The sequence below is a fragment of the Solea senegalensis genome, linkage group LG11 (genome assembly GCF_019176455.1).
Source record: "Solea senegalensis isolate Sse05_10M linkage group LG11, IFAPA_SoseM_1, whole genome shotgun sequence".
In the NCBI taxonomy this organism is placed as follows: Eukaryota; Metazoa; Chordata; class Actinopteri; order Pleuronectiformes; family Soleidae; genus Solea; species Solea senegalensis.
In genome coordinates this window covers 1,450,673-1,594,851 of record NC_058031.1, presented here as the reverse complement: position 1 = coordinate 1,594,851, position 144,179 = coordinate 1,450,673, and the positions used below count along the sequence as shown (strand labels likewise).

Here is a 144,179-nt window from a genome sequence, read left to right as displayed (position 1 = left end):
ACACGTAGACTGTTTGCAGTCAGGAGGTCGCCACACTGTTTACTATAGTGTGTGTGTGTGTGTGTGTTTGCATCGCGGCTCGCTGAGGCACATCAGCTGTTGCTGCATTTACGAGAACATTATAGCCAATGTAATCAAACTGTTAAAACCAACATATCTGTGTGTGTGTGTGTGCGCGCATTCCTGTTGCCTACAGCGAGGTTTGTGTGTCCATCTGTAGCGTTCCTCGCCCTCCGCTGACATCCATCTGCAGTATGTCTCTCTCTCTCTGTCTTCCTGAACAGAGGCTTAGAAACAAGCACAGCATCACTCCTCCTCCTCCTCCTCTTCCACTTCTCTGATGTCTGGACCAGAGTCAGAGTCTATCCTTCCAGCCCCCTCATCCTCCTCCCCCCTCTCTCTCTCTCTCCCTCTCTTTCCTCCTCTCATCACAGGCTTCTCGCCTGGATGCTGGAAACTCTCCAAGAAACAATGTGGAGGGAGGGAGGGAGGGAGGGTTGGACGGACGGAGGGGGGAACGGGCACTTGTGACAGAGAAATGCAGAAGCTCTAAGCATTGCTGAGCAGAATGAATGACCCTCAACTGCCCCAAAGCCTGGGGGACTGTTGGCTCACTGATGGCTCTGTTCATGATGTCCAGACACAGATGCTGCAAAGGTTTCGCAGAGAGAGAGAAGACATGGCTTCCAGCGCGGCCCCGAGCGAAACCCAGGGGAGGAGAGAGGAAGTGAGTGGGCCATCACTTTGTGCACTGTAAAAAGAAATGGTGTCTATCGGAAGAAACATTTCCCCTGGTTTTGGTTTATTTGAGATTCTTACAACACTGGAATATCATCATCATCATCTTTGGATCGTTCAGAAAGTATTAGTACTATTACAAACACACGCATGTTAACCTACTCCAACACAATCACACCGCGATACTGCAGTGTTTCTTTACATTCATTCAGCAGCGGCACAACAAAATGGTTGAATTGTACTGTTATTGTAATGAATAAATGATAATTATAGAAAACCTATATTATACCTTTAAATAATCATCCACAAAGAGGAATTATACTGATATCAAATTTATTTTTCCACTTATTAAATCGTGCGTCTTTCGATGTTTCAGACCGCCGTGATCCGGTGAGACAAAGCGGGCGATTTCATAACGTGATCTCGAGCATTTAGGGAACACAATAACAATAAGAGAACAAACCGCCGGTCGCCGCCACAGAAGGGCTGCAGACATCACTGTACACGACCCTGTGGCTGAAATGACTAAAGCATTATGTGTGACGCAGCTGGCGACACTCTGCGTATCAAAGGACAAAAGTGGCTGTTGCAAATGTGGCAGTCAGAGGCGGAGGCAGCTGTGCGCGCAGCGTCCACGTCGGCGATAAAAGCAACCCGAGCCTTCCGAGATCATAACGTGGATATGTTTACGCCAACCACAGATAAAGAGTGAGCTGAACCAACACTTATTTAGATGTGCACAGACGCTCACATCCACGTGTATTTGTCACCACCTGTGGTGTCTCTTGGCTCAAGTCGGGAACGAGGGGTGATGAGTTCCATTTCCTGGCGGCGCAGGACCCGCAAAAAAACACATGAAAAAGGCTACAAATGAAGAAACGTTTCGCATCACTTCAAAGACGAGTGAATAATATTATTAGAAGAACTTTGAAGTTGTGTCTTTGTTTTTCCCCTTCAATACAAAGTTTGACAAGGGTTTTTATTTTTATTTTTTATATATATATATATATATATATATATATATATATATATATATATATATATATATATATATATATATATATATATAAATAATGTGTATAGTTGAGATCACAAAATCTGTGGTCATTTCAAGTAGTTAAAGCTGCAGTGTGTAACTTGTAACCCTTAGTGCTCACCCATTGTAAATTGCTGTGGGAATAATACACAACTCCTTATATGGACATCCTGTGTGTGTTTATAGGTCACATAGTCAGGCTTTAAAAAATGTGTGGGTTTTTTGTGTCTTGTTATGTGATTAATTTTATATCACATTTTAGTCATGATATAAAGTTGTAATAATTGTACAGAGTGTGTTTCTTTTCTTTTTGTTCATAACAACGAGCCAAGTGAATGTTGAACTGTGACGTATTTGCAAATGTCACAAATTCAATCCGATTTTAAACCTCAGGTGTGTTTATAAAGTTGGTGAAAATGAAAAGAACATGTCATCAGATAAGACACTCACACTCACACTATAAGCGACTCTATATGGCACATTCTTATACCCTCTGTATGCACTGTACATGTTTAAACTTAGTTTATTCTGTCAAACTGTTATTCCACATTATCTGCTTTGCTAGCACAATGTCGCTGTTGCGTCCACCTGTCGTTACATTAAAAATCATGACTTCCTGTGTGCAGCGGACGCCGGTTAACACAGATCCAAACACCGCTGTACTGAGTAACACAGAGTCGTGTGGAGCTGGCTCATTTGGCAAAGTTCTCAATCATAGGGGCACATGTTTATATTTAAAAGTTATTCACAACCGTTTTAATACACATAGAATTATACGAGCTGAAAATAAATTGACTCGCTCTGTGTTAATCTTTTTACAGTGTGTCCATCTGGCCCCACTGAGCACTGTGGGAGAAACTGACTTGAGCCATGCGATGGCACCGGGCCCTGCCCAGCAGGGCTTTGTGACAGAAGTGGCCCAGGCCTGTTTTGTCTGACCCATAATTCAGCGGGGCGGCCTCAGAGATAGCGAGTGCTCCTGCCAGAAAGCATGGAAGGAAGAAAAAAAACAGCACGCTAAACCAAGTGTACCACATGAAAGAGACAAGAGACTGCATCAAGAGGACAAACAACCATGTGAAACAGCAGCACGAGAAAAAAACATTGGAACCACACGGATACGTCCAGGAATAGACGTCTTAAAAGGAGGAGACATCTGAACCGACTCCACACAAAGGCCCCAGTGACGGCTTCCACACACACACACACACACACACACACACACACACACACACACACACACACACACACACACACACACACACACACACACACACACACACTCATCCTTAATACATTCCAAACACCACCAGCTCCCCGAGGAAACAACATGTTCATTCAGTTCATGTCAACAGCAGGCGGAAAGATGGAGGATTTGAACAGCTGAGGACCTGTCACTATAAATAGGTTAAACATGTGTACGGTACAGTCTACAGACTCGGACGTGCGCGCGTGTCAGTGTCACTAATTATTGATCTGATATCAGATTGGGTAATCGGACTGATCACTGACCTTTGAATTACTGCACATAGTGAATCTCTGTGTTTGTGAAGCAACTCTTGGTCTCGTGTTGTGTTCGCTGACATTTCGTTTACCCAGGTTAAAAATACGGTAAAAACGGTAAATAAGTGAAGTGAATCGGAGCTTTGTGTGATGGACTTTTAAATACAGACCATCTCAGCGTGCCAGAGCCAGAAAAGGACACATAAATGATGAAATGCAAAATGTGCTATACACTGTGTCACAGTGTGAGACCTTCATGTCTCAATGAGACAGACACTGACCAACAAATACAGATGAATTCTGGGAAAAGGAAGGTATCGCAACAAATTTGAGCTTCAGATTTAGCTCCAAACGTCAGTACTTTCCTCCACTGCTGTTTTATAGGCTTAGAACCACATGAATTCTGATATTCACTAATGCCAAGTGGCCACATATTAAATATACATATCCAGTCTAGTTCCACATACTGGAATAACACACACACACACACACACACACACACACACACACACACACACAACAACAAAAAAATCAGACTTCACACTCAAATTTCTGTGTCCACACAATCTAAAAAAAAAAAATCTAATCTGAGTCATATTGATGGAAACAAATATCAGATATGAGTCACTTCAGCTTGGTCATCTGAAGGTAGCCAAAATAACACACCTACACACACACACACACTGACATGAAAGATGAAAATAATGTTGGTTGTTGGCTGTGAGCTGTGAGGAGGCTACAGAGGAGTGACACTGCCACCATAACAAACACAGACATTACCTGAGATACAGTATGTTGACTGTGTTTGCTTTTTTTTTCCCACACACAGAGAGTAAAAAGCCAAAAAAGAAAAGAAAAACCACTGGATTTCAACAAAAGAAAACAAGTAAATAAACATCTAACTCAGTTACAAACTAGTTACGATAAGATAGTCCTTGTTCATGGACAGAAAGAATTGAATGTGTTAATAGTTGCCTTGAATTTATAATTAATAGAATCAGAAGAAGAGGAGGCCACGATAGGTTTTCACAACCACCTAGGCTAAAGATTGACGCAACAATGATGGGAGTGGAAATTCACTTCAAAATCATGTGACTTCTCTCAGCCAATCAGCAAAGGTTAGGCTATGTCACAGATGTCATCACACATCGGACCAATCCATAACAAACAGAGTTACAGGGTTAGAGGTACGGTTCTTTTAAGTTATTTTATGTTTTTCTTATATACAGTATATATATATATATATATATATATATATATATATAACATCTAACCCCAGTTTCTATATAGAAACTGTTTCACCCCAGACTAAACTTCTTTGATCTTGATTTTCGACATGAAAATTTAAATTTGAAGTATTTCAATGACAGCCCAATAAAGGGTTAAAAAAACGTGTGTAAACCTTTTGTTATGATGTTATAAATGAGAACAGGTAAATGATGATCAATACTAAGAAATGGACCAATAACAGAAGACTACAAGGTACGAGCCCTTCTTTTCTAAATGGCCAAAAGACACAGGAAACACTGATTGGCGTATTTGTGTGGCCACTTGTTATTAGAATGCATACACATAGAATTTACAACAGTTAGGTTATACAAAAGCATTTGATGAAAAATAACAAACTAAAATAATAAAGTCGGCAAAAACAAAACCCTCCGTCCCAAAGTTATTGTTGGGGCCCTTTTGTCTGTTTTGTCAGATCAGTGTTGGTGTATCGGGGTGTATTTGTTCTGTCCTACCACATAGTCCGTGGGGAAGGGGAAAATCAACGTTTCGGGGTTCAGTATCAGTAGATTCAATGTAGCTCGCCACCCAGCTCACTGTGGGGAAGAATCTCCGGATCTCTGGAAACCTCACACGAAAGGATGTGGCTGGGATGTCACCGGGACAAAGAAACTGACCTACAAACAGGTCAAATAACATGTCAATAACACGCCAATCAATAACACTCCTTTGCATTAACTGGCTTAAATCATGTTCAAAAAGTTTAATTGTACAACAAAAATCTATCCTCAATTCAAGTATTCATTTGAAGTTGTGAAATTATAAAATTCCATTCAAAGTGCTTTTTTATAATTATATTAAGTATTCAAACAACTGTAGTTCCATTAATAACCATTTCAAGAACTAGTAACAACCAAAATATCATTTTACAAAAACATATTAGATAGTATCTCTTTAATTTGGTAGAAAATGACATTAAATGCAGAGAAACTTCATGGTAACTTAATGAAGCATTAAGTCTTAACGTAACATGCTTAATTCTCTCTCCTTGAGAGAATACACAAAATTGACCTCTGTAATTACAACAATCTTAAAATAAACATCTATCAAATAATCTCACAATATCTTATTTTTTTAACATATGTATTAAAGAACAATTTAAGAAAATAACACCCTCTTATGTAAACAACAAATAAAATCATTAGCATTTCAATAAATTACAGTTAACACCAACTGACTATGCTAACACAGAGGCTAAACTCAATAGCCTGTTAGCATAGCAACACATCACCTCAGGTGGCTAACACCCATTAGCACCTTTTCATGGCTCTCTGCGCCGATTAACATAACTATCAGCTGCCTTCAAATCAACCGAACAGGTTACACATGAATATCAGAAGCGTCACAAACAACCGAACACGTTAAAGAGTGTTTTCACTCACCGAGGTTATCGATCTATAACGATCGGTGAACATACTTCCGTCTCTCACGCTGCTCTTTAAAGTTTAAACGTAACAGATCAGCGATCAACAACTGTTTAACATCATCAAGAATTAACAGTAAATATCACTTTGTCTAACAGATTATTTAATCCAGACAACACACGAGGCAGCAAACGTAAACGTGACCGCAAACGCGACCACACACAGGAAGTGATGACAGGACGATTTCAAAATAAAATGAATTATTTATTTATTTATTTCAAAATAAAATGAATTATTTATTTATTTCAAAATAAAATGAATTATTTATTTATTTCAAAATAAAATAGATTGCTTTCAAGATTTTTAAAGACTTTATAATGACTTTTAAAATAAATGTCAATGTATTGTTTATTTCCCAATTCAAATTAATTATTTTGAAGGAATAGTTTTTTTTAACAAATAGATGTCGTTTTAAAGCCTGGGCTACACGTGCAATAGTCTGGGGATGTAAAGGAGAAGCTACTTGTTTGGCTAACTGGAGAGCTGCTGTCGATAAGGATGGAAGTATCTCACTCCACTCACATTCTCACATTCACTAGTTCATGCCTAATATATTTATTATTTAAATTTGACCTCAATAAAATGTGAACTCAGGAGAGAAGAAGCTCATTTTCTAATAAACTTGCATAAAAAGTCTCCCCCAGTTGGCCATTAAAGAGAATACAGCTTTCAGACTAGGTCTAATCAGCCCGGCTAGCTCAGAGTATGAGACTCTTAATCTCAGGGTCCTCTTTTAAAAAGGAATCAACAGGGGAAGCCCACGGTCAAGAGGAAAAGGAATTGGGCTCGTCACCGGATGAGCCCCTAAGCAAGGCACCCAATCCCCCCCATTGCTCCCCGGGGTGCAGATAATCCGCCCTGACAACATTACACCGACACGACAACATTACATTGTGGTGCATCAGTCAAGTGCAGTTGTGGAGTCCGTCTCAGTTTGTACCAGTCATTTAAAACTGAAACTGAACATAAAATAAATAATAAATAAAACCACAGATAGTAAAAGTCTGCTGATTGTGTGTGAGCGGCGGCAGCAGCAGCAGCAGCGGCAGCAGCGGCAGCAGCAGCAGCAGCAGCAGCAGCAGCAGCAGCGGCAGCGGCAGATCCAGTGCAGACACAGCGCACATCTCTGAAGAAAAGCTCTCCCTTGTGAGTTGGCCAGCTGTATATCACTGACTCTCTCACACACCATCTCCTCCGTCTGTCTGCCCATCACAGTGTGTTTCTATCCTCTTATCTTCCCCACTGAATGCCTGTCTCTCTCCCTCTCTCTCTCCCTCCCTCATCTCTGTGGTGGCGAGTGCATCTGCTGCAGTCTGTAAAACCACCTTTATATTCACAGAAATGAGTCGAAGCCATTTTGGGTTTTGGCAGGAATTATTAGACTGCAAATCATGAGGAGAATGTTTGTGTGCACTTTTCAAACAAAACAATCAAAAATAAAACAACCTCTTCCATGTGATGGGATTTTATCTAAATTTAAATCTGCACTCGACATTGTATCGATTTTGATGTTACATGACTGACTCCTGGTCTGTGACCCGCTGCCCTCCAACCCCAGTCCCTCTCCCACACTAATCTACTGTTGTCCTTAATCCAGCTCCTCTCAGTCTCGATTGGAAATGCACCGCAGCTCAGAGGCAGGTTCACACACGCCCCCCTGCGCCCCGCCCACTCCCCTCCTGAGATTCTCTTTCTCACACACTCTGCAAGGTATCATGGGACATTTTTTTCCTCCGCTCTTTAATTGTTCGAGCATGATTTAATATTTCAGTCACAGAGCGCCGTTAATGTGCACTTGCACACATCATACTTTTTCCTTATCATCTTTTCAGAGTAACACACGTCCATTATGTCTTCCCACAGACCATAATGGTCCCTCCTGTGTGAATTGGCAGGTTTCGCCGAGTAAATTAAAATGCAAATGCATACGTACAGTGTGCCAGTGCTGGCTCGTCCAATATTTGTCCAATACCAACGCTGCAGTGACGTCACACTGACCTTCAGTTGCTCAAAAATGTCACAGTTCTTCCACTCAGTTCACAAAGAGAGCGTAGAGCGCTCATTTATTTTAAGAGCTATAATATTGTAACCCTCCAAGTTTGACGTACCACAACACATGAGACTTTGAATCAAAGTTATGTAGAAGCCACACATTTACCAACAGCATCTTAATCCTTTTGTACCCTTGACTTCTTTTTAGATTTCGTTTCTTTTATTATTATTATTTTGGTTGCTTTTAATCAAATGTCTTATGGAGTTAGTTCATCTTGTTGACCTGGTTTTCAGCCGTTATTGAAGATAATTAAAAAGCAAATGACTTGGGGAGCCTATGAGGTGAAACACCAAGTGTAAATAACGAACACAACTGTGATCTAATAAGTAATATTATGCAAATAAAGTCATAATTATTATTCAGGCAAAATCTCGCCGCTGCAACTTGCGTCAAGATGAGGAACACGGAGCATTTTGTGAAGTTATATTTTTGATTTGACCTTCATAAATAAGGAAATACTGCATCTTTTCTTGCACTACTTCTTCTAATACGCCGACATTAAATAAAAGTGGTAATGTGAGGAAGTTTAGGTCCAGATATTGTTCAGAGTTTGATGTTGACATTTACAAATGTGTTGACTGTCTGGGGTCAGATGCCGGGTGGACGTGCAGAACTTTTCCAGCTGTGTTCTCACGTGGACTCGCTCCAACGTTACACTATGTGGAGATTAGTGAAGGGAGCGGCCAGCTCCTGACAATGTATGGAGAGATGTTTGCAGACATTTTGCCTTCTCCAGTCAGTTTCAGCTAAAAGTCCCAACTTCAGCGCTAAATACAATCTTTATAATCACCAAGGAACAGAAATATGCAAACACAATAACAGTAGACACGTCTGTACAGTCAGACTCGACACACGAGTGGCGTATGTGCAGCATGGGAAGGTGAAACTTTCAGGATTGATGTTGATACCAGCTCTTAGACCAGGGGTCTAAAAACTCAAATGGTCTTTGGGCCACTGAGCATCTAGTCTGGCCAGTAGGGGGCCAGTACTGTAAAAAAACAGCAAATAATCAGTCAGTGTTGCTCAAACGATATCATGATATTGTAATAAAAACATTAATAATAGTAGTAGTCGTAAAATATGATAGATGTTTCACATCATTTCAAAATAAAAGTGGTTGTGTTTATCTGAAACAATATTTATTATATCTTTCATAATAAAAATGTATTTATAATGCAAAGTTAAATCTCCATTACAGTTAGGTGGGCCACATGAATTTGATGGGAGGGCCACATGTGGCCCGCGGGCCGCAACTTTGAGTCCAGACAGTTAAAAACACAATGTGGCTGATGAGGGAACTGGAACGTTGCAAACAACAGATACAAGCACACATTTGGGTTCTGTGGCTGTTAAACATACAGGAAGTGGACTTCTAGAAAAGCCCAGTCATCTCCGCTCATGATGGGAATCAAACATTAGTCTTCACACTAACAGCTGATACGAATAAAAACTCTTCAGAAAATGTTATGGCAATAATGAGAGGTATATATATATATATGTATATATATATATATATATATATATATATATATATATATATATACATATATATATATATAATTAGTTCTTCTTCTGTGATAACCACTGAGTTATAGAATTATTTTTAGTTAAACACCAAACAGCGTCTAATCATCATGTGCCTGTAAAGTAGAGGCTGATTGATGAAGTGTTAGTGGGAGGAGGAGGAGGAGGAGGAGGAGGAAGGGTTCCTATGCCAGACAGGTGGTCTGTAATTTCACTTTAGCCACTGCTATCTTTGTTCGTCACGCTTGTGCGACAGTTGACAATTACCTTTGTCTTTTTTTTCATTCACATTCTGTTTCCCGCTCCACTCCACCTCCACTTTCTTTGGCTCTTTGAAGCACATGTGGCCTTTTGTCCGTTCCAGTTCCACCTTTTCACTCTGATCTGCCTCTTCCTCTTCATCCCTTTCCTGTTTCTTCTTATCTCTTCTACTTTTCACTTTTCTTCACTGTTCTCCTTCCTCTCCACACACATGTATAAGTTGAAACGCCGCCATGTGACCCATCTTTAAACCCTACTTATGGATTTGGGTATGGATTGGCGTCGTCTGCGCTCTTTGAGACTCGGGGGCCAAATCTGTCACCTTAACTTTCCGTCAAACTCGGCGCCGTCACATTTCCCTTCGCTATGCTGCGTTTCACATTCACTGGGTGGAAAACACCAGAGTCAGTCACCTCTGTTTGCTCCATGACCTCTGACCTCTGGGTGAGGAGCTTCACCTTCACAAGGCCGTCTCTCCTCCCAGGGGAGTCGGAGCAAAGTCACATCAATTAGACAGCTCTGGTTGTTAATTAGCCAGTTAATACGTCCTATGGAGGTCTGTCTGTCTGTGCGTGTGTGTGTCTGTGTGTGTGTGTGCGTGTGTGTGTGTGCGTGTGTGCGTGCTCCACATATTACTCAAAAAGCTCCACATTTTAAAGTGAAGACATGGGATGGTTGGGATGAGGTTAGGTTTTGGCCAGTAGTAGTTATGGTGACGGTTAAACTGAGGTTCCAGGAAGTGAATGTAAGTCAGTGTCATGTAATGTCCTCTGAATTCATGGAAACCAGAGCAGCTTTGTTCTCTCTCTCTGCTTTAACCGAATGTGCTGTGTGTGTGTGTGTGTGTGTGTGTGTGTGTGTGTGTGTGTGTGTGTGTCTCCCCCTCCTTACTGTCAGTGTTCCATGTCTGTGTTTTTTTTGTGGAACATGTGCAGTTGACATTCTTTGGAATGTTTTCTTGTTCCATGTTTCAGTTATCAGAAGACAGACATACTGTAACTTTTTAAATAATAACCATGGGCCGACTATAAGCTTGTACATATTTGTACTCAGCAATATGATTAATACTAGTACTTTTTTTTCTTTTTTGTTTAATCTAAAATGGTTTAATAGAGATTTTAGGTTTGGATTACAAATATTTCAGTTATTTGATATTTGGTTTATAAAAGATTTTGATTTAAAATATTGATATTGCACTGCAGTGGACACAGGACATGCTGGTTGTAAGAGTGTGGCCGTAAGTGTTATTCAATAAATGTTTAGTTAAAGTTAAGACACATTCTGTGTGACATTTGTTCTAAAGTGTATAAGTGTTATATTTCATCATATATCGGAAAAACCATATTGGTTGATCTGCAGTTTCAGCCACCATCACAATTCATATAACTCTACCTTTTAGTTTCCATAAATCTCCACGTGTGTGTCTTTATAACATAAGTGAGTCATTGTTATTCATGTTATTCAATTATGAAAAATAAAGCAAAACCAAGAAAACGTATGCAGAAAATTGAAAATAGCAAAAAACAACAATGAAGTAAGAATACAAAACATGACAAACACAGCAGCTTTATATTCTGTAGCACAGGGAGAAGTACTGTATATTTTTGGAACAATACCTGCTGATAGAATGAAACGTTGTGAGTCTGGCTCGTTCGCCTTCGTCTAATTCCTGTGCCAGTAATAATGTTTTCTTCTTCGTCTACTGCCTGTGCAGCCTTAAGTGGGTTCCTGAGCCAAAAACTTTATATTTGTCAGTGTGAATAAAGACGACTGATCTATCATTCTGTGCTAATTCAACAACCAACAACAACTCCAGCTCTGGAGACCGCGAATCCTCACCGGAGTTCCCCTAATGTGAGTCTAACTGGGAATCTGTGAAATATCAGACATTCTTTGGTGGTTTCCTTTTCATATTTCCTCTGCCTTCCCACTAGATTTCCTAAAACATGTTATTTTGTCTTTGCACCATATTGTCTAATTAGCCTTTCCTTTTCTGGCCTTGAGCTCGTGTATGCCTTCCTCCTGCCTCTCATCTTTATCTTGTTGCCTCGTCTTCTACCCAGTTTGTCTCAGGAGACAAATCAAGCTTCATCTACAGAGATGACGCCTTCAGTGACAAAAATGTCCTTTAAAATGATCACACCACCATTCTAATGTCACCGTGATGGTGAATGATATAATAACAATGATATGGAATGAGCTTTGATGTTTGACCTTTAGAGATTGAGTTTGTTGTCACTGCTGCGTCGCACTAATCTAAATGCACAGAGCTCATCGTGACCACAGCACAAACACTACACGTGTGCGCTGTTGCCCAGTCACTGACAGCTGTGCAAATACAAACAAATAAATATGCACACTGGACATAATAATGAGATATTCTTCTCTCACTCCCACACAAACACAGTGTAAATGTATATGCAGCCTCCTTTTCTTAACTCTGCAGCAGGATTTCACAGAGGCTTTGATTCTTCGATTTCTAAATAAGCTCAACGTGTTGATTTTTGAGCCCAACAATCATAGTCCGAGCAATAATTCACCATTTGAGGTGTCAGACGGACCAAAAACACCCACCTATATGTTACTAGTTGGTCCTTCTAATGCATTTATTATACATTTGTGATGATGTGATGTCTGAATTCCTTAATATGACTTAACTTTACCCGATCTCCTTGCACTTTGTCTTGTCTAAGGCTTGAGTGTGGAATTTGTTCTATTGCATATTTGTTGAACTCTACTTTGTGTCCAGACGGCAATAAAAAAAAGGCTTTCTGGGAAAATGGTGCAGTAAGAGTGTGTAAAAGATTTCACATTAAAAATAGACCTTGGTTGCAAAATGAATTGGCATTTTGAAGCCTCGTCATGTCTGAAACTAGACGTTCGGATAGCACAAGTTATCAATTACACCGTGTTTAAAGTCTATTTTCTTCAAATGGGAACATAATGTGTTGTTATTAAACACATTCAGGGTAATAAAAATCATCTTTTTTTAGCAAGTCGTCTCAAGGCAACATCCTGTTTCCAAAACAAAGAATTTTCTGATCTTGGGTTCCATTTATTTGTCTGATTCCCACCAGTCGCCACTCATCATTACATCAAATTGCACCCATGAATGGAGTTGCATCACGTGGAGGAGGATGATGGTGTTGTTGTTGTTGTTGTTGTTGAGTATCTGGCAGTCTGCAGAGTTCTGCGTGTCATCCATCTTTTCCATCCATCTGCTGCCTCACTAACCCTTGTTTTTTTTACAGGTGAGTTTCTCTTGCTCTCCATCAGTGCTGCTCAGCCACACACTCAATAATCTCTCTCTCAGTCTCCCGGTGCCTCATGAAGGCGACCTTATTACTTTGGAGAGACCTGCCATTAAGAAATCAATCCCATCTTCATGCAGCCTACAAGCTCCACCACAGTGGCCTCTCTGTGAGTCAGACAGGTTGGTCTGCTCCTATAAATCAGCATAACTAAGATATTTGTGGCCAACTTGGGGGAGGATTTATGCCGGGTGGTTATTAGAGAGAGTCTATCAGGCTCTCACAGAAGAGTGGGGGGGGATGGGGAGGTGAAGGTGGGCAGAAGAGAGAATCGTGGACAGAGGATCTCTATCATCAAGACAAGGGGGGGTGTTAGAGAGAGGAAGCTGTAAAGTTAATTCTTTGTCAGATTTAAATTGGGGTTTTTTGAGTCTGACAGAACCCCATTTTCTTTGTCTGAAATGTGATGTCATGAAGTTGCTGGAAACAACATCAACACAATGGAACTCAGTGACACTTAGAGTCGTGTCATACAACAGTCTCTACTTCCAACTTAACGTTGTGAACACATGAAGGCACCAATAAAATGGCATAAAATGAAGCGCCACGTTCTAAAAACTAAGGTCAGCTTAAAAACATGAATGCACTTTTAAAAATGACATGAGCATTAGCAACGCTGCCAAAAATGAAGCAGATCAAATTAGCAGAGTGATTTGAGGAATAAATGCTGATTCCACACATTCCGACTGGTTAAAAACCTGCTTAAACTGGGATTTAATGGCGTATGAGCGAGAAGGAGAAAGACTTCAAATATTTCACACAGCCACAGGAATCTTTAGTGGGGAGTCCGCTGAGATGAGAAGTGCCAGGCAGGGAGATGGATGGGGAGAGGGTTGCAGGAGGCTAAAGGTGGTGCCAGGTCGTTACAAGGAGCCATGAATTAACTCTGGCTGTCATATACGGATAACCCGAGAACAACCCCGCACACATCATCCGACTGCCAGACCCAGGACATCATCAAGGATGTAGGATTACTAAATCCTACAGTAACATATGGTCCTTTCATATCCTATCAACCACACGTAATAAACCACAACCAGGCAATAAATTACAGCCCACTTATAAAATACATTTCTATATTTTAGCTTTTACTTTAATATTTATGGACTGTGTGCTCTAGCATTGCTAAAAAAAACAAAAAAACAACACAACGCCTCACAGAGAAGGAGGTTAGCTGTGGGTTAGTGAGGTGATGCTCACATATCACTTGTCAAGAAGTCATATACGGACAAGCTACGACACCTCACAAAGTGGGTTTCACACGAAAAGGTTTACAAGAGCATCCTTCACCCAGAGCAACATCAAGGCCAAACGCTTTTACTGGCTGACATGGCTTCACACTGACACTGTTACCATACTGTTGCTGCAGGTTACAACACAACTGCGAGCAAGGGATGCTGGCCAGATGTGCTGAATGTTTGCTAGCCTATCAGGTGAAGCCATTGCATTTTTAAATGGACACACGCCTGTTCAACTGCTCGTTAATGCAGAAATGTCATCAGGCAATCACCTGGCAGCAGCACAGTGCATTCAGGCATGAAGACACGGTCAACCAAGCATCAGAATGGAGAAGAAAGGTGATTTGTGTGACTTTGAATGTGATATGGTTGTTGGTGCTCAAAGGGCTGGTCTGAGTATTTCAGAAACTGCTGAGCAATTGCTATTTTAATACATACGAACATCTCTAAAGTTTACAGAGAAAATATCCAACACTATCTCAAATAATCACAAAGATATGTCGAAGGCCATCTTTGAATCCACAGGATGTTGAACCTTGAAACAGAAGAAGACCTCACTGGCCACCTTTGCCAATACAATGGTCATTTATTTAAAATATACCAGACTCAAGCCTGAGGTGACGGTACGCTCTGTCTCAAGTGTGAGACATCTTCAGAGATTCACTGACCCAGCTTTCTAACATCAGCTAAGACCTTTGTTTAGCTTCACGGAATGAAGCTTTATTCCACAACATGACATCATCCTCCCGAGGAAACACGTAATATGTCCTGTAGTGTTACACACTGTACTCTGATACCGGACAATGCTCTTGATTTTTTAACCCTCTTGGTACGGCTAGACTGTCTGGGAATCAGGCTCTGAGTTATTGTTCATGTACTATCAACATGGCACACAAAGACAAAAGCTCCAGAAACATTCTCAGCTTCATGTCCCAGAAGCCTATAAAATATCACACCTATGCATGTCCTGTGGGCTCTATGTCTGCGGCAGATGACTAGAAGTCTGCAGTGTCAGGTGTCCAACCTACATACTCAAACAATGCTGGGAGACATAGTTTCAATCAAACACGCAGCCCGAATCATGTCACTGTGTCACTTTCATCACAGGGAAAAACAGCCTTAGCTGCATGCAGGGACGGAGGCACAGCAGGGCAACGAGTGCGGCCCCGGCCTGAGAGTTTGCCCCGAGAATCCCCAAAACACTCCACACAGGTAAGAAGTCAAATCACAGGTTAGTCAGAATATCGCTCACAAAGAGCTGAAACCTTAACAACAAAACTACGACATACACAAGAAAACTAACATTAGGAAAAACTGCTGAAAAGACAGCGGTGGTGATGCTGTATCACAGACTAACGCACACACATCGCTCAAACACACAAGAGAGGGAGGGTTAACAAGGCACAGGCGTGGCTAATTAGGCAGACAATCAGCACAGGTGGGCAGGAAATGACCGCAAATGACCGACATCAGTGAAAATCAAACATAAACAAACATAAGTCAAGAGCCCGCAATGACATCATGGTCAGCGACCCTCTCATGCCACTGGACTAGAACTACTTCATGCACTCATTATGTTATTATCAAAATGAAGGGATTTACAGTAGAAACATGTATATCAACAATATTTCACTTCTGATCAGGACAGTGCAAAATAAACTGTCCAATTATTTCCATAGAATGTAGAATTAGTACAGTGACGTTTCTTATTCAGTGTACAATGACTGTACGAACAGTTGATTTCATGACCACAGAACAAGCTTTTTAGATTTACGTCTTTGTTTAGCTGTGTTTAGCTTGTCCACGTTTTAAATGGACAAGCTAAACACCTTTTTGAGTTTTAATGATAGCTGGAGGCTAACGTAAACCCGACACACGTTAGCCCATATTTACAAATCACAGTTTGCCCTCATCTGCTGTTTTTCAGCTACATGCTAATTAGCCAACGTTACCACGCTAACAAGCTGAACTATGATTGTGATCATGGAAAACCTACCTGCTGAGCGTCAGCATGTTATAATTATGGATACATTAGCATGCTGACATTAGCATTTATTTCAAAGCAGAACCAAAAAACCTGCTAGCATCTTTATTTTTTTTTTTGTTTAATTTACTTTTGATGTCAGGCCAAACATAATGAATGCTTTATTACCTAAATGATTTACACACACAGGTTTTATAAATATATAAACAGGCATAACAAGCTTAGCATGTGTAATTTGCCTCTCAGTGTCGAATGTATGTTCCTCTTGTGTTTGTAGACATTTTGGAACATCACACATGGAAGTCACACATGCTGACTCACTGTCATGCTTTACAGGGACATTCTTTGATGACATTTGCGTCACTTTCTTGCCATTAACATGAATGAAAGTGAAATGCCATTACAAAAGGTCTGTTCCTTCATGCAATTCTAAGAACATGAATGCTTTGTGTTGTGCAACAAGTCCTTCCGATGAGATGAAAGAGCTGATGCCCCCAAGAAAATCACACAAAAGTGCTTCGCTCTTTGTCAACAGGAAGTCCCAGTTAGTTTCTCTGTTGAAAGATAATGTGAAAATGATACGGTTGTTTGCTCAGACGTGTTGAGGTCAGGAGACGGTAGTGACCTGGGATAGAGTGATCTCTTCATTTACGGTGAGGAGAATTTTCAGCTTCACGGTCGCAGTCATAAACACAAGGGGGAAAGTTCAGGGGCCTTCACTGTGAAGTGTGATCTTCAACACGAGCACTGTGTTACACTGACAAACCATTGCACTATTCATACATGACAGCTGTTCACCTGCATTATTCATCCATTATAAATCTGAGCAATGCATTTGTGCCACTGCACTTTTAAATGTTTTTATATTTAAATCGTTATATAATCCAATCTAAATCATTATATCATATATATAATATCATTATATAATAAGGGACGCTGGTGTCTGTAGTGTTTGTTATAGATATTCAACAAAGTGAAAGACAAAAGCAGCAGAAATCTGATCTATTTCTATCTCAGGCTAGAGGTTGAGTGTCAGTTATCATGGTGATAAAGAAAATGAATGTAATGGTTAAACTGAGAAACACTTGTCAGTCAGAGAAACATGTACAACATGTGAATTGACCCTTTGTTTTATTGCAATTATGGATATGATGTATATTGTTATAATTATTGAATTAATGCCCAACAGTCTTGTATTAAAATCCTACATTTTGTTTGTGCGTCCATCCATAAATATACCGTACATTACCTTTGTCCGCGCCTCTTGGGTCAGTCACCTGAATGTTAACATTTTGTTTTGACACAAATATTGAAACGGCTAATTCTCTTGTATTTCTGAGGAAGACAGTCTCTCTTAATAATGTCATTTTCTTACTTTTTTCCCATCTCTTAGATATTGGCAGCAAACAGTCAGTGAGTAAGCACCACCAGCTGGTTTCCTCACTCTTTCATGATTGTGGCTGTCATGATCTTGGAAGGTCACCAGGCTAGTTAGCGTTAATGCTGCAGGCGAGTGCGACTGGTCTGAACTTGAAAGGTCAGTGAAGTGAACAAGCGGACGAGCCACATGCTGGATAAAACAGGGTTTTGCAACATGCCCTCTCTTCCCTTGTCTTTGCCGGTCGGCCGTGCATTCTGAGCGCCGTGAACCTTACTCCACTGACATCAGTGCAGGTGTGCTAAGCTGCTTCAGAGAGAGGCCTCTCTGTCACAGTCTGTATCCAGGCCAAAATCCAGGGGGGAGGGTGGGACTATCACATTGCACATGATTAATGCAGGGCCCTTGTCTGCGAGAAGCTGTGATGAAGGAGACTCGTTGCCTCTGGGCATCTACGGACTCTGTTCCCTAACTGGGACTTGGCCCCTCGCTGCATGCTTGACCAGAGGAGCTGGGGGTGTTTAGAGCGGTGCAAACCGACTGCAGTGACTCAAGAGATGACAAGAGTCAACATTGAAAAGTTTAAAGGCAGGGTTTCCCACCCCCCACCCCTTCTATTGACCCCCACGTCTTTTTTTTTTCCTCCATCTCTCGGTGTCGTTCACCTGAATTTCCTCTTTGTCTCCATCTTTCACAGCAGCCCCATGAACTCACTGATTCTCTCCTGTTTTGTTCCTACTCTCTGCTGCAGGGTAGTTCTAGGTCAACTGACGCAGCCAAGGAAGATAAGAATCTCAAACCATATAATTAGACAGTCCCATTTCCTCATTCTCGTAGCAAGTTGGAAGTTGACAATGTAAAACAACAGCATGTTGCAACTCATCCCGTTTTCCATTTCTCTGTCCAAACCACTGTTGTGCGTCCTATTGTTTTTTTTCCCTAAAGTCCTCATTTCTGACCCCTGGTGACCAACATTGAATTCATCATCACAAAACTCCACCCATTTCCTAGCAACAAGCAGAAAGCCAACACACGGCATTGGGATGAATTGAGAAAATAGCCTCTCTGTGTTCAGAACACAACCCTGCAAAGACAGATACTGTGGCTTCTGTAAGCTCTGCCTTATCAATACCAGTGTGCGTACGAGTGGAAAAGGTCCATTAGAGCAGCACACAATCATAAAGTCGACACAAGGACAACACCAGCTCTGCATGGACAGTCTTTACTGACATGTTATCGTTTTATTATGTGGAACTCTAACCTCATATTTCTGTAATGCAATCCAGATTTCTGTGAACAAAGTGAAAGGAACTTGTTTGTAGACCATCTATTATTGTCATTATTATTATTATTATTATCATTAATAATAATTGGAATGTTTATTATTGTTGTGGACTTCCTGCTAATTCAAGATCTTTGACATTTCAGATGTATCGCTTGTCTGAACACAAAGAGGTGTAATGTAGTTCCCAATCACATTCTGAAGTCTGAAATCATCGCTCGAAGTTGCCCTTCATTCTCATCCTTAGTCCTTTCCCCACTTCTTTAGCACAGAAAGCTTCAAAGCTTCGCAGATCAAAGTCCTTCTTCTTCTAAAAATGTCTCTGTCGCTTCCTATTCTTACCTTTGATGTCCTTGAAATATCCAGGTAGGAAGGAGGGTATAAGAGGCAAAGAAAAACTGATTCACTGTTTTGGTTTGTTTTTTGGGGGGAAACGGCTTCTAATATTTGATTAAAAAGAATATAATTACAGAGATCAGACGAAAGAGAAAACAATATAGTAAAACATGGAAGCAAAATTAAAGCACAATCATGGGACTGTTCGAAAAAATAACATTGCACGGGACGTCTATCGTCCATGGATGATTAAATTAGGAGAAGAGGAGTTGCAGAGGAAAACTAAAGGCCTGATCAATATTTTGAAGGAAGAACAAGTCTTGCAAGCCCAAGAAAAACTCAGGGTGAAGGAGACTGAAGCGCAGCTCAGATGTGAACTGCAGAAGCTCCGACAAATGTTCATTGAATCCGATGAAAAGTTGCGACTGCAGAGGAACCAAATAAGTCAGCTGAGCATCCATGTGCAGCGTGAAAGGGCCTCACGTGAACAAGAAATCCTAAAGGCCAACAAGAATGAGGAGAGGCTAAAGAAAGAACTGAATAAATATGTTCTGCAGCAAGCACAAGACAAACGTGGGGCGAACGAGAGTGAGGAGCAGCTTAGAGGTGAACTGAAGAAGCTGAGGCAAATGTTAATCACGTCCGATGAAAGGGTAAGGCTGCAGATGAACCAAATTGAAGAACTGGACAGCCTTCTCCAAAAGAAAACATGCTCACACAAACACGAGTTACTGGCGGCAAAGAAGAACGAGGCGGCGCTCAGGAAAGAGCTTCAGAAGTATGAACTGTGCCAAGGACGACGAGCCTTGCAAGCTCAAGAAAAGCTCAAGGGGAAGGAGACTGAAGAGCAGCTTCGAGGTGAAGTGAAAAAGCTGAGGCAAATGTTCATTGCGTGTGATGAAAAGATGAAGCTGCTGCTGGAAAAAGTTAAACAGCTGGGCAGTCTTCTACAAAAGGAAAGAGCCTCGCGTGAACAAGAACTATCGAAGGCAACGGAGAATGAGAGGAGGCTCAGAGAAGAACTGCAGAAAGAAAGAACCTCACATGAACAAGAAATACTGAAGGTGAATGAAGAGAAGCTCAAGGAAGAACTGGAGAGGGGAAGTGCCTCATGTGAGCAAGAAATCCTGAAGGCTAACAAGAGTGAAGATAAGCTCAGAGAAGAACTGCAGAAGGAAAGAGCCTCGCATGAACAAGAGATACTGGAGGTAAACGAGAAGAGGCTCCTGGAAGAACTGCAGAAGGAAAGAGAGACTTACAAAATGAATGCACAGTGCACACATTTACACACTGCTTTTGACACCATGGAGTGGACAAACATATTCAAACAGAAGGAGCATCTGGAAAACAACATTTTTGAAGTCCCAGCCATCAAGATTAAGGACACACTAAAAAGTCTGACTTTTCAGGAGGGGAATGAGGGTGAAACCGATATGGAGCAAGTTCAGGAGGAGTCTGAGGAAGATTCAGATATGGAGCAACTTCAGGAGGAGAATGAGGAAGATTCAGATATGGAGCAACTTCAGGAGGATAATGAGGAAGATTCAGATATGGATCACTGTCAGACTGACACTAAAAAGGCCCTTTCACTGCAGGCAAAGAATCAACGCCGTACAGAGAAACCAGACAGCCAGGTGGTGGTCATCCAGAAAATAAGAGCGAGCAGCCAGGAAGATGAAGATATGGTAAAGTTCTTGTCAAAAAGGAACATTGATGGTTACGAAGCCCCCAAACTCCGAATACAAATCTGCTCGTTCCTGGAGGACAAGGTGAAGGAGGAGGAGGAGGAGGAGGACATGAGGTCTGATCCAACATCTGAGTCCCCACAGGAGTGGTGTGAACATGCAGAGAAGGTGCCCAAGGTACCAAAGACTTCGTCATGGTGGAGGAAATTTGTTACCTCCAAAATCTGGTAGTGAAGTACAGTTTTCATGTGATCATTTTCATGTTATGTAAGTGCATTATTCCAGGCAGCAGAGCAGTAAACTAATCACTAAGCAATAATATAAATGCATATAAATAAAGGTTGATTTGAAAACATGTCTTTTTATTACATGTAGCTCGCTTGAAAGTAGCAGCCTGAACAAGGAGATTTTATAGATTAAATACACAAATAGACGTAGTTTTTTCCGGTTTGTATTGAAGAAATAGCAGTTGCAAAAAGAGCTTTTTTGTTTAGAACGTGATGTCATTTCATAAATGATTTTTATCCCATTTAAAGGAAACGGACAATTAAAAACATGGCACATCTCCTCTATGGTTTTAGAGAATCAATGCTAGCAAGTCAAAAGACATATTTTGTTTGTGTGTGTGTCATGGTGCGTTCACACAGAATGTCAAGTTGTGTTAGCCATGCTATGCTATAACGCGACTGGCAACCACTTTTTCTTACGATCAGCTCCGCCCCCTCTGAGCTTGTCCACTCCAATAAGTGGCTGTTTGGTCGGTGTAGGCAGTGGCAGTGCAGTGGACAAGCTCTTAGAGATTCTAGAGGTTCTAAAGCCCAAATGCATCACAGAGCTGCGACTTGTCTAAAACACACGTGTTTCCCTTCATCAGAATGTAATCGATCTTTTCTTGTCCAGCCCTCAAATATAAGAAGCATGGCCGTACACGAGACCTTCAAACTTGATTGATTGATTTGTTAGTGATGCTACATGCTATCAAAGAAGAGCCTGAGCACATGCAGCTGCAGCTCTGTTGCTAGGTGACACCAGTAGTGATTGTTGAAATTCAAGTAGACCAGACTGTCCCGTCTCATTTTGGTCCAGCCTCTTCTCTGCATAGACCGCACATAAAACCAGTCGATCCGAGCGTGACAATCGTGTGTCTGATCCATGTCAGTGTGACGCACTTCCATGTTGTTACTGCTGCGTTTTCATTCTAAAAAAAGAAATAATGAACAGAAGCAGAGGAGGAGGGAAAGGATGGGACAGCCAGGAGACATGTGAAGCATTTGTCTGCTACGGAGGTTGAAGTGAAGCTTCTTCTGCTTCTGGAGAATGATGCACTCATGCATGTGTACACACACACACACACACACACAGAGACCACAATCAGATCATTGAATTGTAAATTCCAATCAGAATGAAGAAATAGTTGCTTGGATAGTGCTGCACTGATGATGAACAACAGTTCATAAGAAGTGTCCTTTATTGTTGTGGCTGCAGGAGCAGGTTTGTGTTGTGCTGTGTCTTCATGTCCCCGAGTGTGAGGAGGAGAACGTTTGATTCCAGCGCCCTCGACTGTGCCTCGGTGTCTGTGTGTGGGCGACGTGAGACCGTCCACTTCGTAACTTTGCTCATTAACTCATCAAGTGTGAGTTGAAAGGCATCAGAGGAGCATGAGTGGGTGAGCCAACACGTGTCCACCACTGTTGCAGCCAGTTAACTTCAGCGCTCTCTGAGCCTACTTAACTGCTCACTCTCTCCAACACTGATACTGCTCCACGTCGCCTACACACATAACAAAGTGAGTAAACACACAGTGTTCTTCTTCTGCACACAGGAGCAGGCAGAGTGGACTTCAACATGCACATCGTCCACAAAAGGCGAAGGGAGAGCGGGACAACAGGCAGCACACATTAATAATGAGTTAACATTGAGACCACACCAGTCTGCACATTAATAATTCTCCACACCACAAAGGCAGAGAGGGGCCCCTATAGTAGACCCCAAGGTCAGAGTCCAGTGTGTGTGTGTGTGTGCGCAGTATGACACACTGATTGTGTACATCAGTAAGGTGTGTGTGTGTGTGTGTGTATCATGTAACAGGCACAGATGCACTTTGCCACAGACACGTGAGCGACTTATCAACGGCACCACAGGTTTGTGAGTTCGACTGGCCTTCTAAATCCACATTCTGGGTCATAAAGTGAACAAAACAAGTCATGTGTGCGGTGTAGTATTGCAGGCAGTCATGTGTTTGACACGGTCACTCAGCCAGGGGAGAACAAATGGCTGATTATGTAGCCTACATACACACATACACACATACACACATACATACCGTACATAGTGGAAAGAGGAGCATGACAGACAAGACCAGTTTTCTTTTAAATTAATGGCGGAAAATACGACTTCCTCTCCAAATTGTCAGTTCGCTAACAACTGATCTATCACGTGTATAATTTACGGGATCCGTCATCGTATGAGAAAGACAAAAGTTAAATCACCATCTGCTCTGCAGAACATTCCCAGTCAATGAGCGAGTGACTTGAGTTGAGATTAAAGGAATAGTTCATGCGTTTACTCGAGTAAAGTCATGAACTTCAACATCACTCAAATGATTCAATTCAATTCAATTAATACCATTGATATGTTTCATAGTGAAACAGCAGCATGTTTAACACAGTCGACCGTCTGTAACACACTTTAAGTGACTGGTCATCCAAATGCTGACCGACTCCATTTCTACCACCGCTTGTCTGGACGAGTGGTGGGAGTTTCCCACTGTTTGGGCTCCATGATATCCAGAGTCATTAAACACAAACAGTGTTGCTCGTTGTGTGGATTTCCCCATAATAATAACAACAATAATAATAATAATAACAATAATAATAATAATAATAATAACGACAATAATAATAATAACAACAATAACACTAATAATAACAACAATAACACTAATAATAACAACAATAACACTAATAATAATGATGATAATCACTGTTTCCGGCTCCCACACAACAGGAAGTACTCAGAATAGGTGTAATACGGTGTAAAATGCTGCGGGGGTCACATGGCTTCATCTGCACTTTCTTATCAGGCTCACTGCTAGGAAACACTGCAGGACAAGGGCTGCTAGTTGTCCATTCATGCTGCTTTAGTCAATATTTTGTAGCTTGGACTGATAAGTGCAGAGTAAACTTGACTGTACACCTGGATCATGGCTGCTGCTGCATTCCGAGTTAATGTGAACACATCTTCAAATTGAATTGAATCCCTCTTGGGACTTTTGGAAGTAGAATGAGAAAATGATAAACCACCGACTTATCCGTCTCATGTTAAGGTCATTTTCCCTTAATGGACTGGGACCAGCGTGTTTGCCTCTAATTTGCATCAAGTCCAATTATGAGAAGTCCTCGTCTGCTTGTGTGTGTGTGTGTCTCAATTATCAAATCAATTAGTCAGTGAGTCACATGACCTGATACTGATCCTACGATGACTTTCAGAATAGCTAATAAAAGTAGATTTCATTACTCTCTGTGTGTGCTGGGTGTCAGACGTACGCCTTAAGCTGTTTCACTGGTTTGCTTTACCAGGACTAGTTGACTGTCTGGTTAGTTAATGCACCTAGAAATGTGTCCAGCCATGGAAAAGAAACATTTACAGATTCTGAAAGTGTGATTTATAAACTTTACAACAATATCAAAACTTCGTTTGGGGGTGTTTTCTTGTCATTGTGGCGTCATGTCGTCATCGCAGAGCTACTGTACGTCTGTTCGCCTCAAGGTTTCCATTTATTCTCATATCCTGTCACTCTCTTTCAGCCGCTAAAGAATCCATCCATTTGTTGTCCATAAGCTCTGGAGAAAGCTTTTTCTTTGTTTACTCGTTCTGGGCCGACTTGTTGTTTTCTTGTGGCTCGTCACAAATGGGGATAACTGGGGCTCAAACACTTCAATTTTTGTAAATTTAGAGAAAAATAGACGATAAAGCACAGAGCATAGAATTAACAGTTGCAGAAACTGTCATGCGCTGGTAATATCAAGAATCTGGAGGTGTCACAATGGAAGTTTGTTTGGGAAGCTCCAGCATGCAGCCCTTTAATGACTTGTATTACTGTGAAATTGAAATAAGAAAGTATTACATTAAGTATTACATACACAGTTCTTATTTTTACACTTATTTTATGCATATATGTTATTTTAGTCTCTTTGTAATATTTATATTTTTCTTATGTATATTTATACTTTTCTTACAAAAGCATCTCTTTTTTACTTTTTACTTTATGCTGGTGTTTTTGAGTGGACAGCAAAGTAAGAATTTCATTGTACAGGGAAACGTGTTTCTTTACTGTGCATATGACAATAAACACTTTGAATCTTGAATTTCATGAAGGTAGGAGCTGAATAGCCCATTTTTCTGGTATGTGCTTGTTTCTCTAGTTTCAGAAAAGCACAAATAAAGCAACAGTGTCAGTGTCCACAGCTGAGTCGCCACCGATGAGAACCAATCGCTTTTAAACCTGACGAGTGAGTGGTGTGGCGATACAGACGCGGGGTGAGGCCACGGCGCTCGCTGTCAGAATGAAAACATGAATTGTTCCGGCTGTACCAAGTGAAGCAGTTGTCAGGGTCCATTAATAATAATGGAGCAGGAGAGACGGGCGAGTGGGTGTGGTAGCAGATGTAATGTAAGTTTTTGGAGATATTCCATCCCTCACTTATCTTCATGAGCTCTGGGTAGTGACTGAAAGAAACGTGGATATCAGTGAGTTAGACACAGTCAACAGCCAGCCAGTGTGGAGCCACTGCTCGATCACGTCCAACAGCAGATCATTCAGGTGGCTGGAGCATCTTATTGGACTAAAATATCTTTTGTGCACAGTTTGAGGTTTTGTCCAAATGGGGAGAAATTCAAACTTTGAAATTCAACCAGTTGCAGCTGCTGCCCGTTGACCAAAGGGCAAATGTACGTATGTGACGTCCCGCCTGTTAACTGTGCAGCAGCCGGTAACGGAGGACCCCGGTGACGGCAGCAGATTCAACAGCTTTCGATCAGCCGCCGTTTGTGATCTCCAGCATGTGACACATTTTCCAAAATAAAACATCGTTCAGAATCAGATAAGAAATAAAACGGAAATAATGAGAGGTCCTCGGTTCAGATCCAAACAACGCCACACAACCACTGCACCGCCGTGTGACTCTACATACTTATGACGTTGTTGTCCTGGAGTTGGTCCAACAAAATCACCTCTTTTCCAAGACTGGGGCCACACTGTTTGTGCAACAGCGACGTGTGCGTCATGGAAACGCTTTTCCATTCTCAGGTTAGAGCAGCTCCACACTGACCCTGTGAGCTGCGTGCAGCTTCTCGAGCAGGCGTGTTAAACTCAATCACAGAGGAGGTCAAAACGTGGAGGCACAGGCTTCTCCACACGCAGAGGAAATACTGACCACAGTTTCAAACACTCTCTGTGTCCGTTTCAAAGTAAAAGCACTCGGAGAATCAAAGCTTTGTAGGTCACCAATATGTACAACTTTCCTCGAGTGCATACAGAAGACGAGCACCATCCCCTGAGTCAAAAACAAATACACTGAACTCCTCTTCTTCTTCATGAAGTAAATATACAGAATATTATGGTGATATTTTGCATCCTGTCAGACTGGACTCCATCAAGTGACTCTTTCTCAGCAGTGACAAAGTAATGGCTCCGGCTGCCAGAGACTCATCGATTTCCCCTGCACTGCCCCAGAGGCTGCTGGTCCGTGTCCTTCACAGTGAGCCCCGGCGTGGCCTGCTGTCACAGCCAGTGCTCAGAGTGTGTGATGAATTCCCCCGTCACTTTAATTATGCAGCCATTCACTCAGTGACTCACTCAGTGTCTTCCAGTCAGAGGACGTGAGCACGGGGGACACGCCACACACAGTCATGTTAACACTTATGGTTTATGGCGGTTGACCAGTGAATAAAGATGATGCTCCTTGTTTAATATTGTGTATCAGGGTCGTCTACATTATATCGTTGTAACTGAATGTGGAATGTTTCTTACTTTTCTCTGCATTTGTTGCACAAAGTTGACAATTCTTGTCCGTCAGTCAGTCATTATTCTGCTGCCGCTGTCACAGCTCAGGAGGATACGAGGGGGACAATGTCTGTCATGTGCCAAATCTTTCCTTTTTTTAATCTTTATTTCATCTTATGTATTCTTAGATGCCACGACCTTAGTTTTATATACTGTGCATTAAACAGCGCACGCTTGATCAGAGTGATCAGTCATCAGCTCTTAACTTGACAGTGAGCGAGTGAAACGATGGTATATTGTGCATTTCACCAAGAAAGACTTGGGCCATAAAACTTTCTCCTAAATGCACCGGTGACGTTACTGAAAAGTACAGATTATGCTGTTGAGAGAACTGAGTACACACCCAGCAGTTCAGCTGAATCCAATTTAAGATTCTGAATTCATTTGAATACACTCAGCAACTATTGCAGCATTACTTTGCTGAGTGAATTTCCTGAATTGCCACAGCTGTGATTGAAGTTGCTCGCTGGCTGTAGACAGAACGACAGTTATGGAGCAGCTGGACATGTCCTGGTGTCCTGACCAGTCCAGCTTGATGGACCTCTTGCATCAGGAGCCACTCTCACCTCACTTGTGCGGGACAACTACTTTTCTGTGAGGACCAAAAACTGTAGAAACAACAGGAAGTAAATGTGTTGTGTTTTCTGAGCATGTATGACCTCTGGCGTGGGAATAATACATAACTCCTTATATGGACATCCTGGGGGGGGGTGTTTATATTTTTTGCATGTGTTGTCGAGTCAAAGTTATGATTCATTTGCATTTTTAATCGTGATATAAAGCAGCAATAATTTCAAATTTCACAAATTCAATCCGATTTTAAACATCTTGAGTATGTTTATACAGTTGGTGAAAAAAGAAAGATATAAGACAGACAGTCTATACTGCACGTTCTTATAACCCTCTGTATTCTGTACGTTTAAACAGGTTAGGTTAGGATTAGACATTAACTGGTCTAATCCAATATGGAACAGAGTGCAGTGTCCTTCAAAGGTTAGCTGGGTTATTCCACGGTGCTGCTTCAGTGTCTGGGCCGTATTATCCACTGTTGATGAGTGGCCAGATAAGTTCTAACCAGAGAGTCTCAGTGCAGTGTGACCTGGCAGCACGTCAAGTTCTTGGCCCTGAATTATCCATATCTTGCACTTTGCACCGAACCAGGCTGTTGAAACAGCTGGACATCCATCATCCAAGTGCATTCCTGTTTTAATAAACTAAAACGACTGTGGGGGGAACATAAGAAACGGTTTGTACTTATACACATTTATGTATTTATCACACAGAAATGTAGTGAGAAAAATGCCTGAGAAGTCGATGTTGTTTAAAAAAAGTGCTAATCTAGCAATTGCTGTATGAAATACACAATGAAAAGGGGGTGGGGCATAGACATAGTGAAATAGTTTTTGTCAGAGAGTAATGAGCCTTTGTTTGACCTGCTGCAGAGATTGTCCACAGAGGCTGTGTATGAGAACATTCCCTGGAACGTCTTTGGCTAGAACCAGATAATGTCAGTGAGATGATAGAAGAAGAGAGACTGTCTTCGTGCTTGAAACCGTCCTGATCGTTGTCCTGCAGAAACTTTCTCCAGACTTTGCATCAAGTTCATGTCATTGCCGTTCGGGCAGCTGTAGATCAGGAAGTGTAACATCCAATAACCAGAGGGTCAATGTGTTGGAGAACAACCCAAAATTGTCCAGGAAGGTTATAATATTTACTCCAGATTTGACATAAACATGTTCAAATAATTCAAGTTCAAGTCTTAATTCATCTGAGTTCAATCTTTGTATTTCGTCCTGTCGAGTCGACAAAGGTGAGACAACTTGTCTCGCAGAAACACAAAGACACAAACAGTCCCATACATCTACAGTAACATGGAGTCTTTGAACAGGTGGATTAGTGTTTCTGTGCCTCACAATGGGATTACAGCACACTGACAGAGGCTTGTGTTACAACACACGGATACTTGAAGCAAAAATGCATTGTTTGCATGAGTGTGTGCGTGTGTGTGTGCGTGTGCGTGTCCTACCTGTCACTGAAGACAGTCACACCCTGCTGTCACCAGCACATAAACAGTTAATGTTTCTGCAGACTCATTTCTTCATGGCAAACCTTTTGATCTACAAACTGCTGTAGTTTAGATGTTTAATTCTAACGTTCTAAAGTTCATTTTCATTTCCTCCTTTTATTTATTTCACAATACTTTTCCGTCCCATCGAGTCTCAGACAGACCTCAGTCAGTGTAATTAAAGGGCACCGTAGGCGTGTTATGTTTACATGATTGGTCGATAATCCCATAATACCCTCTCAGCACATGACACTTGTGCACTTCCTCCGGACTCTTTTGTCTTTGAGTTTTAGCGATTGTCTTTAGTCACGTGACACATGCACATCTGCATCTGAAAATGACAATAATCCTAATATATGATTTGTTTTTCCCAGCATTCCTGAATCGTTAGATATTGTGAAGCCTGTGAAGAAAACAAGCCTCTGACTCTCATGTGCAATGAGAGCATAAATCCTCCGACTTCATCCCAGTTCTTCTTCTGTGGTTCCATTTAAGACTTGGACCGAGCACTCTTATTTTGAAAGGGCCGAGACAAACCAATCAACGGCAGAAAAATGCCGATTAGTTAGGGTCACTTTGCCGAGTCACGGTCAGCGGCTGCAGTACATTTTATTTTGTCATTTCAAAAGCAAAACAAAACATTTGTATGACTTTTTCTTTTTTAAAGGAACATTTTTGTTTTTAAACAACACAAAGTTCAAATGTGATGTGCTTCATACTGACGTACATGCATCGCCACCTGCAGCAAAGTGCACGCAGACATGTTTAAGCCAATGAGTCGCTCGTGCTCGTGGACCGGGGACGAGGACAGTCGTCCAGTGAGACGACGCGGCGGGTGACGCTTGGAAAAAGTCTGTCAGCGCTCTACTCTTTAAATTCTAATCTCCGGAGATGGAGCGCATTCTCTCCTTCACCACCATCCGACGCCGAGAGATGACAGGATGTGACACAGAGGTTTACATATAGAAATGAGGTTGTTTGGTTTGGATTTTTCGTTTTTTTCCGTGTGAAGTTTTAAAAACCTGCGGCACAAGGACATAATTATACGAGTACACTCACCATTCAGAGATCATGTTCCTCCAGATGCCTGCTGCACCTTTATAGCCTCCCTGCCTGAGTGTTTGCTTTGTTTCCTTGTTGGTCAAACTCACTGTTGTGAGTCAAATGGATCACTTTTGAACGTCGTTCTTTTCTTCCACTCATCGTTCAAACTGCAAACCTGCAGGGTCGTATATATTATACATATTATACACGGCTTCATTATTATGTATGATTGCACCTGGCAATACAAGACAAAGAGTAGTTATCGCACTTTCTTACTGCTAATGCTCCCGTGGATGTGTGTGTGTGGGCAGTAGCCATGCACTGCGGGCTATAGTAGTACTGAAACTGGATGTTGGCAGCACTCCACGTGGATGGAGGCTGAGCGACGCCTCGGCGCTGAAATATTGATTCAGAAAGCTCAAGCGCCCGCGGGCCATGGGCTGCATTTGGACAATTCATGCAGAAGAGTGTAAAAGTTCAATCTCTGGATCCGTGCAAAGTGTTGCACGACTGGAACATCTGACTGAAGACGAGCTTGTTTGGGGGGCCCCGTTTACACCTGGCAACCAAACGCGTCTTGCATCCAGATGGGGGCTTTCATCTCGCCGTTATTATGTGTTTCCAAGTCCACAATGAGATGTGATTGAGACGTGAGCGCTCTGTCCACGCACAAGTCACATGCCCGTCTCATTCTGCATAATAACAAACAAGTGGTGCTGATGGTGTTGTGTTTTCTTTGCAGTTGTGATACGGCTTTGTTCCCAGAGTGTCTTTAATTGAGGACTTTTTTCTGTGTGTCTAAAAGGGATAGTTTGGGTTTTTTTAAGAGTGGTTGTATGAGGTTCTGACACATTTTCAGCTCTGAAAACCTCTCACTGTGGGAACCACGAGGAGAAACTGATTTTAGACACTTTACACTATAGGCTCACATAATAACACCCTTGTCTAGTGTGTAGGAATTAATGACATCTAATCTACCAGAAACACTCTCTCGCCATTTTCATGAGGGCAAATCCATTCATTCAGCACAGTTCTAGCACTACCCGGCTCGACTCGCTTCTCCATTAGACATAGACCTGGTACTTTTTAACGGTGCCTGCTCCAGTGAGGTTCCAAATGAGCTGAGCCAATACTTAAAGTGTGACGTGAACAGACTGCGGCTCTGGACTCAAGAATCAAAGTGTAGATCAGTTAAAAAGACTTGAAACTCCAACATTTAGCGATGACATTTCTAAGTCTGGTGTGTTTAGTGACAGCAGACTCATGAATCACGCTTCATGCAGGATTCTGTGAGCAAATCTCTTAATGATTCAGTTACGACACAAAACGCGTGTGTTTGTGTCGCGTATAAAACGACGTGATAGTATACTTGAAAAAGCGCCTTAAGAACTGGCTGCACAGCGTTATGGACACGTTCTTTTGGCTCAAACTTGTCATTATGATGTTAAAAGTGATTACACAGTGTAATAGTGATTGAAAAACGACACCATCTTAGTGCGTATTGATCCACTATAAACCTTAGTGTTTTCTCTTGGACACCAGGATGGGCCTTTCGTGGAAAAATCAATTACAGACTGCTGGCTCTTTTTTTTTCTCCTCCTCCTCCTCCTCCTCCTCTTCCTCGTCTTGCTGCCTCATTGTCAAGTTTGCCCCATCTCCCACACAAACCCCTGCTATTCTTAGGCTCTTCCCACCTGACAAAAAGACTAAGTTAGTGTGAATCTCATGCACCGTTTGTGTGTCTTCATCACCAGTAAGATAATTATGATGAAGAAACAGTTTTGACTGAGATTCAGATCAGACGCAGCGGAGTTTGTCACCTACAGTGAATGGGAGGTTAATTAGACGACATGTGTGTGTGTGTGTGTGTGTGTGTCATGCATGTTCAGGGGCCTTGAATGCCAAATATTGTATATACAGTATGTATGTGTGTGTGTGTGTGGGGGGGGGCTGTGACTGACGTGTGCTCACGCTACAGAAATGCTTCTCCGCCTCACTGGGGAAGGTGTGAGCGCGACTCTTTGTCTTCTGTGAGAAAAAAGCCGGCATGCCTTTGATTCATTTTTTAATAGTCCCCTGCAGCTTCAGCTCCACGCTGCCTTTTTCTCTGCCTGGGTTTTTTTTGTGCTTCTCCTCCCTCTCTTCGCTGCCTCTCATCATTAAAGTTTTTGTTTTGTTTTAGTCAATAAATTTACCACTCGTCTCTTCCCCCTCTTCCTTGTTGCTGCCTCTAAACCGACGTGTACTCTGCGGTAGCTCTGGTAGCAGCTCGTGTGATGTGTTCATTTCAAACTGAATATCAAGGATCCTCCAAGTCTCGCTCCCGAGTGTTGGGAGCTTATACGCCCCACAGGAGACACGGGATGTAAATGACAAGCGCTCAGTAAAGTATTGGCAGACGACACCGCGGTGCCACAGTGGCTTTATTTGCGGGCAAGACGAAGGCGCCGGCCCGTGCTCGCGTTCCTACATCTCTACCGAGACGGCAAAGACAGAGTGGGAGGAGGAGGAGGAGGAGGAGGAGGGAGGCAGCCAGCCCATCAAGTCCCACTCGTCCTACTTCTCCTCTCGTCGCCCTTCCCCCATCATCTCTCATTCCGTTTTTATCTTACGCCCACGCCAGCGCTGTTCCGTCTCTCCCTGCACGAGCTCCATGCTGCGTGTAAACAGACGCTGCTTTACAGGAAGCGGGCGCTGTGCGCACATGTGACGGCGGCCTGCTGTGCGGCAACTCCACCGACGGTCGTGTCACGCCACCTCGGCCTCATCAGGGTGACAGTGATGCCCCCTCACCCCGCCCTCATCTACTGTCTGTATTTGTTTGTGTCATGATTGTCATTTTAAAGTTTGTTTTGCAGCCAGATCTCGCTTCTAAAAGACATTCACCTGGTAAAATAAAGAATCTATTATGGTATATGTTGTAGATTACAACTCCACCCTGCACCCAGTGGAGCCTCCCCCACCACCACCACCCTCTTCTCTGGGCGCTGTCTAGTCGTATTGCCTTGGCAGAGTCTCATCCAGCTCCTTCCCGGGGGGACACAGCGAGATGCTCTAACCTTTGTTTAGGAATTACGTGTTGAAAGGCAGCTGAAGCGCTCTTTATTCCCCCCTCTTCTCTAAAAGCCTTGTTCCTATTTTTTCCATGTACTTTCCTTGCGCTGTGTTTCTCAGCTGCACCCCTAGGTAATTCCTGAGTTTTCTTTTTTTTCCTGTTTTGTTTGTTTTTTTTCCGTTTGAAGTCTCCTGTTTACAGGGTTTACTTGGATCACTGCGACAGCTGTTTCTCGAGGGAAGACCTTCATACGCTAAACTCTGCCTGAAGGTGGAGCGAGCGATGGGTGCGGAGGACTGTGATATAGTTAGCTGCTCCTTCCTTGTGAGACAAAGCTGCAGTGTGTAACTCTGGGTAACATTGTTTGTAAGTGGGCTCTGTCAAGCAAAACTATCAGACCTGATCGAGGGAGCATTTGGGTGTATACAGCTGCAGTGCAGGGGCAGGTGGGGTCAAGTAGTATTTCCCCTGTCAAACTGCAGAAAGACCGGGTTCAATAGAAATCAATTCTGGAACCTTTTGTGGGTGCATCGTTGTGTTTTCAGTCATACTCCAACTCTGACTTTTCACGTTGACGGTTTTCTAGTTTTATACAGTTCTAGCTCTACTTGTTTGGTTTTTCTTTGCTTTATATTAGGTATAGTACCTGGTACTGATACTTTTATAGTACCTGCTCTGGTGAGGTTCCAAACAAGCTGAGCCAATACTAAAATGTGATATTGACAGACTGCCGGCCACTGATTGGTCAGAGAGCGTTGCGACACACAACACAAGAATCAAAGCGAACAATGCCGAACTGTAGATCAGTTAAAGACTTAAAAATCTTAATCTCCAACATTTAGCAAAGGAAATGTCTAAAATCTCAAAATTTAACCAGAGGAGTCTGGCGTATTTAGCGACAGTGTTACCTCCCTGACTGGGCAGTCAGGGAAAGCAGCAAGTTATTTTTCCTGTAGTGAAAATAACAAAGACACACACATTGAGCTGGAGGATGTATTCTTCCTCTGAATTATACTTCAGGTATCAAACATTGTACATTGCCTGTAGACTAAAATCTTGTAAACTTGTTTTTATAACATAGCCATTCAGAAACGCTAAGCTAGAGCAGTAACAATCGCTTCACATGTTCATTTAATGCACAAGATTACAGTATAACTCTGGCTGCTTAGGCCATTAATACATCCACACAAGAATCATATAAACAAATAGTCATTCTTCAGATCTGTATTCTCATATATTTCAACCATATCATGAAAAATAACAAATGCTTTTGTTATCTTTCTTTGTGCACCCTTTTAGTGTACCTGAGCATAGCAATTACAGCAGCATGGGTGGGACTGGGTGGGATAGGGGAAGGGTACCCAACCTTGAGTCACTGCGAGTGGTTGGTTGGGTACGACGGCGTTCACATCTGCACTCCAATGCCGGTATGATGGCTGACCCAGAGTATCATACATGAATCGTTCTCTACGCTGGGATCTTCTCACGTTTTCTCTTTCTCCTATACTGCCATCATCCATCTCTTCCACTCGATCAGTCCCTCTCTCCACTAACTCGCATATCCTGAGCCTCCGCTATATCCTGAGGTCTCTCAGCTTCTTGTCTGACAGGAGGACAGAATTCTCTTGCTTTTGCACAGAGCTTAGGTGGGTCTTGAGGACCCTGTTGTGGCATGGTTGGTCCTTGTTGATGAGGCTTCACCAGTCCATAGCATGGAAGTCTGCTCCGGAGGTCATGATGGTAAGTTTACTCTTCTTCCTCATCTGAACTACAGTGGGTACGGAAAGTTTTCAGACCCCTTTAAATGTTTCACTCTTTGTTTCATTGCAGCCATTTGCTAAAATCAAAAAAGTTCATTTTATTTCTCATGAATGTACACTCAGCACCACATCTTGACAGAAAAAAACAGAAATGTAGAAATTTTTGCAAATTTATTATAAAAGAAAAAGTGAAATATCACATGGTCATAAGTATTCAGAGCCTTTGCTGTGACACTCATATTTAACTCACAAACTGTCCATTTCTTCTGATTGTCCTTGAGATGGTTCTGCTCCTTCATTGGAGTCCCGCTGTGTTTAATTAAACTGATTGGACTTGATTAGGAAAGGCACACACCTGTCTATATAAGACCTTACAGCTCACAGTGCATGTCAGAGCAAATGAGAATCATGAGGTCTAAGGAACTGCCCAAGGAGCTCAGAGACAGAATTGTGGCCAGGCACAGATCAGGCCAAGGCTACAAAATCATTTCTGCAGCACTCAAGGTTCCTAAGAGCTTGTGAATGAGCAATTCCTGACAGTTGTTGTAGTCTTTGGAACAGGCTATTCTCAAACTCACACCCTTGATCGTGATGAAGCTTCTCGGGGTAACCAATACGAGGGTAGAGTCCTGAAATATCTTTTCAGCTGCTGTGTTTCCTGATTTGTTCCTCGTTGGGTACGCCTGAGCATGGATGGATCGACAATGACGAGGATATACTCGTAACCTCCCTTACTTGGCTCTAGGTGTAAATAGTCAATAGAGACAAACTCGAACGGTGCACTGCTCGTGATGGGTCCCATCGGGGCCTTCTGCGGAACATTGGGACGTTTTTGTTTGATGCAAACACATCTCTTTGTCACATAGTCCTCGATGTCTTGCTGCATGTTGGGCCAATAAAACCTTTCACGGGCGAGGTGGGTCACCTTTTCAGCACCTACATGCACCATGTCATCATGTAAATTCTTCAACACCACAGGCTTTAGCTTTTCAGGGAGGACCAGTTGTCTGTGTTGCCCCGTTTTCTGGTAGAGTATTCCATTCTCCACACCTAGCTTGTTCCACTCATAGATTCATTTTCTTGTCTCTCTCTGCATTGGTCTTTTATCTTTTCCATTGGGATTCCATGCATAGAGTTTCAAGGACACAACTTCTGGGATTGCTGGATCTTCTTGTTGCGCAGCCCTGATGTCTGGGTACAACACTAGAGACACTATCTGTTAACACAGCGTTGTCATCTTCACAGTTCAGTTGCAGTGAAGCCAACCAGGGAACATCATTGTCTTGGACTGCTTTGCTTCCTTGCCAAACTGCAGACACCACCTCTGGCAGCACTATTTCCGTATGCCCACTCATTTGATTTTGAAGGTCCACTGGCCACCTGGACAACATATCCGCATCTGCGTTCATTTTCCCCGGCCTATACTTGCTATCAAAATGAAAATCCGCTTACTCTCCAACCCACCTGTGTCCCACAGCATTTAACCTTGCGGTACTCAGGATATAGGTCAAGGGATTATTATCTGTATAGACCGTGAAGGTTGGAGCATAATACAGATAATCCCTGAATTTGTCCTATATGGCCCATTTGAGTGCCAGAAACTCAAGTTTACCGGAGTGTAGGTGGTAGTTTCTCTCGGCAGGTCTTAATGTTCTGGATCCATACCCAATGACACGCAGTTTGTATTCCTGGCGTTGATACAATACAGTACCCAGGCCTGCATTGGATGCATCTGTGTGCAATACGAATGGAAGATCAAAGTTTGGATAGGCTAGGATAGGAGGATTAGTCAGCATCCCCACAAACCTTGATACCACACTCTGATGTTCCATAATCCAAATAATGGGTGTGCGGGAGGGAAGTTGTCCTTCTTCACTCAACCCTTAACCTTGCTGCTCTGGGTTTTGGTGTTATCACTCATCTCTGCTGGGCCCGGGAGGAGCTCGAACAAGTCTTGGATAAATGACTGGTAGTCGCTTAAAAATCCAAGCAGTGTCCGGACCTCACAACTGTGTGGGGTTTCTTCTCCTTCAGCACAATCACCACTTCCAAATCCTTCTGGTCTATCTGGATTCCTTCACGTGACACCATCCGCCCAATGTACCGCAAATGTGAAGTCTCTTAAAGACTTCACATTTTGCAGGACACAGTTGGTCTCATATGCTGTCTCATCCAACAGAGAACTTGTCTGAGATGGTCCATGTGTTCATCAAAAGTTTTGGAGTAACAAAGAATATCATTCAAATATGGCACACAGCACTCCTCTCTAATGCCCTCTAACACTCCTTCCTCGAACACACTGAAATGCCGCTGGTGCATTTGTCAATCCAAATGGGATTCGCACCCACTCATAGAGCCCCCAAGGGGTGCTAAAAGCTGTTACGTGTCTTGATTCCTTGCTCACAAAACCTTGATGGTAGGCACTACCTTGATCTAGTATGGAAAACCGGGTACGGTCTTGCGGTTAAGTTCACGAAAGTCTACACAGAAGCGCAGGCTGTGGTCCTTCTTGCACGCGCAAACCACCGGGGAAGAATTAGCTGACACCGATTTTCTGTCTCTGTCCAGTAGATTTTGCACGTATTCCTTGACCTCCTTATACAAGGGTTTTGGAATAGATTTGTAAAATGTTTGGACTGGGTTGTCATCTATTGTGTTGATTTTCAGCTGTAAGTCAGGAATACAGCCAATGCCCCCCTCCGCTTGAGCAAACGCGTCAGATTCTTCAAAGAGCATTGGCGTACCGTCTCTTGCTCACACTCAGTAAGGTGTTATAAAGGTACTGGCGGATGCCATTTGTCTTGGGGACGGGGTACTCTGTGGGCTCCTTTGTTCACCTTTTCATGGTCAGCAGCAGTGGCACTTACTTGAGTCAAGCATAGGAGAGTATCACCAGTTTGATTAGTTGGTGTCTGGGAAGCTGGGAGAACACTCACTGGTTTGATGCCGATAATCTCTTCAATGCAGCCCAGCACTGTTTTTGGTGGAAGGTATAAGTCGTGCTGTGTGGGATTCTGAATTGGGACTCTCACAATATTTGAAGCGCCAGCTGGAACATCAACAAAAGCAGAAAACAGGCAAGCCATCCCTTGGTCCTCCAAACTCCTCAGCTTTCCACTTCTCAAGAAGTCAACAATGAAGTCAAAGAGTTCCACATTAGTCGATTCAAAGCCTGGCACCTTTGTCCACCTCACCTTGGCAGGCCATGCTTGTAAAGTAGGTCTGTGTTGGCAGAGCTGGTCAGCCGATGAAGTTGTTGCTGAATTTCCCATCGCAGTTCTCGTAGAGCGGCCATCTCTGGATACGATTAGCACCAGTCCACCAGGAGGCGCTAATCCCGGACGAGCCCCCAAATTTGAAATCCAAATTTGTTATCAGGTATCAAACATTGTACATTGCCTGTAGACTAAAATCTTGTAAACTTGTTTTGTATAACATAGCCATTCAGAAACGCTAAGCTAGAGCAGTAACAATCGCTTCACATGTTCATTTAATGCACAAGATTACAGTTTAACTCTGGCTGCTTAGGCCATTAACACATCCGCTCAAGAATCAGATAAACAAATAGTCATTCAAATGTCGTCTGTCCAACAATGAATGGTGTGGCTTCTCTGCAGTTAAATTAAATGAGTGATGAAGCAATTACATTAACCGATGTCTATTTAATTTACTCCTACAGTTAGCTATTTTCAAGCCTCTACAACAGCACTGCTGAAAGCTGGTGATCGTGAGGCGAATCACAACCTGTTCAGTCATATTTCAGTTCAGTGACTGTGTCAGACAGAGTCTGTGCTCCAGTCACGGAGGAAGTACTGAACTAATCTTCTTAATTAACTGATACTAATGATTAAGTGCCTCGAAAACAACCGCTTTGCTCGTCACTAGTTTGTGTGTTTGTGTCGTGTATAAAACAGCGTCACGGTCGCGCTATGACGACCCCGCCCACGTTGAGGAGGTTCTACGAAATGATGAAAAACGAAGTGTCTGATACTGAGCTGAGCCGTGCGAGAACTGTAGAATGGAAAAGTCGTCACATAAAAACAACCGGACCTCTGGTCTCTCTCTGGTAGCCAGGATTGACTCCAGCCGCCCTGTGGTAGACAATGAATGAAGTTCCTGTGTGTGGCCGGGCAAAGCAAGAGTCACGCGGGGCTGATAGACGTAATCAGCATTGTGTGAACGCATATGGCAAAGGTTTGAATGTACTAGACATTTGCTGTGTACACTAGCTTGATAGTGAGAAACTGTAGCCCATATTCTTGTCAAACCCACAGTTACAGTAGGTTCATTCCGTCACTGAAGCCCAGATGAACATCAAGGCCTGTATGAGTCACCCACAGGTGCCCACGGTCTTCATGGAATCGTACCCACACAGGCCTGGATGAAAGCTGCCGGTGTGTGAGGGCACAGCCGCACCACCGTCCACAAAGCTCCTGCTGTGGAACTCTTCATGTGTCCACATCTTGCTCTGCTTTTAGCTGCAGCACTGATGATTCATAAGTCAGAGACGCCAGGCGCCCTCACAACAGGCAGGACCCTTGTTGTTCATTCAAACACTGGCGTGTTTTCTGTTTTATTTCACCTCATTTAGCCTCAGCGAGAACAATAACAGCTGTTGAACCACAGCACCGGCACACTGATCATCTTACGTTCACTCTTGAGCTTCACTTGTAGTGAGAAAGATACTTAAGACCTTTTCTAGTATTTATCTGTCACATATCAAGAATGCAACTCGATTGTCTGGGTCAGATGTTTTCCCAAACATCCAGGTGAGAGGATCAAGCAGATTCTGAAGATTCCGGAGCTCTTACTGCTCTATTTTCACAGACTTAATGGGAGAAGTTCTGAAATTTTACAAGAACAGTTTTGGAAAAGGTCTCTTAGAATCAAATGGGTAACTGAGGACATCTGTCCTGAGCAGTTGGACAGGTTTACCCTCGTTCATAATACACATGCAGTACATTAACCGACTCAACATTGTTGGACTTTGATAAGCAAACTGTTTGAGCAGTTTAAGTTCTGGGAGTTCAGGCTCTTTAATGTGAATATGCTCTGGTTTGAACTTCACATTTTTGGTTTGTGGAAAAATCAAAAACTTCTCATGAGGTCATTTTCACATGATGTTACACAATTTTCTGACAATTTATGGACACGCAGCTAAGAAAATGTTATGCATCCCCAGAATCAGAAGCCTGAAGGTCATGGTCTGTATTACCCTGACAAAACAAGCATCAAACTTCCCCGTTAACCACCTATAGATTCTGACAAAATGAGCACAACAAACTTTCAAAACACACTGAAGAACACAGAAAACACAGCGAGACAACTGAAGGTGTTGACTCTCTGATAACAACAGGCCAACTGGACTGTGACTCTTGTGCCTGCATATATACCTGACCTCCCACTCAGGCTGATTGCCCTCAGCTGTGTGAGACCAGCACAGGTGCAGCTCCTGATCATCAAGGAAACCGGTCATGCAGTTTCTGGATCTTTTGTTTCTGCACATGTCAGTTTGTTCATACTGCCGTGTTGGCAGGAAAAGCTTAAACAATTCTCAATCCTGGTCCTGGGGAAGCATGTTTGCCTGATTCAGATGAATGAGTTGCTATCAGACGGCCTCTGCAGGTGCTGAGCATTTGAATCAGGTGTGTTGGAGCAGGGAAACGTCTGAAACATGCAGGGCAGCGGTCCCACGTTAAAGAAACACCACTTTAAATCCACAATTGAGCAATATATCACAGAACTTGATGGACTGAGTAAATCTGAGCCTTAATCCTCCTGCAGTGTTTTTCACGAGAATTAAAACAGATCTGCACTATTCCATCATCTTCAAATTTATGAATCATCCTCAGATGACATGTAGCCTGGTCACATGACCCACTTTCTCTTCCACCCAACCTTGAGGTGTTGGCCGCAATTATTAATCGCGGCGACAGACATCTCAGTCGTGTCTGATCAGCAAATGATGATAAGTCAATAATGTTGGCATGTTGCTGTGCTACAGGACAAACAAGAACGGCAACAACTGAACTGCAGCAGGAAATTAGAGTGAGCACATGTGAGAGGAGTGACAGGGTTTCAAACTACAACCAAACCTGTGCTGCAGCTTCATGTGTCCGTGTGTGCTCCCTGCAGAAAAAGTTCCAGCAGGCATTGCTGTAAAACCACACTTAATGTTTTTACTATTTGAGAGAGTTCTCACAGCAACTATGTGTGTGATTATATAATGGTTTTATGGATTTGTTTGATTCAGTTTCAGTTTTTATCAAGACACCTTTCCTGTTTCATTTGAAATTAGGTGAAGTAAGTTCTGTGTCAGGTCGAGTTCTCCTCTCAGCGGTTTCCTCTGTGAAAAGAGTAAGATGTTATGCTGTCGGTGTAAACCGGTGACATGAGGACATGAGGACATGAGGACACGTCAGCTCTCACCTTATACCACAGAGCTTCATGGCACCAAAACATCACATTCAGAAAAGCCACATCCCTGGTTTTCAGGAGTTCTGTTTTTGGCTACAAATGGCACATGACTAATGTTTGGCCCAGTCTTTGGAGAAACCATTGAAGGCTAATTGAAAGAACACTTTTCTTTTCTTTCAAGGGGGAGGGGGGTTTGTTCTGAATCACTAAATCATTGAAGCATTTTCATCCGACCTTGTGAGCACACTGTGCCACCCATGAGCAAAACTGTGAGTCTCAGTGGTCAGTCAGGACTTGGTCTCTCTGTGTTAAACTGACGGCCAGGTCTCAGGAAGCGGCAGCTGGATTCACCTGGAGTGTAGCATGAAAAGGTGTGTAGAGCAAAGCTGGGCTCACCATTCACCATCACACAGGTCACTGCAGGGGAGCTTTGCTTCATGGGGCGTCAGATCGACCAGCTGAGCTGTCCAGCGAAACAAACTGCCCACAAAAACCAGCAGGACTATGTCAGGACTTTCTGAGTGAAGATCATTTAGTGATGTGTACTCTATCTCTTTTCATTGGGGGCCCCAACTGACCTGACCCAACCCCACCCGGCCCTGGACAGAGGGGGAAAAAAAAGTCTGTTGATATATGACTTCACTGGGAACATGCGCAGGTTATTCCAGTTCTAAATCCGACTGCACGCATCAAACATTAAGAATTTCACACGACGATTGTTGGCGATTCTCTGTGAATCCTGTCGTAAAGTTCACTGATCCAAATCTCACCTCTGCTTCTTTGCTTAACGGCTGACAGGAAGTGCTGACTCATCTCTCGTGCGTCCGTTGTCATTTTACCTCTCACACTGCGCCGCTCACGACCGCCGCCGTCCCCGTGAGACACAGAGAGGTAACCTGAGGTGACGCGTCAAACTGTCTGAGACGATTATCTTAATAACACCCTGTCGCGTATGATGTGCCATTATGTTCAAAGGTTGCAGTGTGTGATGCAACCTGTGGTCCAAAGCAGGCTTAAAGGCACAGTGCGTAAATGAAAGTCATGTTTACATTATTGACATCTCAGCATTGTGTAAATCAAAGAGAGAGAGAGAGAGAGAACCAATCACAGGGCAGTTCAGAGACCGCACACATACTCCTGCACGACCAACAAGAAATCTTTCAAACTACAACAGAACACAAAACACCAGCAGAGAGTGTGATGGACGGATCATCTGTCGTTCATGAGGCAAAAGCGTCTTAACGATACATGATCCCAAACTTCTGCAGATTGTGATCCAGCAGTTGCAGTTAAACCTCCCACACGTCCCAGGCCACGGAGATGACCTCTGACCTCTGAGGCAGACGATCAATTTTACAGAGAACTATTTTAAATGAATGTGGAGCAGCTGTGTTCGCCACGTCTTCGAGAAGGCAGTGAGCGAGATGATTAGTGAGCGTATGCACACTAAATGTGTTTGTCTGCTAATTATGGACATTTCCAGGTATTTCTCAGCCGAGAAGATCTAACTGTCACAAGATCTAACTGTCAATCAAACCACATTTGTCCAAACAAAAGGTGTTTTTTAGTTCAACTGCATTTAAAACAGTCGAGGCATGTCCACTGCAGTTTGACCTAATGGCGCTCCAGTAAAAGTCACTGCAATGATGGCTCCTCTCTCCTGGGAGTGTGTGTGTGTGTGTGTGTGTGTGTGTGTGTGTGTGTGTGTGTGTGTGTGTGAGTGTGCTCAGCAAATGTCATGCCAATCTGGCCATCAGCGTTGGAGACATCCCACTCACACACAAACAAAGAAATGGAGCAAAGCCACGGCTGAACCTCAGAGCCGAGAGTTCTGTTGGTGAAAACACGACTGGCTTTTCAAACCAGAAACATTATAGATTGTATTCATGAAGTATGTTCTGAGGAGGTGTGGAAGCTGCAGCGACGCCACGAAACCAAGGTTCTGACGCTTTATCTCGCCGGTCGACAGCCTTTTCCATAAGAAACCATGAAATCTTTATTCGTGTTTCCCAAAGTGAGTGAGTGAGTGAGGAGCTGTGTATTTCACCCAGGATTTACTCCATGAAATTGTGGTTTGCCATTTGGGACAGGAGTGAGTGCTCCTGTCTTTTGCTTCCTCTCTGTTCTGCCCAGGCACTGACTGAGGTGACGGGAGGTGCCAAGGGAGAGGAGGAGTCACGGGGGGGTGGGGCATGATCTGTGTGATCCGTGTAAACAGTGTAATGTTCTCACGGTGAATCGCCATTTTTTTCAGGGTTTAGTCTGTTTGTGGTCGTCGTTTTTATTTTTTATTTTGTCCTGGTGATTCACTCCCCCCTGCCTGAAGCTTGTCAACACACAATTACAAACACAAACAAAACAAACTGTAAACTGTAATCACTGTTTTAGAACACACTATAAAAATGCACAATAAAATGGGAAATAATCCTGTAGCGTTCGGGATTTTAGCTGTTGAAGAGAAGTCTGTGTTAGATTTAGAGTATTTGCATCCAGTGATTTATCCTTGGGAACCTCGCTCGCTTGCTCCCTCCCTCCCTCCCAGTTTAATGCTGCCAGGGAAACAGTGATGGCAGCTGACGTGATGTGTGCAGAGCTGCTGGACTGACAGGCCGAGTGGCTGTGACTCTGATCACTTCTGTCAAGACGAGATGGTTAAAGACACTGCAGCAAAATCATAAATATTGAACTTGCCCGGGGCGCGCGGGGGGGCGCGGGGGGGCAATGACCCTGCACCGCCTGACAGTGACCTTTTTGGCAAGGCAAGTGGAGAGAGAGAGACGAGTCCATCAGGCTGCAGGGGAAGTGTCCACTCTGAAGACATGCAGGTCTCTCTCTCTCTCTCTCTCTCTCTGTGTCTCTGTGTTTCTGTGTCTCTCTCGCTCTCTCTCTCCCTGTCTCTCTCTCTGTCTCTCTCTCTCTCAGGAATAATGTATAAGCTGTATCAACACATGCCTCACATTGTTATCGCGGTCATCAGCGTCCATCATATTCACATTAGAGACAATGCAGTCGACATAAACATGTATATATGTATATATGTATATATGTATATATGTATATATACACACAGTGGGAATATAAATATTAGCCACAGGGCTGTCACTCTGTCCCCTCAACTCATAACTGTTCCCTCAAAGATATTTGCATATTTCCCACGCCCATTAATTATGACTCTTACCTTTACATGTGAGCTTGAATTTTATTATTATTTATTTATTAACCCTTAGAACGCAGAGTATTGAGGCTGCTTTTATCCATTACTATGTTCAAATGTAAATACAGAGGCTATAACTATGTGCAATATAGAGCGTTTTATATCTGTTTTTCAGCACAACCTTGATGAAATCCTTTTTTCCTTTTTTCTAACTATTTTACTATAAAAAGTACAGGAAATGTTTTAAAAAGAAAAATCTATTGAATTTGTAAAAGTTGGAAATACCACACATTTCAAAGTTTGCTTGGCTTGTTTTTATGAACAAAAAGAAAAGAAAAACAATCTACTTTTTTTTTTAAATATGTGACCATCATAACCTCAACACATAAGAAACTAAAAAATCACACATTTGTAAAGCCTGAAGCCTAATGTTCAGCTATATTTTAGTACTATTGTGATGTTTTGTGTCTCATAATCATCTTGTGATGCTCAAAAATAGCATCTTTTTGTTTTTGTCATCCTGTTTGTCTCAAGTGTATTTAAATATTTCTTTTAGTTCTATAATTGTGACACTGTTCTAGAGTTAATTCCACCACCTACTTGAAATTAGATTAGAAACTTTGAAAAGTCTTGATGTTAGAATTCCTGACTCGTGCTCTTTTGCCATAATAAGCCGTAATTTACCATCCTGTCATCATCTCAAGTGTATTTACCTTATTGTAAGCTCTACAAAAGTAATACTCTTCTAGATTCAAGACATTAACTACTTCTTATAAGACAGAAAACTTTTGTATTATTATTATTATTTAAAGAGTAAAAAGCTACAACCAGGGATCACTGAGCTTTGAGTAGCCCAGTTTTTTTTTTTTTGTCTTGGGAGGGATTCAAACCAGGTTACAAGGCCTGTTCCACCTCCACTTGGCCATCGGCCGCCAATGTTACGTCACTGTCCTCCTCACTCCAGTAAACAGCTAAACACACACCACGTTTCAGACAAGATAAGATGGTCTAAGTGTTTCAGAAACTGCTGATCTATTGGGATTTTCAGGCAACATAATCTCGAGGGTTTACAGAGAATGATAAAAGAAATAATCAATAATATAATAATAATAAGAAAAAAAACACCCTTATTGATAATTAGAAAAAAAACTCAACCAAAGAAGACCACACCACTTTAATAGGTGTACCTAATAAAGTGGCAGGTGAGTTAGTTTTTGTCTCACAGAGAAGATGATTTTTCCAGAAGACTTTCTACTAATCAATGATGATTTGGTGAGTCAGGGACACAATGGTCCCTCAGGTCTGAGGAACATGAATGAAGTGGACGATTAATGTAAAGTGGAAGTTCCCTGCGTGAATGAAGTGTGTACGTATGAATTATGAGTGAGACGGACGCCTTAATGTCTTCAGCGGCTGAGTCACGATGCTCCCTCTGAAGTGAACTGTTGAGCGGAACACTAAACTGATGAAGCGTGGCTGAACTGATGCGATTAAAAAAAGAAAAGTGTGTGTGTGTGTGTCTGCAGCAGCTTTGATGAGACTGAGGACATCAGCTCGTCTCAGTGTCATATGAGTGGCTGTTGTTTCTGGGATGTCAGAGACACACGGGGTGGTTCAGGGGACTTTGGGAGGCCGCGGGCAAAAAGGTATCCTGGGTCGACATCAAACAAATAACGAAATAAATGTAACTGTCTTTACTCTCGCTGTCGTCTCTTTGCTGCAGGTGTGTGAAATGATCAAATAAGTGCAAATATTCTATAAATAAAGCAAACTCAGAAATGTTTATCTGTATAAACCACTGTATGAGTTGTCCTGCCCCCCCCAGAGGGGCCCGCCCCACTATTTGAGAAGTACTGCAATAATGAAACATACCCGCAGCTGCACCTGTGGGTGACACAGCGACGTGTGTGCAGATAATAACACGATGAAAGGTGAATCAGAGTCTCTGTGAATGCATGGTTCTGTTTGGACAGCGTTCATACTCGAGTTCAACAACGTGTGCGATAAACATCAATGTTTTGTAAATGTTCAGGCTGAAAGAGCTTTTTCAGTTTGTCTGGGTGGAAATAATAAAAATAAAAGAAGAAGAAAGGTTTACACTGTAAGTACAGTAATGTGATCTGCAGTGTCTCATGATGTGCTCTAGTAAACAGACAGAAAAGTGTCTTTATGTCTTATATGGTCAATATTATTCTCACACATGTCAAAATGTTATAATCTCACTACGAGTGTATTTTACTCTTTAATTTTGTGTCGTTTTATTGCACTTGGTTTGAATAAAGATTCCTACTTATTTATTTATACTGTGGGGTGTTGTTATTATTGTTATTATTGTTATTATTATTGTTATTTTGCCCATCTGTGCTGCTTCCAAACGTCACCACAGGAGTCAAAGCACGTCTGGAAATGCCAATCCCACCGTTCATAAAAAAAAAAACTGAAAGAGAAAAAAAAGGATCCTGGAAATGTACTAAATGAATTAAACATGACTCGGTAATTGACTGTACATTATGAAACAGCGGGAGACAACGAGGCAGAGTAAGACGGAGAGAGCTGCAGCGAGACTCCAGAGACTAATGAGCTAACTGCAGGGCGTTCTTCCTCATGTGACTGCTGTAATTGGGTCAGTCGATAGCCCTGTGTGGTTCTGCTGCTGCTGCTGCTGCTGCTGCTGCTGCTGACAGGCCCAGCAGCAGCAGCAGCAGCAGCAGCAGCAGCCAGAATGCTGCCCCACTGACTGTATATACATTAATACACTAGAGGAAGAGGAGGAGGAGGAGGAGGAGTGAGACGATGAATCACAAGCATCATTTCTACTTCACACTAGTGCTTTTTCAGCTGTGCTCTTCGTGCTTTGACTGTGCAGACGCAGCTAAAAATGTCCAGTGTGTCACTTTACTGGCAAATAATAAGGATTATGTGAGTGTGTAATTGCTTCAAAATAAAAGTTGTTTGGTTCCTGTGAGATTGTGGAACAATCTTCCACAATCAGTCCACTTTTAAAACACATTCAAACCCCTTTAATATTAATATTAATTTATCTTTTTTGCGTGTTTTTTATACGTTTCTATATTTTATTTGTTGTCTTCATCTCTTATGTGCAGCACTTTGTGTCAGCTGTTGTTGTTTTCAAAGTGCTTTGTAAATAAAGTTGGATTGGATTGGATCTTGCAGCCAAAGGGATCAACACAAATAAAGAAGAATTACATCCTTTCTGGACCGTGAAGGCCACCGTAGTTCCCTGACATGTTTGACAAAGGGAGTTGAGATTGGAGGATTCTGTAGTTGGCAGTGAAAGGTCATCAAATACATATAAATAAATGTGTTTTAAATGTTCATAATAGGATTAAAACAAAGCCATGGTGTTTACATTATGTGTGATTTTCCTTTATCTGAATATCTATATATAGCAGCATTGTGACGTTTTATGAGTAAATATCTTTTGCACTTCTGAACCAGCAACATTTCCACCCCGCCCCCTCTCCCCCTCTGTCCTGTGATTGGTTAGTTTGTCTCATGTCATGGTCCAAATTCTACTTCTCTCCATGATCACCTGAACATTTTAGGTTTAAATTTGTCTAATTTGTGTCCATAAATCATATATCACACAGTGGGAGGAGATAAGAGAGGAAAAATCGAGCAGCTTTACCTCCAGTATTGTAATTGCTAACTCTCGCTGTAACGGTGTGCGATAAATCACCGTCACAGACGCCGAATAAATCACAACACTTCGGAGGTCGACTTAACTGCCAGATAATTGTGTGCGGGTGGACGACGCGACACAGACGAGACACAGACGCGACACAGACGAGACACAGACGCGGCGACATCAGCGCTACACTTCATGTTTATGGCACAAAACGAGCCTGTCGCACACAGCAGTGACAGATCAGTCTCAGATCATCACATTTAGTAGCAAGAAGACCCGGGTTCACGGGAACTCGGGTCTTTGCATGTTCTCCACAAACATGCAGGATCAGGTGAATTGGTCACTGTAAACTGAGTGAATGGTTGTTTGTCTCCATACGTGTCCCTGTGATGGACTGGCGATCCATCCAGGGCGTGACCCCGCCTCGTCTATCGCCCTGTGTCAGCTGAGATTGGCACACATGTGGAGGATAAAGCGGTAGAAAATGGATGGATGGGTTATTTACTACATTCTATTCCACTCTGTGTCCACCTTGTTTTCTCATTTTCACTGATACTTCTCGTTTCACGCCTCAGCGCCTCGCTCTAATGCATTGCACCAGTGTCCACATGTGCAGCATTTAAACCTCTCTCTTCACCAGCAGCTCCGTGGTCCCGCCCCCCCACCCCCCGTAGATGAAGCAGGGCTGGGTCATAAAAATGAATATTTCATATTAACAGCAGGTGATTTGCGTCGTGATTGAAATAACGCAACGTTACAGAGGGAATTTTGAGTGAGTGACATATCAGTGTTGTTGCAAGTCTTTAAATGAAAGTAAAATAATTGGTGGGTGGCAGGTGACGGTTAAAAACTAAAGTGCTTTACAAGATGAAAAAGGTACAAGAACATAAAACACAGTAAATCATGAGTGATGAAAGAAATGCTCACATCTCATAAGATGTTTCCAGATTAAATGTTCTTCTGTAGAAGGGAAGTCCAGGCAGAAGAAATGAGTCCAAAATATTAGTCGTGTGGACAAATTTCATTTAAAAGAGGAAAGATTCCATATTCCATATTTCAGGAGCAGCTACTGAGAGGGATTTTAGTTCTAAGAGCAACTGAGTGTTGAAGAAATCTCTATATGAATCACATTTGTGACACCTATTATCATCTCGAATTGGTAAACTAATCATTTCTAAGAGAGTTTTGCTCGTGAATTCAAACTTTTTGTGCAAATTTGTTTCGGGGAACTCTCCTGCGACCCATCTGTGGGCCTCGACCCAGTCTTTGGGAATCACTGCCGTGCATGAGATGATGAGAAAATGGATGAGCTCGGACAGGAAGGACGGTGCCAGTTTGTTAAGAGCTTTAAAAACCAACAACAACCATTTTAATTCAATGGGAAAGACGGCGGAGGCGGTGCCTCTTTGTCTTATCAGTCAGAAAGTGAGCAGCATTCTGGACTAGGGATTACAAAAGAATACAAAAAAATTACGCTAATCCCGCCGAGATGTCACATGCTTGGATGAGTGTCTCTGAAACACTGAGATCGGTCTTCACCTCGGCGATGAGTCTCAGCTTGAAGAAAGTGGACTTGACGACTAAAGAGCGCCGCTTGTCAAATCTGAAGCTCCCACACGACACTGTCCATCAAATAGTCACTACTTCTCTCTGGCAGCATCGTTTTAAAGCGGCGCAGCTTCCACTGAGCGGTGCAGCCGCTCACGCCGCACTGAGACGACAGAAAGACGACGATCTGACCTTTTTACAAAATGTTGCAGCTGCCACTCACACACACAGAGCTGTTATTAAGCTGCCATTATGATGAAGACTTTTCTTGTTGAGTCAAAAGAATTGACATTTGCAGAGACACAAACTCGGCGTCATTACAGCTGCACTGATGGCACATGAGGACAAATGCTTTTTACACTTTTAAATAAAAGGCCCCACTCAGACGTGGTATTTGAGATCTGATCACAAGTGCACACCTGCAGCAGAGTCGTGTACCGTTAGTGTAGAAGAAAGAAATCATGAGCTGATCAGATCCAACATTGAAGCAGTGGCTCCAAATATCAGCCATCTTCACTCTGTCCTGAAGACATTTTTTGAGGATTTGTCCACATTATGAGATCTGAAGATGCATTCAGGACGTCCTCAGACCTGAACTTAGTCTGAACTGGGGTTCAAAGTTAGTTAGTTTAAGATTAGGTTAGGATTAAGGCGCTCAGGATATGCCGTGTTTCCATCAGGGTGCAGTTTTGAACGGTAAAGTCCGAGTGTGGACACGCCCCTGAGATCTGCAGCGTGATGACGACAAACAGCGACAACAAGGAGTTCTTCAGTTTGTGCTGTTTTAAAGGACGTTTTTCTGTTGCCTAATCAGCTGTGCTGTCATGGGTGGAGCCGGTCTAGCTCCGCCCTGTCGGACAGTACTGTAGCATTTTCACTCTGGTAAAATTGATTTTTTTTGTGATTTTGGTGCAATTGCTAATGAACACTATACGTAGTGTTGTGCACTAAACCCAAGCGTGAGTATGTAAATGTACTGGAGCGACTGTTGCTGCTATTTAAGCATCTGTTTGTCTTAATTTCAGTACAGTATTGAATCTTAAGTCTGTCATGTGACTTTCAGAGAGCTGCAGGTATGTTGTAGACCAGGGTTCAGGTCTGAAACGTCACCTCTTCTTCATCAGCTGCCTCTTCTTTAGCGCTGGAACCTGCGGCGCCTGCAGCTAACCTATGCTGTGTGTGTGTGTGTGTGTGTGTGTGTGTGTGCGTGCACTAATGAATGTTTACATCAAATGCTGGTCGGCTGAGTGGGCGTTAACTTGAGACCTAGTGTACATTCCTTTCTAGTTAAGTGTTTGCTGCTCATCTTTTCCATTTGACTGTTTTCACAGTAATTATGGAGGTTTCTGCAGCAGCTGCTCTAAATCATATCTGTGTACATAAAGCGGATGAGAGGGTGAAACACAGAGAATGTTTAGTGGCGGTTTGCTCTGTTCAGAACTGGCCTGAGGGAAGCTGCAACCAAAGCTACACGCGTGTTCGGTATCGCGTCTTCGCGTCCTCGTCTGTTGCATCCTTTATGTCTGTTATTTTGCCCTTCTGAGGCGTGGTGGCGTAACCGCGGTAACGGCAGATGTCTGTGAGCTCTGCTGTGTGTTTCATCCACTCCTCAGACATCATTTAGCAATAAAGACACAAGAAAGTTGTGTACTGAGTGGTTCTTTTAGTAAAGCCCCGCCCCCACACTGGAGGATAATTGGCCAGATTTGAGTCCCACTCCGGTCCTACCGACAATCGTGGGTGTCTTCCTATTTTAGAACAGAATATCTGGCCGAATGATCCTGTAGTGGGAGGGATTATAGACGGGATTTGGCATGTGTTCTTGTCATCACCGTAACTCTTAGACTGTTTGTGATATTTAGAAAATTCAAAAACTATGGACCGACGATCTGTCCACATTGAGATTGGCTCAGCACGCCCCACATGACCCGCGGTAGAAGATGGATGGATGGATGATACCGGAAAGCAGAGAAATAGAGCTGTGCGCCCGTACACTTGGTAGAACCTCAGGATTCCACGGAACGACCGTCCAATCACAGTCGAGATTCACCAGCGCGTCACACGTGACGTCAGCTTCTCGGTGCCGTCTAAACGCTGGAGCGTGGACGTTATCTTGGACAAAGGGACAGAAGCGCTCTTTTCTACAGACACAAGATCAAACTAAATCCAGGTCTCCGTTGCTTTCATTTCAAACACACTTCTTGTGATCGGCCTTTGCCAACTTCTAAGTGCTGCAGTCGCCCTTTAATGGAAATGTGTATGTCTCTGGCCCATAAAGAGCACAAGGAGAGGACAACGCACATCTATGAAAACATATCCATCAGCCGTGGGGAAGATCCATTTAAACATCAAGACGTCAGGAAACAAATCTAACGAGAACTAATGTCTCGAGCAGAGAGCGACGTGACGTTATCTCTGTTCTGCAGGGAAACCGAGACCCCGTGTGTAAATATGCTGCGAGCACGTTCAAACCCTCTCTAATTCAACATTTACTGAGCGTCCTGATTTGTATGTTATGATTACTACTTCCACTTGAACGCAGACAGACTGAGTAACTGAGAGGAAGTTCAACACGCCGGCGCAAGGAGACTCTGGTTTTGTTTCCAAAGTATGCTTGTTCTTTGGGGAACGGAGCGAGATAAGACCGAAAATACAAGTTTATGGTTAAAGTACGTAATTGACTCAGTAAAAGAGTCCAAAACAGCCCAAAACACAAGAGAGCGAGTAAACTGAGAACCAGAGCAGACGTTCTGACACAGGAGAGTCAGAGCACAGCGACTAAATACATGCAGGGACGATTGAACACAGGTGAAACACATCAGGGCGGGGCTTCACAATCACAGCGGCGGGAAAACACACAGTGGAAATAACCTGTAAAGTAAAACTAGTCTCGTGTAAATAAGTGATACTTGAGTCAAAGTACAAGTATCTTAGCAGAAAATGACTTTGGGAGAAGTTGAAGAAATAAATAAGTAAATAGGATTGAGTCATGGTGGATCAGTGGTCGGGCGAATTGCCTGTCAACTTGTAGTTTAAATTCCTGGCCCTGCTAGTCTGTATGTGTCCTTGAGCAAGTAAATACAGACCATAATACCAAGTCAACAAGTAACAAAGACAGTTAGAGGAAATGTAGTGGAGTAAAAGTAAAAGCTGCTATGTAGTAAAGTACTGATATGTGAATGTTGTACTTAAGTGCAGAAACAAAGTATTTGTACTGTGTTACAATTACAACACAGAGTGACTTTGTAACAAAGCACAAGACGCAGTGAACCACACTTTAGTCGTTTAATTTGAGATCTCACAGAAACTCGCGAGATTTAACGGGATTTCAGATAAATATAAACACTTTGTTACTGTACTCACGTATCTGTACTTTACTTTGTTCGAGCAGCTTTTACTTTTACTCCACTACATTTCCTCTAACTGTCTTTGTTACTCGTTGACTTGGTATTATGGTCTGTATGTGTTACACCACAGTTTTCACCCATTCACACGCTGCAACATGAGGTTAAGTGTTTTGCTCAAGGACACACATATAGACTACTATATAGCCAGGAATTGAACACACATCCTTCCAGTGTGAAAGACAACTCGCCCTAACACTGAGCCACCATGGCTCAATTCTAACTCCTCACTTTTACTTCTGATATAAAATGTACTTAAAACTTTTATTTCACTAATATTATAAAAAAAGTGACTTCAACTTCTACCAAAGTCATTTTCTGGTAAAATACTTGTACTTTTACTCAAGTATCACTTTAAAGTACTTTATACAAGACTGTATATATATATATAATAATGCAAAAAAAAAAAAAAAGAATCAACTAGACTTAGAAGAAGTTTTAGTTCTAAACAAAAGTACGTAACTTCTGTTCACACTGTTCAAACATAAGCATCAAACATGTTCAATACTTACGACTTAGGACCAAACTGGGACCAGAATCTGCCCAAAGAGCCTCTGTGTGTGTGTGAGACAGAAGCTTCAGGAGTTTTCTGCTCAAACACTCCTGCTTCAAATCAGTGGCTCGTTATCAGGCTTCTGCAGCGATGAGCTGACATTAGAATCAGGGAAACCTGAGAAACCCTGACTTACACATCCTAGTTCCAGGTCACAAAACTAAAATATAACTCTTTAATGAAAACAAATCACACCAAAAAACAGTTATTGACTCAGTGTGATTATATACACATACACACAAAGACAAATCTAACAAGTATAATGTACCAACTGTTAATGATGTGACAGGTCAGTAAAAAACAAACAAGGAAAAGTCAAGTTTGAGCAAGTTGTTGTTCTGATTCAGCATTCACAGACTGTTTGTGATACTTATTGTGCTATTTAAATGTGTGTTAATGGACAGTTACTTGACAGCAATTATAACTTGCGACGCATTTCATAATTTGATAACGCCGTTGATGTTTTAATGTTCCAGAGACGTCTTTTCCATTTCCTGTTAATGCAGCAGCCCGTGTGTCCAGAGGGAGGAGGAAGTGTCAACAGTACATTAACAAACACTGAGTTCTTCTCAAGACGACCAGAGGAAAAAACAACAACAAATCCATTATTATTATTATTAGAGATGGATGAACCACACACACACACACACACACACACACACACACACACACACACTGGTTTCCATGACTTCAGAGGTCATTGACTTACATTCATGACCTGGAGACACTCACCTCTGACCTTAACTATAATTACCACTGACCTTTACCTTAACACAGGGAAGTCACACACAGTGCAGTGTGATCTCCAGTGAAATAAAAGCATCATAACCGATAAACGACAAGAAGTCCAAATGTTTTCCTTTGCTTTACATTTAACGACGTAGAAAACACCTGAAATATAAGAGTATTATGACTCTTTACCAATTTACAAATGACTTCTAATTCTAATGATTCATCCTCCACATGAGGGTCACAGGGGGAGATGTGGACAGATCACATGGAGGCTTCTTCACTGCTAACCACTACACCAACCGCGCGGCCTAGATTCTTTTCCCATATTCATCCTGCGGGCCGGACCAGTTCTACGTTTGACTGCCCCTGTCTTAACCTAACCCTTAAACTAGGTCTTAACCCTGAAAAGGCCCTTTAAAGTTGTGGGACAAAGACAAACTGTCCTCACTAAGGCATGAATACAATAATCAGAGAGTGCAACAGTCGATCTGGACAAACAACTTTATTTCTGGTAATGCATCTATACACTGTACATTCAGTCAATGTAGTATATAAGCATAGCTATTTTCAAACATAATCTCATAAAGTCCTTTACTTTACAATATAGTCCGTGTCGCGAGAGAAGGAGGGAGGGGACGCTGTCGAGGGACGAGGTGTGGACAAGATGAGGGGCGGGGGACAAACGAGGGACAGAGATGAAGGAGCCAAGCTTTTTTTTTTTTTCCATACTGTATATGTGGTATTAATAAATGGGAAAGCTTACATTTACCTCTTAGATAAAAATATTTCTAGAATTGTAAAGTTTATATAGTATTAGCAGCAGCACAGGGCTAAAGGGGTACATGAGGATTACAGGTGGTGGTGGGGGTGGGGGTGGGGGTGGGGGTCAAGGGTCGGGGGACAATCTGCAAGTGGCGTAGTCACATTTCCGTGAGCCATACTGTAGGTCTGCTATCTGATACTGAACATACTGTTAAAAAATATATATGAACTGGTGAAAAAAGGTCATTCCATATAAAGACTCTACAGTAAAAAAAAGAATGAAAAGAAAATGGAGTAACATGTTTATGTCGGGAATTATTCTCTTACGCACAGCATTCACTGCTTCTCAAACATCTCCGTTAAAAACACAAATTCCCAGAAAACAAAAAAAGACAGTTATTGTAAGAAAAGAGTTCTTCTCCAAAAGGAAACACCATGTACATATATTATACAATATCATAACATGAAAAGAAACCAAAAAAACATATTTACATTTGAAAATTCTTATTCAAATCTTCACACTGGCTAGTATTCGTCTATTAATAATGGACTGTTATTGCTGCTTTTACTGTCCATGTTTGTTTGTTTGTTTGTCTGTTTGTGTTTTTTAGCAAAATGATTCTCCTTTAGAAAACAAGACGTGGTTAAACAGCTTTTTTCTTTTCTTTTCGAGCGCGCGGCGGGAGAGAGCAAAAGAGCCAATGTCGTTATCGCCTCCCTTCTTTGTTTTTGTAGAAAACCATGAGTAAAGTAAACGACACGCAGGCTGTCAGCGCTTTTTTTTTTTCTTTTTCTTCGAGTGTAAAAACAACTACAAAATGTACCAATTTTTTTTTAGGTCTGACAAAAGTCACAGATGCAGTGTCGTCCTCTGAGATAAGAAACAGGCTTTGTTTTTTTAGCATAATAATAATAATAATAATAATAATAATAATGCCCCCTCCTTTATTATCCCGCCTCAGGAGCGCTCCGTCAAACCGGGAACAAACACGTACGTGGTTGTTTTTATGTACAAACCAAAGTAACAATTGACCGAAGCGAGTGGCTTTTCTTTCTCTCTCTCTCTTTCTTTTGTCTTCTATAAAAAAACGGTTCAAACATGCACATCGTTGACTTCAGACGAATAAAAAAAAAGCAGTTGTTCTCGGCGTTTGCAAAAAAAAAAACAGAAGGAAACTTTGTAAACTGGTTGTTTTTTTTAGGAATACTGATAAAAAAAGAGCTGCTGAGCGACGGAGTGGGGGCGTTTTAATTTGAAAAAAAAAAACACCCTGCAAACAGGAAGTTAATAAGAGGCCCCGCCCCCAACGGATTCACCCCTCAGTTTTCCTACTCTGGAAACCTTTCGCCCACGTCCAGGCACTTGAGGTTGTCCAGCATTGCATGAATTATATATATATATATATTTTATTGTTTTATTTATTGATTTTTTTGCAAGTGTGAAGTTTCATTTATTTGTTTTCTTTTTTTTCTCTTAAGAACAACATATGACGTGTCACTTCTTCCTCTTCTGAATAAGATAAATTGCTTTATGTTGCATAACACAAATGGAAAAAAAAACAAAGAAATAAAAAGTAAACCCTTACATGTACAGTATCAAATGCCCAATAACTGACTGACTATATTATGTATGGCAAAACTTTCTCAAAGTTCATGCATAAAAGAAAAAGAATGAGTTTTCTATTGTGTGGAAAAACAGAAGTGAACATAACAGACGAGCAATAAAAATATCTCCACGTTTTAAAAAACAACATCAACAACCAAAAAGGAGAAAAAACAAACAATTAGCATTAACACAATGTACATTCTGATTGCATTGTACCCACTTTTTTTTATTTTTTATTTTTTGAATAAAATCTGATTTGAATATTATGATTTCTCTTCAGGTTCCTATAAAATAAAATAAAAATAAAATAAAACCCTGATGATGTACAGTATATGAGGATGGTTACTTATTTTTGTGTAATTTTGTTATAACCAGGTGGCGAAGCATCAGCTCTTTTACAAAAACAACCTCAGACTGCGTCAGCAAGCAACAGGTAGAGCCTTGTTTTTTTGTTTTTTTCTTTTATTTACAATACTTTTTGCCTTTAGAGGAAACAGAGCAACTGTGTTTGTTTGTTTATTCAAGATGCATAATAATAATAACAATAATAATAATAATAATGATGATCAATAACAACGTCACATATAAGGTGATGTTCTGGAAAGGAAAAGGCTGTCGGCGATAGTGGGAGAGTACAACGCGTTATTTCAAACAGTATTTTTGTTATGACAAAGTGCGATTCATTATTGTAAAGAAAATAAAGGAGAAAAAAACAAAAAAAACATAATATTTATATTTACATACTTTAATTTAATGAACATGAACTTTTGTTTTTGTTGGTTTTTTTTTACTGCGGTTCTTGCTAGGGGGCGCCACACCCGGTCCCCGATGATGTCATGGTGTCGACTGGAGTAAGAAAAACATGTCGTCATTTAAACGATGGTCGAGTCAAATGTGTGTGTGTGTGTGTGTGTGTGTGTGTGTGTGAGGATGTTTCTCCTGGCATAAACACTGACCTTGTCAGGACCAGTCGTCCTCATGGAGACCAAAAACTTGGTCCTAATGAGGCAGAAACCTCACTTCTGAGGAACTGTGGTTAGGTTAAGATTAGGGTTAGGGATTAACTGGTTATGGTTAAGGCTTCGGTTAGGCCGTGGACGTCAGTGTGTGTGTGTGTGTGTGTGTGTGTGTGTCTGCTGGACTTGGTATGATCGTCCAAAACAAGTGCTCGCTCAGAAAGGTGCCTTCAATGCGACATGTTTTTCTTTCCAGGGTCCAAACCACGGGTTTAACCACCAGTGCAAGCCACGCCCCCTCCCTCCCTGCTCAGAGAACTCCATCATTTCTTTCTTTCTTTTATGAAACAACAGCAGGAGGGTAACATGGGTCACCCCGAGTGGGCACTGATTGCTTCCCGAAGAACCGACAAAACCACGGTGGTGTCGCTGTGGAAAGTTCATCTGTGTGTGTGTGTGTGTGTGTGTGTGTGTTTTTCTCTTCTAATGTATTTGAATCTTTTCCGTTTTTTCCATCACACAGAAATGTAACTGTGTCTTCTTCTTTTTGTCTTTACACATCGCTATGTAGTCTCTTAAATAGCTTATAATTGTCTTCAAAATCCTCCTCCGACTGCGTGAGCGCCGCCCTGCTGGCCGCACACCACAAACAAGCCTCACTCGTGATAGAAAATGATCGTCTTTCTGCATCAACGTCTCCAAAAGTCTTTTGTTGTTTAGTTTGTCAGACGATCGACAGGCACAGTGTTGTGCTCTGTGTGTGTGTGTGTGTGTGTGTGTGTGTGTGTGTGTGAGTTTCTGTCAGTGTGGAAGGTGCGAGTCAGTGATTGATTTTGAAACACATGCTTCCATGTTTGCAGAATTTAGACTTTTGTTGTTTCCAGTTTGTGACTGTTCGTGGAGGAGGAGGAGGAGGAGGAGGAGGAGGAGGAGGAGGAGGAGGCTCCTCCATTTCTTCTCTCTGAGGAAGAGTCTCTGTGTCCCGGCCCAGAACACCTGGGTGAGGTTATGGTCTGATTTGTGCAGGTGAAGTTTGAGAAGAGGGTGACGGACGGACGGGGGGGAGGTGACATGTCGTGGGAGGGTGAGCGTGGGTTGCCGCGGGTTACTTGTCCGCCGCCGTGTCCTTGGTTGTACCGTCTTTGTCACTGTTGGATTTGGGCCAGAGCTGCTGCTGTAGCTCCTTCACCACCCGCTCCAGGTGCTCCCGGGCCTCCCGCTCCTGCATCAGGTCCGCTCGGAGCTGCTCGCGGTCGGCCTCGGCGTGCTGCAGCTTCATCTGGAGGTCCTCGATCTGGTGAACACATGGCAGGAAACAGATGAAATCGTGCGACACGGCGGAACTAAGTCACTCATGTACGCCTTAACTACACGACATCATATAACCCACGGTCACGCGGTCCAGTCAGTTTCATGGATGTGAGATCAAGCGACAGCTTTCAAACGCCTCTATAAACACTTCATTTTTACCATTATATCGTATTTTCCTCCACATTTCCCAATTTTCTTGTTAATATTTGACTCATGTCTTGTTTCCTTATTTGCACGTTATTTTGGGATTTCTGAAGACGCCATATTTGATGACTATCACTGAATGAAGCGCGGCGTGTGATAAACCAAAGTTCTGCCCACAGATTATCTCGGTGGTTTCCTTGATTGTGTAAAAAAAAAAGTTTTCTCACTTGGTCAAAACAAAGAGTTCAATTTTTAAGACAACGATGGCGTCAGTTTCACCAAATGAAACTCTGAGAGCGCGATGAAAACACTGGAAGCTTCTGAAACGTCTGCAACATCTGTGATGTGCTCTCTGCACGCACACACACACACACACACACACACACACACACACACACGCACACACACACACACAGTTGTGGAGCACAACTCCCTCTTGTTTTGTCTAATCTGCATTTCCCATGGTGCCTGGAGGAAGCTGACGTCTCTTCCTGTTTCCTCTCGGTGGGGGACTCACACGTCTGTGCAGTTGAAGCTACACCCATTTATTTTTGACTGTGGAAGAGGAAGTGTGTGTGTGTGTGTGTGTGTGTGTGTGTGTGTGTGCCCTTCTCCTTTGCTGACCTTGAGAGGATTTGAGGGAGTGAAACACTGTAATTACTCTCAGGCTGTCGTCTAGACGTCCCACCGTCACTCACACACATCACACTGCTGAGATCTCGTGTGTGTGTGTGTGTGCGGCGTTTCTCGGAGATTCTTAAAAAAAACCACGGCACTGACCTGTGCCGAGTATTTGGCGCGGAGCCGTCCGGCCTCGCAGCCTTTGTCGCAGACCCTCAGCTGCCGAGCCTGCTCCAGCTCCCGCTTCAGGCGGATCCGCGACTCGTTGGCTTCCTTCATCTTCTTCTCGCTCTCGGCGCGGAGGCGCTCGATTTCCTTCCTCAGGTTCCGCTTCGCCTCGGTCGCCTCTCGCAGCTTCTCCTTCTTGGCCACTCGCAAAAACTCCAGCTCCTGAGCAGAAGAAGACGGCGGCGGCGACGGCGGTTTTAATCAATCAGTAAAGTCAAACTGAAATTGACACAAGAGCTGCTTATGCAACAGTTATGAATGCCAGTGGAATGTGACTTTGAGTCACTGTGACTTATTACAGGAGGGCCACAGTGTCCGTGTCAGTGTTTACACTAAAGCCAGTCAGAGGTTAGGGCAACGTGTGCGCTGACAGAAGTGAGGTTTCCTTCCTCTGAATCACTGAAAGAGCCTGAGTGTGTGTGTGTGTGTGCGTGTGCGGTAACACACCCAGCGTCTTCTCATGGGAACCGAGCAGTTGAGACAAACATGTCTGTCACCAATCTTTGTTAGTTCCCACAAAAAGAGTGAAAAGAAACAATCCCATCACACCCTTTACTCTGCAGAGGCTTTATGCAAAAGAACTGTCTAAACAGCGTCAGGGTTACACTTAGTTCATCTAAACAACAGCAGCAGCAGCAGCGGCAGCAGCGGCAGCGGCAGCAGCGGCAGCGGCAGCAGCAGCAGCGGCAGCAGCAGCAGCGGCAGCAGCAGCAGCAGCAGCAGCAGCTTTGTTCATGGAAATCTGCGTTCACTTCACTTGTGGACGGATTATTTTGTCGTTTTCACCGGTGGAAAGTGAAAGTGCAACACTGCTGCTGCTGCTGCTGCTGCTGCTGCTGCTGCTGCTGCTGCTGCTGCTGCTGCTGCTGCTGCTCAGGACACTCTCTGTGCTGCTCGCCCACACGCAGACGCCTTCGCCGGCATTTCCTTATTCTCAATCCAAGACCAAAAATAAAAATGGAAGTCTGGCCTTTTCCCTCTGCAGCAACATCCGCTTGTCAATTGTTATCACTTTGCCAACTCACGCTGAAACTTCGAGGACAGATAATGACTCCATATCAACTTCTGCATTTCACTGATGTCTGCGCTCCAGTCATTTCCTCCGTGTGCCAACTTTGAAAAGTTTCTGTCTGATTTCAGCAGCTAACGTTGGGAAATCCCTTTAAAGCAGTGACACATCACTACAATGACTTTATATACAATTTAATACACGGCAGTGTGAGAACAGCGACACTGAGTCACCCGTCTGGCAGCTCTGAACACTGATATCAGGCTGTTGCTATTGGCAACGACAGCGGGAAGCATGAGTGAATCGCTGTGTGCGTTAATCCCAGCTGAACTCTTCACAATTATTTGCTTTCAGCACAATTACGTCGTGTGTAGAAAGTTACTGACACTGAGACGACGCTGAGACGACGCCGAGCGCGTTACGACAAACGTTTAAAGCGCTTCGATCTGTGCTCGGTGGAGACGAGAGGAATGTGTGTGTGTGTGTGTGTGTGGAACGTCAGGCCGACGTGAACCTTCACTTTGTCATGAATGGAACCTTAGGCATGTGTGTGTGTGTGTGTGTGAGTGAGTGAATCTGATGCAATAACTGATGAGAGACAGACACCTGCCCTCTCTGCCTCTACAGAGTTCAGCTATACACACAAAAGCCCGCGTGTGTGGCAGCCTTGCTGCAAACACACACACACACACACACAGTGAAAACCTGTCTGCCGCTCACACACGTGACACTTGGCATGCTTGTGTGTGTGTCTAAGCCTCTGTTTTGGTTTTCCAGTTGTTTGAAGGTGTGTCCTGACATTCCTCACGAGGCTAAGTGAGCAGCCTGTTCTGCCAAACTCCACTAATCACAGCAGCTTAATTAGCGCTCGACACATGCACATTAAACTCTGAGATGACAATGTTCTGGATCCGCCCCTCTGTGACCGTACCTGCTGGAGACTGCGTTTGGCCTGCAGAGCCGAGCCCAGCTTCTCCTCCTGTTTCACCCTCATCTTCACAATCTCGTGCAGGAACTTCTCCTTGGACTCTTTGGAGTCCAGGCCGCTGTCCAGCGCCTGTCTCAGGCTCTCCAGCTCCGTCTCCAGCCCCAGCTCTGGGGGAGTCACCGCGGCGGTGAGCGGCGCGGCGGTGGGTGCGGCGGCGGTGGCGATGGGAGGCGTGGTCTCGGTCGGCGTGGCAGTGCAGATTGGCCCCTGGGCGCACGGCGAGCTCAAGTCCTTGGCTGAGCTGCTGGACGAGGTGAAAGACGGTGACGACAGCGAGGACATGGATGAAGTAACTGTTGGGACAGAACGGAGACAACAGGGTGAGCTTTGTGGAAAGAACTTGAATGAAGCCTGGCTCATGAGAGTTCTCGACTTACACTCGTCACGACTCTCCACTTCGATCTCCACCTCAGAGTCTTTGTCCTCCTGAGGCGGCGGCGGCGGCGGTGGAGGCGGTGGAGGCGGAGGCGGCGGCTTGCTGGCAGTGAAAGGCGGAGGACACGTGGCCTCTGTTGCCTGTGGATGGTGCTCCCCCGTGGCTCTTCTCTTGCGGGGCCTCGAGTTGGCGCCTTCCCCCGGCGCTTCGCCTCCATTGGGGTGGGAGGTGCTGGGTGCTGATGGGGACATGGGACCCATCTTCCCCAGAGGCAGCGGCGTGAGGGCCACATTGGGGGCCACGCCGTTTTCCAGACTCTTGTAGTTGTAAAAGCTGAGGTGAAAACAGAGCGTTGTATTATGACACTTACATCCCCGCATCGAGGCGACGCCAGTAAATCACTGTCACGCTCCACTGGACGGCACAGAGACATTTAAATAAGAAGGACCTGCAGCTGTTTCCTCCCACTCCATGAGAAACTGGGCCAGATCTGCCGTGATGATACATTATGAGTGTGTGTGTGTCAAATGTGTTTGAATGGTGGCGTGTGGGAAGCTGTGGTACAGTCAGACTTGACCTCTACGACCCCAGCGAGGGAGTGTGCTGTGGGTGAGCTCATTAGACCCAGTGACGCAAACGGCACAAAAACACCGTGTCTCTCCGAGTGTCTCTCACTGCTTCTCACCTGTCTCTCAGCAGGGCCAGAGGGTGAGTGGAGGGCTCCTTCTCGCCCGCAGAGATGTGGGGAGACCAGGGCCTGAAGGCTGAAGGCCTCTGTCTGGGCTGAATGCAGTTCACACCCTGAAAATGAACAAACATTAGATTTTCAACAGGATTAGGATTAAGTCTGTTGCGGTAATCACAAACATTCTAACACCACGTTAGGAACCAAGGAACGAGGACGAGAAAACCACGGCCACAACCACATCACACAGCCCGGCCCAGGCTGAACACTTCCTGTTCCTGTCACCACTGCTCTCTGTGACTCCACCACGTTGTTTACTAGGTTTTCAGCACATCTACAGCGTTTCAGCGTCGTTCGCTTCGATTCGTCTGGATCCTTCACAGGTAATTGATTAAACGAGTATGAATGGGCCTGTCGTCGTGACAGCAGCTGTGGATCCTGTTGTGTCATGTGACTGCAGTGTCACTATTACTATTAAAGGAGTATTGATCGTCTCGAGGGACATCCATCACGATATTGAGGTTATATTCTGTTACACTGCTCTTTCAAACTTGGCTCCATCTCAGTAAGTGAATCTGTGGGGCTCCGGGGATCCACAGTTACCCCCCACCCCCCCCTTCCCCCCGTGAGCACAGCTTGCCAGATTCTAAATTTAAATTCTACCCTCATCTGAAAACTTCCATAGAACGTTATGTGATATCTCTCTTAATTATCGCTCAGCAACACCAACCTTGGCGGAGGCAGACAGGGACTGCAGCCAGTCGTGCTGCTTCTCTTTGTCGGCCAGCGAGGATTGCAACGGGAAGTCTTCGTGTTTGGACTTTTTCATGGGGGCGGGGTCTGACGGCTGCGAGAAACAAAAAAAAAGGGAGAAGTTTTGATTTATTTTATATCTCACACACACACACACACACACACACACAATCAAAATAAATCACAAATGTCAAACAGGTTTGAGAGTGTAAACACGGCCGAGACCATTGGTTTTCCCACGTGATACGAAGCACAACAGGTTGCCCGGTTGGCAGCCGGCTCCGGGTCGTCACACTGAAACATCAGTTCACTGCAAACGTGTGCGACTGTGCCACACACACCAACAACTGTGTGTGTTTCACTGTGTGTGTGTGTAAAAATGCCTGATAGAGGCGTGCCAACGGACGCATCTGATAGCTGGAAGTGTGACTATGTTTAAATGTAGGTGTGGTGTTGACTTTGTGTGTATTTGTGTGTCTTTCTGAGGCTCAGGAAGTTGTGCACACGCACACGCGCACACACACACACACAAATCATGTTTGCTCATGGGCAGCCAAGAGATGAGGCAAGAGGTGACTAGGGCACTGTCTGTCTGCGTGTGTGTGTGTGTGTGTCACACACAGATACACCCATACATACAGACAAGTAGGGGTCTGTCTCCCTCTCTCACCCCCTTCAGACGGACTTTGTGGCAATGACCTCAGTCTTTCCAAGCTGTGGCTGTCACTAGCTGCCACACACACACACACACACACACACACACACACACACACACACACACACACACACACACACACACACACACACACACACACACACACACAGAGGGAGACCAATTGCAATGCATGTCAGATTTGAAACACTATTTTTCCCAGAGAATCCTCATCTCACTAGAATTAGACTGTTTAACCGGCCCAATTCAATAAATGCCTGATTATTATTATTGATCATCATCATTTTAGTTCTCAGACACTTGATAAACGTCGCTGAAAGTCACTAAAACGACATTTTGTTGTTGTTTTTCTGACGACCTGTTTCATGTATTTAACAGTTTTCCTCTATTTTTATAGAAAATCTTGAATATTATTGCACTAACATGTCTGGAGAGACAGCCAGTTATATATACATATATATATATATATATATCAAAAATGTCCTTTAACTTAATTTAATATTCCTTTTAAAGCACTTTTAATTGTTGTATGTGGTGAAGAGAGGACATAAAATCCTGTCAGACTGAGGTTGGAGGTTTGTGCGTTATGTCCTATATAACAGGCGAGCAGAGCAGGGCTGGAGGCGAAAGGCTCGTCCCTGCAGTTCAGTCCAGTGAGCGACTGATCGCACACACACACACACACACACACACACACACACACTGCCTGGTGCCTCAGGACAGAGTGTCCATGCCACGTGCCAGTCCTTGTCTCGTGGATCACCAGTTGCCAACGCCACAGCTCTCCATCAGGGTGAGATTCGGCCTCAGTGGCGCTGGACGCAGGAGAGCCACGGACTCAGCGGCGGGGGCTTCTGGGAGGGACAAATCTGCATGTCTCCATTACCAAACAGTGGGACAGTGAGACATGGGGCGGAAAGACATCCGGCCTGGGAATTCCTAGTTTTTCAAACGGGCTGTTTTCAGGGGATCCGGGGCAAAAATGAGCATTGGTTAAATTTCACTATAATTTGATTCACTTAAAATGATCCCATTAGAGTCCATGATATCGTCTCAGGGATTAGAGATTAAATGAGGCTCCGTGGCCGAGGGGTTGGGACATTAGGACGCGAGGAAAAACGTCCTCCACGCTCGCAGCCTGAAGGAGAGACGCTTTTAAAATGGAAACCTGACAGTGCTGTAAATGACCGAGGCGGGCCTAACTTCAAAGACACAGAGTGTGTGTGAGAGTGTGTGTGTGAGAGTGTGTGTGTGTGTGTGTGTGCACAAAAGCATGAATCCCACGACCGCTGCTGCACGATCCGGCGTGGATTACGCAGCATAGACAGGATGTCACACTTCTAAGATAAGGCTTTCCGATTAGCCGAGGTGTGTGTCAGACGTGCCCAGACTGCACCGTCTATGTACTCAGCGCCAACACCTCACAACGTGAACATGACACCTCACAATATCTACACTGTGACATTACACTGGTGGGGGCGGGGCGGGGCGGATGATGGCCCTGGCCCTTTTTTTGTAAGTTAAATCTAATCTTTTTGTCATTAGAGTAAAGAAATGTTATAAATGTTACAGCAAACATACATTTACAGCCTTTAGCTGCATGAGAAACGCACAAATCCTCAAGTCATGGTGTGAAAATAGTGCCTCGGCTGTCATAGACGGGTTCTTGCAGGGGCTGCTGTGTGATGTGTGGGGGCGAGTGGTTGAGGGTGTGCATGTCTGTTGGTGAGGCTGTGTGTGTGTGTGTGTGGCTGCGACAGGATGGGTGGGGTGATAACAGTGTTCTCGGTTGAAGACTGTCTGTGCCTTTTGAAAGCCGCACACTTTCAGAACACTTCCTCTGTCTGCAGGCCGCCGCTGTTTGTCACAGCCAGACAAGAAACGCTCTGAATCGCTGATGCGTCCCTTTTTATTCAGAGCAGTTCTCCATCCGTCCGATCCGATCCATCTAAAGCGGACACTTGTCACCGGTTCCTCAAAGTCTTGAGTTTGTTTAAGTGTATTTCTATAAAAGTGCATTCAAGGGAGAAACATTTGGAGAAAAGTGTCCGAAAACGAGAGGAGAAGTGAAACGTGTGATCAAAATTGACATTTATTACACTTTCACGATGTTGACCTTTAGGCAGTTAAAACATATTCCTCCTCCCTCCAGTTGAGGACATGTTGTGAAATGGTCTCACAGTAAAAAAGAAGTCCTGAAGGAATGCTTTAAATGTTCAAAATCAGTTGTTTTGTTTTTTTGGAGACACACTGGGTTCTTGTACCTTTTTCACAATAAATCAGAGGGTTCTGTTTTAGGCAAAGGGCCTCGAGTGAGGCAGTCAGGAGGGAGTTCATGGAGAGGTTTTCTCCAGCGGATCAAACTCCCGTCCAAGAGGAAAATGGATAAAAATAAGACAGCTGAAAGACGGCAGGGAGATGAGCTAAGATTGTATTAAAAACACCTCGAGTTGATCCGTCAACCCAACAAAAACCAGCACTATGTGATGTGATTGACACCGTTCTCAATGCCAGGTGAAGAAATTCAACATGTTTACATGAGGATCAAATCTGACTGAAGAGTGAATGCTGAGGGTCAAGATGTTTGACCAGAGGACAAATGGTCTTTAAATACGAGCTACAGGAGCTCAAGTCAAGTAAAAGTCACTTTTCTTTAGATCTGACAGGAAAAAGGCTTCAGACTCCAGTCAACTGACGAGCGTCACCGACTGTAAGCCGCCAAATCCTGGGCGAAGCGTCGGTGACAGACGGCCCTTTTATGAGGTAACACATAATCTGCTTCTTGATACAATCTGTCATTTCCATCTCCCGCCCGTGAACACTGACTCTACCTCTCCGTGCGTCCACTGCGCTCGTCTGTCTCTCCAAGTGTTTCCTGTATCGTAGATTAGAGGAAGTTAAATTCCAGTTGCAGAGAACGAATTATAAATATTAACAGTCCAGAGGAGCAAAGTGTGAATCTCCAGTCACTAACATGAGAAGACGACACTGACAAGAAAACTTGTCTTTCAATTGCAAATATTGACACAACCTCACTTTTCACTTTAAGCTCAAAAACAACTTCAACTGGTGCACATTTCCCTTAATAGAAGGAAGAAGATGAAAGAGAGCGGTGTATTCTGGGATGTCAGTCAGACAGACTGAAAATATTGACAAAGTTCTGACTTCATTTGAATATTTTTGAAATGTCATTTGACACCTGTGTGTGTGTGTGTGTGTGTGTGTGTGTTGGAAGCAAAAAGCCTCTGAATTATCACTCGCTGAAATTCCATCAGCGATGTGAAAAGTCACAAATCTTCATCTGTGAAAACAGAGACATGAAATATGACTGTGACAGAAACACAGGAGAGCGGAGCTGAAACCCTTACTCAAGTTCTGGTTCCTGGAGCTTTTCATGGGACACTGACCAGGTGATAACCGGGATAATAACGTTGGTAAACTAAGCTGCAGCTGTCAGTCTCGTTGTCGTTAGTCGACCTTTGTCTTCTTCACTTTTGGGATTCTAAGAGAAACATGACACGACTCTAATTCCCACATCACTTCTCTGTTTTTTGGACAGTAATATTACATTCTCCCCTCCGCTGTGCCAAAAAACACCACTTGTCACTTGCTTTGACGACATAACGTGACTCAGTGTCGAGACCACGCGGCCGGTCAGAGACAAACAGCCTGCGGTGGTATGATGTGGAACAGGTTGTCTAAGCCAACATCCCCCCCAGGACTGAGCGGAGATGAAAGGGCAAGCGACCTGTTTTCTTTACTGTTTCTTTGCTCAGGAGAGTGAGCGGAGCCACACCCTGCCTGTGACCTGACTTTGGCCTCCCTGCATGTCTTGCAGAGGGGCCCCACAGTGGTGGAAAGGGAGGGGCCCTTCCTGGAGGCAGAGATCGTCTCACCTCGCACAAAAAAACAAAAAAAAAACACTCACATGCTGGGAAACAAACAGGTGTCAGACAACATGTCATTCACTGTTTATGAAAATAGAAAGAGTGGAGCGACGCCGCTCTGGTTTGAGTCTGAATGTATCCGTCAACACGTTTGTTTGCACACATTTAAATTCCCTTGAAGTTTGAGCTGGTTTTTTTTTGTTTGTTTTTTTTTGCTGAATTGCTGTGAGCAGTTTTGGAGAAGGTGAGGTTTGTTTTGTGTTTCACCGTCCGTCCATGCTAATTCCTCTGCAGACATCACAGCTTGTAAAGTCTGTGTGTGTGTGTGTGTACCTGTAGGACCTCTTCTGACCCGACCAGGACCTCGTGGAGATCAAACCCTGGTCCTAATGAGGCAGAACCGGTTCACTGACTTAGGTTGAGGTTGTTGTTAAGGTTAAGGATGGAAGTCAGTGTCCTCAGGTGAATAGCTGCACAAACCTGTGTGTGTGTGTCGTGAACATCCGGGATAAAAATAAAGCAAGCACCGTGGTGAGATTCCTCGACTGTGCGTTTGTGGGTTACACACACACACACACACACACACACACACACATGCAGCTCCAATTTTGGCAACTAGTTCATCCCACCATCGTCTCCTTGGCTGAGGAGTCACACAGAACAATGGGGCCTCTGTCTTCAGTGAAGCAAATAGTGAAAAGTGCTTTCCAGTCAAAGTGCTGCAGCTCTGCACTCACATCACATTCATGTTGTGATTCAAACAGCGGCGTCTCCGGTTGTCAGAGTTCCGACGGCCGAGATGAACTGGTTTGCTGACTACACTTAAACATGACCTCCCACACACACACACACACACACACACGCAGGGCGTTAGTTCATGTGTATGGAGTCATGGCAGATGTTCAGACTATCAGGTGGCTGTATATAGAGAGGAGGCCCCTGCAGTGCCTGCCTGTACCACCTCTCCTCACATAACCCATCCTTTATCACATTAGCCGAGCAGCTTCTCCTGCATCCTCCTGTTACCTCCATCAAAAACATGTTTACTCTCACATCAGCCTCCTGTCTTGTTTTCCTGAACACGACTGACATTTGAGCTATTTCCTAATTTAAGCGTGAAAATTCTACCCTTTATTATGATTCTTCAAGGCAGCTGCGCTGGTGCAACTCCCCGCGTCTTAACTTCTCGGAAGAGTCCGGAGAGGCCGGCAGACAAAACAGACGAGAAGATTCCCAGAGGTGCTGTCATCAGCGTTGCTAAAGGTTAAACACTTGGAACAACTGATAAAGATATGAAAACAAATGACACGTAAACTCAACCTTTCAAAGTGCAGGGAAACGTGTCTCTGGTTAAATACTTTTCTGTTCAATGTTTTTTAAAACATTTCATCCCTCTGCTTTTGATATAATGAAGAACGGACTCTTTGTTTTTCATCTTTAAACCCGCTGTCGCAGAACGAAACAAGTCAAAATTGTTGGCTTTGAAAATTCAAAACAGAAAATCTATATTTAGGGACGTTTCATTGTATTTCATCCAAGAGGCAAATGCAGTATTACATTATCTTAGCACAAGGGGCTTCAACTCTTGATGTCTAAATAAAATAAAATAAAATAGTCGTTTGGTCCTAAATGTCGAAATAATGTGCATTCGTGTCCCGAACCTCAAAAAAGACCCACATTCTGTCCCAGATGACGGGCGTCAAACTCGGCAGGTGACATCCTAAGAGCACCAGTGTGTGCGGTGCTAACTTTGGTGGCGTCTGGATAAGAAATGCAAGAAGTAGTCGCGTGGCGTTCCACACGTGCAGCTCAATCACAAACTTCAGGCTGCAGAGACGAACCATAAAAGTGTCCACACAGACTGTCACGGGCAGGGACGGACGGACGGACGGACGCGTGGACCGTGCCAACTTGCAAACATGGATCTGGTCTAAACTATGCTATTCTGCGTGCTATGATAAGCTGGGTTCCTGTTATTACAAGTGAAGGGACAAAAGGCTACTTAAGTCCCCCCCTCAGCCCCAAAAGGAAATGAGGGTCCAGTCCCAAACGCATCAATAAAAACAGAGGAAAGGACAGTGAGGCGGAGAGGGGGAGAGGGGGAGAGGGGGAGAGAAAGAAATGCAATAAAGAACAGAAACAAAAGAAGAATAAACAGTTTGTGGCAGCGAATCAAGTCTGAACAGAGAGCAACAGTCAGACGCACAAACAGAGGATTTCTCATCAAACCCTTGTGTCTCCGCGAGGAAACGGAGACAAGCGGCCTTGTCTTTCAGCCCGTCTGTCTGACGGTGCCTTGAGCCACGGAGCGCTCGCCATTGACGTCCGAAATCGCAAAAACTACACGACTTGCAGGTTTCGTGTGACAACAGCGATATGCATGGAAAAACAGAGCGAGTACAAATAATGATTGCTCCGGTACCGCAGGCCTTCCCACTGCTGCCTGCAGGCCGTGAAGAACAGCGCTGAACACACACACACACACACACAGAGTGAAGGAAGGGGAAGAGATTGGGAGGTTTGGGAAGGGAGCAGGGTCTCCATTTCCTCTCGCCAAATTTGCTTTGGCAACTCTGTCCGTGGGAATGGTGAGAGACTCGCTCTGCTCAGCCGGACAGAGCCAGGGATCGGCCCACCGAGGAGACGGAAAGCTCCAACCCAGGAAAAAAAGGAGAGAAGAAGTAAAATGGAGGAGGGGGGGGGGAGGGGGTGTAAGTAAATACAGCTGGACTTTTCCATAGCTTTTCCTTTTCCACCCCCTTACTTGCTGTTTTTAGATGGATCAGAGCAGGAGTGTAAACTCAGTGTTTAAGACCAATATCGACTCCATGTTATATTAGAATCAGTAATATCAGCAGAGAGGAGACTCTCGCTGCCAATACCAAGATATCAGCGGCGTAATGCAGCAAAAACACTCTCGGACATCTACATGTTTCTAATGTCGCGGTGAAATCCCCTCTGACTAATTGTTATTAGTTGGTCAGGCTCGAGTTGGTTCACCTCGTGATTAAATAATTAAAAAAAAATCTCAACCCGTCAGCCAACACAGATGTTTAATCTGTGAATACAAACTCCCTCTGCAAAGAAAACCCGGATTAAAACGGGCCGACAACCAAAGAGACGCTGCTGCTGCTGCTGCTGACGCTCGTCTGTGCATCTCAAGCTCTGCTTGGAAGCGGCTCAGTCTTATGAAGCGGCCAAGAATTGAATGTTCCCTCCACGATCGCAGCAAACAAGCCATCTGAAAGCAGGATAATTCAATTTGCTCTATTTTTAAACTTGTTCTAATCCCTGTTGTACACTAATGGACATTTTCCATTGATCTCTGTGCATGTGTGTGTGTGTGTGTGCACTTAAGAGTAATATATGTCACACGAGAACAGCTGAATTACTAATCCACAATATTAAATGACAAACTAAACTAAGTGGCGATGACGAACACCGCGGCGTCTCTGACTGTGTTAAACAAACAAGACTACATTCATGATTTGGGCCTTGATTGGCATCGGCGGCGAGATGAGAGAGAGAGACAGAGAGAGAGACAGACAGAGAGAGAGAGACAGAGAGAGAGAGAGACAGAGTGGAGGATTCCTGCGTTTACAGCCCTGTGCTCTCTGCACAGGAGAAGTTTGTAGGGAGGCGCGAGAGAGGAGGAATCTGCTGATGGCTCTTTTCCTTGCAGTGGTGCAAAACGCTGCCCCTTTTAAAAAGAGGCCAGATGTGAATTATGGGTAACAAGGGGAGTAGTGTGTGTGTGTGTGTGTGTGTGTGTGTGTGTGTGTGTGTGTGTGTGTGTGACGATAGGGGAATGTGGGACATAGGGCATATTTCTGCTTGAAGTGTAGCGTGCCCTGAGGTTGAGGTTGCTTGTGAAAGGGTTAAGTCGCATGGCTGAGCTAATACATAAATAGCACTGGAAGGTGTGTGTGTGTGTGTGTGTGTGTGTGTGTGTGTGGCGTGCGTGTGTGTACTCACACAGTCGCACACAAACTGGCAGTCTGATCTCCGAGTATTACTTACGGGGCAGTGAAAGACCAGCAGGCATCTCGGGACAGGTCGCCCGGTCCGCTCTGCGCCTCCGTGTGACAAAGTAGGCGTGCACATGGACGACTGCGGTCCTCGTCCCAGCGTACAAACATCAGCGGGGAATTGATTTATTACCAGACTACGCTCGGTCTCTGGTTTCTGAGTCTTCCTACCATTCATGAACTTTAAAATATTACATTGTTGGAAGTTGGCAGAGCATGAACTCGTGTTTTTCCAGTACTGACTTCCAATATAACTTCAGGGTCAAAGGTTACGACCTGTGGCGCATGCTCAGAACTAACTCACATATAAACATGTGTTCTTAAAGTCCAGTTTTAGTTTGGACTGACACAACGTTTTGTAATGTCGAGTAAACGTACAGAAGGCTGTGCAAACACACACACACAAACACACAAACACACACACACACACACACACACACACACTCTGTGTCTGTAGCGCTTGTTTGCAGACGCACTAACTTACGCACACAAACACACAAATGCAAACACGCTAAAAAAAGCCGACCCGCCCGCGCGCACACATCAAAGACTTCAGGGCACCATTCCATTATGATAAATCACAACGCAACACCTAGGGCACATATGGACAACAATGACACACAACAACAACAACGATGACACACAACAACACAACATGTGCTGCCAGACGTCCCTCCCTCCTTGCACTCACATCCTTTAAATACACACTTTTCTTCCTGCCTGACATTTTCACTAATCTGAAGGGATTAGGTCAGGTTCAGGGTCTGCAGCATTATGTCATGTGACATCATCTGACGTGAAGGATTTCACATGTTGACAAGCTGGACTTCCTAAAAACAGGGCGGGGACGATGTCTTGCCGCGTTGCGAGCATGTGACCTTGTGATGATGAGCTCTGGCAGTTTTTCTCCTGTCAAGAGAGGAGGATGAGGGGATTTAAAGGAGGGCGGGGGGCTCAGTCAAATCCCCTCTCATCTTACAGGCATCATTACGCCTGCTAAAGCCTCTTCCCCGGAGTCCTCACAACCAGGGACCACGACAGACCACCAATTACCGTCTTAACCTCTGCGCTGCCCTGTGTGTCTCGCTCTCACTGACACCTCGAGCTGGAAGAGGGTCGGGGGTTTGATGAAGACGCCGCCTCACGGGAGACTTTAAAGGCTGCCGGCATCACAGACATGATCTGCTGTTTCCCCCCCCGCGCGCAGCCATCTGTGGTTTGCGCCCGCCACAGTTTTAGCGTGACTACAATGCGGCATAAATAATGAAAATTCCATTATGACATCTTAAACTTTTATTATAACACTCATCACTGAGTGATGCATTAATAAAGGAAGAGCCCTGCCGTTATGGATTTTGTGGCGAGGAGTAGTATGCACGCGCTCCAGTCCTGTCTCAGCTTATTAATCAATTACTTACAACTATTTTGACAATCGATTCATCAGCTGAGGTTTTTTTTTGTTTGTTTTTTTTAATAATGAATTCTTTTTTTGCACACATTTATGTTGTTCTGGTTATAATCATGACAAAAATAGCAGGTATGACATGAGACGACGTCCCATTTCCCATTTGAGACGCACTCCTGAGATGACGGCGACTCTCAGGCCGGCTCGAGCTTCCGCGATGCAACTGCAATATAAATAAAAAGGGCTCGTGGGATGATGATGATGATGATGAAGAGCGGTGCGCTGTGACTCAGTGGCTGTAAATGAATTGTTGATAACATAAACAAGCCTGCGGCACTCGAGGAGGCGTAGGTGATACGATGCTTCAGAGGATAATAGAGGGTGTGAATGTGTAAGGGCCGCCGCGTAATAACCGCACCGCCGTCCACACGAGCGCCGTCACAGGAGTGCTGAGCCGCGGTGAACGAGACGGCTCGTTTGGCTCAGGATGAATGAGTGTGACTCTCCACTTCAGCCATGTGCGCCTGTGTTTACAGCCAGGGCTAAAAGTAAACAGTGACTGGGTGTAGCATACATTTGCCTCACTTCTAATTTAGGAAGTGCAACTGTTTTGGCACCGCGGCCAACTCACTTCGGCCCAACCCCTGCACGACTGCTGTGGTGACGCTCGGCCAATCAGCCGCTGTGAAGAGACTCTGCACCATTTTCCATGTCGGAAATCCAACCCTCACCCTGGTGAAGAGGAGGCTTTTGCCCCCCGGAGCATGATGTGATCAGTCACGTGGGATCAAACAACTGGGGCAGGATGTTGTGGGATTAGCTCTGTTTCAGGATTGACACCAGAGGCGGTCAGCACCAGCGATGGGAGCGCACACACTTTCAGACACTTTCAGAAACCTGATCAATGTCACAAAGATGTCACTAAAATGTGCCTTTTTCATTAAAGAAACTTGCTCACGTCCTCCAAATACTACATGATCTGTAATTTAAATTAGTTACAGACTGAGTATTATCTAATGAATTGACAATTATTCTTTAATCTTTATTATTTAACACATTTATGTTCACAAAAACATTAGAGGTGGGAATAGTCAGAGACACCAAGATACGATATTATCATGATATTTAAGTCACTATACGATATTATCATGATATTTAAGTCACTATACGATATTATCATGATATTTAAGTCACGATACGATATTATCATGATATTTAAGTCATATCATGATATATTATTAGATCACTGAAGTCACTATATTATCATGATATTTAAGTCATATATTATCATGATATTTAAGTCACTATGATATTATCAGATATTTTAAGTCACATACCATATTATCAGAATATTTAAGTCGCCATATTATTATCATGATATTTAAGTCACTATACGATATTATCATGATATTTAAGTCACCATACCTATTATCAGAATATTTAAGTCATACCTATATTATCAGAATATTTAAGTCACAATACATTATCATGATATTTAAGTCACTATACGATATTATCATGATATTTAAGTCAATTATAATATTATCAGAATATTTAAGTCATATTATCAGAATATTTAAGTCACATACGATATTATCATGATATTTAAGTCACTATATATTATCATGATATTTAAGTCACTATAGGATATTATCATATTTAAGTCACTATAGGATATTATCATATTTAAGTCACTATACGATATTATCATGATATTTAAGTCACTTATCATGATATTATAATATCAGAATATTTAAGTCACTATACCATATTATCATGATATTTAAGTCACTATACGATATTATCAGAATATTTAAGTCACGATACGATATTATCAGAATATTTAAGTCACAATACGATATTATCATGATATTTAAGTCACTATACGATATTATCATGATATTTAAGTCACAATACGATATTATCATGATATTGGAGTATTTGTGAAATCATATACTACGATATACCGCTCTAGTGAGAGCACTTGTCACTTTAGTTTTAAGGTTTATTTGTAACATCAGTTAAAAAAATGTGTGCTAAAATATATAAAACAATACAATATTGTCATGCAAAATATGGCAACATTTCACTCGATTTTCACTCCAAAAACAAAAACACAAGAATTGTTAGAATGTTATTATGTAATCCAAGTTCATTGAACAAGTTTTTTGTATTTAATATGGATTTACTGAACTATTTTTTATATATAAAATATTTAAGTGCAGCGCAGACGCAAAATGAAAACTGGAGATTTCATTTTATGTAAGTTAAGCAATTGTAAAAGTGTTGAATAAGCACAATATATCTGCCATTAGCGACACTCATTTCTAAAGATTCGTAAGTATCAGCATCTGCCATAAACAAACCCGGCTCTGGCAGAAAGTGACGACCCTTTAGCTGTTTGTCAGCAAATCTTCCCGCTGTCCCTCGCCGTGCACAAAACCACTCGTCTCTCAGAGATCAGAGATCAGATTGCCCGAGGCTACACTCCTTTTCCTTCCTGTCTGTGGGGCGGGGATTAGGTCAGGCTGTCAGCTGTTTTAGAAGCCACTGCCACTTTCTCCACACTGGGTCTTCACAGGCAGACAGTGGCTCCCTATGCGCTGCATAAAACAGTGGCTGCATCTCACTGATGGCTGTGTTTGTTGTACTTGGGCATTAAGTGGGCCAGCAACGGCCGCACTAATGCATTTGCAGACATGGCGGGTCAATGGCGAGCTAACGTGGAGAAACAAGCTCTTACACATGCTGGTGCTGCGGTCTTCAGCTGTTATTGTGTGGAGCGAAGGAGAAAAACAAGGCTGAAATGAATGAAGCCTGTTGTGTAATAATAAATGACACACCAGGCTGTTTAGTGTACACAATCCTCCTCAACATCACCCAGATGTATTTATCTCGCGTGTTGCGAGGTCTTTCACTGCGTCGCATTCTTTACGTTCGACGCCCCGGCTTCACCCAGTAATTATCCCGACTGCGGCGGCTCGCCATATTCTAATCTGTGCGACCACACTTTCGTAATGACGCAAACTCTCATAATAACACGCGGCAAATCCAAGTGTGTGCTCTATTTCATTGCTTCACGTACAGCTGTATATTTCCCCGACACTCGCCATCTTGTCTTTTTAAACCTTTGTGCACTCGCGGTCGGACAGACGTTTAAGTTTCAGCTGTGTTTCCTCCAACCTCACGACACGATACATGTCCAATACAGAGACGTACTGCGATAAACAGTTCATCGGAACATGACAAAGAGTTGCTTTAATGACTTTTAACACCAAGGGCATGTGTTTGTGTCTCAAGACTACCGTCACAACATTTCCTGACCCATCAATTCTGCAGCATCTGAATGGAAACAAGCGAAGAAGAGGCGTGGCTCGAGTGATTCTGCCGCATACATTATCTCTCGAGAACTTGACTTTGCTCTTACGTCTCGCCATCTTTTCCAATCCCATATTATATGCCCATGGTTCCTTTTAGGACTTTTCTAATCATTAAAATGAGTTTTCTGACTGTGCAGCTTCTTAAATGTGAATATTTACTAGCTTCATCAGACATTTTATGAACCAAACAAATGCTCCAAATGAAAATAAATAAGTTAGTTGCAGCCCTAGCTCCTGTCACGCTAAAAAATCATAGACCACATTTGTCTTGTATTCCACGCTTGAGTATCTGATCCCACAATTGATTCCACAGTGGACCATTGTTCTCACAGGAGCACGCACAGCCGTCACACAGTGTCCTCGCAGACCTCAGAGGACACGGACGGATGGCAGCATTCACACATGGCATAGACCGTGTTACACTGACAGACGCAGATAGTGTGAGCCACTGCATTCTGGAAACACTACCACAACTTCACAGAATTCAAGATAACCCAAACAACAGCGTCAAGTTTATTTTTGTCAGCCTTTAGAAAACGCCCTCCAAGGCCACAAACTTCCTGTGTAGCAGCCGATTCACAGGCCGCGCTCTCGGTGTCGCAATGTTAATCTGACGTTTCACAACTTCCTCAAAACGAAGAATCAAACAGGAATTCCATCAGCAGCACTAAACTGTGCGAACAATGGTGCGGGGCTCATTGTGCAGCCTCCTGCTCGCGGTGGCAGCCGCGTTACCTCCAGCACTGACAGCCTATTCCAGTCCCCGTCACATTTAAAGCACAACCAGAGCAGCCAACGCCAGCCGCCGCTGACCTGCCTGCGACTACCAGCCAGCACAGAGTATCGTAAGAGCCCATGTGAGTGGCACTGGGATTAGCATTAGCACAGTTTGCATCAGGCAAAAAGCACTTTCACGCAGAGTATCTGTCAAGAGAATGCACCTAAAAGTGACTTTGCCTTCACTCAGACAGTCTAATGGTATGTGGATGAGAGGCTTCCAGTATTTTGTTTTGTTCATGTTACCACTCGTGCTCCACTCACATGAGGAAATACTGCATTTTTAAAACGGTGGCATTTTAAACGCTCATTCCCAACATAGTTAAAAACTTCAACTTTCACCAAACAACCAAGTTTGTCCGACAGGAAAGTTTGCAATCGCAAGTTGGAGGGACAAAAAAAACAGAAAGAAGAAGAAGTGTTTCAGTGGGAGACATCGGGTCATGTGCTGCCAAGGCCAAGTGGTGCTTGGGAACTGTTAAGAAACGAGACAGCAGCCGTGTTCCTGTAATGCAGCAACAGGAATATGTGGCTATTACAAGTCATTAAGCTCCAGTCTCACACTTGAAAGATGTATCCTACAGGGGGCCGGAGCAGGCGGGCACGGTGAGCTCCATCCTCTGCTGCATCCAAGAAAGTATTTCAGGAACGGGGGGAAAAACTGCCCGAGCAAAGTCCCAAAACTGTCACATGCAATTTTCTGAGGCGAGAGACTCTCCATTGAGCCTCTTGACACACTTGACAGAGGTGAGAGGGGGAAAAAAGAGAAAGAAGATGGTTGCCACTGCACATGTGCTGCATGTACCCAAGTCACATCTCAGAGTCTGCAGGGCTACGTCTGCTGCCTCACTCCCAGAGAGGAGGCATAATGGTCTGGGTTGTTAGCGAGCACTCCAGTTGTGCTGTGATGGGAATGTTTTTGACAGCTTTCAGACACTTGGCACTAATGATGTTCAGCGTGCCCTGCGGCCTGCTGGGATTTTTAGTTGTGTGTGTGTTTTTTCTTCTTCTTCTTCTTCTTCTTCATCTTCTTCTCCCTGCGACTGCGTATTGAACAGTTTATCTCCAGCCACATAAACACGGCAAACGTGCTAGCTCAGCCAGATAACTGCTGCTTGCACTTGTACGAGTTAAATTAGAGGTAAGTGTTCCAGATAGTTTTTTTTTTTTTTATATGTCCCAAAAATTGAAGTTGTCCCACATTTAATAATGGCATCCACACATTCTGCAGGTACCTGCGGCTCCTGGGCTGCAGGATCCAGCTGTGACACTATTAATAGTACTAGTATTGCCACCATCATTATGATAAGTCTTTATATGGTGGAAAACGTTAGTATTTCAGGTGAGTGACTTACAAATGATGTCTATCTCGCAACATACTCTGCTAAGGATTTATTGTGCTACCTCAATTTAACTCATTCCAGAACCTCATGATTTATGATAATAGAATTTAGAAGGAGATTTAAAGAAGATTTAAAGAATTTAGAATTATCCACAACAAAATGTTCCTCGACAGATTCCTTAAAAAAAAAAGAATTTAACTTATTGTGCAATGCTTTTTTTTGTTAATGAGGTTTGGAATGCAGCCATTTATGGATTCTCGGTTGCAGCTGTAAATATTCTGTAGATTAGAGTGGCCTCTCGCACACAGATTTAAATATTAATGTGAGTTAGTCCAGGTGATAGCGCTGCAGCAGATTACTGCTGAATTCTGGATGTAGATTTAACCTCTTGTGTCGAGGTAAGCTGGCCGACGACAGGCAGAAGCCTTGTTAGAGGCAGCGAGACAGCGCGGACAGGAGGAATGAATCAATGGACATCAGAGGCTCCCTGAGGGCCAGCGTGGGGGGGGGGGCAGTTATTGTAAATCAATTGTCGGCCAATTCATTTCCATTGATAGCATCAGAATAATGACATGCTGTAATAAAATGGTAATCAGGGCCTTTAGCTGCGGGGCGGCAGAAAGTCGTTTGGCAATCTGCGCTGCAGGGAGAAGTGGCGGTGGCCTACATTCCCCGCTCTCTTGCATTGCTAAACATGAGCGCACTCATTCGTGTGTGTGCATCGACAGTATCTGCTCAATAGAACGTGTCATTTGTTTTTGTTGTGGCTGGATAACTGGGTTCGTCGCAGGGAGCGCGTACGTGCGGCGATGTCCACCTCCAGTTTAATCCTCCGGATATGTGCAGCAGATGGCTACGTGAGAGCAGATTATAATCTCAACAGCTAACCTCGCACCAACCCAAACACAGACACTTTAAGTAAGTAAGAGGAGCCGAGACAATTACAGCACTTTTTCATTCCAACGGGAAGAAGGAAAACGAAGTTTAGATGATTCTGTTTGACTCTGACGGCACCACAGGCATCTGAACCTCCTTCAATCAACGGCTGAGGGAACAATATTAAAGCGTGGGTCACGGCTGAGGTCAAAACTCATGAATAAACATGATTAGATCATATAGAGGTGTTACGGAGGAGCACGGGAGCGCCGTAATAAACTGGAGATCTTGTTTGGTCCAAATGTGTGGGTGAAGTAGACGACTGCTCCTCGAGCTTTGCTTTATTGCAGCAGTGGTAATGAAATGAGGCGCAGATTAAGGTGAACCCGGCAGATTAAGGTGAACCCGGCAGATTAAGGTGAACCCGGCTGACAGCTGAAACCTCAACACGCCACGACCAACGACTCCCACAACTGTGCAATGTGTAATGTCATTAGCTAAAAATGGAATCAGACTCATTCATACATCAACAATATCCACTCTTTTTAAATAAAACACAACTTCAACTTTCACTCAGGAGCTAAATCAATCTTTGTTTATTTGACTTTGTCCACAATAATTATCAATATTGTCTGATTTGAAACTCTTATTGTGGCCAAATCATGCAGGCCTTTTAGAAAAGTCCTCTTTCTTATGTCAGACGAGTCCCTGTGAAGACAGAAAGACGGGAAAACATTGACCGATTCTGCTGCCAAACTCAGTTCCCACTTCCCCCCATAAAACACACAAACACAATTGATGTGCCAACCTCTTCAGAGCCAACTGACACCAACTTGGCAGCGTTTTCTGGAGAACTGAGTGATATCAGTTAATTCCAGTCATGCCAGCGCATGCCTGAGCCAAACCTTTCATCGTCAAATATGGGGCTGACCAAACTGAGAGATCTTCTATGCGGGATGTCTAATTTAAAAAAATCAAGTCAAGCCATATGGACAAAAGGTGGCTTGATGAGACAGGATATGTTTAATTGGTAGGCAGTGGTTGTGTAAGAGCAAAAGAGACCTCAGTTCCATTGAAGCCGTCCAAAGCGCAGGTTGGACAGGGTGAAGTTGGGGTCGCGACGCTCTCCGCGCCAAAAGGAGGCGACAGTGGTGTCTGTTGCGTGAGTTCACAGGGAGGTGAGCAAGCAGACCCACATCATAAACAAGTCTGAAGTTTATAGCCACTCTTTGGGTTTGTTGTTCTGGAGGTTGGGGTGGGGGTGGGGGGGGTGAGGGGGGCGGACCAAGACACAACAGAGACGAGCAAAGTGAAGATGCCGTAAAAAACAAAGGAAAATGTAGGAAAAAAAAAAACATGTGGCTCAGTGGGAGGTCAACTGGCCACTTAAACGTGGGGTCATTCAAAGAGCAGCTCCAGGTCAAACCCTGCAGGTCAGGGTTGCTACTATATTACTATATTATTACTATATCTATCCACGGTGGGTCACAGTGTCTCATTTAGAGTGTCTCAGTGTCTCCAGCTAAGCTAACGCACTTGTGCACTGTGAAGAATCAGCTTCTAGAAAAGAATTAAAAAAAGAAGGAAAGAAGGAAAGGGAAGAAAAACAAATGACAGGATGTTGTGGTTAATGTGTGTGTGTGTGTGTGTGTGTGTGTGTGTGTGTGTGTGTGTGTGTGTGTGTGTGTGTGTGTGTGCATGTGGGGGTCGCAGTTGCTTGTTGTCCCTCGCTGGGATCTGTCATGATTAAAAAGAATCAGCTTTACAGTAAGTGTGAGCCGGAGGCAAAGAGGCTGCACGGCAAGGCAGCAGTGAGACGAAGCAGCTCTGGTTGGACTCACTACTCGGAACTCTTTTACTTACACAAGAAAAAATTATAAAGAAAGAAAGAAAGAATGAAAGAAAGAAAGAAAGAAAGACACTGGTACATTACTGCAGCAGCACTTCTCTGTGTGGTAGAACGCAGGAAAGATATCCAAATATGAGCAGATGGAAAGTTGAAGAACGGTCACTCTCAAGCAGTCCGTTGTTTCCTCGGTGTGATATAAAATAAACGGACCCAGGGAAACTGTGTGAGGAGCCAGTGAGGAGGTCGAGAGCAGAGGACATTAATGGACCAGGAAACAACTTGCTGTGTGTTCTTCGGCTCTTGTTGTTACCACAGCAAACTGTGTGCTCGAGAGGCTGCCCATAAGCAAACACAATTGTGTGTGTGTGTGTGTGTGTGTGTGTCTGTGTGTGTGTGTGTGTGTGTGTTAATGTCTGTGTGTGTCTGTGTGTGTGTGTGTGAGTACACTGGGCCTGCCTCCAGCACCTGTCCATGAGGGCAGGAACGATACTTTGGCTGCTGTTCCATCATTCAGGGTTTGTTTATTGGGATGTGTTAACTGCCATGCAAAGCTACACACACGCACACACACACACACACAGACACACGCACACACACACCCTTGTGACCGGAGGACAATTGTGACGTTACAGTCGATTGGTTTTCGCTTCATCAGACATTTCAGAGAGAATTTAAACCAGTGAACATTTTACAGACTGTGCGACACAACAGTCTGTAATGAACCCGTCGACAGTGCACGCTACAAGTAAGAAATTAGATTAGATTAGAACAGAACGTGGGATTAGCGGCACACGGGTGCCACTCGGGCTCATTTCTTTCAAGATTATTCATACTATTCACAAAGAAAATCAATAAACTGTCCACTCACTGCAGTGTCACTAAGGTCAAGGCAACGGTCAGTTCACCATCAGTGAATGACAGGAAGCAGCCAATCACCGTGGCAACAGGTAAACCCAACTGTCCCCTGTCCTCCTGTCTCTCACAGAGACACTCACTCACTCACTGAGTCACATCTGTTTACTTGTGGTTTTGGCTTTGATTGTGTGTTGTGTGTGTTTGTGTGTGTATGTGTGTGTGTGTGTGTGTGTCGACCAACTTCTTCTGGACTCAGTAACCGAGTCTCCACTGAGCCAACACACACACACACACACACACACACACACACAAACAGGTTTGTGAGACCACATTGATTAACCTGAACCCGTGTGGAGACCCAAAACAAGACATTATCCTGATCCTTAACCTAACCACAGTTCTCAAAACTATAGGTTCTGCCTCATTAGGACTAGATTTTGGACTTCATGAGGACTACCGGTCCTCACAAGTATCACTGTATATGCCAGAGAAGGTTCTGAAGAGGTAACAAATGTAAGTATACACACACACACACACACACACACACAAACTTGTGTGCTGGCAGTTTGGTTGTGGGAGTTCTTTGACTGCAGGTGAGCTGCATACCACATGCTATGTTGTAGATAGATGAACTGATAACACACGAGCAGGTACAGACATGAACACACACACACACACACACACACACACAGATGTGGAACGATGCACAGAAGCATTCAATGCAGCTGCATTCTTTTTTTTCTTCTGTGTCAGCCGGCTGACAAAAAACAACACGATTGCTTTGATTTAGTCTACACATTTGTGAACACCTGCAAACACACACACACACACACACACACACACACACACACACATCCCGGAAATGTGTGTGAGTGGTAGCTGCCACCTCTGTGACCTTTCACTCACTTCAATCTGTTAAATAAAATGCTCCCCATCAATCTGGCTTTGACACTGCTAACATACTTCATCACTCCTTCACACACACACACACACACACTCACATACAGACACACACACACACACGCGCTATCCATCACATGTCAGCATGCGCTAATGCACCTCATCTTTCATTCATGCGGAGGAAACGGCATGAATAAGCAACGGCTCAGCTCGTGCTGAAATGTGGGATTAGCACTGTTAGCTCGTCTCAACCCGGGCCCTGTATCTAAATGGACCTGAGGCAGCAGAGTGCAGCAGTCAGGACTGTACCACGACCGTACCAGTGTGAGCGGGTGATGCCACTTAAGGAGCAGACATGTTTTAATCTCGGGGATTATTTTCAGCTTCTTTAATCAAACAGAGAGGTTTCAAATGTACGTCCCGACAAAAACAACCTATCACGCAAACTCGTCTGTGGAGACGGAACAAACCATCACACACAGTTGTCTTCTTTTCACAGTGGCACATTATGGTTTAAATCGGGGGGGGTCAAACATATGGTCCACGGGCCAAACCCGGCCCACAGGAGTCTACATATTTCAGCTCCAAAGTTTTGTGTTGATGTGTAAATGATAAACATCAGACCACTTTCAATTATCAAGTAATGATGACGTCATTTTTACTATCATCATCATCATCATCATCATCATCATCATGAGACAAATGCATCACTGTGTTCAGCTGCTGCTGAATGTTAATGATAACTTGTTTTGCATGTTGTAAACATGTGACACCATGTTATGAATGGAGAGGAAGAAAAAGAGAGTTTTACCTAAACTTCTTTTACTGAGTCGAGCTCAACGTGCACTTTTGAGAGACTTGGCTTTCAAAGAAGAAGCTAATGAAAGATTAAAAGGTTATAATGAATAAATAATAATAATAATAATAATAATAATAACAATAATTAGTAGTATTATAATTATAATGATGACGGCGCTTTTATGAGTGTGATAACATTTATTGTAAACTTCCTTGTGTAAATTCCCGTTCTCTAAACCTTTTGTTGAGACGAGGCTTTTAGAGGCAGCCATTTTATTTCTCCTGGCCTGCGTGTGCTGCAGGAGGATGTTGCCGCTCGGCCTGTGCTTGATTTTTTCGCTCTGCCGCACATATACTTTCTGTCTGTTGTGTCTTGCACTCGGTGATTCCACACCCTCTGAATTCTTGGAATCAAGTTTCCCTCACAGCCCCGCCGTCATACCCCCTCTCCTCCCCCTCTCCCTCTCCCTCCCTCCCCACACATGCTTTTTTATTCCTTGTACTACTTGGAGTCTGGCATGGCCTGTGTTTTTCACCATAGAAACCGACATAACAGACCGACGCAGCCAAGCTCGGGCTCAGCAAACAGAGACCAAATAAAATCCATCATTCCGTCGGTGTGCGCGAGAGTCTTTTTTCTTTTCCCCTTCTCTCTCTCTCTCTCTCCTCACGCCTTATTTTAGAGTGATTCCAGCGGGACAAGGAGGGCGGGAGGTTCAGGGGCGGGAGGTTCGGGGGCTTGAACAAAGTTTTGAACACAGACGTCATTCGGCAAGTCGCCTGCAAAAGGCAATAAGCACTTCAACGTGCGAGAAAAGGAATTCAAAACTGTTTAAATGTTGAAATATCAATGAAGACCTGCAGGAGAAATATTATGCATCACCTAATAACAAGTGATATTTGTTGTCGTGATGTTACTCGTAACCTGGTGAGACAGCAACGCGCATGAGGTAACGCGATGATTCCGCTCGCCGCCGTGTTCTTCACGCCACCTGCTCGACTAAACCGCAGCGCCGCACCTTACCGGCACATGAGCACAACTCCGATCCACCAATCTGATCCCATTCTTGTGATGTAATCCCCTAAAATGCTGGATATTTGTTTTAGTTATGTAAGCCATCAGCCCCTCCAAGCCCTCCACTGGGCCTGCCAGATGGAACAAATGACGAATCTCAGACTTTTTAGCGTTTCCTGGCCAAAGGAGCGGGGGGAAGGCTCGCTTCCAAGCCATTTCCTAAGACGCAAATTGTTCAATGAGAGCCACATATATCAGAGTGTGTCTGAACGGGTGGAAAACAAAAGTGGTTAGAGGAGTTAAGACTGCACACGGCGCGCGGCCCTGCCTGCCTTTCGCTTCTCTGTTCGAAAGTGGCAAAGCACATGCAGGAATGTCGGGGGGAACCAACAGATTATCGCAGATTATTGTAAAGCAAATGCTGAACGCTTTCCCCTGGGTTTATTTATCTCCAGTACTGCTGCATGAAATCAGGAGTCAGGAGCAGAAATAAAGGAACTGCACATGTGCAGGCGACTCTATGTTATACACACACACACACACACACACACACACAGTCAGCTGACATTGGCCAGCACCAGGCCAACTGGCAAGCTGGCTGTTGCTCTGAACAATCAACCCCACTGCCCTTAGCAAACCCCATGGCCCTCTGGGATATCTGAGCTGGGAGAAGGGGAAAGGGAGGGTGAGTGAGCGAGCGAGCATCGATGGCGACTATGGGAAAAGTGTACGTGACACGCAGACGAGAGCCAGACTCGGGCAGAAGACGTCACAGACTCTTTATCAGCTGTCTCTGGACTCTGTCAGCTGTCTGTTACCGTCTCGCCTCTCTCTCTCTCTCTCTCTCTCTCTCTCTCTCTCTCCATATCCTCTAACCTCAGCCAATCAAGTGGCATCTCGCTGTCTTGTCTTGAGTCTGTTCAAACCGTCACTCCGAGGCGAACACACCGCACTTCCCGTACAGTAGAAGCTGGATAACGTCTATTTTTCCCGTTCTTTGCAAACATGACATGTAAACTCACTCAGATCTGCACAGACTTTAACTTTGATTCAACGCGTTGATGTGCGTCAGCCTCCGCTCCACTAGGTGGCGAGTCAAGACGACTTTAGATGGTCACGAGCCATTCCATGTCTTTCAATACCATTAACAGAGCATTCATTCCAAAAAAAGCACCAATCTGGATTGGATTAACCAAATAATTCCACTTTTCCTGATGTCATATTAACGTACAGCAAATACTGAACGATCCTCACTGATCCAAGTATTCCCTGTTTAGAACCAGGTCTCTCCTTGTGTCCAGACTCCTCACTTCCCCGTCCTCTCCAACAAGACACAGTTACATAATTGGATTTGGTAAACTATGTGACGCTCCCCACCTCCTCCGGCCCAATCTCAAATCGCACTAATCTGTTATGTCTGAGGCCAAGGAGACGAGATCTCCAGACGCAGTCATCACAGTCAGTTAGTTACTGCTCTGTGGAACACACACTTTCTTTCCTTCAGGAGAAGACGGAGAGGAACTAAATAAACTCATTCCTTCTTGTTTCAGATGAAGCGGCTGTAAACTGCACGTTATCGCTTTAGCACGATGCTGTGCGGCGCTTCGTATCGGTTTGCATCTGCATGTTTGTGTGCAGTATCACCTCGGTGAGCTCATTGTTTTTCAGCCAACTGGGGTTTTATCGGCGCTGGGGAAATGACTGGCGTCTGATGCTGATGAGCACTAAGAATTCAGAGACGGGATTAGACGCCGTCCGGGCGGCAAACCTCTCAAAGGTGAGAAAGGAGAGTTGGGGCACAATCATTCAAATCTGCCCTTAGGATCTTTGGGTTGTTGCTTTTCAGACGGGCAGAAAAACGGCTCCACGTTGAACTCCGGAAAAGAAAGCGGTTGCCGTCCCACACCATGACAAATGGAGATTGTGTGGGTCTGCAGTTCCTATCCAGAACATTCAGGCGAGGGAGTGGTGCCTGGATGGAGCATGCAGAAGGTAGGCCACTCGCCCACGTGCTGGCTGTTCATTATCTGGACATAAACTCAGATGTGAAGTTGTGCAGCAGCTTCTTCTGATGCTCAGACTTCAGAAGCAGCTCTCGTCGAAACTGCAAGATTCTCCTTTGAACTCGGCTCTAAACCCAACATGATGGTATTCAGTTATTCACCAAACATCGATCTACTTTGGCCCCGAGTGGTGGAAACTGGTACTTTATCTCCAATGCAAGAACTTCTTATTCCAGGTTCTGTTACCACAGCAACTCAGACTTTCCATTTTTCTATACAGTGTTAACATACATTGTTCTATACACCTGTTTTATTTTAAGGGGGGATCATTTGATCATTTGCCAATCGGGACAGCTCAGTATGTCATGAACTGAAGGAAAGGAGCTTAAGTTTGAGAGTTTGCTCTTACAGACCTGGGAAAAAAAGTGTTGTGTCCACAGTCAAGAATGTACCAGTTGGAACTGGCAGGCCTGGAGATTTTCCACTGGCTCTATTTCCCTGAGAGGTTCTCCTTCTTTCCTCTCTCTCTGGCTCTCTGCAAGCTCCTTTTTCTCTTCATTCTACAGTCTCATCATTTTATCTTCCCCGAGACAACATGTGAAGATAAGCCTTTCATATACACGCTTAACAAAACAGAGTATGGAGGGGAGGGGAAAAGGATGTATGAAGCCAGTGTGGTAGCAAAGAGGAAATGGCCATTTCCTCTGCTTCCCCATTTCCTTTATTTTGTCCCATCATGTGGGAGGGAGATTACAGTTCTGATCTCGAGAGGAGAAAGTAGGAAGACAAAAAACAGAACGTGTAAGAACAACAGAAGAAAAAGGGGGAGGGAGGAGAAAGACACAAGAAAAATAAAAAAATGCATCAAGAAGCGACGCAGGCAGGAAGCCGCACCGTGGGCTTAAGTGCAGGGAAATTAACATCAAACAGTCTTTAACTCGGCTTTTCTCGCTGCGTCTCCTCGGCCTCTGAAAACACATCCACAGAACGGGGAACCCGCGTCTCCGTCCCGCCGTCCAGGTGAAAGCACGAGGCCAAGGTTTGCTGGTCAGGAGCTCGGGCCGACGAGCTCGCGGCGGCCGATAAGTGCTGTGGACTGCAATTAGATGTGGAGAATTAGAACGACGCTGAGGTGCTAATGGCCCAAGACTAATGAGGGCACTTAAGTCAATTAGAGGGAGTACAACTATCATCCCTCAACCAGCTTCATCACTCCATTTGTCTAGTTTTATGTTCACTCCCCTGCAAAGCCAACAGCTCTTAGTTATTTAACTGGATTAGTCTCGAAAATTGGCTTCCGACACTTGCAGCGTGTGTTCCGCTGATAAAGAACAAGCAAGTGTGAGTGTGTAACCTATTAACTGCTGCAATCACACTGCAAAAAAACACAAAAATCGCTCTGTGTTTGTTACTGCACTAACAACCACCATGTGACCACACACACACACACACACACACACTGAATCCCGGGTTTGTGCAGCAAAGTAAGTGTGTCTCTGAGTGAGTGTGTGAGGGAGGAGGGGAGGGGAGGGTAAAGTAGGCAACCCAACACTGGCAAGTCTGTGCCGGCCATAGTGAGCAGTTATGCCGATCGATTTTATTACGTAGATTAGATTTGGGTAGTGCACTGGGATGGAGTTGATGGTGCTCTGAGTGAGGGAGGGGGGCAGCAATCATCAGGCAGGCGCCTAGTTGGTCTTGTGCAGTCTGCCCCGGCCAGCACACACACACACACACACACACACACACACACACACACACACACACACACAGAGGCTGGGGGGGCGATATCAAGGCTGGCTGGGGGTGCAGTTAGGCAGCTGTTAGCATTTCAGAAAAGATTAGCACCAGGTTCGACTGTAAACAATGAGCTCATTCTCTCTGCGAGGGTGCCGCGCAACACACCACATCTGTTTTGGAACAAGCCGTCTTATTCAAGGCCCACGCTGAGGTAATCCACACCACCCTCGTAAAAATCAAACTGGGGGGAAAGAAAGCACTTGAGAGGACGTGAAAGTCGTGTAACGTCTTGCAGCGCTGCGGACGGTGTTTTTAATGTACATTAAGGTGCGAGTGTGCGTCGCTGCAGACGGCTGCAAAGCACAAATCAATATTAACACAGACGTGATGGGAAGACCTTCTCTTGGTGGATGATGGTAAAGGGAAGATGACGCACGAGCGAGGGGTGGAAACGCCGCTGCGTTCTGCCTCTTTCTGGGGTTCCTCATCAAAATCACCGCAAACGATGACCTTTCAGTTGTTAAAAGTCCAACTTGGAATACGAGTCTGTGACTTCAAAGACTCGTGGAGACTCGTTATCCATTAGTATTACGCACAGCAGCCATTTTGTGAAGCGCACCATGATTTAGAAAGGAAACGTGTTGTGATTAAAACGCATGCAGTTGCAGAATATGAATGCATACATGTGGAATTAGTGTGTTGCTTTCTCTGATCCATTACGCCACAGTTTTGCTTAGCAGTGGGACAATGATTGATTTTACTGTGCATCACGATAAGAATCCCTCACAGTTGTGGTGGTTTTCCATTATCCAGCTGATTCCTATGATCTTATTTCATGAAAAAGATCTGCAATGTGACATAGTAGTGATTTCCAAATCACCGATCAAGTACGCGATGCTGCTGCTGCTGCTGTTGAGCGCGATAATCACTTTACTTTACAGCTTTACTCATTATCAGTCCTCATTTCATTGGTGGAAAAGCCCAAAGTCGCGGTTTGTGTGCGGCTACGTACTGTGACCGAGCACGGCCGTCACCACAGGGCCCAGTCTACTATTTACTATGCAGCTCGCTGCTGTAAATAGATCAATGTATAAGTTCTCCACAGAGCGTCGAGAACAGCTGCGCCGACCGCTGGACGTGCTCAGAGGCTGATTCACACACACACACACACACACACACACACACACACACACACACACACGCACACACACACACGCCAATGTGCAAGTGTTTTTGAAGATTTTAAACAATTGAGTGGGAGGAGCAGTCGGAACACCGGAGCTGCCCAAATTAGTATCTACGGAAATCTTTTTACTAGATTTCAGTCGTGTGTGTGTGTCTGTGTGTGTGTGTGTCTGTGTGTGTGTGTGTTTGGCATGATGGTCAAACGGACATGAGGAGCAGGTGGCATTCAAGTGGGTGCTGCCGGGCTGGTGGCTGAGGATTGGTGGGTGCTGCCCTTTCACGGTCCAATGCACCATCTGCCCTGGCCGGCGGTGACTACGTCCCAGTAGGAAGACGACGCCGGAAGACGGAGGAAGAGGACGACGACAGAGGACGACGACAGAGGACGACGACGGAGGAAGACGATGGAGGAAGACGACGGAGGAAGAGGACGGAGGAAGAGGACGGAGGAAGAGGACGGAGGAAGAGGACGACGACGGAGGAAGACGACGGAGGAAGGCCTACACATCATTTGCTCCACCACCGTCAGCTCCGACAGACTTGGCTTGGGCGTCTGTGGTAAACGCACGGTTCTTACCCCGGTGCGGTGGAACGACAGCAGGGCCGAGATTAATGGTGGCAGTAAATGTGTTGAGCAAAACCTTGACTCGAGTCCAGCTCTTCAGTGTTGACTTACACAAACCTACATCTGTTTTGCAGCACGGACTAACGTGGAGGGATTGGCTCCGTCTCCACGGAGACTCGAGGTCACACTCCGCCAATTTCATTTGGCAAACCAATTTATGGAATAGTTAATTGCGACACTGCTCTATTTAACATTCAAATGAGCTCGGGAAGGTGCCCCTGGTCCTGTGACCTGAGAGATGTCACGTTTGCTCATCAGAGCAGGGAAGTGGCTTGAGCAGCACTTCCTCTGTGATAAATCTTAAGTTCTGTGTGGAGTTCTGTCAGGTTTCTCCACCGCGGTCGCACCCTCGCAGCATTTCATCTCCCACATCACAGCAGGATTCACGCAGTCGGCTGGTAGCTCGCACTTAGGAGCTACACCTGGCTTTGTTCTTATACGAGCAGAGAGACTGGCAGAAATGAAACGGGGGCTTGTTGCGGTGCTTAAATCCATCTCAGCTTTCTCCATCTTCCTCCCATCGGAACCTGAGGGTGGGTGGGGAGTTGTATGAGCTATTTACGAGGAAGGTCACGCCGAGAGGGCATGGCAAGGAGCCAGCAGTCTCTCTCTCCTTCCTCCTCCCTCTCCTCTTTCTTTTATCCTCGCCACTCCATCTCTCCTATTGTAACTCTCTGGGTGCTGATAGTGCCTTTTATTTTGGGAATAAACCTGTGAGCAGTGGGGGTTTTATTACGGCAGTGATCATCATCGTCATCATCAAAAACCAAATATAGATCAGAGACAGCGACGTGTAATTTGTTGACGTAAAACAAGACTTAAATCTTCCTAAACTGCAGCCACTGAGGACAACGGCACATGTGAAGTGAGACGGGACCACAGACAGCAAACTGACTCATTTATGACACTTGCACAGCAATTTGAAAACTTCAGACGCAAAGAACCAGATCAAGGAAGACTGATCTGAACTCTGCCAAACTGTTTCTGTCCTCATCTTTAAAACACATCCGTGGAAACAAATCTATAATCTATACAAGTAAAAATGACCCTGATTCAAACAACAACAACAACAACAACCCTGAGACAACGGAGACGGACAATCACACACTCACCAAACCCAAAGACAGATCTGTCCTGGATTAGGGATTATGATGATAAGTGAAGACGTGTCATCTATCAGTGGATGGACGTGAATCACAGTGCGATGCAATAATATCCTGATACACTGGGATACCTGTCTCACTGCAGAGTACAAGATGTTCCCGAAAAAGGAGGAGGTCGACGTCTCCCTAATCCACACATGAACCGAGTCTAATATGCGGTTTACTGCTCGATCCCCAGCTCCTCTAGTCTAGTCGTGTCTTCACGTGTCCCTGAGCGAGACACTGAGGACACACAGACGTCCTCCTGACGCCGTGTGAGGGACGAGCGTCTAACATCAAGTCGACGCTAGTATTGCTAATCACACATCACAGCGGTATATTGTCTTAGCATTCACAGACGGATGGATGTACAGTCTCAGTCTAGCCAGGAGGCTGGAGGCACAGACTGCAGCTGTTCCATCATCCCTCCCTCCCTCCCTCCCTCCTCACTAATACCCGTCTGTCTGTCTCGCTCGCTCTCTGAATGACAGACACAAAGATGGCCGCCGTCTTCGCGGCACTTTAATTAGCGCCGCCCGCAAAACTACACCCAGTCGTCCTGATATTCACGGCCAATAAAAAGGGCTTTAATTAAAGCGCCGATCGCGCGAGCTAATGTGGAACACGAGACGCGTCCCGTCGATATTATTATGAAGCGGATCAATAATGTGATTCCTCAAAATTGTTTATGCAGTCTGAGGTGGTTTTGAAGTGTCTGCTGTACCTCTGAGCCTCACCATCAGCCCCCCCACTTTAGAAACTCAAGAGAGCACTCCAGCAGAAGCAGGAGAGGGTTAGATTGGGTGTGAAATACGTTCTGCGACTTTCAAACAAGGAGAGAGCGCCGTGGCATCGCTGGCGGTGCGGGCGAGCGAGAGCACCTAGTGGAGGGCTCTGCCTTTGATGTTTAATTTAGAGAGAGAGAGAGAGAGGCTGAAAGAGGGGGGGAGGGGGGGAGTGTTGGATGGAGGGAGAGACAGTGGAAGTGTCGAGTGTGCTGAAACTCCACTGTTTCCCATCAAAGGCTTTGGGTTTCCTCTCCTTTTCATTTATTCACCAACAGTGATAAAGGAGACTGCAGGCTGGAGTACAGTAGTGGGGGGGGAGGTGCATGATAGTGAATGAAGAAGAAGAGGAGAGGAGAGGAAGAACAGGAGGAAGGAGAGGAAAGTGAGGAGGTTCTGATGGCGAGTCGAGCCAAATCCAGCTCTTGGAAGCAGCTTTTTCTCCACCATTTCCTCCCGTGTCCTCTCTTCCTCTTATATCCCCAAACCACCACCGCTCCTCCTCCTCCTCCTCCTCACTTCATCTCTCCTCTTCCACCCTCTCTATCTCTCCTCTGCTGGGGAGTCCTTCCTCCTTCTTTCTGCTCACTGAGTGAAAAGTGGAGCTGTGTGCCAGGCGGAGGAAGCAATTAAAAATTAATGGAAGCTGAGTGATAGAGAAACCTGCAAGGGCGTGCTGCCCGCAACACGCACACACACACACGCACACACAGATTCACACACTCCTCTTTTCCTGTACTCTCAGCTTCTCTGCACCGCTCTCTGTCTCTCTGTCTGTCTCTCTCTCTGTGTGTCAGACAGGACGAGGTGACATGAAAACATCAGAGGCCAAACACGCACTTTTCCAGCATTTCCTGCTAAATTGTGACATTTTCTCTGACAGAAAGACATTTTGTGTTTGGTGTCTCACTGCTGATGTGGACACGTCCTGGTTTGACAGTGTCCTGTGCAGCTTGATCTGCTCTCTGCTGCGTCCACAGTGGAAGTGGGTCACATCTCCAGAGAGAAGGACCATCTTCAGATCATATGATTATCAGTGTTATCTCACAGAGCGCATATTTAACCAGCGCATGTATTTTGATAAACGTTGAATCGGTTTGTGTTTTGTTTTTTAAAATGATTTCAAAAGTCCTGGTTTCTTTGCTCCAGATAACAAAGATTATTCATTAAAAACTGAAGAATTTTGGTTTGTGGACAAAACACGACATCATTTCAAAGTTTGGGAAACAACGTTCTCTGACAGTTTATGGACCAAACAACTACCTGAAGATACACGTTAGTGGACAAAGTAACAGGAAAAGACAGAGAGGGCATCTTTGAACATCTCCACATTATCCACATTATCCATATTATACATATATTATTATTATTATTATTATTATTTTATATTCTGTGGTTGTGTGGAATAAAGAACGTCACTCGTCAACCCGTGAAGCTCACAGTGGAATCACTGATCGCTCATTGATTGAGTTAAACTGCTCGTCGCCTGTTCCTCAACGGCACCTCATGTCTCTTTGTCTCTGGTGTCCCGGTCATCCACAGTGAAGGACATGACCTCTGACCCTTGTCCTGTAATAGCCCCCTCGCTGTCTTCCACACACACACACACACACACACAAAGAGGAAGCCCCCGTGGCTGCGTGATCATGCTTATTTGCATTCAGAAGAGTAGGATGTAAAACCGTGCTATGCTACGCACACAACAGAACCACCCTGACCCTTGACCTTGACGCCCTCCCTCCCCAGCTGACGCATTCCCCAGAGACGGACGACTCGCCTTTTGTTCAGGGAGAGGGCGGCGGTCGAGGATTTGCATCCAAAACAAACCCGCGCCACATCCTCTGAGCCGAGGCGTCCGCCGTCTACCTGCTGCACATTGAGACTCGCGAGCGCGACTGAAGACGCGTCTCCAGATTCTTGTGGTAAAACCAAAATAAGACGTCACATGTGGAACTAAACAAAGCAAAGCCTTATTGTGTGTGTGTGTGTGTGTGTGCACGCGACAGTTTGTAGGTCACAGCGTGCACCGCTGCGACGTGGAAGATAGTAGAAACATGTGGTTACACCCGACTCCATCTCACAGAGGCCTGTGGTGGGCGGCCATTTTGGTTAAACCCACGTTGGTCTGCGCTGGGGGTTTCGCTACCGCACCCTTCCTCCCTCCCTCCCTCCCTCCCTCCCTGCAGCGTGGCTCCTCCCACCTTAAACTACCAGACAAATCTGAGTTTGCAGCGTTTGAAAAGCGTGCAGGGCCCAGTGGAGCCGCCGCCGCCGCCGCTGCTGCTGCTGGAAAATTACAATTATGCCGCACATGTAACATGAGCGACCTGGAGCGACGCTGTGTGTGTGTGTGTGTGTGTGTGTGTGTGTATCAAGGTGAAAATGGACAGCAGCTGTTACATCTAACACAGTGTTGTGACTGAGGAGGGTCCTCGGTGAGAGAGTGAGACACAGACAGAGACACTCACCTTTAGATGAGAACCAGCAGCAGGAACACGCCACCATGGAGAAGGAGAGAGAGAGAGAGAAAAGAAAAGTTAGTCAAATTATCCTCGGTCGAATATCTTCATCACAGGGACTAAGTCATGTGTGAGTGTTATAGTAATCATCATCATCCTCCTCCCAGATACGGTGTATATTTCATACACATGTGGCATCTGCAGGTCTGTGATCCAAAACACTAAAGTCAGCTGCTGAACTCAGTCTACGAGGGATATTTTCAGCAGACATGTTTCCTCCTCCCTTTCAAATCTCAAGATAGGTGACCGCCTCTCTCCCTCTCTCTCTCTCTCCCTCTCTCTCTCTGTCTCTCTCTCTCTCAGTAGTGGTTTTATATTTTTCCTGCACTTGGCTTAAGTGACACGGCGGAAGGGGCCTGTGAAATTCCAGACAGCCTCATTAAAGCCCAGTAATTGCTCTGCGCACAGCAGCTCATAAAAATACTCCACTGCCCCATCGCTCGCTTTAAAAGGCAAGGCAGTAGTAGTAGTGTGTGTATGTGTGTGTGTGTGGGGGGGGGATGCAGGACAATGGGGGACCCCAAATTTAGGAGTGTTGTGGTTGAGAAACTCAGGCTACATCCACACTACTTATTATTATTATTATTATTATTATTATTATTATTATTATTATTATTATTATTATTATTATTATTAAAACAAACAAACAGGTTTAGTCGTGTGTCCACGAGTGTTTTAGTTTCATCTGTGTCAAACATACACGATGGAAACCTTCAGGTACACTGGTTTAGCTGCTTCTCTCCTCTAACGGTAAAGAGTGTGTGTTTAACTCACAGTCATTGGTACCAAAGACCCTCATTTATTTTGATTTTTATTTTCTTAAACTTATCCATTTGTGAGGTAAGTGAGAATGTGGATGAACGTGTGGACAGAACTGTCTCTGGAACAGATTGAATGCATTTTAATGTATCTTGAATGCCTCAGTGTTACGATGCTGTTTCTGTGCCCAAAGCCAACCATAGGTGACTTACTGTGGCTAAACGTAACCTGACTAATGTCCAGTTATTTATCGTCCTCCAAAAGTGCTACAAACAGTTAGAACAACATCACGTTGACGTGCAAATGAGCAACGTGAGCCGACATGAACCTGTGGTTTGCACAGACGTACGACGGCGGCACACGATCCCGGGGACGGGGTCCAGAAATGTCTTTGTGTTTGTAACGGTGTCGGCCTTCGACGGGCTTGGACACAAGCAGTTACCCACACGTGTGAGCGCTAACCGTCAATCATGCATGCAGAGTGCAGGCACACACACAGATTGGCTGCTAACATCCCAAACAGTGAGAGACAACCATGACTTTATCTTCTGTACAGAGACGCTGTGACCCCTCCCCACCCCCGCCCTGCTGACACTACTCTCTCCGACACACAGCCAGGGGCTTGTAGTCCAAATAAAAAAATAAATAAATTACAATGCCATGTTCCTCATTGCAGAACCCTAATGAGGGAATAAAGGTGAAACTCCACCAAATGTGTGGGGTCTTCACACACAGACCACTTTCATGCAGTTTGAGGAAACAAACCATCAACTACAGAGAAAATGTCCACGGTGAAGCCCAGCTGGGATTGTAGAAGACGGACAGATTCCAACAAATCGGTTCATCAGGAAAATAGTCGATGGATTAATTTAAATGAAAGTAATGATTCATTATAGCCCTTCATCAAATATTCACATGATCTCCGGCTGATAAACGCTTATAATTTGATTCAGAAATGTTTCTTTCGCAGAGAAGAAAAGAAACAATAGCAGAGAGAGGGGAGTTGATATTTGGAGGTGGATAAATCCCTCAGTAGGTCTCACTTTCACATGCTGATTAATCACTTAAGAAGATTGTTGCCCCCCCCCCCACCCTCCTGCAGCCCCCGACCCCAGCACTGATGCTCATAACAGGATTGGTCTGGCTAATGTCTCTCCGCTTAACATATTTCAGTCCCGGCTGAGCAGTGGCACGTTTTCATCTGAAAGGGCAAATGAATCGCAAAGACAAAAGACAGATAATAGGGTCTTGACTTTCTCCTCTGTGGGCAGTGGTGGGGGGGGGGTTTGCCCCTCCCCGATTGACTTGGTTTTTCAGAGCGAGCTCATGGGGGTCCCCGACTTTCCCTGCAACTAAAGGGATTAGATCTAATTGGGACAAAAGCAATGTCCTCTGCCCTTCTTCACCCGCGTCCCTCCCTCTTTGACAGGACATGATCTACAGTCAGCGTCTCTTTCGTGAGTCTTATCAGTTCTGCTTCATCTACTTTGTTTTGCCAGATTCTGACAGTGTTTTTGAATTCCTGTCACAGAAGACCAAGAGACGCAAAGAAAAGGAAATAAATCCAAAATAGTCAAAAATTCTCAAGACCCTACATCCCACAGTCCAGGAGAGAATCCCTCAGAGACTTTGTGTCTGAGGTTAAGAATACATGTGAGAGTGGGGGACCACTTCATTTATCTGTGACTTTTCCACTGGTTCGGCTGTTGTTTCTGCCTTGTCTAGTTCTGGCGGCGCTGAGAATGCTCAAATGTTTCCTTTCTCACTCACTTATCAGTCTATTCTCTGAGGCCTCGCCAACCAATGAGAGTGATGTCACTCTGTAGACCACTGTAGAGGAACGGGGAGGAGCTGGACGCCATCCACCACGTCTGTGATGGTGCGCGATGTTCTTGTCCATACGTCCATGTGCAAAAACTGGCTGTGCAGACTTTACTGTGGACTCCAACTACATCATTCATGCACAAATGTGGTCGGACACCTTGGTTGGATGCACAACTATGTAGGAATGGAACCACGGGGGGCATGTGCAACATGGGAAAGTGTGAAGAGACATTTAGACATTTAGCAGCTGTTGTCCACACTAAAGGAGAAACTGGATGTGCGCTGAATATTGCAGCAAACACCCTCCATGTAACCTTCAGCGTGCACTCTGCTGCAAGAAATCAATAAATGATGAAGGAGTACTGGCCATTTGGCAGGTTACCACAATCATGAAGATGCTCAGGTCAGTTGCGATAACAACCCGCTGACAGCTGTCGCTGCAGCTCTTAGCACCGGCGTGGCGTTTCCTCTACGATCGCCGTAAACGTGTGTACGTGCCACTTCAAGATTGAATAAATAAAATTGGAACTTATTCTGTTCCGAGGAGGAAATAATCTGGAGGAGAACAGAAGTCCTTACACCCTCTCCCGCCTAAGCTCACCCCCAGTGAGGCCCATTAAACAGTGCACAAGTCAGGCTTTACTGGGTCGTCTTTATGGCTGCCAGATGGCATGAGAGGGGCCTGAGCTGCCTGTGAACTAGTCTCCACCCCTGTAAAATAGTGACCAGTTGACCCTGGAGCTATATGATCCCGGCTTCTAAGACAACAAGGCTTCTACAGTGCCACCATCCACCGTCGAGTTACCCGAGGAAGCCAGCTTTTCATTTCCACTTGCTTCCTCTTCACGCCTGCTTTCAGGGCAGCAATGAAAAGTCGGGTCTGGAAAGTTTGTGGAACTTCTCCTGCAGCTGCCTCACACTCAGGTCCACACAGTGTCTGAGTGAGCACATGTGTGAGAACGCAGCAGGAAAAGCTCCGGATAATTTCACCGTCGTTCCTAAAGACAGACGCCGTACTTCTGCGATGGACAACGCGACATTTTCATGTCCACAGAGAAGCTGTACGGAGTAACGGCTGCGTATCAAGGTGACACTTACCACACGTTTGCGGCGTGTAAATACGCGACTTCTGCTTTTCGCTGCGGTGGAGACAACTGGAGACATCCGTCCTGCAGCAGCCCCGACATCACGCAATGAGACACAAACATGCAGTTGGGCTTCCTCCTTATCAGGAGCCCTAATGACTCCAATTGACATAGAAGTGTATTCCACAGACGGGCCTCTGAGGTCTCATTTCTAGGTGTCACTGAGAGTTCGTGACCCTTCTTGACCTCGCCGCGAAACAGCCAAAGCCACCTCTTGACTGACTTTACGGTCTGAGCCACTGTAAAAATAGCAAAAAGGAGAAGGGGGCGGTGATTATGGCGTCTGGCCTTTAGAATGCGGCCTCACTCTACAAACACTATCTTGAGAAGTAATCAAGGGAGGGACACTTTCAGGCTTAATTGCGCCAAATGTCCTTTAATGACCACAAGTCACAGCCCGTCCTCACATCCGTGGTTTTTAACGGCAAAAGAGCCCAGGCCACAGAGGGGTCAGGAAGAGGTCAGGTTGAATAACACAGAGCAGCTAACAGGCCACTTGGGGAAGGGGCAGGGAATGTTAAAAACTGAGAACCTTAGAAAGAAGCTCTTGTGGCTTCTGAAAAAGGAGTTTGTTCTAAAGGAGGAGGCGTGGAGGCCAGAACATTCAAGGCCAAGTGTATGTGTTTGGAAAATGGATTCCTCTGCAGAGTGAGCAGATGAGGAAACTGTGGTTTGAGAATGGTGTGAGGCCCTGCTGTTGGATAAGTGACGATCTGCATCACTAAAGGCGACACAGGGGAGCCACCTACAAGCCGACAAATACCACTGACCACAGGACAAACTCACACTCTAATGAATCACAATCATGGCAGTGTGTATTATTTGTCATCACACTCTCTTTTGTCCATCCTGTTCCCCCAGATTTCCCTCCTTTCTTCTCACATCTGGAAAGCAGAACTGATTTCCTTGCCATTCCCCACACACACACACACACACACACACACACTGACGTCATGTAGACCAATCTGCTTGATGGGAAGCATATGAGCTAGAAAGGAACATTGGAGGAAGGGGGTGTTGTCACCAGAACACACAAATGATCTGCCAGAATTCTACAAAAACTCACTTTTTCCAGGCATTTTTTAATCATAAAAAGCTGCTTTTTCTGCAGCTGCTGCTGCTGCTGCTTTCAGGAGACTGGACAACACATTCTGGGATGTTGTTTTCAGGTGTAGTCAGGTGTAGATACAAGTGTCCTTGGTTTCAAAGTGCAGCGTGGATCCAAACTCTGTGGCTGACAACGATCACAACTGACGGCAAACGCTAACGTAAGACACCACTTTTTCATGTTTCTTATGTAAGAACCAGGAATTGTTCTGCATGTGGAACCTGAGTTATTATGATCTCCCCTCTCTTACAAAACATTGCAGGGGGGGAGATGATGATGATGATGATGATGATGATGATGAATTCCCTCCCCTTGCCTCCCTCCCCACCACTCATGGCTAACTTTTTCCCTTCGCTGCACTGACATCAGAGCCAAGACAGAACCCGCTTGTGCAGCTCTCCTCTGTTTGGTTGTTTGCCACTACCACCGCTGTCATCACGACTTGTTGTTGAAAGTTGCTCCTGTTTCTATAAGCACTTACACAACACTGGAGGCGGCTGTCAGACCAGAGGATTGTCTCTCATGGCCAACTTTACAACTAGAGTTGTGGTTGTTGCTACGGCGATGTTTGCCATTGATGGATGCAACAAAAAATGCCAGCAAGGGGCGGAAAGCACAGTCTTGACGCAACATAATATACAGATACAAGATAAACACACACACACACATTGTGATGATAAAAAATGATTGATGACCATTTTTCATTTTCTATGGTTTACACTCAATCACTGCAACAACATTGGTGCCACCGGGAAAAAGCTGAGAAGGCTTGAAATGGTCAGTCACACAAACACACACACACACACACACACACACACACACACACACATACACCAGTCGTATCAGTGCTGTGCATCCAAATAAGAACGAGCTTTCGACAACACAGTAACAGGGAGAACAAACAAGCATGTGATTTAAGTAGTAAACGGAGGGTGAAGTGTTTGCTGGAGATGAATTGTGCGAACTTTGCAGTTGGTTTATAAGCCCTTTCGTGCTGAGGAGCGATTACCTAGTTTGCAGCGCTGGTAATCTGAAAAGCAGCTTGGGGAGAGTTTTTAAAGACGCAGCAGTGGTGGCAGCCTGTCCTCTCTCCTCCCCGTCCGACACGGGCCGGGCCTCAACAAAGAACCGACACAGACGTGCGACTGCACCAAATTTGCAGGTCCAATACAAACACAAAGCGCTTTTGCAAAGTAGGTCAGACGATACAAGTAGGTCCCACGTACACACGACGGGGGCCTCCCACATGCAGCGCATCAGTGGAGTGTAAACAGCCAATCTCCTAATCTCTCCCAGTAAAGATGAAAATGGGAAGAGATAATGTAATGAGCTTGGCAGCTGTTTTGGTGTTTGTTCCCCTGCAGACGGCACCACATGGCTGCGTTCTGAGCCTCAACAGGCTGATCCCAGAGGAAACGGAGCAGGCGCTGCTCTATTTCTGTGGCCGCTGCTGTTGTTTCTCGTTTCTTGAGAGACAATTCTGGATATGACACGTAGGAGAACACAAAAGTGAGTGTGTGTTTTAAAGCAAAATGCTGATTCGATGGAATTTAAAAAGGCATAGGACAACTTTTGGGTCCCTAATGGTTCCTGTCTGGTCACTGTTGTAAACACGCTGCAGTAGCAAGACACCAGTAAAGACCTACACACGTTTCCTCAGTCAAGTTATATTTCTGCGAAACCCCCTGTCCCGCTGGAAAACAGAACAGTGATGATAGGGATCAATATAAATACAGATGCAATCACATCACTGCATCACAGTGACGACTTAGAGGTCTATTTGAGCTTGAAATGAAAAGTTAGCAAGACTTAGCAAGTAACGGAGGGTAAAGAACTTCATCAACGTTTTCTTACCCTTTTCTTAGCTGCCTTCAAGACTGTACCAGGTCCACACAGGTGGGAATGTTCTCGGTGTCTGTCATTTAGCCCAAACACTCAGTTTTACAATGCTCCTGAACTGAAACACGCCTCCAATAAATCTGTCCGTGTTTAGCACCACAATAAAACCAGATGATGACTAATAAAACGCAGCAAAATGATACTGTAGCATGCATAAATGTGCTTTAATAACCTCACAAAACATGCACAAACAATGGCAACACTCGCCCAGCCAGAGTTTTGTGTCCAAAACAGAGAGAGGGAGAGAAAGGAGGGATTAGGAGGAGGAATGGAGGCTGAGGCCCACATCTGGTTAATTGGGGATGACAGGCCTCGGATCATCCGTCCCAACAACAGGACCTCTCGGGGATTGGGGGGTGCGCAGTGGGGGTGACAGAGGGTTTGCCCAAACTCCATAGATGGGTGTTTTTCCTGGGTGTTTGCCTGCAGAGTTTGCAGGTCACCTCAAAATGATCTGTGATCGAAGTCCAACGCGAGCACCTACAGCAATCTGTCCTGCGTTGAGGTTTCTGAGTCGCCACAAGGCAGGAGATGCCGAGGTCTGCGACGGAGCTCAGTTGTCGTCAGTTTTTTTTTTCTCTCCCTCCCCCGTGATGAACAGCCTAATCAAAAGTTGGACTCTTCTGGCTGATGCACTTTTGTTTGATTACTCGTTGGCAGCCTGCTCCGCTCTGGCAAACCTCCAGCAGCAGGTTGTCATGTTAAACTGAGCTTTAAAGACTCCACGGTGGTGATAGTTTCTGCATGGGGCTTTGTGGACTTACAGGAAACATGTTTCATCAAGTCGGCATCTGGCATCCATTAAAGTAGTTAATTTTAAACAATAATAAACAACGGAGGTTAATAACTAAATGGAAAAAGATGATTTCCCAATGAATCTTCAACTTTAACCCAGATATGGAACTTGTCCTTCCATTCCAGAGCTGCAGCAGAGGCAGACAGTGCCACTCGCAACTAGTCTGCACTAAAGCCGCTCACTTTTACTGAGGTAAGCATGCTGAGCGCCTGTGGGACCCTGTGTGTGTGTGTGTGTGTGTGTGTTCAAGTGAACTGTGCAGCATGGGCAATGAGGCACACTTTAATGCATGGAGGGGGAGAATGAGAGAGAGCGAGGGATGGGAGGATGAGAAAAAGAACGAGAGAAAGGGAACAGAGAGACGCTCTGGTCAGGCACGCGATGCTTGGCTAGAATCAGGTCAGGCCCACATGAGGCCTCTCACACACACACACACACACACAACAAGGGTTCCACAGAGCAGCAGAGAGGGACGCTCCACTTTATACAGCGCTGCAGAGAACCAACAATCACACACACACACTGTGTTCTGCAGAAACATGTCATGACTAGACTATTGACAAACATCAATATCCAATGATTGTCGCGTTATTCAGATTCTCAAAAGACGTAGCGTGAAAGAATGATGTCACACGATGGCACTGACCTAGTTGTTTGGTGGATGTACTTTTTCCCTTTCCACAAAGCTAAGTTAGCAGTACCCTCCCTCCAGTCCCTGTGCTAATCTAGGCTAAACTTTTTCCAGCGGCACAGTGACAAACAAGACATTGTCAGAAGAGCATTGCTTGAAATTAAAAATAACAGAAGTGCAAAGACCTGGAGCTGGCTATGACCTGGAGACAGGAGACACGTCTCGTTAGCTTGCAAGCTACGCGCTAGGCTACATAGGGTAAGGAAAAATGGAACGGATTTTGGGTTAGGGTTAGAGTCTACCTCAAACTGTTGGAAGCATAACATTGTCCAAAATGTCTCTGTATGCTGAAGATTGTCCTTCACTGGAGATAAGGGGCCGAGTCCAAAGTCTGACTGAAACACCTGAATTCCCAGGTGTGTGGTCAAATACTTTTGTCCACACAGCGTCCAAAGCTTTAAGTGAGTTCAGACAGCAGACCTCCAGGAGTATGTTGTATATTATTGTTGTTATTGTTGTCGTACACCTTCAGGCACATGCCCATGTTTCCATGCACACCATAATACATCTGTACCTGATGCCACATCCCATTCCATGACATAAACGCTGTGCTACACGCTAACATCCACGTAGGGGTCTGTGTGTACATGTTCATGTCACGTAGACCACATTGGACCCTTTGTTATTGAATTATTTTGACAATTAAAACAAAGAATTCCCACTTTTTAAGTGCTGTAAAAAGAACAGTACACTGTGTAGCTCCATTTTTCACTGCCTGTAGTTTAGTTATTAGCTTTCACACAGTTCAACCTGGACACATTTGTCTCCGTCAGTCGTCTCCTGCTGTATCTCAACTGCATCAGCCCATTGAACGTGTGTTTGACGCGAGTCAAAGAAAGTGTCCTCATGTGTAAAAGTCAGACGTAGTCAGGAAACAGACGCGAGGTGAGGAAATGTGACACTGCGGCTAAAAGTAGACGGCAGCCCGCTCTCATGCACAGACCGGGACACATATAGACAAACATGTCTGAAAGTGGATCCCAGCGTGCACCTCCACATTACCACCTCTTGACTTTGGGACAGGCTAATTACTGGCCCCATCACTCTGAGGTCTCCTGACACGAATATGTCGCGCTGACCGCTAACCTAACAGACTGCTGCTTTAATTAAAGCCGTCTTCAGGAAGTGACCCGACCGTGCGTCTCCATCTCGCTCTGTGACAGACAGTTGACCCTGAACTACCATGTCGCCTTAACGGAAACCCGAGCCAGCAACTGGCGGGCCGCTGGGAAACCAGAGAGCAGGTAGCAGCTTCAGCTAAACTCGTCAACGTGACATTAACCTGCCTGTGATGAAAACAACAACAGTACGCGGGGACAACTCGGCAGTAAAATATGACAGGTTACGTCTTAAAATCTCCTCATGTGGCATTTTTTAACATAAGAACTGATGGTTGCAGATTTACAATTGAGAAGTTTATGGCTTAGTGTTTTAGAGTTAACATTTTGTGAAAGGAACAGAAATAATTATCAAAAGGTTGAAGCTTAATGACCTAAATTCTTCTTTATGAAATAAAACCATCTACGACATGCTAACATTAGCTACACTTAGCTAGCATTAAATGGCAAATAAAGCCAGTTTTCATACATTAACTGCGGAAACTGACTGTACATTCGAGTCAGAAGTGTTTTTCTGAGATTACTGTTCAAATTTGACAGTCGCAAGTGTGAAAATCACCAAAAGTTTCCCCAGACAATTGCAGGACAAAAGTGCAGACTTCTGCTAATTGGAAGCAAAACTACCAACTATGCTAAAATGAGAAAGGGTGTGTTTACTTTCCACTTCCCCTATTTCTTTCTTTCATTCAAACTTGCATTATTATTGTGAACTGAAAGCAACAGTGCAGTTTGAATGTGGCATCGCGAGCATTGGACTCAGCGCTAAATGTTACAAGTGCAGTAACTGAAGAGTGAACCGAGCAGCTGCCGAGTCCACTGACTCATCTGAAACCTCTCGTTGTGGTCCACCGCGTTTTTGTCTCGTTTGTTTCACTCATTACCAGCCTTTGTGTTCTCGCCCTGAGATGTTAGTATGACAGAGCAAAAAAGAAAAGGAGAAATAATTATTATATGTATTATTATTCTATTAAAACAAAGCTGTCAGCCAAACTGAGCACATGACACACAGACCATTGTGATATCTTAATCAATTATCAAGACAGGTGAAGTAATTACAGAGTTACTGACATTAATCTGGTGCTACAGTGAACTCAGCCATGTGTGTCTATGTGTGTGTGATTCCTGTTAGCACGCAGCAGCAAACGGCCGCCAAGGCCGGCCCACCAGCCAGCCAGCCAGGAAGCAGTCGCTCCGATTTAGTCCAGGAAGACTGCGTTTGCTTAGCAACCACATTACCGCTCCAATCACTGCAGCAGCATTCGGGATAATGTAGGGCCAGAGCACTGTGCTTTGCTGTGCTGTGCAGAGGCGGGGCCAGAAGGCTTTACACACACACACACTCACACACACACACACATCCTAGTCTGATGCCTCTCTCACTTAATGCTGCAGCTCTTTCCAAGCATAAAAGGCAGGAGAGTAGTTTTTCATACAAGGCTGCCTGGCCTTGATGCTCCAGCTACTGCTTAGCCCACTTTGAGAGGGAGAGAGAGTGAGGGAGGGGGAGAGAGAGGGGGGGAGAGATTCACTGTCTGGCACCATGAAACGCACAGTGAAGTAAATCCATTATCGCTTTTCCCCTCCCTCTCTCTCTACGCCGCAGAGGTGTCTGACTGTCTGCGGCTCCCCCGTCAGACTTAAAGACTGAAATAGACATTTCTGTGATAGCTGCTCGCCGGTGCTGGCCGCGTCCTGCAGCTCCTGGTCCTGACAAGGAGCGTGTTAATGTCAGAAAGTGTCCTACAAAGGTAACACACACTCACACACACACACACACACACACACACACACACACACACACGGCTATTTCAAGCCATCCTCTTATGGACCTCAGTGCTATTTCTGTAATGAACTTTATGTCGATCCAAATTAACACTCTAAATTAGACTTTGTACAACACGCCCTGCACACGGCCAACAATCAACTATACGGTGGCCCACGCCGTGTGTGCATGCGTGTGTGTGTGTGTGTGTGTGTGTGCCTATCTCTGATGCAGTAAAGCGGCGAGGTCAGGGCGGAGTCTTCAGGTCAACTCTGTGGTTAGCTCCTTTATCAAGGGCAGGGAACGACGCTCCCATGCACAGACGGCCGCACGGGTCTCAAGACCAGGCTCAAAGTTCAGTAGCACCATTGTGCGGGAACACACACACACACACACACACACACACTTGCAGAGCAAATAAAGGCCAGTCAAAGCAGCGTTAAAGGAGTCAAAGCAGCTGTGAGAGATTGTGTCTGGCTAAGTGTTTTATGACTGATAGTCATGAGTTTGTTATTTCTGTCACAACACTCTGCCTGATTGTCACCGTCTTGGCTCTAAACCTCGTTTACACTGAGTGTACAATTACCTGAGGTCCTCATGTGATGGAGGAATTTCTCACACACACACACACACACACACACACACACACTAAACCAGGCCTCTGCTTGAACTCAATTTCAAACCAAAATCAAACAGATATTGCTCGACACTGTAAAATCCACATGGCAGCAATATAAAAGCAATTAATCTGACTGCAGTTTCAAGCAAAGGCAAATGAAGTAATTGCAAAGAACTTTTCTAACTCTAGGAAAAAGGAGCCAAGTGCCCCAGTGGCAACACACTACCCCTCACAGGGTTAATATTTGGTTTTAAAATTCAGATCTGTGTCGGAAATCGATACATTTCTGCTGTGGGGCCATAAACAAACAAAAACAAAAACAAAAAAATAGCAATGGGTAAGATTACAATTCAGATCAGGAACAATACGATTAAAGAGTCAATTGATTAAAACAAAAACCACATTTATTGCACTCAGTAGAGTTCATACCTCCACCAACAGTGCTCTTGACTCATTCAAGCTAAGCTAAATTTGAATAGGTTCTTTCCTCGGCCTTATTACCACTCCCTTCACACAAGACTCATGAAAAGTAATCCTGTAATCCTGCTGAAAAACAAACCCACCAACAGACAAGTGAAAACACAACCTCCTCAGTAGAAGTGAGTCAACATGTTTGGTACAATCACACTTTCTGATACTCATTAACAACCCGAACGCCAGTATTATTCCATGATTCATCGTCACAGAGCGTCGAGCATTTAACGGAGCCACCGTGGCTGATGAGGAAGAGGAGTGAGGGGAAGCCGACCACGTGGGGCTTTGTTAGCTCGAATAGAAAACTTCCTTCCTCTGTTTTTCTCCGGCTCTTTCACCAGGTTTTATTTGTAACTTCTGGATCTGGCTGCTTCTTTACTTGGACCTGGTGTGCAGAGCTGCAGAGCTGCAGAGCTGCAGAGCTGCAGCCCCCTGCCCCCCCCCCCTCTGGCTGGGACGCTGATGTTAGTTTAGTTTTTGTTGTGTTTTTTTGCTGCTCAGGGTGTATCTTTGTGAAGGCCGAGCACAAAGAGGCCCTTTGGTTGGGGACAGGGTGCTGGGCAGCCTCAGAATCGAGCTGGCCGGACAGCACATGCTGGCGCTTTCCACTCCAGAGCTGGACATTTTGTTCCACTGTTGAACCCTGAGAGGCCGAGTGAGCGATAGAGAGACGTACAGGGAAGGAAAGAGGATTCACTCGACAGCCAAATCACATGATCCCTCAGCGGTGAGGGAGGGGGGACCGCGGTGACAGAACAGGGTCTGGAGTTTGCCTCGTCACATGTCCACGGGGCTTTGTTTACTCATTATATTCAACATGCTTCATTACTGCCTGGGTCTTTTTTAATATCTGTCAGTGAGGATAAAAGTGGTCATACGCTTGTTTTAATGCTTCGTGTCGCGCCCTGTTTGATTTATTTTTAAGTGAGCTGGTATCTTCATGACAATTAACACCAATTCATAGTTTCCACGTCCTCTAATATCGCATGACACAATCGTTGTTGTGGGGCGGCCTCAAAATAGGGCAGAGCACAAACGTCAGCCTTTAAATGAAACAGAAAATAGTGCTTGGATTACAGATGACACAAAAAAACAAAGCCTACTTTCAGTGGTTTGTGTCAAATCTTTACATATTTTACATTTGTATGCCCACCCCTGGCCCTTAGATTCAACACAGAACCATCAACCCCCAGTTAGGCAACACTATCAGTTATCACATGATAAGAAGCCTTAGACGGCACAGACATCACGGTCTGTGCGGCAGGAAACAGTGTGATGTCGAAAGCAAAAGTCACAGTTGCTTCCTGCCACTGCTCTGCGGCAAAAGGTGAGACTGACGGTCCGCGGCGTTGTTGTGGCTGCCACCGCGCTTCACACCCTGCCTGTACTCGGAAAAGGGGAAGTGGGAGGGACTGCGTGCAGCGCATCAGGTGAACATGTGATTGTGCAGCGCGCTGTTGTTTTCATTTTTGAACAAAAAAAAGGCCCTTCCCTGCGATTCAGTCACCCCACGCAGGTCACATGACATACGGGAGGACGGGGTGGACTGCCATTGGTGCAAACCCTGGTATCAGTAACCTCTCTGACCTCAGAGATGAACTGTAGACCAGACGAGGAACAACAGGATCTCCCCCGCAGAAACACTTACACAATCACACACAGAGGCTGATGTTTTTGCGACATATGGAGTCAACAGTCGTTTCCACTCAAAAGGTGAACTGCTAATTTAACCCTGAACGTCCCAGTCAAACATTCAGAGCGTGGATTCAGCCAAAGCCGTGGGCCGAGCGGAAGGAGAGCTCAGCGCCGTTTCCTGTCCGCCATCTCATCCCCCTCTTCCTCTACCTCACTTCCAGCCAGGTTGGTTTCTCCTCAGGCTGAGGGGAGGCTAATGGACACATTAGCCGCCGGCTTGTCCCTCCGCGGCGATTAGGTGGCTGTGAGGTCATCCCTTCACTTCTGCTCCCATCCACATTAGGGATCTATCATTTCATTACTGCCATGGTGGAGGAGTGTGTGTGTGTGTGTGGGGGGGACGCATCCATCATTCCTCTATCCCTCATTTAATTCATCTCTCCATCCGTTTCACTGCTGCCAAGACTCCAACTTGGACTGTGGTGCAGAGAATTGAGGAAACTTTCCAGAAAGATGTAAGTTGGTGATTCAGGCCACGTCATAGTTTTACATCTTAAAACTCCAGATGTCAAACGGGAGGAGATTTAGCTGCTTTAACACATCACGTTTACAAACATGCTTGTTCTTGTTAACAGATTCCTTTAGGGTTAGTACCTGATGCCTGGCCATAACAAAATGTGACGTCAACAGACTGTCGGCCACTCATTTGTCAGAAAGTGACGTCAGTGGAGGAGTGATGAGCGCGACGTCCGACACGAGAATCAAACCAGAACAATGCCGAAGTCTAGATCAGTTAAAAAGACTTAGAAATCCCCAAAAACATGTGTTAATCTCCAACTTTTAGCAAAGGAAATGTGAATATTTAACAGAGGAGTCGCTGGTGAGGCGGCAAGAGCGTTACAGCGAGCACGCGTGGCTGCTGTCCACGAAGATGCACCGCGGTCCATCGACCAGGTGCAGACGCTCAGCGTTTGGCGGCTGACGAGAGGATCCAGAGAGCGCCGCGTTTGTGTCGCCGATCGAAACGACGTCGCGTCACTACGAGGTAACGGGGAAAACCGAGTGGAGTTTGAACTCCGTGAATTCAGAGCTTGAAGGTCAACAGACAAGAGTGTAGTAAGAGAACTGTCTGTATTCCAGTGAAGCTGCTTTAATCTGCTCTCTGCACAGTAACAAAGTGGCGTTCAAAGATAGTGGTTCACTGAGTGGACACCAACCACCAACACACTGACAGCTGCCATCTTGTCTTTGGATAATGTGAAGGACACGCAGGCCTCGGCTGTCTTTCTCCTTCACTTTGAGGCGGAGACACAGAATGTGATCCTGCGAGTGTACAGTGTGAAATCACACCAGGTGTGTGTGTGTGTGTGTGTGTGTGTGTGTGTGTGAGAGCGAGAGCATGTGTGCATTCTCAGCTGTGGATGTGTGTCTGCTGGACCTGAGATGTATTGATTGCTGCAGGAAGTGGAATCTGATGTTTCACAGCACTTCCTGAGCTGGATGGCTTCGCCGCAGATGGTGAAAGCAGTGAGAGGTGGGTGGGCAGAGGAAGGGGTTTGACACGGTGGGGGCGGGTAACCGGTGCAAGAAAACATGAAAGGTCAGGAAAGAGAGAAAGACAGAGAGACATAACATCTCTGTCTCTGTCCTTGAACTGAGACTAAACACTGCCTCCTGTCCCGGCCTCTTCTCTCCTCTGTGGAAAAATAAATGAGAGCCTCGACGTCCTCGTCTGTCTCAGTCCTGCAGCGCTCGTGGACCGTCATATATTAAGACAGTGTCTAAATCTAGATGGAGGAAACCACACTGCAGACCTCAGCCTGGCTGAGTCGGCGACCGCTCGTGATTGGATCTAACCTCGTGTTCACGGCGGATCTTATCGGTGAGAAATGTCACCACCTCTGAGACACACGTGGACTGATCCGACGGGGCAGATTATTTTACACACCACCTTGATTATGATCGCCTTGAGCATGGCCGGCGTTTTCACAGCGTGCCATTCAGCTGAGATTTACTACACTGGAGAAACATTACATGTAATTGATGACGGAAAAATGCCCTACGGGACAAAAAAAGATGCTCTGGGCAATTAAACAAGATGTCAAACAACATCAATGAGTTCATTCCTATGAAGACAAGAAGCGGTTTCTTTAAATGAAGCTGCTGGCTGTTGAAACACGTGCTTTAATTTGAGTTCCTCGTCAAAATGTGATTACTGACCTTAATATTTCTGCTTTTCATATGACACATCTTCCTTTGAATGTTTCCTCCACAGAGATCTATGAACCTAGAACTACACTAAAACGACGCAGATCTTTCCCCTGCGCTGCCCCTACAGTCCACTATCAGAACTGCAACCGTTTACCAAGACAAGCACAACCACACAGAATAAGCGACATCGCCGCTTATATTAATAATGTATCGCACAGGCTTAAAGAGGAAAGGTGCAACACAAGGAAGGGGGAGGTTATATAGAGTGTGCAGTGTAGGTTGGGAGTTAGAGACTCGTCTCTTGTCCTGGGAAGTGGATCTATACGAGAGAACCACACACACACACACACACACACACACACACACACACATCTGGCTTAATCCTCTGCAGAGCCGTGCAGACGACCAGCAGTCATGCCTGGAGAGGCGGAAGTGAGGGAGGAGTGTGGGGGAGAACTGAGAAGCAGGAGTGGGAGTGGAAGTGGCGTGGCAAGGTTCAGCTGCAGCCCTGACCTCTGTGCATGTGTGTGTGTGTGCGTGTGCGCGCGCTTGTGTTTGTTATGTCTTTCAGGACCCAGAGTCCAGTACCTGGTCCTAATGTGGCAGATTTACGGCTGAAATTTGAATTGTGGTAACGTTATGGTTGAGGTTGAGGATAACACTTTGTTTAGGCTGTCCACAAAAATGAATGCAAGTCGATGCGCGGTCCTTAAAAGGATAGCTGCACAAACCTGTGTGTGTGTGTGTGTGTATGTGAGGATAATTAAACAGGGCAGACAGATGAGCCCAGTGAGAAGGCTAGAGGTCACATGGGATAAGTCAGCTTGTCCCACCCCCCGCCACCACCACCTCCACCTCCTTCCGACACACACACACACACACACGCAGGCACAATGTAAGCAGATGTATATAAATGGCCAGGGACTTTATATAAACAGATGTCCTACAGCTCCAGATAGCCTTGGCAGCATTTCTTTAGAGGAAGACGCTGAGAATAACGTCTTTGTGCTCACTGTGGGTCGGAGGTGGTTACACACTCCACACATTACCTTGTCTTTGAGATCTACAATTACATTAATTATAATCCAAGGGCTTCAAGAGGTCTATTGTCTGCTCTAGTGGCGTAGAAGGAGTCCGCGCGTGTGTGTGTGTGGGACGTGAAATCAATTGCCTGATTCTAGGTGGGTGGGGGGAAAGTCTTGAGCGTGGTGGAGGCTCAGACTGAGACCTGAGAAGCAGGCGTCTGTGCCAGGAGGAGGGATCCCCTTTCAGCATATTGTTTTATTTAGCATCTGCATGGCCGCTTCATTTGCCAGAGTGCAGCTGGGATGGATTAATTCAGGAGATTGGTGACTTGGAGAGGAGGAATGGCCCGGGCCGGTCTGGAGGAAGGATGTTAACCACATTATAAGCCTTTGTTTCCAACATCTCATTCCTGAGGAGTAAAGTGAGCTTAGCGAGCTCTACCTCTTCACAGCCTCCACCAGAAAAAAAACACACGCGAACACTTTCCACGCCGACTTCCTGAGGTGCGGCCACAGTTCATCTGAACGTCTGTACCCTCTGACAGCGACCAGCCTAAACCTGCCCTCCACCGACGTCCTGACACCACTGACACCACTGACACCACTGACACCACTGAATCCTGCAGCAGCCCCGTGTCACACCTGGCCTCACAACAGACTGCTGTGATAAACACTGAGAGGTTATAATGGCCAATCAATCAAAGTTCAGGACACAGTTGCTTTGTTGGATCAATAGGGCAGGTCCATCCAGCTCCTGATTAATCCAGTTTAAGATTAACCCAAACTGCTTTGGCTTACAGTAACTAAGAGCAGCCAGACAAAACTGTGAGTCAGAGCAGACTAAACAAAAGTTAAGATCAGAGGCGTTTGCCAGGAAGATTAAGTTTATGACTTTGTTTTCAAACCATAAATCCTGCAAAAACCCCGTAGAGAAAATACAGAGTTTTTGTCCCAAAATCAAAAAGTAAACACTATTTTTTATTTTAGACTTTTTAATTAAAGTATTTCCTCAGATATTTAAACAAGTTATGTTATGATTCTTAGGCCTAAACAAGGATGAGGTTTCATGTCGATTCGATTTAAACCAAAACATTGAGATTCATCCCTTTGTTTACAGAACATGTGACTCTGCAGAGTCCACTTTAAATACTGAAAGTGATGTTTGAAGCCAACGGCGTCATGTAATGTCGTAATGTTAGGGCTGGGAATCACAGGTTCCCTCATGACACGCGATACCACCACACCAATAATGTCACCACACGACAGTGATGTGCAGGTGCACGACTTCTCCACTGTATTCATGTATTGAACGTGGATCTCTTAACGTGGCTCCACATTTATCCCCCGCTGTAAACTCACTCTTCTTCAGCCGGGCAGAGACTGTTTTTCACATTAAAGCGCCTTAAATTGTTCTTTAAAATATCGACATCGTACGAGGACCGACTCAAACTCCGGTTTGCTTTGGAACAACGACCAGAGAAGAGGAGGATGATGATGGGGACGCGAGCTGAAGACATTATTAATCGATCACTAAATGAATAGTCAACTATTTTGATAATCGATTCATCGGTTTGAAGCTTTTTTTTTCCACGATTAAAACGAAGATTTCTGATTGTTTCAGCTCCTTACATGTGAATATTGTCTGGTTTCATTTGCTCCACATGACAAAGAAATCATTCAAACTGAATCGTTTCAGATGATCGTCAGCAGCAGCAGCAGCAGCAGCAGCAGCAGCAGCCATGGTGCTTCGAGGAAAGACAAGCTAAAAGTCACAAGCAGAGAGGGTGGAGGGGTGATGGTGGTGGAGGTGAAGGTGGGAGGGGCATAAACAATGAGCCCTAGTCCATGACTCAGGCGCTTTGGGACCACAGATCATTCATCAGCAGGTGGGGGAGGGGCAGGGTTATCACCTCTATCACAGACACACAGCTGATACCCACCACAAAGAGGTGAGAATGGCTAGCCAGCGGACACACACACACACACACACACACACACGCACACACACACACACACACAGACACACACACACACACAGCTCCTGGGATCTGCCCTTCCACATGGCTGAGGCCACACCAGTATGAACCACCACCCCTCCATCCCCCCCCCTCCTCATTCCTAGCTCATCCTGAAAAGTCGATGCAAGTAAATAAATAAATAAATAAATAAATAAATAAATAAATAAATAAATAAATAAAAAGTACAACAAGGCTGCTTCCCGGGAACCGAGCTGCTTTCACAACAGAGTCTGACTCTGCAGCCTTCCAATGTTTGTTCACCGTGTTTCCTGGTGGGCGAGTGGATTATATTAAACGCCTCACACACACACACACACACAACACATGTGGACGACTTCCACTCGGCTGCTTCAGAGCCTCGTTGGCATGTCGACTTTGAATGGGCAGAAACAGAGACCTTCAAAAAGTCTTTTTATTTTGAGTCATCACTCCATATTCAGCCGCGACTGAAAAGCTCTGTTACCCTAACCTTCAGTTTCAGTCTCTAATCAAATCACATTATTTTATTTGTATAGCACCAAATCACAGCGTACATCACCTCGAGGCAAACGCCACGTCGTCACTCTCGTGAAATAAACCTCTGCTCTTTACTCTTCTTCTTCTTCTTCTTCTTGGTTTTTTTACACCATTCATTCTTGATAGTAGCAAAGAAGCCGCCTCCTAATATGGAGCTGAAGCGCACGTCGTGACGAAAACGTCAAAAACACTTAGTTTCTCTTCAATTCGTTTAAAAATGAAGATTTTCCACTGTGAGATAAAAACACATTTTTTCAAATTGCTTTCCCCAATCAGAGATAACAAAGCTGCAGAGTTGACTTGGCAGCTTCCTCCTCTGAGGACTCGCAGCCAGTTCAGTCAGAAACAAGATTAACGTAGATTATTATTTTTAACATATCGTCGTCTTCTTACACATATCTGTGTTTACAGGTCCAGTCCAAACCTTTGAGATTAAACACTTCACACATGGAAGAACCATGACTGACATGCCAGCGTGAGACCGTATTCTAGGCCGTGCCTGGTAGATGTTGTGATACTCAGCTGACGTGTGTGTGCGTGTGCATGTGTGTGTGTGCGGGTGTGCATGCATTTGTACACACGTGTGTTTGCATTTGCACGTGACTCTGTCTGCTTCTGTATTCATTATAACACTGAGGCAGCATTGCGGGGGTGGGATCTGGGTGTCGTGTGGATGTCTGTGCTCAAGTATGCGAGTAGTTTGCAGTGTGTGTGTGTGTGTGTGTGTGTGTGTATGCGGTGTGTGTGTGTGAGCAGGAGGGGAGGCATCACTGTGGGAGACAGGCAGATGGGGATGGAAATGAGTAGGCAGTGAGCTAATGCTAATCTCCTCCTACAGCTCCTACAGCTGATCCAGGCACATAACAAGCGCGCACACACACACACACACACACACACACACACACAATTACACACTACAAATCATATGCTCGACCAGCCTCATGCACAATCACACACCAAATGAGGCGGAGGATACCTTTGCTTTTCAAATGTTTCCATGTGTCTCATGTGCATGCAGCCGTTTAGTGCGGTGAGCCCAAAACCTTTCACCGAAATCTCGGCGCATTAGAGCGCACCAGTTATCAGAGAAGCCGGTAAATGTTAATTTGGTGGATTGAAGTGTGTGTGTGTGTGTGTGTGAGAGAGTGAGGGAGTGAGAGAGTGAGTCTAGCTGCTCTCGTCAGACGGCCATCTGCCCCGTGGGAGTCGCTCAGCAGCACGCGATTTGCCCCGACTGTGTTTCAAGAGAGGCAGAGGGGTGAGTGAGGTGGGTCACCTCTTCATTTGGGCTCGGGGAAGGTCGTGCGGCGCTGGCTGCTCTTGCAAACATATGGGTGCAAAGGTGGGGGGTGGGGGGTGTAGGGTGGGGGTTGACGCCAGAGGACAGCGCTGCAGTCATATTATACAAAGCCTGCTGCTGGGCTGACACAGCACAAATTAAGCCCCTCCCCCACATCCCATCATATCAAGGCTCACCATCAAAGCTGCTCTGCTGCTGGTTTATTATCTGACATTCATCACACTAACATCCCATAATATGATCCTGTTTTTTTTTCTCCACTTTTATAACAATTTAATCAAAGAGAAGAAAAAGGGAAAAGGTGCATGATTGTTGTTGTTGTTGTTCTGCCTCCGTCAAGTAAAACTATCAGACCTGCAGGAGAGCTCACGGGCGGGGCCAAGAAGTGCTTATCGTCTTTGTGTTTTCAGTCTTTCTTTCACTTTGTCTCATTGATGACATGGCCTCTGTCCGTCTGTCCCGAGAGTGTCGCGTGGAGCTGATACGCAGCCAGAAACACTGACGTAGCCGCCGCTGTGGTGTTCATATTTCATTCTTTTTACTGCCCTGTTGGAACATTCAGTTAGTTCTGACCGCGATAGTCAGTGTGTGGAGCGTGGAGGAACAGGAAGTCCGTGCGATGGCAGCCTCGCGTTGTTGGGGTTAGGGTGAAGCAGGCGAGAGGTTGGAGGCTGGTGCTTGGGGATGTGTCGTTAAGGCAAAAGCCGGGTTTACGGCGCCATGTGTGTCGATGAATATTTCAAAGACCCTCTCATTAAATAAACACAACTGCCCTCACTGCCGATGGTAACCCAGCATGAATATTGAATGCTTGCACACACACACACACACACACACACACACACAAAAGAAAAATTGACACAGCATCGTTCACAAGTCAGCGGCCCAGCTGGACGTCAAACGGCAGAGCTGCTTCTCTCTCCATGCGACACCTGCGGCAGGTTCACCGGGTTCTTCCTTTCGTGTCGCTCAAGCAATTCACCCAAATATGACACGGTCAAGGTCCTTCCAAGACTGGAGAGCTGGTTAGTTTCACACTCGATCTAAGCCATGAATATTCTGACAGGGAGACTCTGTGGCTGCTCGAGCACATTAGCTCGGAGCTCTGCGTGCACCACAACCTCTCGTGTGCACAGTTGCCGACGACAACGGCGCTGTGGACTCTCCTTCTTCTTCTTCTTCTTCTTCTTCTTCTTGTTGTTGAGAGGCTTTTCTTCCCCCACCCCATCGTATGTGAAAGGATGGTCTGGGAGGTGGGAGGTATCCTGCTGACCCCAGAGAGCTTTGTTTTCCTTCCACTACCTTTTGTATCTCCTGCCACACAAAGACGGACTAAAAACAGGACGGTCCTAGTGAGATACACTATCCACTCTGCTCGTCATGAAGCATCCAAGCAGCCGCTCAGTCACTGTGTCACATGAAGACTCTGCGGGGGGATGGGAGCTCAGCAGAGGGGGTGGAGGACAGACAATGGTTGGCAATGAGGGCTTCAACTTCTCCCTTCCTTGTTCTTCACCGTTCATTCTCTCCTCATGAAAAAGGGACTTGTGCTGTTAGTCAGAGACAGTTGTATCAGTGGAGGTTTTTTTTTTCATTAAATCACGAGCACAAAGGACGAGTTGTCTTTGCAGAGAAGCTGAAATTAGCCTCTGAACCTCGGCGTGACTTTATTTGTGCACCTATAAAACAGAACACTGTGTTTGCAGCCACAGACCTTGAGAAACACAAGGACGTTTTTGTATGAAGTTAAACAAAGAAAGAAAAACAAAGTTAAATCAAATTTCGGCCCCGGTTGTGAGCTGTGGCCACGTTGGTTTTACAAATTGATTTTCTAAACGTCAGGTGTCGTCCCTGTTACGTCAGAATCTCGCGACAAACAAACCGCAAACGTTTCTACTTTCTACTTCCTCTCATCCACCGTGTAGTAATCACTTGACAGCGACTGGGAAAATCCCTGTTTGTTCACCAGAGTTTGAAAAGCTTTGAAATAAACAGCTTCTGGCGGGGAGACGTGGAAAAAGAATCACTGCACTTAATTCATTTTCCACTGCTTCTTCAGTGGCAGCCTATTGAAAGTATGTTTCCAGACAACACGCTGTATAACCTGTGATGCTGCGCCGTTCTCTCCCCGCCTGCCTCTCATGTTTGTCATTGTACTTTTCCAGAGGAAACACAGCGACGGGGTCTCGTCGCACATCAAAACCAACACTTTTCATCTCACCACACACACACACACACACACACACACAAATGTTCCTCACAGTTTTCCATCGAGGAGTCTCCACTTGATCTTTTTTAATTTCAAGAGGAGAAAACCTGCTTTAAAAAAAACCGCCAGTGCAGGTTTTGTCTTTCTGTGGTTTCGACGTCACAAACCCGGACGTGAGACACACAACAGAAGAAAATACCACAGAGAGCGGTTACACTTTTATATCATCCATCATCTGGAGAATGATTTCAGATTTCTGCTTGAGCGCAGACACCGTGACGAGACGGCAAGAAACTGTATAAATGGGTGTCACGGTTGCACTACAGCTGATCTGATAAACACAAGCGTTTACTGCAGGGACACGTGACGCTGGATTTGACTTTTCTGTGTTCTGCACTCAGTGAAGCTGTCACCGTCCGACGCAGCGGCGGCGTCAGGAAATATAACACTTACTTCAGCGTCTGCGTCCGTCTGTCACTCGGCTGCAGAGGTGATGGAGTTTTCCCATCACGGCCGACATAAAGACACTCGGATGTCAATACAGAATTGATCTGCCGAGGCCTCGGTTCATGCCTCGCAGCCTGGACTGACTGATTGACCGTCCTCCATTAGAAACCCAGACTGGCAGCGTGGCCATGCAACATCACTCATTAGACAGACATAATTAAATCAGAGCAGAGAGACTGAGGGAGAGAGCAAAGCTCAGAGTACAGATTCTATAACCCTCCTCAGACACGACATGAACAACTATCCTGGGTGATCGTATGTAAAACAGAGCTATATAATATACATGTTTGACACACACACACTTGTTGTGTCTGCTGTACAATTGTACACTTTCAGATGATATCTGGTGTATTTCCTTGCTTTTTTACACGTGTGAGAAACAGTCATAAAGTCACAGAGTTTTTTGAACTCTAAGTAGTTTGAATTTGACCTTAACTTTGCCACAAAGAGGAAAAAAAACTTAAAAATGTCTTCTCCTTGTCGTCAGGACAAACTCCGCGGGAGACTTTTTATTTCAGTCGTAACGTTGCAAATGAAATGGGAGTAAAAATATTCCCTCTCCTGCCACCAGCTGCCGTCCTGTCCACTGTGCGGACACGGCTGCCCGTCAGCAGGCACAGCCAACATTACGCCTCGCATGCGAAGCAGGACATGGGCCTATATCCCCATGGGGAATTTACTTCCTCTGAGCCCCCCCACCAACACCACCACCGCCGCCGCCGCCTCCACTCCACCTCCCCTCTTGAAACAAGCAGCCCCTTCTGCTGGAGGCCCGATATCCTGAGCAGCCGTGGAGGCAGCTCACGGGGTTGTAAAACTACAGCAGGGAAGTTTGAGCTCATGCACAGCTAAATAATTTGGAACACCACAAGCGGCACTTAATAGTTCTGCGAAAGAACGCGAGTCAGCTCCTTCCACAGCGAGCCGTAGGATGAAGTGAGTGCAGGAATGTGCAGGGAGGCGCTGCGACGCCACATATGTCATGCATGAACACAACATGGTTTGTTGTTATATGTGTCGCCGTACGAATCACTTTCCACCACCGCAGAATGAAAATGACTCAGTGGATAAGAGGAAGTCTGGATTTCCGTTACCATTTTCAGCTGCGAGCAGCAAAGTCATTGTTGGCTGTAGTTACACGCATGGACGGACGGTGTTTGGATGTTTCATTCACGTCTAGTAAACAGTGTTTTTTCACATGAGCTGCGTCGATGTTCTCTTTAACCGCGTTTCCTATCTTACTGTTTTTAACTCATGTTGTATTTTAGTGTCAAAGCAGCATTTCTGTCACTGACAGATAATAAAGTCCATCTGCAGCTCCTCCCTCCATCTCCATAGACCAGCAGTTTAACTGTGAATATGAGCAGTCAGTGCGCGTGTTGATAACGTGTGACGCAGCAATTTAGAGAAACATTTAGTGAAAAAATTAATTCACTTTGTAGTACATATATATATTAAACTGATATCAGCAAAACCGAAGGCCTCTAACGACGAGCTGCTGAAAACACAGACTCTGCTGGACCCTTATTATTCAGGACGGCACTAAAGAAACTCGAGTCTGACGTAATAAACTCGCAGGTTTTAAACCGAGCTTGAACTAGCTTAACAAAAAAAGAGTGAAACCCCTCCCTCTCTCTCTCCCTCCCTCCCTCTCATATCTGCCTCACACAGACAGCCTGTGTAGAAATCACATCATCTTGAGGGCGAATTATAAAAGTTAGCGACATACTAAATCTGCCGCCACAATCCTTATCTAAACATCCTGATGCGGAAAGCCACTGATTATGCGTGTGCCACCCACATGTGTACCAGCCAGAAACCCAAAGACTGGAATCAAAGGGAGCGCTCGCTCCACACCCAGCACATAAATGCATTTAAACAATTCAACAGTTAACTGCATTTGCTCCTTCGTGCCGTTTACAATTGGCGCTGCGGCTCACATCCTCCCAGATAAGGAACACAGAGTGAGCTCATGGCTTCTTCTTCTTCCGCAAACACAGGCATGCAAGAGAGAAGAAGGGGGGGAAAAAAAAAAAAGAAAAGTGGTTCTTGTTCAATCAGCCAGTGATTCACATGCTGAGAAAAAACAAAAAAAAAAAGAGGCTCGCAGAAGAGCGTCTGCGAGGAGGGAAGTGCGACAATATCGCTTCCTGTGTCTGTCTGCATGCGAGACTGCCGCTGACACTTTTTTAACAGCCTCATTATAATTCACAAAGCTGCCCGCGCTCCTTTGGCCGGCAGCGCGTCGCACAGGATCTTCCTGCGCGCGTTAAAAGGTAGAATGCACTCCATCGCCACTCTGCCTCAGCATCTTCTGGGAAGACTTTCAAAGAGGCCGGGGCCTGCGCTCAAATGTGCTGACAACACAAATGAGTCGTGTTTGCTGGAAGTTTTTCTTATTTCCTCAAGTCCTTACCCAGCATGTATTCCTTCATTAGCGTTTCTTGAAACAGGGTACTTGAGGAAAAGAAAAGGAGGAGTCGAATTAAAAGGCAGGGGAGAAGCTCAAAATGAGCCCTGGGCTTAACACTCGGGTGCCCCGTCGGCACTTATAAAAATAGAAGAGGCCCCTGAAAGTGGGGGTCCGAGAGGTGTGCCCACTCAAGTCTGAATGAAAGTGTGTGCCAAGAGTGGGTATTCACCATGCATGGCAGGACTTTGGCTCTCTTCAGGACTTCGAGGGTCCCTCTCTTGATTTCTCTTTCTTTGACAGATTCTGCAGGGGGAGAATCTTGTCAACACTTTTGTAAGTTGCTTTCTGCGCCTTCATCGACGCCACTGCTGCCCCCAGATGTCCACGCTGGAGGGAAGATTGTGTGTGTGTGTGTGTGTGTGTGTCAGAGGTGGGTGGATGTTTTGAGAGGAAGAGAGGGGGGAGGGAGGTCCCGATGTTTGCTGAATGCTCTCCTTTGTTTGGATCATATTATGTTTCCACCACAATACTTCTAAACCCTGCTTCATCAACTCCATTCATGTGTAACAGTTCATGCAAATGGCCACACTGGCCTTTTTTCCCCCTGGAGGTGGACGGGATCGGGGGTGGGACTCTCTTCATCAGTCCACCACCTCAACTCCAACTGCTCTGTCTGCAAACGCAGGGACGACTCCATACCAACTTCTTTCCTCGCGTCCGCTTCCAAACAACGGAACCTCAACAGATGACCATACGAGTCATTTTTAACCGTTACAAACACATTTACCACACACGGGGTATTCTAACTGTGTAACAAGTATTCTGCTCCCATAGTTAAAAAAAAAAAGAAACAGCCCAAAACTCGACTCAATCGTGACACTGAGGATCTTTCGTTACACTTTAAATCATCGTATCAGCTCATCCCTAATCTGTACATCCACGAGAGGGAGGAACACACGCTTTAATCCCTTCATACATCTCCACACAAGAAGCAGAGCGTTTTCATTCAAAGCCTGTGAAGGGAAACGCTCCAATTCAGATTCTTCAAGTATCAGAAACATCCAGAAAAGCCTGTGAAACACTGAGCAACACAAAGCCAGACAAAATGTCACATACTGTACCTTTAAGTGTAACACACACACACACACACACACCTCACAAAATGATACTGTAAGTGTAAAAATGCAACTGCTGACCAAGTGACTCAACTCCCATGGAAACAGAAACTGAGGCAGACACATTATGTGTGTGTGTGTGTGTGAAACTTTGTTTCCTAACTGACTCGGCGTTCAGGTCCACACACACACACACACACACACACACACACACACACACACACACACACACACACACACACACACGCTCCTCCCCGGCTGATGTTTACCATTTCCCATTGAGCCATTTGCTGGTAAATGAGACTGTATTTACAGTGGCGCGTCATAAAGAAGCGAGGCCTGAGAGGTGTTTCACGGGGCAAATAATGGCTTTATTGCCACCAGAGGCGTTGTGTTGTCACTGCTGGATGAGGCCCAATTAGCAACAACATGGCAATGATGACCAAATAATACGGAGCGGTGTCTCCACAGGAAGGAGGTCAACGACACAGACACATGACAGCACGACAGTACGTCCACATGACAACTCTTAGTTCCGGGTTCAATTTTGGAAAACATTTCAGTTTCTTTAGCTTTTTTATTCATTCTTCCCACAGGGAGCAAATCCAACGACCACCGATGGATGTTTCCAGCACACGCTCAGGAGCAAATCTACATCAGCTGCAAACATCTCTCATGGCGTGCGGGGGAAATCGATTTAAAGGGCCATAAGTTTCCATCTAGGGGGGCCTAAACTCGAAACTAAACACAAACTGCTGCTGCTGCTGCTGCTGCAGTTCTTGGAGCAGTTGTTCACAGAGATTGGGTCCAGACCCACAGATGAGGGTTTTGTTGGGGGGTCTCCAAAATAAAAACTCACTGTCTAAAGAATGATGGCTAAATAAACTTTTATCTCCGCTTATCTGCTCAGTTAATCACAAAATAATCCAAATTGCATCACAACCAAGTGCAAAGACCACAAAGATGTACATTTTGATTCATTTCTGCAGTGCTGCAGGAGGCGACAAGACTCCAAAAACTAGATTTTGACACATGTTCTACATGGAAATGACACTCGAGAGTCCAAACATGAGTCAAAGCAAGGCAGGGACTGTGCACAAATTTGACATTTCCACAATTTATACTGAGAATTGGGTCATAATAGTTTGTCGAGTGCAGAAAAGTGAGTTCCCACATAAAAAGTCAGGGCTAAAACTGCAATTTGTAAGTGCATTTAACTCAGCAGAGCAAGAAAGTGAACTTTAAAACAGTGTAGAAAAAAAAGCACTTCAATCAGCAGAGCAGAGGAGATGGAGCAGTGGGAGCTGCACGGTGAAGGAGCAGCAGGAGACGTGAACTCACCCTGGATGATGCTTTCCTCTTGTACTTGTTGGCGAAGTCAAATTTCTCCTTGATCTCGTCCAGGACCTGCTCCAGGCGCGCCTTCTCCTCTTTCCCCGTGTAATCCGGGCTCAGGAGGATGTACGCCCTCCAGTTTGCCGAGTCGAAGCCCCAGTGGCAAGTCCTGTTCTCCTGCGCCTTGTGGCTGTGCACCACGAACTTGTGCGTCGCGTACATGAGTCTGCAGTCCATGCACTGGATGCACGCCGCGCTGGGGCTCGTGTAGAGCTCCGGCACGAACAAGCCCTTGCACTTGCCGAAGCACTCGTGGTAAACCTTGAAGCTCCTCTCGGTGAGCTCCAGCTCCAGCGAGCCGCCGCTCAGCTCCTTCTTGCAGCGCGGCGGGTACGCGCCTCCGTAGATCAGGGCGTTGCAGAGCCGCTCCGCGTCCGTCTTGGTGATGAGGCCGCAGGACGGCGCGGAGAAGGGCAGGATCCCCATGACTTTGAGGATCTCCAGCTGGTCCGCCGTGCACCGGGAGCAGTAGATGTGCAGCTCGTCGCACACGGAGTTGATCTGCTGCAGGCTGAAGTCCCGCAGCACCGTGTTGAGGATCTGCGGCAGACACAGCCGCTTCTCGCCGCCGACCACGAAGCACGAGATGGTCTCGCTCTCCAGCACCGTCTCGCACCTCTCCGTGGAGCGGTCCGACGGGATGAAGAGCGGACCGGGCATCGCCGGCGGCGGCAGATGCTGCAGAACCGGCTCGGGCTCTTTCCCGTCCTTCTTGAAGAGGAGCTCATGTTGCCACCGGGCAGAGAACGCCGCCGGTCCGCCCAGAGAGCTCATAGAGCTGAGGTGAAACTGCTTGAGAGTTTGTTGCAGTCCCGGATGAGGCTGGAAGCTCTGCCGACTTACTGTCTCCATGTTTTTCCTGCAACTTTACGAGCGTGAAGACTTCGCGTCGTCGACGGGGGATCACGAGAGTCGCTGCGGTGTCCGTGAGTCTGGAAAATCCACGGCGTCCCAGAATTCTCCGACGCGTCGAAGCGCTTCATCAAACATCCAGTTTAAAAGTCACACACAGACACGCGCGCGCGCGCAGACTTTGGGCTCCTCTCTCCCTCGTTTCCTCCCTCGTTTCCTCCCTTGTTTTCTCCCCTCTCTCCTTTCTTTACTCCCACAGTAGAGTCAGTCGCGGACTGTCCATATCTGAAGAAGGACGAGCTTCTAAACTCTCCACACACACACACACACACACACACACACACTCACTCACACTCACTCAAAACACACACGCGCGCGCGCAAGAGACAGGCGAGAAAAAGTTCCGTCCGGTTCGTCGAGTTTCGGGAGGAACCGCGAGAGTCGAGCGACGATATGAAACAAAACGCGGGGATTCGTGGGTCGATGAGAAATCCGTGTTTGAGGATAAGTCCGCTCTCGAGGACTGAAGCTCTTTCAGGCTCCGTCTGCCCCCGCAGTTCACTCTGACTGTATGGAGATGAGAAGTCTGAGAGCCTGCCTCCCTCCCTCCCTCTCTCCCTCTCTCTCTCTCTCTCTCTCTCTCTCTCTCTCTCTCTCTCCACCCCCGTCTGTAGCTCTCCCTCCCTCCCTCTGTGTTTGTGTGTCTGGCTCAGTCATTGAATCCCAGCCAGGAATGTGAGTGACTCTGCAGGCAGGCTGGGCTCTTCCAGGAACAAGCCACCCTCCTCCCTCAGCAGCTCCCTTCTTTCCTTCCCTTTCCCCCCACTTCCTTCCCTCTTCCTTCCACCTTCCACATGACACCCTGCTGAGAAGAAGAAGAAGAAGAAGAAGAAGAAGAAGTCACCTATTTTAAATGTTCCTTGGACAAGAAGAAGAAAAAACAACCATTTCCAGTTTTTTCCACATTGTACATTTTATTTTAAATGAACAAACAAAAACAGAGAAAAATAATTTAAAAAAGTTTTGCAAGGACAGGCACGTGGAAGGAGATATAAATGTACTTTTGTCAGATTTAGCAAAAGTTGTTCAAGGCACAAAAAGAGAATTCAAGGTCATTTTTTTTGCAGAGGTTTTCACTCAAATATTTTAAGTTTTTTCACTTTTTGCCAGATTTCATTTTGATTGAAGTCTTTGTAATTATGGGTCAGTTTGACTCGTGGAAACTGAAAATAAAACACAACCAACAATGAGGAGAGATTTATTTGCATAAATGGATGGATTCAAGGTCGTGCACAGGGCCGGCCCAAGCCTTTATGGGGCCCTCAGCTGAATTTGATAGGGTTCCCCGTTCGACCAGTGTCACTTCTGTTAAACGGCCTTTTGTGTGATACTGAACTTAAATTAAACAAATTAAACACTACACTATTAACAGATCTACATGTATCTAAAGATCTCTAGTTTTATTTAATATGTAAAAAAGGTTTGGGGAGAGAAAAGAAAGAAAAGTCACCTCCTCATTCTGGTTCTTTTTTTGCATTTGAAAGTTCTGCCACAAACACCGACTGTATATTATGTTGTGACTCAGACATTTACACCAAATAAGAAGCTTTCTTTGGAGGAAAGAAAGAAAAAAATGTATATTTTCTCCACACACTCCTGGTGGCCCCCCTGATGATCATGGGGGGCCCAAGCAGCTCTGCGTGGTTATCTTGTGCTTTTTATACTGAAACCTGAAACTGTAAAAGCATTTTTACACCCGTTGTTTGAAATGTGACGTGAACATGATTTTACACGTCAGAAATCTAAATTCTTTACCGTGTTTCCCATGATCAGTGAACGCAACAGCGTTTGTGTGTGTGTGTGTGTGTGTGTGTGTGTGTGTGTGTGTGAGAGAGAGACACATTTAGCTTTGGATTGCAAATTGCCGTGACTGCGGTTTATTTAATTTCTCTTCTTCTTCAGAACTGTTTGGCAAGAATAAACAAGCCTCATGTGTTGGCGACCTTGAGAAACAATCCTGCAAATGAAATGATGAGAGGATTCTTTTTCTCCCCACACACACACACACACACTACACATTGGAGTGTTAGCAGTGTTTTTTTTTAAATAATAATTTTTCAAAATATTTAAGTCGACTCTCGTCCAGAGGAATTGTAAATTCTGCAAAGTCACGGTAGAATCCGTGTCCTTCATGTTTGACGGTGACTCACACTGTTGAAGAATGGGGTCATTAGTTTTGGGTGGAGCTACCCCACGTGTTTTTAAGGTTAATTCATGTTTTCTGTGCGGGGAGAAAAACATCCTTCTCTGTTATCTTTGTGTCTAAATCTCAGGACGTGAATGACGTCACTGACAGGAGTGAATCCACTGCCTCAGGAGGTCATGTGTCCACAGCAAGTTCAACTCCAGCAATCATGCAGGAGCAGCAGTTTGCTGCTCCTGTGGCGACCCCTAGCCAAAGAGCAGGGTAACTACACCTGTGATGTCAGCACTGCCACACCAGACCAGGTGCACCGAGGACTGAGCACATTTCAAAGTAACACTAAAGATAAATAAATAAAGTTGAATTCAGTGTGATGAGGTGAGATGTGAACTGACTGTGATGAGTTCAGGGGCTGAACTCCTCGTGTGGAAGGATGTCTTTGCTGATTAAACCGTGGACGTGATTCACCCGGTGACTTGATGATGTAATGCTTTTATAATATTTGATTATCCACCTGTGCACATCGAGTTTTTACCCACATGCAGTGGGAGGCAGAGGCACTTGAAGGCATGTACGACCTCTGTGGGTTTAACCTGTAACTAGGTAGTTATTTATTGCCCTCTGCCAAGAGGGTTTGTGTGCAGTATAACTCACAAAGTAAAGGATGGAGTGTTCATGAAATCTTCTTGGGTTGCAGGTTAAGACCCAGAGTAGAAACATATTAAATCTCGCCACACTGCACACGTGGGTCACACCTGAAAGTGTTCTGTATCCTCTGATTTGTCGCCATAGAAAATAAAACTAAGAATTGAGTTTAATCCTCTTTTTTTTAAGAGGAAGCTCAAAATCACAGCTTTTGAGCTTCTTGAACGTGTGAACACATGAATATGTTTCTCTGCTGCTCTGTGACAGTTAAACCGAGCGTCTCAGGTTTCACGTCCAATGTGAAGTGACGGAAATATCTCCTCACCTCGCAGGGAAATGTGTTTGAACGATTTAAAGTCACTTAGTCTTTAAAGATCGGTTTAATTCTAAACACACATTTATTTGGACAGACTAAACAAGGAGCTACCGCTAAACATAACCAGTTCATGCCCAACGCTAACCTTAATGTAACCACATTTAAAATCTCAGCCTTGAACTTAACAAGCTCCTCAGAAACTAGGGAGTGTGACACTTGACTGGGCGGAGCCTGTCTAGCTCCCTTAAGGGGAGGGTACCAAAAATGGTACTATTCCCAATGGAAGCATAAAAAAACTGAACCGTTCCGGCTCAAGATCAGAAAAGTTTATTGTCAGAAAAGACGCACACAACAAATACTAGTACACACACACTTTAGTGGGAACCAAAGCAAGTGAATGCTGCGTTGTGTCTGTTAGTGTCATCGTCAGGAGTCCGATGACTGCACATGAGGCTTCTTCACGTCTGACTATTTAAACGTGTGTGGAGAGTCGTTCTGTCAGACAATGCCGGTGATTCACCCAATGACCCACTTTCAGATTCTTAGTTTCACCCGAGTCGAGGTGTGAAAGGAGGACGTTGGGGAAGATCAACACTCATCCACCTCCTGTGCTGAGTGATGGTTTCTCCAGGTTGACATAGATGCCTTCACTCACTCATCTGTCTTCTCGGGCCAGAATACAAACGCTGTCTCCTTTGTCCTTCAGATGTAGGAGGACGGCTGAGTCATGTCCTGTTTCAAATCTGTTCAGTAACGCCATTTGTCTCACAGTAGGAGGATTAAAGCTGTAGATATCTGATACGAGGGGTGACACGGCGGAGTAGTGGCTCGCACTGTTGCCTCACAGCAAGAAGGTCCGGGTTTGCAACCCCCTGGTTTGTCCCTGTATGTTGGACTGGCGACCTGTCCAGAGTGTACCCCGCCTTTTGCCCCATGTCAGCTGGGATTGGCCTCAGCTGCTCATGAATGATGAATGGATGAATATCTCGCTTGTCACACTGAACCTCCACAGAGCGCTGAGTGCTGTCCTACAAAGCAGTGGCATGCGGCTCCAGAGCCGGAGACACAGCAGCGATGCATGGCTTTGTTCCATTCAGCTGGCAGATAAGTAACCTTTCCTGAGGGGGGCGGGGTCATTCTGGCTCGGAGCCTTCCTTCCTTCCTGCCAGCGCTGAGCTCTGACAGTGACAGGCTGGACGTGGGCCTAGAGTGCTGCTGCTGATGCTGCTGGTTCTGCTGCTGCTGCTGCTGCTGCTGTTCTGCTGCTGCTGCTGCTGCTGCTGCTGCGCTGGTGCTGGTGCTGGTGCTGGTGCTGGTGCTGGTTCTGCTGCTGCTGCTGGTGCTGGTGCTGGTGCTGGTGCTGGTGCTGGTGCTGGTGCTGGTGCTGGTGCTGCTGCTGGTGCTGGTGCTGCTGCGGTGCTGCTGCTGCTGCTGCTGCTGGTGCTGCTGCTGCTGCTGCTGCGTCTGCTGCTGCTGTTGCTGCTGCTGCTGCTCACACACTATCAGTGTCTGCGCCTGTACATGAGGTGTTAATGCATACAAGCGATGCAGCTTCGCTTCCTTCAGGCTTCTCATCCGTTCAAGGCCAAAAACTGTCAGACAGTGTCGAGCACGAGCCAAGCCTGTTTTTTTTTGTTTTTTTTCATCCATTCATAACGTTGCCAGCAGTACAGAACTCGTCTTATTCGTCACTGGTTGTTTTTCCTCTCGTGAGCTCATCCGTAATCGTCATTTACTTACGTTAAGAGCTTGAGCTTTTTAAAGTTCTTCACTTTTAGAGGATTTCGAGGATCTGTTCTCTCTCTCCTTCCTTTTCTCCATCACAGCAACAGTTTTTGATTTTGATCATGATTTTAAATATTGAATTGAATACTAAACTAATATAAACATAAACACATTGACAACAGTGGGAGGTGTTGATTGTGTCAAAAATGATTGTGTTTTTATATCATTAACATAATCTCTTTATTAGTAGTAGTTTATTGTTCTGTGTTGTACTGTTGTGTCTCTCCTGTGTCTCACTGGGATAACCTGTATAAATAAAAGGTTCAATATAAATAGAATGTATAAATTCAATGGTAGTTTCTGTTATCTGTATACATACTAGGGATGGCACAATACCATTTTTCTGTATCCCAACCTCGAGTGTCTTCAGATATTGATATCGGTCCAATTCAGTTCATTGTATAAGATTCTTAATTTTTATCTTTTTTAAGAACTTTTCCAGAGAAGTCAAAGCATGTGTTTCTAAGTGTGCACTAACCCTGGCTCATTGTCTATCACTGCACTTGTATCTGGATGAAATGAAGGTTATATTGAATAATAAGTGTGACTTTAGTTGACTTTGATGTTTAGTGTTCAGTCTTTAAATGGGATTTATGATGATGGCACTTTAGGTATGTTTATGTTTGTAGGTGGAACAATAATGAATGCAGCCACTGAATGTATGTATTTATTTAATTTATCATCATAATAAATATGAGGTTACAAACAATAACTTCAGTCAAAAACAGTCACGTTTGCGTGACATTTAAAGTGCAGGAGCTGAGTTCACAGTAACACATTAAAAACACAGGCACTGTTTACTGGTTCCTCTCTGTCCGTCTAATAAGATCAAAACAAAACGCTTCAAGTGAAATGTGTGTTGTGGACGACACACGGAAATGAGCTGAAGTTATTATCTGGTGCTCTGCTGAGTCCAATGTTTTTGTACACTGTCCCAGATATAACTAAAATAATAATCTCTAACACATACTGTACATTTATAGCCTTTTACAAGTATGAAAGTGTGTAATACTTCCTTGTATATATACAACAAATCTATAAAACACCTGGTGTCTGGAACAGCCCGCCCTCATCCATACATGTAAGTCTTCTTATAATAATGTTGAGCAGTGAACTGAAGGAACAGTGTCCAGTTTTTTCTTTCTTTCTTTCTTTTTTCCACAGATGGAATCATAAAGTGTTTCTTCTCCACGTTCGACTTTGCCCCCTTAAATTTTAATCACCCCCTCCTGGTTTGAGAACTCTCCCAGTACATGTGTGTGTTTGTAGCACAGTGACGTGACCATCGCATGGCAACGCAGTTCCAGAGTTGAAAGTGTTTGGAAAACTCCTCCCTGCCGCCGCCGCCGCCGCCACCGCTGTGTTCTGGCATCCTGGATTTCACAGCTGTGACGAGGAATGAAGACAACCTGACCTGCCTCTGCCTGCACGACCAATATTTACACTTCTTTACCTCACTTTAATGATGTGACAATGTCGTGAGTGAAGGTAAAGCACGAGGTTTGACACATTGATGTGACACACATGAAACAACGTGTCACAGCGTCGCACTTCAGAGAATTCGGATTTCTCCTGGTTTGTGGAAAAGTGTAATAGCAATGTTTGTTTTCTGAAGAACCTGAAGTTTCCAAGTCCAGCAGGTTTTTGTTCGTCGCTGTGCTGTCCACAGGAAGTCATGTGTTATTTACGTCACGACTGATGGAGGAAAGGCGGCATCACAACAGCGTCCCAGCGCGAGTAAAGCACGACGGCTGCACACAGTTGGAACGTTCCAGAAGTGGATTCGACTGCTAAAGCTAAACCTGGACATTCAGCAGTTTGACAGCATAAATGTTTTCTTGTGAGTCCGGAGAGTGTGTAGTGAGTCGTGGAGGTGGTGCTTTGTGTCGTGGAGCAGCAGATTACTGTGATTACTGTGCAATGGAAGGACGAGAAGACGGAGACGCTGCGCTACGTGACGGATGGAGTGGAATCCCAGGGGAAGACGCTTGTGAGCGACCGAGACGCTCGATCCAAAGTGTGCGTACAGTCTAAAATCTGTCCGTACATAGTAAGCATGTAAAATAGACTTAAAAACACAAACTAAAACAACACAAACGTGAGAAAACACCCACAAAAGCAGTAAAACAACACTTTAAAAGAGATTTAACAACAGGAAGAGAAGAAGAAGCGTCTGAGCTTCATTCTGAGGGACGACCTTAGGGCACGAGGGAACATACGGCGTGGGCGGAGCCAGACCATTCAGACATTTATAAACAATTAAAAGAATTTTTAAATCAAATCTAAATCACACAGGGAGCCAATGAAGAGTGGGAATACGCCAAAGGAGACCGTTCCAGTAATCCAGCCGAGTTGTGATGAAAGTGTGGATTATACTTTTACACGATCCTGTCGTGGTCAACACAGGTTTTAACTTAACAGAAACCGTTCTGAACAACAGCGCTGATTTGTTAGTCAAACTTAAAATCACAGTCTAAAGTCACTCCAGAGTTGGTTACACAGCTCGTCAGATTGAAACAGATGTGCATAAATCTGATCAGAAACCACCTCTGTATGTGGTTTGAATCAGCTTTGGAAAAATCAGATCTCATGAGGTTCTTTTCGCTGTTCAAACTTCCAGAAAAATCCAGCAAGATAAAATCTGGATGTGCTTAAAAATGCAGTATAAACAAGCCCTAAAGGTCTGAGCGCTCATTATCTGAGTGTCCTCAGGTCTGATCGTGAAAAACCACATTCAGAAGTGGTCTGAGGAGGCATTTGTCCACATTCCTGTCGCTGCATGAATGCAGTCCAGCTGTCCTGACGCAGAATGCATGGCTCTGTGAGCGGCGCGGGCTGACAGACTTCATCATCGCCTCTCAACTCACTTCACAACCGCTGGAACGCAACGGACATTTGTTTGTATTTAAAAGTTACGCACGACAGCTTTAAACACTTAAAGGCTGTTGCCACCTCACTTTTATTCTCCTCATCATCATCATCATCATCATCATCACAAGCGTCACCATGGCAGCAGAGCACCACAACACACAGCATCACGTGGGATGCATGACATAATGTTTCTTTCCAGGCGCCGCGTTGCTTTTTTTTCCCATGCAGAGCAGCGCCGTGTACCACAGGCCTGGCCCACTGCTCTGCTTTTGTGTTCCTCCTCTTCCTCCTCTTCCTCCTCTTCCTCCTCTTCCTCCTCTCCTCCTCTCCTCCTCTCCTCCTCCTCCTCTGTGGTCGAGGTAGAACAAAGTGATTGGCCAAAGTCAGCAGCAGTTTCAGCAGCGCTGCTCCTGGTATACTCATCTAACACGGCACTGTAAAAAAACCTCACCTTATTTCAAGGTGCCAGGTTTTCCCCTAGCGCTGTTTTCCATTCTTTAAAATAATACTTTCCTCTTCCCTTTCTTCTGCGCCAGTCCAGCTTTCCCTTGTCTTTTTTCCATTGCATAATTGTAACCACTCTCCGTTGGTCCCTCTCTCTCTCTCTCTCTCTCTCTCTCTCTCACTCTCTCGGTCTCTCACTCTCTCGGTCTCTCTCTTCTGGCCAACAGCTTAAAGGCCTCAGAAAGTCCCACCATTATCATGACTTCAACTTTCCACTTTATGTGTGTCCTAGCACAGGGAACAAACTATTATCATTACAGTCCGTATCCCGGTGTGATGTCATCTGCAGCGCTGCACAGCCAAAGTCCTCGTGCAGGAGTGGCAGGAGATCTTATCATCGCCGTGGCGATGGCAAACTTTATTTTACATGTCGCATTATGTGGGGGCAGCCCGGTGGAAAGGAAACTTGGTTTGTGACTGGAAGGTTGCCGGTTTGAGTCTCCGCCAGGTCGAGGGCCGGGGCACCCTTGAGCAAGGTACCCAGTCATCAGAGGTGGAAACTAATGAATTACATTTACTCATTTAGTTACTGTAATTGACTAGGTTTTAGTAAGTAATGTTTAAAAGGACAGGTGAACGATATGAGGACAGGTGAACGATGATGAGGACGGGTGAGCGATATAAGGACAAATGAACGATGATGAGGACAAGTGAACGATGATGAGGACAGGTGAACAATATGAGGACAGGCAAACGATGATGAGGACAGGTGAATGATGATGATGATGATGAGGACAGGTGAACGATGATAAGGACAGGTGAATAATATGAGGACAGGCAAATGATGATGAGGACAGGTGAATTGGTGTTAATTAAGGTCCCCATGTAAGTGACATTTGTGACCTTTGACCCAAGCCATGGTGGATAAATCCAGTGCCGTTTCCCAGCTCTGATTAATGGGTGGTCATAAAAATAATCTCTGCCAAATTATGTGTGCAGATAATCCACTGTGGATTTTAAAAATTGAAACATCATCACATTAACGTGCTTTACAACAGAAAATAAGTGATAAATGATTGTCTTTTGTTCATGATTGATGATAAACAGATGAAACAATTAAACACCAGATTACATTAAAAACTTTTTCCATGTTCCATAATTTACAGATTATCTACAATATCCATCCATTTTCCACACAATTCTAATTTATTTTTCCCTTTCTCTTTTGCTTACTTTTTAATGTCACTATTTATTTATTTTAAAAACTCTCTTTCTCTAAAACTCTTTTTTTAATCATGCAAACCACTCGTCTTTCTTGTTGTGTTTGCTTTAATCTGTCATGGCTTTTGTTTGGCGGTGTATTTTATTATGACATGCACAATGACACATACATAAACACTAAAAAAAATGTAATATAAATAAACAGAGAGAGTGACACACGCAGAGCGAGGAGGCAAAAGATGTTTCACATTTACATGCGTCTGCATGGATTACCTGAGCAAACATGAGCGACATGAATTTTCATGGCCTGCTGCTCGACGAGCACACACACACACACACACACACACACACACTTTTTACTCCTCCACATTTCACTCATGTTGACATTAATTTACTCATTAATATTAAAAAACAAAACATAAGCAAAGTTTAGCTCATTTTATGTTAATTTTTAAAGATGAAATGAACATTTTTATTTATATATTTATTCTTTATTCAAGGTTTGAATTTACATTAAACGTTTTACCGTAACCTTAAGAGCATTTTAGCACTTTTATTGAATTATTTTAAATATTTTGTGAAGCAATTTGTACTTTTTTTGTAGAAAAATGCTTTACTACCGTTGTAGTATTAACGCGCATGCGCCATAGAATTTGTGCGTCTGATTGGTTGTGCTCCTGTGACGTCAGGTTTCAGGAACAAGGAAGTCCTCGCTGTTTTGCAGTAGCGCGTATTTTTGAAGTTGTTTTTAACAAAACAAACAAAACTAAACTTCAAAATGGATGAAATTTACTCAAAGTCCAAACTGAAACGGAAAAGAACTTCAACGTTTCACCCGGAAACATGTTCCCGGGATACAAAGCCGAAACCGCCGCCGCCGCTGTTGTCCGGTGACGCCACAGAGGAGAGACACGGGTGAGAGAAGGAACCTTCGTTAAAATCCGAGCGTTTTAAAGTATTCTCCTTTGTCTCGGGTTGTATTTCACATATAAATCACGACTGAAGACGTTTTTCGAACAAGTTTGTGTCAGTGAACAATTCGGCTCATCAATGGTTCGAGGTTGATGACGTTTACCGTTTTAAATACAACACTCAACTCTCACAATAGACCCAGCCATCGCTCAGGAGGGTGAACAGACCCTGTAATGACAGAAATGTGTATTTATAAGATGTTCAATCTATCATTTCATTCATGTCAAAATTAAGTCTTTAAATAAGTCCCATTTTCTGTGTGTGTGTGTGTGTGTGTGTTGTATCAGAAAGCACAGATGCTACTAAAGAATAAAATGGACAGAAGGACGATGCTAGTATGAATAAATATTACAGAAGTAAGAATATAAACAAGGTTTATATAATCTAAATGTTTTGTTGTTGTTAAAGTCAATCGTAGCATGTGGTGGTGTTTACTCTTCAGTCAAACACAGACGCATTTATATTTACTCTGAATTGTGTTTACATTGAAGGGGAATGCAAATGAATTAGAAAGAGTCCGGAGGCCTTTTCTTTTCTTACCGACTGTAAACACTTAACTCAACATAACAGCTTAGTCCAGTGCAACACTTTTATTATAAACTTGTGTTTAAAGGGACAGTTATACTGTAATGTGTGTAGGGCTGCAACACATTCTTTTATTCATTAAAACAAGCTTTCTAACTTTTCAGCTTCTTAAATGTGAATATTTTCCCAGGTTTCTTTGCTCCATTTGGTTTATGGACAAAAGAAAGCAACAAACACTCGGATTAATCCAGAACATAATCGACAGATTAATCAATTATGAAAATAATTTTTGGTTGTTTTGTGTGTCTGTGTCTGTGTGTGTGTGTGTGTGTCCTTGTGTTTATTACCTCTTAAGGACCTTTATAACCTGGTATAAACATTGACCTTGCCAGGACCAGTAGTCCTCATGGAGACCAAAACCTGGTCCCTTGTGATGGCAGAACCTAATTTCAGAGGAACTGGTTAAATTTGGGGCTTAGATTAGAAGATTTTACTGGTTATGGTTAAAGTAGATAAGTCTTTGTTTAGGCTGTTTAAATGAAGGACATTTTGGTTGGTCCTTACAACATGAAATGGCATTTGCAGGGTTAATACTTGAAGTGTTTAGGTCAGGGACTTTGAGTCCATGAGTGTCCACACACTGAGAATGTTGTGTTTGTGTGTCACAGGTCAGCGTGGTGGAGCAGAGAGCAGCTTCCTGCTGCAGAGAGTCTGTGGGCATCTGCTCTGCTGCACCTGGAGCAGCAGCAGTGCTGGGACCTGGTTCCTCATCTTCCACTTCCATCTAAAGCGGTTTGTTTCTATCATTGTTGGACATGATGAAAGACACAAGGTTGACATGTTGTTGCTGTACGTTGGACATCTGAGGGCCTCGGAGCTACTGAGGAGATTAAAGTTCCATTGGTTTTCATTCTCAGTTCATCTGACTCAGGAGAAATCTGGAGTACAGTTAGTGTCAGTTAGACTAAAAAAACATCTATTTAAACTATCATAACAAGTCATAAATTTACCCGTTAAATTTCAAAATGTTCATATCCCGCTCTTATGTTTGTGTTGTTTGTTTTATGTTTGTCTTGTTTTTCAGAACAATTAAAACAAGTTGTTTTCTTTTCTTTGCTCACAAAACAAGGAAATCATTAAAAGTGAATAATGGGGGAGTTCTGGGAAACACCAGTTTAAAATAGTTTTTAGTCTTTAAAAGTTACTATTTTTTCAGACATTTTATGGACCAATCCAATCGATGATTCCTTCCTGATGACCTGAGGTCAGCTGAGGTCAGCTGAGGTCACCTGAGGTCAGCACAGAACATCCATGTCTTTAAAAAACTGTGCAAATTCCACTAACTCATGTGTTCTAAATTGTAAACAGAGGCTCTATTGGATGCTGAAACAGGGTTCCCATCGGTCCTTGAGTGTTTGTGAATTTGAAAATAGCCCTAAATAGCCATGGATCATTGAAAGTCGAGTCGTTACTAGTGGTGTTGTGGACACTGTCCACTGTCTGTCCCTGCTCTTAGCGTGAGATTACGTGCAGAACCATAAGCGAGGACACCAAGTTGTGTCAGCGCATTCAGTCCTTGAATCTGAGGGAATTGGTCCTGGAAAGGTGAGGGAACCTTGTGAAAAGCTCTTAGTCATTGAGTCTTGCGTCTTTTCTCTCAGAGACCTGCAGCGTCACAGGTGGACCCTCAGTGGTGTGACTTTAGAGAAGAGGTTCCTCTGCTTCCTGAACCTGCTGCACCTTCTCTGGAGACTCCACCGAGTCCTGATCCTCTCAGCGTCACATCTTCCCAGCAGGACGTCCTACTTCAGACCAGACCTGCACCTCTGATCGGCTCCTCTGACACGCAGCCGTCCTCTCAACACACAAAAGGTCAAGATGGCAGCACGGCCGTCACCAGACCACAGCAGCCGTCCGTCCACAGCTGGGAGGAGGCGGCGCCGTCATCATCATCATCAGCAGCAGCAGCATCAGCAGCAGCAGCAGCATCATCATCATCATCATCATCATCAGCAGCAGCATCATCATCATCAGCAGCAGGACCTTCACGAGTTAGAGGAGGAGAGCGCAAAGACACTGAACCAAGCGTTAAAGGACAGTTTCTCACCAACCAGGTGAAAGAAAAGGAAAATAAAGAGCAGGTGGTGAAGGATGAAGAGGACGAGGAGGAGCAGAGGACTGTGAGAGGAGATGAAGGAGCAGCAGCAGGAGGAGGAGGAGGAGGAGGAGAAAGGATGCAGAGCTGCCCCATGTGCCTGCTGGTGTTCCCTGTCGGGTAAGAGAACAAGTTATTTTTTATTTCATTTAAATAAAAACCTGAATAATGTAATAAATGTTACTCATTTGTAAACTCTCAACAGAACACGTTAATCCTGTTCTTTAAAGATGGTCAGTGTGTAAGAATTTGAGACATCTAATAGTGAGATTACAGAGATTACAGAGAGCAAAAGCACAGTGGCTTTCACAGTAGTGCAGTTAATCATCACTTTTTACGGCCGATCACAAAAACAAGGTGATGGAAACAAAATGAGGGCTTTTATTCTGAAAACAACACCTTTTAACGTCGTCTGACTTCCTGTCCCACTCGTCATCCACACATTCAGTGGAATCCCTGGGTTTAACACACAGTACGAATAAAGATATGAGAGATTATTTTTAAGGTAAATTCAAAAGGTATATCGACAGTTTTGTGTTTAAAGCCATATTTTTAATGTTTGGAATAACAGTGACTTCAGTTTTGACCAGAATAATATTTTTTTTCATAATGCAGCAGTCTGACTTCACACCATCAGGCAACTGTAGAAACAAAATGGAGGCTTATTTTTAATTTAAGGCCATTAAACACTTACTTAAAATCATACTTATGTGCAGTATGTTCCGTCTCTGTCAATAATTCCTCCTTAGTGTTGCATATTGGACCTTAAATCCATAAGAAGTGATTCAAAAATGTCTTTAACTGTCATAGAAATGTATCCTGGAATCAGCAGAGCTTTAGCAGCGATCTCAATTTAAAAATGAAGAAGGTTAAAGTAAAGGAACACCTCTCCTCTGTGTGTGTGTGTGTGTTCCCATCGCTCCAGGTTCACACAGATGGACTGTGACGGCCACCTGGCCCAGTGTCTGTCCGAGATGAACATGGACATGACCTGGTGAGACACAGGTGGACACGCTGGCCCACGTCCAGGAGCTGCCAGCGTCCCGAGAGCTGCTGGATCAGACTCTGTGGAGGACACGTCGCACATCACACCGGCTGAGACACTGACAGGGACACTGACAGGGACACAGGGACACTGACACAGAGACACTGACACAGACACACTGACACAGAGACAGAGGGGAAACACAGCTACTGTACATGCCCTGGTAAAGAGGAGGGGCAGTTTTTACCAAATGTCAGCTTCTGCTCCTGTAACACTAGATCCTAAATTTAGCTTCACTTGAGTTTGTCCCCCTTGAGTCCAGCTGAAGTAGAGGATCTTCAAACCAGAGTCTGGATAACCGACCCAGAGTCTGGATATCCGACAGGTCGGACCGGGTCTGCACAAGAATCCAGGAATGATTGTGGACTTCTGTCTTGTCAATTTCACTTGTTCATTTTAAGTTATTTTAGTGGAATGTAGTGAATTTAGATGATGATTCATCGATGTCACAAGGTGGCGCTCATCACAGGACGAGGTTGACACGAACAGAATTCTACTGACTGACGTTGTCATCGGACGGTCTTTGATAATTTATCGTCTCCACATGTGTCCCCGTTCCCGTCGCAGGGACAAAACCCGGTTCTGTCCACAGTGAGACAACCATAAAAAAACCATCAGAGGAGCTAATGAACATGTTGTGTGTTTGTTTTTGTCGTCACTTTCACGCTGCGCTGTGTGCACCGTCACTCTGCTGTGGCGTCACACTGAGCCGAGCATCTGTTTGTGTGTGTGTGTGTGTGTCCGTGACCTTTAAACGTTCACACACACACACACACACGTCCTGACTGCAGATGAACTGAGCCGACTGTGATCTTCTACAGCCTGAAACTACACTCAATGAAGTTGTAAAGTTGTAAAGTAACGTACAGCGCGTTCAAGTTAAACTGCAGCTCAAGTGTAAACGCGACACAATCACGTGGAGTTTTTGTTTTCTGGACTTTGACGAGCTACAAAAGAACAGACACATCAAAGGGATTCTGCACCCGTGTTATCAAATCCCAACAGAGCAAAGTCCGTCCCTCAGTTTCTCCAGAGCTTTGAGAAGAAGTCCCAAAGTCTAAATGTACTAAAAAAACGATGTTTTTAACAAATGTTTCTGCTTTGATCTGCAAACTAACGCGTCTAAACAGGAACTGTGTGGTTGCAGGGTTCCTGCGGGCCCTTGAAATCCTTGAGCATTTGTCAAGGCCCTTTAAAGTTTTTGAAAATCAACGTGGGTCCTTGAAAGTGCTTGAATTTTGTGTGCAAGAAAGAGGTGAAGTTGATATTGAGTTAAACGTCTCCTTTGTTTGTTTGATACGACGACACCTGCTCCTCGGTTCCTTGGTGTATGAAGGACAAACGTGGAGTCCTAATTGTCCACTGTCTCTCTCTCCGCCGCTGACTCCAGAACAATTCTGTTGTTTTGTGAGTGAACACAGGAGCTCAGCTTCACGGCTGACACACACACAGAGTCGTCGAGCTGTGATATGCAAACAAACTGTTTCTTCTTTTTTTTCCCCCGCCATCTGTGTTTGTAAAATGCTGCCAAATGTAAAATGAGAAGCTCAAAATTCAATAAAACCACCGGACGTTCTTTAATCTATCTGTCGCTAGTAGGTTGGGCTAATCCAAAATAGTGAAAACAAGAGGGGTGTTCTCTGAAGACACGCTGTTACCCGTGAAACAGAGCTGCTCCCAAAACACCCCCATTAGCACTTGGTACTTTCCTCCTGATGAAATTAACGCGGCAAATATCGACCAATCAGAACTTTGGTGGAGCTAGAACGTATCGGCCAATAAATCGACGAGGAGTTTACAGACAGTCCTACACCGAAGACAATATTAGAAAAAGAGACTTTGTCCAAAATCCCAAAAAAGGACAATCACTTGTCCACATGCTGCAGGTCAATAAAAGTGGACCACGTGTGTTGCCCTCACATCTTAAGCTGTGTCAGCACATTCGGTTCTTGGTGAATTTGAGGGAATTGGTCCTGGAAAGTCCTTGAATTCGAGGGAATTGGTCCTGGAAAGTCCTTGAATTCGAGGGAATTGGTCCTGGAAAGTCCTTGTTTGTGATGTCAATCAATGTGTTGGAACCCTGGTGTCTGGTAACAGAGCTCGCTTCAGTGCGACTCTGAACCGTGGAAAAACCAACTCTACATGAAGTCATATTAACATTGTAGTGGTCTGAAAACCACGCGTCCTCCACCACATGTCCCCCGTGTGGTGCATTCTGCACATGCACAAACACATGTTTCTTACAGCAGCGACGCAGATAACGATGTTAGGATTAAAAACTGCGTAATGGCCTTTGTTTAGACTCCCAGTGTGAACAGAGGGAAAGTGCAGCATCATCTGCTGTCGTCTGCAAATAACAACAAGTAACAACAACAACAACAACAAGGAAGAAGTCAGTTCACGGAAAACCAGTATCATTTTTAATAATTACACATATTTACAAAGATGCCGTGAAGCCGTATGAAGTGAATCTCAGCGACACCGAGCGTGTGTTAAAACTAAAGTTCACGTTTTACATCATGGGTTCTCTTTCTGCGTGTGTGTCCGTTTAAAAATGTCCCGCTCCTCCTCTTCCTCTTCTGTGACGCGCTCTTCATCCTTTGGTCCCTTAAGAAAAACAAATGGTTTTAATAAAATCATTTCAATTAAAAAAAAAAAAAGAAGGGAGGAAAGGGGAATAACACTAAGGTTTCACCTGCTGTGTGAAAACATGATATTAATAAACCGCCGGGGGGGCGGGGCTTCCTTTAAAGTGTGTGTGTGTGTAAAAACTGCTTCATTATCTCGGTTTCCTCGTCCTGCAGCTAAACGAGGTCCTTTGACTCAGGATCATCTAATTAATCCTGTTATGTGGTTATTGAATTAGCACGGGTCAGATTTCATCAAACAGCTGGCAGCCCCCACACACACACACACACACACACACACACACACACACACAGGAACAAACACTGATGATGACGACTGTGTGTCAGGCTGATTTCACACAGTTAAACCCACGTGGTTTCATATATTTAATATTTACTTTAAATAACTGCTTTACAGGTCACACACTCGTCCACATGAAGGCCACATCCACACGACTGGAGTTTTCTGCTCCACAAACGTCTGAAAACGTCTGAAACCCTAACCCAACATTTTCAGGCCTTGAAAACATAAACTTGAAAACCCCGCAGACGCCATTTCCTTCTGTGGAACGGTCGCCTGCTTTTTATGATTAGTTTTAATGTTAAGTTCGTGTGGACGCAGATTTCTGCTGATAAAAGGACCTGAAAACGTTTGTCTGGACGCAGATTGTTTTAAAAATGAAGAGTTTTGAAGACTTGAATTTCACCTTTTTAAGTAAATAGACGACCCGCAAACACGCTACTAGCCGTCAATCACGCTGCAGCCACGCCCTGAATCATCTATTCACTCCAACGTGATCAGAATTCATCAATTTTAATTTTCAAGTGTAGAAAATGTCAACAAACTAAAACATGAGACGTAAAATAACCGTCTGTCCCTCAAAGTCAAAGACAGCAACTCAAGTTTTGTAAAATCTGCAGTTGTGGAGACAAATCGCCGTTTATATGATTCTATCGTCCGTGAAATGAGGCTTTGGAGCATTTCTGAGGGATTATCTTAGATTAGATTTTTTACTTTCTCTTCTTCTGTGGATTATTTTGGTCTTTTTTTGACCTAAAGGAACAACCTCACCGTTTATGTGCAAAAAACCCGGCCTGAGCGCAGAGATGGAAACACACACAATGAGCCCAAAATAGACGTGGAGACGTTTCCACAGGCGGAGCAAACCAACCGGTCACATGACATCTGCAGATGGTCACACAGTGGCAGCTGCTGTGGAAGAATCGCAGTGTGTGTGTGTGTGTGTGTGTGCGCGCTGTGGCGGTGCATAGAATGTTTCTCTGAAGCTTCCACACTCTGTGGCCTTTCACTCTTCACATCCAGAGTCAGGTTCTGATCCAGGACTGGGACGAGTCGGCACCAGTCGCTCTGGACGTTCTCTGGAAACGTCCCGACCCCGATCGTACATCTGCTGGATGGAGCCATGATGTTCCTACGTGTTCATTTCTGTGTATTTATAGACAAAGTGATGTCAAATGTTGTAATTTATGTTCCAGTTTGGGTCACATGGTTGGTGTGGTGGTTCGAACTGTCCAGGTCGTGACCCCGCCTATCGCCCCGTGTCGCCCCCGCGACCCGGCTGTGGAGGATAACTTTAAATATTGAGATTTTACACATTTCCTTTGCTAAACGATGGGAGATTAACGCATGATTTCAGGATTGGAAAATGGATGGACGGACGTTTCCTGTTTTAAAAACTGACACAAGCGGCGAGTCGTGACGCGTCCTGACGAGAGTCACGAGTGTGGAGCCCGATGTCAACCTACACAGTGATGGAACTACTCAACCACAGCAGCTGTGATTGTTGCCACTAGGTGGCGACGAGGTGCGAGCTAAACTGAGCGATGCGCGTCCGTATCTGTGCGACTCGTCAGAGAAATCCTGCCACACAGACTGGTTTTAAACGCTGTGTTGGACACAAAATCTGTGACCGTTCACAGTGAGAGTTTGTGATTAGAGACACAATCTGCCGTGTTAAATACATCAAACTTCACCTTTGTTTGGACTTTTTGTCTCTTACCAGCACCTGCTTCAGTCATCACTGATTCATTTGTGATTCGTTAAAAAAAAAAGAAGAAAAAATCATTACTGATTGGTTTAAAAATGAAGTCATGTGTCATCTATTGATCTCCCCTCTACTTTAGAACTCTGTGGACGAAACCCTGGCAGCAGCAGCCGCCGCAGCAGCAGCAGCAGCTCCACGGTGCGTGAAGAGATGTTCAATAAGTGCATTCAGAGACAACGTAATTCATTTTGATCTTTGAGGCAC

General features: G+C 44.7%; 1 protein-coding gene across 1 annotated transcript; it reads right to left on the bottom strand.

Moving 5' to 3' along the window:
- Positions 1 to 58,353: 58,353 nt before the first annotated feature.
- skia (v-ski avian sarcoma viral oncogene homolog a) lies at positions 58,354 to 125,694 on the bottom strand. The gene is made up of 7 exons (XM_044037312.1): positions 124,195 to 125,694; positions 63,902 to 64,018; positions 63,172 to 63,287; positions 62,488 to 62,819; positions 62,054 to 62,403; positions 60,045 to 60,275; positions 58,354 to 59,103 (listed from the first exon to the last, which is right to left on the bottom strand). Exons 1-7 carry the CDS (start codon positions 125,098 to 125,100, stop codon positions 58,915 to 58,917), a joined length of 2,241 nt encoding a protein of 746 aa, XP_043893247.1. The 5' UTR covers positions 125,101 to 125,694; the 3' UTR covers positions 58,354 to 58,914.
- Positions 125,695 to 144,179: the final 18,485 nt, after the last annotated feature.

Excerpts from the sequence above, each read along its gene's own strand:
- skia (XM_044037312.1), bottom strand. The coding sequence starts at position 125,100 with ATGGAGACAGTAAGTCGGCAGAGCTTCCAGCCTCATCCGGGACTGCAA. Across the intron at positions 62,820-63,171 it reads CTGGCCCTGCTGAGAGACAG|CTTTTACAACTACAAGAGTC; the intron begins GTGAGAAGCAGT and ends TTTTCACCTCAG. Across the intron at positions 60,276-62,053 it reads CCAAACGCAGTCTCCAGCAG|GAGCTGGAGTTTTTGCGAGT; the intron begins GTACGGTCACAG and ends TCTTCTGCTCAG.